The sequence below is a fragment of the Platalea leucorodia genome (assembly GCF_965183815.1).
Source record: "Platalea leucorodia genome assembly, chromosome: 1".
In the NCBI taxonomy this organism is placed as follows: domain Eukaryota; kingdom Metazoa; phylum Chordata; class Aves; order Pelecaniformes; family Threskiornithidae; genus Platalea; species Platalea leucorodia.
This window is the reverse complement of record NC_138823.1, coordinates 132696480-132820556: the sequence shown is the minus strand read 5'-3', so window position 1 is coordinate 132820556 and position 124077 is coordinate 132696480. Positions and strand designations below refer to the sequence as shown.

The 124077-nt window shown below is 41.2% G+C and overlaps 2 protein-coding genes across 2 annotated transcripts; both read left to right on the top strand.

Moving 5' to 3' along the window:
* Positions 1-8511: 8511 nt before the first annotated feature.
* Positions 8512-16930, top strand: FAM221A (family with sequence similarity 221 member A; the record flags this gene model as incomplete). Its single annotated transcript, XM_082313496.1, has 7 exons — positions 8512-8567; positions 10198-10371; positions 10841-11031; positions 13240-13446; positions 14291-14401; positions 15091-15179; positions 16868-16930. The coding sequence occupies 7 exons, from the start codon at positions 8512-8514 to the stop codon at positions 16928-16930; spliced, it is 891 nt and encodes a 296-aa protein (XP_082169622.1).
* Positions 16931-21657: 4727 nt separating this feature from the next.
* On the top strand, positions 21658-62579 carry STK31 (serine/threonine kinase 31; the record flags this gene model as incomplete). The annotated part of the gene is made up of 23 exons (XM_082329501.1): positions 21658-21685; positions 21775-21827; positions 23296-23394; positions 24395-24469; positions 25220-25378; positions 27055-27410; positions 29308-29476; positions 31468-31583; positions 32436-32595; positions 38463-38585; positions 43599-43778; positions 46308-46424; positions 47492-47611; positions 48108-48239; positions 49288-49389; positions 50382-50462; positions 50826-50951; positions 51662-51787; positions 52032-52118; positions 52970-53119; positions 54909-55034; positions 57716-57784; positions 62358-62579. The coding sequence occupies 23 exons, from the start codon at positions 21658-21660 to the stop codon at positions 62577-62579; spliced, it is 2976 nt and encodes a 991-aa protein (XP_082185627.1).
* Positions 62580-124077: the final 61498 nt, after the last annotated feature.

The following is a 124077-nucleotide window of genomic DNA, read 5'->3' as shown; positions in this document are numbered from 1 at the left end:
CAATGCAGAAAGAGAAAAATAAATTTTTAGTTGTACTTGTAAAGGCTCCTGTTCTCTTTTGTTTTAACAGTCTTGTCATTCTTGCTACATGTGCTCTAGGTGTTTCTGGATTAGAAAATTGTACGTCTCTGAAGTTTAGTAGTTGTCTATCTGGTGTTCTTCCTGCTTGATCACTGAGTTCTTTTGCTCTTGAAATTCTAATGCCCTGAAACTTTCCTCAGGTTAGAGGTGAGGGGAGAAAGAAATGAAAATAAAATTACTAGTTTAGATCTTTAATGGTGAAGACTTCACTCTCTAATCTAAGAGTGAAGAAGATGGGTGCATAGCCTCTTTTGAATCTGCAAATCTATATTGACAACGTGAAGATAAGTTGTTTTTTATATATATATCTATGCTTTTTATTATCTGAGTACTTGATTGGTACCAGCCAAAACCTTGGTAGGTGGTGTCCCTTTGTGATGTAAACAGTAATACGCATAGGTTTTGTGTGTGTATGCAAAATGACTTTTTTTTCCTTATCTTGTAAGGGTATGTAAAGTCTTCAAGTTATTGAGGATTGTTAAACAAGCATAACAAAAGTTGCAAGGTGAATATTTGTCACTATGTGCACACACAGCTTGTTTTATGCGGGGATTTGGAGACTGATTAACTAACTTACATGCAGTTATGTACGCCTCATAGTAATTCATAGTGCCATTACCAAATAGTTGCTTTTCTCTCAGGTTTCAGTAGTACAATGGCTCATTGGAATTAGCTTATACTTGACAAATATGTAGGGAGAACTGTGAACTATCTATATCTTATGGCACAAACATTCCATTCATGAATATAGTTGAAGGAACTGTTCATGAAAAAGCAAGTTAAAAATACTCTAGCAGCATCCTACATCTAATTTTACATGAAACCAGCATTATTAGGGGTTGCTACAGCAATACATCAGTGTCCGTGATACGTCTTGCCCCTCTTTTCGTGGCCAGTCTCGTTCTGTGCCGTATCGCCGTGCTGTGCCTCTGACTTGTGTTCTCCTTTCACCAACTGTCTAGCACAGTACTGCTGCCACGATTTCTGTGCTCCAGCAGTGCAGAGGGTGGAAGCTGAGCTTCGTCCTTTTTGCTGAGATGACAGCACTTTTCAGAGTGGCAAAACTAAACTTCAAGTGTGCGGACTAAGGAAAAGAGGGTAAGGAAGGGATAAGGGGCGGGTCTCAGCTGCCTTTTCTATCAACAGTAGCAAGAAAACATCTGCATGTTCTACCGTGCATCCTCCTTCACAGGGTATTTTGAGAGGTCTGGCAGGGGGTTGTGTAAAGAACCCAAGGGCTTGTGAAAAAGAAGCAAGAGAAAGCCTACAACTCGCCTCGGGTCCAAAATGCTTGATGGTATCACAGCATTTGGTTGTGTTGCCAAACATTTTAAAAATTATTTTTAAAGGAGTATTTAAATAGTATATCTGCTGTGCCACAGTTTTTATGATGCAGCTATGTATTTCCCATTTCAGATGACACCACAAAAGCCCCCCCAAAGTGACCTGCTTCCAGTTTTGTGAAATACGGAATCTCTTTAAGGTTGATTGGTTCTTAGGCTGGATCGGGTTTTTGTTTTTTTTTCCTTTTCTTTGTCTTTGGAGGGCAGGGGGACATATAACCTCCCTCATATAAAGAACTCCTGATTTGGGGGTGGTGGTGTTTGTTTTGTTTTTTAAATGGTAAATTATGAGACTTGAATTTTGCCAGCTGTAATTTGCCTCATGAGTGTTTACCAGCTGACTTCATTAGGTAATTGGTAGCACTTCTGTGCCTGTGAATGATTGTTTAATGTTGGTGGCAAAAAATGTTCAAGATCTGCTCCCAAACAAAAGTTCTAACGAAGAAAAATGGAAAGAAAAGAGTATATTGATTGCTGACTAAACAGCTAGAAGCACCACAGGTCTCAATACAGCTCTCGAGTTCCACAACCAAATAACTGGCAGGGAAACATCTTTCTGAGGGAAGATTGTGTTGTGATTCTCTAGTTCTTTTTGTGGTTTTCGTCATCAAAATAAATATTTTTTGAATCTCACCGTAGTAAAGTTAATGTAATAAAGATATCCAAGCATTGTCTCACAATTGTGTGGGAAGAAGAAAAAGCGCAGAGCAGTTCCATGTTAAAGAACCTTTGGGATGAATGGATGGACAGACGTACTCCACTGAGATGGCTCTTAACAAGCTGCTTATCCACTGTTTGGATCACAGACGTTTGCTGATCTGTTTGTAATGAAATAATTTAGAAATACCGAAACATGGCACGAGGATGTAGAGGTTCTTGTAATCAGTGTGGTGAAACATCAGTATCCTTGGCACCCAGTAATACGCCTAACATATTGCACAGTTTTTCCAAGTAACTGCTAAATACGTGTTTTTCATTAACAATCACTTAAAGAGGCTGGCTAGATAGATCTAAATTCTAATTGAAAACATTTGCCGATGCAGAGGTTTCCAAACCGCGTTGTGTCTGTGGTGTGTGCAAGTTGCCGAAGTGATCTACTGCCCGTGCAGGTATGTATGCTGGGGGTAACTGCTGCTGTCGCTGCCTTTGGTCGTGGGAATGCAGAAGCAGAGTCAATTTGGGAACCTCTACAAGAAGCTTATTTAGAAAACTGACTACGTGAAATTTAAGATCCCAGTTTATTATGTTTTCTTAAAAACCTTTTAGAAAATACTTCCTCAAAATACTCAAATTAATGGAAAGAGCTAAATCTCAAACATTTTTACTGACTTGGCGTGGTTCTTTTAAAGGTCACGTAGAGCGTCTATTGAAATCTTTAACAATTAATCCAAATATAGCCCCCTTTACCTGGGATTGTGTCCTTTCATTAGTTTGTGCTTCACAAAATACCACCGTCTGCTATCTGTGGGGTTTGATTTAATGTATTTGACAGTATGTAAAATACTTTTTCAAAGGCAAGAGTGAAATGGAATACTTCTTTTTATAGCAGCTAAGAAGGTGAATTAGACTTTTGCAATGTCTCTCATGTGGAATAGACCGTTACGGAATTGATATTTCACTAAATCACAGTTTGTCTGGGATGATGCACACGTGCATTTAAAAATATCATTTAGGTTATTAAAATGAGGCCTGAGTTAGAAAAACACTCCCATTACATACATATACGAAATCACATCACTTAAGCAGCAGTGGCATCACATGCTATGGAATTATCTTATCTGTAAGTGATCTTAATTACTACAAATTTTCCGGCTGTGTTTGTCAGTACCTCCAGCAAAAACCTTTCATTATTAATTGACCCTCGCTTGCATGTGAGCTTGCATAATCCCTGCGGCATTCATCACCTTACTCTGTTCAGTAGATGTCTCATCACATTCTGTTTCTCTGTAGCAAAACTGAAGAGAAGCATGTAGACATTTTAAAATGCCTGTAACCTAGGGTTAATAATACACAAACTAATTTTTATTGTAGCATAATGTATGGTCGTGGTTAGAAGTTTATAATAAGTGGTACTGCTTGCATTTGTTTTTAAGTATATCAGAATATTGGTAACAAATGTGGAGGGAGGAAACAATTCGATGGAAGCGGTTTCCGTTATTCTTTATGCTACTTCAATTCTTCTCATTTTCAGAATAGCTAATTAGAGTCATTGACCAGATGCATAGAAATAGAATGACTAACTACTACATCAAAATGGTGAGTTGAGGTCTAAAATATTAAAACAGTTATTTCTAAATTATTTATTCTTGCATTAATAAAGTGGCCAATTTACATAGGTATTTCACCGAGATGAATTTTAAAGCACTTGTCAAACTTGTAAGGATTTTAAAAAATTTAAAGGGTCACACATTTTATTGTTAACAGAGGGTGTTGAGAGAGACTGTCAACACCCTATGCAGCATTAAGCTGTTGCCTTTGATGTGTAGGCAGCACCTTGGGTCTCACAGAGCTGTACTGTAAGTGGGTGTCCATATGTTCAACCCACTTTGATGTGCTCAGAGATCTTGGGCCAGCACAATCCGTATGCTACATCACAGCCACAGGAGGTAAAACATGCCATCTGGATTTCTGTTCCTTTTACTTACCTTGTGGCACGGCCTCTTTACAGTAGCAGAAAGCCTGTTTTATTTTCTGCTATTCAAAATTATTCAATAGTTTACCATGGAAAATCTGGTTTGACTCAGTCTTCAACAAATTTTATTTTGGATGTCCATTAAGAATCTCTTAGAAGGGATGGGAGACAGGAGAGGGTTTTCTGAATCCAAAATAGATGCCAATACTCATGGTATGACAGTAAAACAGTGGGTACTTTAAATATCTTTATTAGCTAAGAACTCCATTTCTTAATTACAAAGTCTTTCACCTTTTATATCTGTTCCCAAGTAGGTCTGTGAGCTCAGATTTGGATCCAAGCAGATGCCAGCGTGACGATAAACTGAACACTCTCTTTATTGCAGAGAACACTTGCTGTGATCAAATCTGGGAATAAATCCTCAATTTTTAAGGTGGGAGGTAGTTCACAGGACAGGTGCCCCACAAAAAATTACTTTTGATTTCCTACTCTTAACACCTTCACACTGACTGTTCACAGTTAATCTGATACTAAAGTACAATATAGATGAACATTTGTAGCCCTCACCAAAAGCTGCCTAATTAGAAACATGGCTCTGGTCTCCAAACCCAAACTGTGTTTCAGAGCAGTGTTGTTAACAAAGACCTTGTACAGATGAGGTACATCGACCCATGACACAGGAGCTTTGCTCGCTCTGTGTGAACCAGGCTTCCCAGAGCTCTCCCCCCATTTTACTCGCAGTGCTGGGATCTCTGGCACCAGCGAAATGTGCATACAGATAAGGCATCTCACAGATCTTCGGTTTTGTGCAGCTCCTGCGCAGTAGCGCGTGCCTCACCACGTCCAAGTTCCCTGTCTGCAGTTTCTTGTCCTGCTTTCAAGGTCCCCTTTCCCCATCTGTTTCAAAGTTTTGGTCACAGGAGGAATTTTCTTTTCCCTGGCAAAACAATCCTGACTCTTGTGCGGTTTTATTTTCCTCCACTAGCTTACTTAAAGATATATTGGCTGCAGTGATGACTTGCTCCCATCTCTTTTCTGCCTTTAAGAGAGACCTGTTCGTCTTCAGATCTCAGTGTGACAGAACACACGTGTTGTCTTGCAGTGCCGGCTGCTCTGCTGAAATTTCTTACACGTGTGGCACAGCCACAGGACAAACACCCAGACCATATGCCCTATCACCTTATTTAGATACTGCTGGAAACCTGAGGGGCTCCCTGTTGTTTCATCTCTCTCTCTGGGAGATGCTTTGGCAAGACACTGCCTTGGTCCTTGTGACATCTCTCTTCACCTTCTGCTTCGTTGCTGGTGGCTTGCCCAGTGCAAAACAAGCTGGAGATTTGCTTGAATTGCTGTACCTTTTTTCAACAGGCATCTGTCATTTTATTGTATGGAAGAATTCTACCCTCTTGGGTCCCATTTTGGCAGTCTGAGGTCTCGTAGCCTATGCTAACATGCAGAGCACAATTTAAATACCAATTTCCTACAGCTCAGTTAAGAAAAGCACACTACATCTTTTGCTCACATATTCAGTCACTACGTGACCAATATGTTTGTATCAAGAGGAAGCAGTCGATTTACACACAGTGCAGTTATCAGAAATAGCAGCCTGTGGTCTATTTACTACAGCCTTCAAACACGTTGGAGGAGTTGTTTCAACACGGTGGCATTGTTTGTGGCACATGGAGAGGAATTGGGAATTGCAGGTTGCCCGTCTAAGAACCATCTTTGGTTACGAGTGTTTCCCAAAGTTGGTCTCCTTTTGTCTTGAACTATGAACAAAACATACATTATATTTTATAATGGAGAGCTTTCAAAGAACATCAGTGAGTTTGAGGTAAGATTTATGATATCAAGAGGCAGCTTTCATGTTCTAGATGAAAGAAAACTTTCAAGCTGTTCGAGATAAAAAGTTTTTGTTTTTTTTTTTTTTTTTTTTTAGGATCAACAGCTCTGGATTCTTTCTGAAACAGAAAGATAGGGACTGTCTCTGCTCTGAAGAGTTTTACAGTTGAGTTCCTTGATGCTGTAACTGGGTCATGTTTTTCACATTCTCTGTAGATTCCTTCATTCACTAAGAATGAAACTCTTCATAGGTTTAAACTTACCCACTGAGGTAACTTAAGAGACTGAAGATCTACAACAAGTGAAGGGTTGGCAGGTGGTGGTGGGAAATCCAGGGTAGGTGGTTTCTTTGTTAAATGTATACATTATGGGACAAGTCATATAATGCTTTATGCTAAACATCAATAATTAAATGTACATTGCATCTTATGCTGTTTATGTTCTTTAGACCTGCCTCAAAATGTTGAACAGTTGGGCTGTTTGTTGAAAAGTAAGTATTTGGAATGGATTTCTTTACAGTCACCTTGTTTTACTCAAACTAGAAATTAAAAACATTTGGAATAGGGAAGAAACATGGAGAAATGGTCATGCTTATGCCAAAATTGTGTTTTCAGACTGTCTTTTCAAGTAAGCATTATACAAAGGCTGTAACTTCTCTTTGGTGTCTAATTTTTGTCTAGTTAACAAACATTTAGAGCACTAGACTTCTAAGACAGGAAAATAACTGAACATTTGAATTAGTGCTTTTCTTTTTGCTAGCATCTTTGCCATCAACTCAATCAGTAAAAACCAAAGAACCTTTCTTCTGCAGTAGGACTTCGTCTGTCAAAGCTAAAACTGAAGAAAGCCTTGTTTGCCATAAAGCTTGTTTGTTTCTCCCATTGTATCAGTTGATCTAATTAAAGATGTTACCTCTTCTTGATAAACTTTGCAAAACTAAACACATAATCCACAACAAAGGGAAGACTTGTCACCTGGCAATAGTCCGCTTGGTTACAGCTCATCAACATAGCTACAAACCACACCCTGTCCTTTTACCCCTAATAAACAGAATAATATTGTTGACTTTCATTATATTGCTTGAATAAGGAATGAAAGCCAAGTCATACATGATATTGTTAGCATTTCTTTCACATAGTACATTCCTAGAACCTTTATTTGTTTACAGTGCAACAGCAGAATTGGAAGCAAATAGGGATTTATATTGGCTGGAGCATGCAACTTGTGAAAATTAGTAACTCACGTTTGTTTATTCAGCTTGAGTGGGAATTTAAAGGTTAAACAAGACTATGGCAGCAACTGGAGCCTTGAGTAAGCCTTACCAACACATGCTAATTATTCCTAGTGGGACTGAAGTGACGGCAGTCTGCTTACCTTCTGGGAAGATGGCTGTGGTACCGTAGGGATAGGCTTGCTGTTTATGTACAGGAAAAAGGAATAACTAAAAAGAGGAAATTCACCCTACTACTAGAATCATAGCGTTAACATGGTTAATGTTACTGTTGTTGAAAACTCGTGCCTCTGAGCTAAGATGTAGTAGCAGAACAAATACATACTGCCTTGCACTGCAGAGAAAAGGCTCACGTAGACCGCATCGTGCAGCAGCACTGGCGCATCATTACATGGGATCCGTGCAACAGTCTTCTCAATGCAGCAGTGTCAGCTAAGGTCAGTTAGAGATGGTCACAACTGTGCTTCTCGAGTGAATGCAGTAAGGCTTTTTTAGTTAAGGCAGGCTGGAGAAAATTTCTGGAGGAAGAGAATACAACTGTACTTAGGCAGGACATTGTAGTACTCCTATGCCTGCAACGTACCTCTTGTGTAGATTCGGCTTTTCTGCATGCTCTGTACTGGGCCCGCAATCGCAGGGCAGCGAAGGTGTTGTTTCAAGGTGTAGGTAAAGGGACCTAACGCAGGTTCCCCGTGTGAGAGGAGGTCCTGAGCTCTCCCCATCTCCAGCTTGAGCATTCCTGAGGTTTCTCTCCCTTACATCTGCCAGGGAATCAGTGACCAAACAATAATACCCCTCACCTACCCTCCAGAAACGTGGCTAGGTAAGGTTTAGATAGTTACAGCCGCTCGGGACGAGGCGAGTGCAGGGGCAGAACGCAGGAGGCTTTGGGGCGGACATGATTTGTCGGGCGGTTGGTTTTGTCGGTGGCTGTGCCAGTGCCCTTTCCGAGGCGCCCCACCTGTACGTGCGCCCCACCTGTACGTGCGCCCCACCTGTACGTACACCTGCGCCCACGCCCAAGCGCTGCGGTTCACCGAGGGTGTCTTCTCCGTGTCTCACAGCAGGGCACGAGGCGTCACCACCCTCCCCCATCCCCCCCCCCCACCGCCCCGTGGAGGCTGCGTGAGCGCCCGCGCCCGCGCGCCTACCCCGCCGCGGGGCCCGCCGTGCCCGCACGCGCTGGCGCTGGCCTCGTCCTTCCGCGCGCGCCTCTCAGCCGCCGACCTGCGGTGCGGGCGCGGTGCGGGCGCGGTGCGGTGCGGTGCGTGCTGCTCCGCGCCCTCCAGCTGCTGCGGGCGCGCAGCCGCCCCGCCTGCCTCTCGCCTCCCCCCGCGCCCAGCGCCCTGCCCGCGGGCGGCCCCGCGGCGGCGGGACCGGCCATGGAGCGGCTGCAGGTGGACGCGGCGGCGCTGGAGGAGTACGCGGAGTACCGGCGGTGAGCGGAGGGCCGGGCCGGGCCGGGCCTCACCCGCCGGCGCTGGGGAGGGGAGAGGGGCGGTGCGGCGGGGTGGGAGCCGCCGGGCCGGGGCCGGCGGCGGTTGGCGGGCTTTCCCCTGAGGAGACGCCGGCCGCGCCGCTCGCCTCCCGCCGTCCTGAAGCCGCCTTTGCGGGGATGTGCGGCGGCTTCGTGGTGTCACGTTCCCACCGCCCGCCATTTATCGGCGATATCGGAAGCGGCACGACTTAACCCCGTGAAGGTGCCCGTCTCCCTGGCCGGCAGCCGCTGCGGCCAAGCGGCAGCCTCAGGGACGCGGGCCCTGCGCGCCTCGCCGGGGCGAAGGCGCCTTGTCAGCGTTGGCCGTCCGCGACTGAAGCAAGGCCTCGCATCTGACGGCCGGGCCTGCCCGCCTCGGTGCGGGGTAGCGCGAGGGTCGCCTGCCACCGGGGCTGCTCTTTGGGGAAACACGGGCTTGCCTGCACCCGCAACTACGGTTTGCGGGGTGCAAACGCGTGCCCTGATGCTCCTGCATGCCTTTGCGAATCCCGGAGTCGCTCCTGTGGAAGAGCTGATCTTGAGCAAAAATAAACACGAACTCAGTCGTACTGAAACGTGGTCTTAATTTAGCTGAGGAAAACGTTGAGTAAAGCATAGTAGTAGGCACAGTGCTATTTCTTAGATAAGTAGTTACGCACTGATTCAGTGGGTGTCAGCCGGATTGACATGCAAATGACAGTGATGTGTTGGCACGTTATTCTGGTGCTGTACAGTACTGGCAATGTACAAATCCACAGAATATATTGACAAAGAATCACTCATTTGGTATGTTTTAGCACACCCAACAAATAACTGAGATATTTACAGACATTAATAAACTCAGGTTTATTTTAACTGTGCTGAAGTTAAGTGCTGCAATTAAGTCTAAATTGTATGTTACAAGTTTTACTTACTGTCTTCAGTTGTCTCCATAAATGTAGAATTTGGATGCCGCTCTGGAGTTCCAGCTTTCTGGCGACCTTGGATTTGAACGTAGCGATAGCTTAAACAAATGGGCCTGTCTGAGGTGTGGGATACAGCTGCCGTCAACTTTATGAGCAGAAACTAGCATAGTCTTCTTGCAAAATAGAAGACAGCTTGGATGTATTGCTTGTTACTTTGATGGCAGTGTGGTCCCCTGCCTCCAGTTGAATAATCTTACTCAGATGAGACTAAGATTAGATACCCTGATACAAGTCCGCAGTACAGTTAGGTGTAGATGGGTGAAGGGCCTTGCCAGAGGTCATTCAAGAAGTCTGAGGCAGAGCTGGCTGGTTATACAGCCCATTGCTTTTTCTGCTGTATGAAAAGGAGCTTGGTAGTTTGCTTTATTAATTTTTTCCTTCTCTCTTACAACCCTGGTTTTCAGTCCATCAGAGCAAAGTTTTTAAAAGAGCATTATTCACAAAATTTCTCTAAAATTCACCCATAGTTCTGTTAAATGTATATCACTAGAACAGTATTATGAAAGATTTTTTTTGCATTTACAGCAAAAGTGTTGTTATATATTATTTGAAAAAATATCTTGAGAAATCTACTTTTATTGTCTTCAATTTCTTTTTTTTTTTTCTTTTTTATGACATGATTACAGAATTGTAGGTGATGATGATGGAGGAAAGCTCTTTACCCCTGAGGAATATGAGGAGTACAAAAGAAAGGTATTACCAATTCGGTTACAGAACAGGTTGTATGTGAGCTGGAGATCACCAACTGGCATGGACTGTAAGCTTGTGGGACCAGAGACGCTGTGCTTTTGTACTCACCGGTAGGAATCTTTTCATTTTTTTGAACGGTTCTATTTTTTAAAATGAGGAAAACGTAAAATGTTTCCAGATACATTACAGTACAGTATAGGCAAGTTAATTTAAGATCTAATGGTGGAGAAGATTAGGTTTTAAATCATAAGAACTGTCCTTAAATCTAAATCTCAATACATTTTTTTTGGACTAGAGTAATTTTGTAGTCTTCAATAAATTCAAGTTCAAGGCATGAGTTATTGTAGACAGATTGATTCTGATAGTGTTGTCAAAATGAAACATAAGGATTTGTGATGGTTATGTAATGAATGGATCTAAAAGCACCCGATATTATGCATTTAATTGAAAATTAACAGTAATTAATATAATTAAAGATACTTCAAAAACAGAACTGGTAAGATAAATTAGAAGCCTTTCAGGTAGTTTTCTGATAAATACTAACAAAGTTATAAAAGTTATTATTTTTGCCTGTTTTAGGTATAAACAACACAAAACGGACTATGAAGTGATTCCCAAAGACCGTCCTATTTGCGTGCCTTGTAGAGTGAGCCGTTGTCCGTGCCAGTCCTATCGCTATGTCCCTCTAAACGGCACACAGCCCATCCGTTGTAGATGCAAGCACTTTGCTGATCAGCACAGTGCAGCGCCTGGATTTTCATGTAACTCTTGTAAGTTATTGATGGATTTGCAGCGTTCTTTGCTAGGAAACTTAACAGGAATAGTATGTTAGGGATCTGTATTCTGCCCAGGGTATTAGGTATGTGCCGCACTTGCCACTGATGTGTATTTTGGTGCTTGCAGAGGGATGGGAAATGGGAAGGAAGCCATCGCCTTTTGCACCGGAGGGTTTAGAACAACATCCTTAGCTTCCCCAAGTTCTGTGAAGGAGCGTAAGTTTCTGAATGATTCGGTTCGGTACCTATGGAGACAGCCACCTAAAGTTAGGTGGTATGAAAGCACCCCATTTGCAGTTTGTCATTTCCACTGCTGCATGCATGTGACTTTTCTACTTGAACTTGGTAGTTTGAGAGAGAGAAGTGTTGATCTCCGTTCCTCTATTGCCTGGTTGAATATAACGTTAATGTATTTTTATATCTTTTCTCAACTCAATAGGAAGTAGCGCTCTGTTCTGAAATAGTACTATTGTTAACACTCTAACAAAGCAGTTCCCGAGCGTACAGATTGTGGGTCCAGAAATGCAAATGGGAATGGAGTATCAAGCGAAAGGTTTGAGAAGGCATTAAGAGGAAGCTTTTTGCTTGAAATGAAACGGCAGTAATTATTAACCATAGAAACTAAATAATGCATAAAGAGGTTTTAGTTTGAAACCTCGGGTTGTGTAAGCTGAAGATTTTTTTTGTTCTGTACTGTTAGTAAATTTCTTTCATGAAGTCTGTCTAATTTGTACAGGAAAAATTATAAAGAGCTTTTGTTAGATGAGAATCATATCCCACAGAATAAAACATAAAATATGACAGCCTTTCAAGAATTTGCTCTAAGTAATATGAAAGTCTTAATTGGATGATTCAGACTGAATTCTTAGAACACAGTGTTTTTAATAATCATTTACATTATGCACTTTTTCTAGTGTTTCTCAAAAATACCTGACACTTCAGAGGGCTTCAAAGATTATACAGAGAAGTGCCAAGACTTGCTTCTATTTTGGACTCGTGTTGTTTTAATGTACTGGTATTAGTCTAGCCCAGTGCTGTATAATTCTAATGTGATAGGTAAATTAGAGATGTACTCTCTTTATAATTGAAAAAATATTGCTGTTGTGCTTTATATATTGTATATACTTTATTCTGTATCCAAACACAGAGTAAGATCTCTGTTACTGAGGAGTGCCCAAAATGATATGAAAAAGCCTTTAACATTTCCAAGAGTGTGATCCTTGAACGTATTACGCGAGACTTAAAATCTTTCTTGGTGCTCTGCAAAATGAACTGTAACTGGGAGCTGGAGGCAGGGTAATGTGTATAAGGAGACATTTGCAAAATCAGTTCCTCAATTTCTTGTTCACATCATTGCTCCAGCAGGGCTTTGATGACAGTCTTAGCTGTAGCTCGGGCAGATATATCACTTCACTCTGTGTTTCTGAATGTCACATGTCATTTGTATTTCAGTTACATCCTGTGGCTTCAAAAACCCTTGAAAGTCAGTCTAATGATACTCTTACATAGAACCTATTTTGCTGTTGCCTCAGCCTCTGTTTACTACCCAGATAATTTTGCTAGTTTTAAAAGACATTTAAGTTGTGATTTGTATCGTAAATTGCAATTTGAAGTTTTCTGGCCATGCAACATTGACACATGCTGTACACCTTTGGAGATAATTCTGCCAATATGCTGGCAGGTTGTCGTCTTTACCCAGTGACAGAATTTTTTCTCTCTGTGTTTTTTGTCAGCGGAGGGATAGAGGAGGGTGTTACTAATGGCAATGGGTGGAAGCTGCAACCTAGGAAATCCAATTAGATATTAGGAAGGAAATGTCTGCTCAAAGCAAAGACCAGCATTGGTCCAGGCTGCTCAGAGAGGTGGAATCTCCATCCTCTGAGGTACTCACAACTTGACTGAATGAGACCTTGAGACTGGGTGACCCCTATGATCTAATCCCCATATTCATCCTTTCTCCTGTTTTGTACAGCATTTTCATATCATGATGAAAAGAGGCTGTAGAAGGTTTCAGCAAAGATAGCTGATTGCTTTGCCCCAAATCACGTACATGCTTCCAAATAAAAAGCATAGCCAGATGCTTTTGCAGTGAAGGAACTCTAGTTTTTGACAAGACTGGTTTAGGGAAACACCATTTTGTCTGCAATGAAGTATAAATTCCATGATCATCTCACTCATTACACTTACTTATTTGTTAATTAGGTTCCAAGTGTTCGGGCTTTCATAGTTGCTTTACCTGTGCATGTGGTCAGCCAACATACGTTCACGAAACAGTCGTGGAAACTAAACAAGAGCGCTTAGCCCAAGGCAAGCCCGTGGGGCAGGATGTTCCTTATGCTGCTATGGGAGGACTGACTGGTTTTAGTTCACTAGCAGAAGGCTACATGAGACTCGATGACAGTGGAATAGGTAAGTGCAGCTGACCCGAGATGAAATTTTAATTCTCCAGCTAACTAGTTTTGAAAAGTAGTAATTCAACATAGGCTTTGAAAGTGCGAAGGCAAACTGGATCAATAGGAGTAGGACTTAAGACAGATTTTTTTTTTTTTTCCCCCATCAGTCCTTAGGTGTGAAGAGACCACGCTGACCATCTTGTCCAACTTCCTGTAGTGAATTGATTAAAAAAAACTCTTTATCAATAATTCTGGTGTTAAGCCCAGTAGCTTCTGGTTGAAGTGGAGCGTATCTTTTAAAAGAACTCTGTAACTTCTGTTTTTCTCTTAATACTTCCACGTTATATTTATGTTAATCCTTTAGCCTAATACTGCCCAGGTATTTCTTGGTTATACAGTTACAGCATTTTTTTTTCCCACACTCAAAGGTTAATAGCTGTTCAGCATTAAAAAAAAGAGGTAATTTGCAGAACTTTATTTTTGACAGGCATGTTAGTTGGCCTTGATACCTCTGCTGCTCTGTGATTTCGTGTCATTTAGTAATGGACACATTTTGTCCTGAAATACTGTTTTATTTATTATTGCCATGTACTCGTTATTTCTTTTTTAAATTCTGATCTGGTTTCCTGGATTTGTCTGAAATTTAGAAACTATAGCATAGCTGGGGTAATTAAAGAAACAAAAAGTTTTTCATTTCTTTTGAAGCCTTTTCTGCTTTTGTAAACTCGAGTTTATGGGGTCTGCACTGAGTGTTGTAGGTATTAATCTGTAGCCTGGTTTTGACCCCATCATGTATGTTCTTAATGTATCATCTTGTGAAGTTAATTATTTTTGTTTTCATTCAACTTGTTTTCTAACAGGGGCTCCTTCTGCTGAACTTTTAGAATCCCCTGTTACCAGCATGGATCATCCATTTCTAAAAGCATTTCAGGGACCTTCTAGTTCTGCTCAAACCATCTCACAGATAGCAGGTGCTATATTAGTAGGATAATACTGTTTTACAAAAAGTATTAAATAAAAAATTAATTGGTTTTATTTATGAGTTGAAGGATGTTTAGGGCTAAAATCATAGTTAAAAATTAAAATTAATATTGAAGCCTTGTTACGTGAAAATTTAGTACAACATTCATATACTTGAAGAATAGAATAACTGTTTTGTTACTGCTTGTTATTTTTGGTCATGATGTGCTTTTTAACTTTAATGATCTTTTTCATTATTGTATCACTCATTTGGTATCTTCCCCATTAATGGTGTCACTTATTCATTGGATGAGTTTTTTAAATTTTTAATTCCTACTAGAAGCTCATCATGTCTGAATGAGTTGTACATATTCAGCGCAATCCTGTGAAACTGCCTTCTGCCCAAAGGTCTTGGCTGCATGGAATTATGGATCAGTTATGCTTATTTTATGATGTCCCTTATTTAGTATAAGAATTGAGCAATTAGTATAACTGTCGAACTCCTCCAAGACTATTTATAATAGCTGCTAGCCTAGACTAAAGAGGTTACTCTTTGGTCCCTGCTGCTGGGGTTTGTTACTTGCCTGTAAAGGTGAGTTCTCATTTTAAATGTGTTTTGCCAAATGTAAAACATAACTAATGGAATAGCAGGTATCATTAATGAAGAAAGTTTGGGGTTTTTTCTTTTTTTTTTCTTCAGGTGGTTCTAGTGCCACAAGGCAAGTTTCTCATGGAAAGCATTCAGAAGATGATGACATGGCTTACTTTGAAAAACGTTATCAAGAACGGGCAAGTTACTACATTTGTTGCTTAATTCAAATGTATTTTCACAAGAGGATGTCTAAAAAATATAAACATATGATTTAAGTGCCATATAAATGCATTATATTATTTGCTCTCTTCCTGAAAAAAACACTAGCTTCTTAAAGTTTTAAATACAATTATGAACTATTGCAGGATTTCAGAGGTCAGTCATGTCTGGGATGGTATTTACCTTAACTGGGCAGATTTTTATTGAGGTAACTCTCCATTATAGAAAAACAAAATATTTTACTATGTGACAAAAAGAAACAACAAAGCAGACTCACAGAAAGTCACCTGTGACATTTAGGAATGTGTGTTTGCTACCTCATTTACAAAACTTTATGATGTTCTTTTCCTTACGAATGTCTGTGTAGTTGGGCTAAATCTGGTGCGTCTTTCTTAAATGATCTGAATTACCCTGATCTGATGCTTAAATACTTATTCCCCACATTAGCTCCTTAGCTCCCCCATCTCTGTTGGAAGTATCTCTTGACTGTTTATGAATTCTTTTGTAAGGCAATGTTGCATAATTAACTTCAAAAACCTTAACTGATTAAATACCTGATATGCTCGCTGCTTGCAACAAGGTGTTTGTTAATGAGAAAGTTGTTCTAGCTTTGTGAAATTTTAAATCATTTTCTTCATTTTGGAAATCATCCCAAAATATGGTAAGATGTTACATATATACTATCAGTTTATAGAAGAAAACATGTTACTACCAAATCCAAATTGCTATGTTTCTTTTTCCCCTTAAGATATTTTCTTTGCAAAAGGTAGTAGGAATTTCAGATACAAACCTCAAGCCTCCAAATATGGAAAAATGTTTTAAAATGAGTTCCTGTGTAGACCAACAACAGGATTGCTGGCCAACATCCAGATCAGGACTGGGGCCTTGCTTCCTTTTGACATTATTTTATGTGAAAAAAAGCATGTTTAAAACATTATTTTTCCTTGCCTTTTTGATAGCAACATGATATCTTATGTTAGATGAGATGCAAAAGTCCATGCCTCCATTTTATGTAATTGGTCTAAGTAGAATTTCATTCACTAATGTAACAATATTTGAGAACAACTGTTGCTTCTAAAAACAACAGATATATTTGTTTGGATTAATAGTCTTACTACAAAATGGCAGAGTTAAATGTACGTGTGTTGGTAAATCATACCATGCTATAAGAGCCTACTGGGTAGAAAAAACTTACGAGAGGAAGACATGACCTTGCGGGTCAGTGAGGAGGCACTGAGATGGAGGTTTAGGATCTATCTCAGCAACAAGCTTCCTATGCGATTTTGTGCATGCTCCTTAGTCTAATTGTGTCTGTTACATGTCTGTAATAAAACTTCTTTACCTTTCATTGCTGTAAAGATAAAACCGTGAACATTCGTGAGGCACTCTGGCCTTGAGGGATACATAAATACCTAGATTGCTATTACCAGAGATAAAGGCAGCCCTGGTTTGAATAGGGGAGCAGCTGCAGAGCTATGGAAGTGCTCCTTTGTCCTATGATGCAAAACTAAGCAATGCTAGGTTAGGCTAATAATGATCTGTAGCGCTCTCCGTCGCATACATCACTCTGGTAAATTTATGACTAGATGTAGAGATTTAATATTGCATTACTAGCCGAATTGCAAATTAATGCTTGAACCACTGTTGGGATCTTTCTTTGTTACAGCTGAAAAAGGAGAAGGCTGCTAAACAGAAAGAGAAAACTCCAGTGCCATCAAAGAAGCCATGAGATTAATAAAGAAATATTTACTATATGGCACAGTGTTAATTGTTATATTGAAGAGTATTTTTCACTGTGCTTACCTGCATACTTGTATTTCTTAATTTCTTTGTTCTGCTGTTTTGGTCTATTGCTGAAATTAATTTTTAATTATCTTGTTGTAATAAAGTTGATACTTTAATCAATGCATTTCTAATCTCCCGAATTGTTACACAGATATTCCTTTGAGAATGGAAAATCATATTTAGAGATTTACAGAACTGTTACTTAAGATCTGCGAGAATAAGCATGTATTTAAGTATTACATTGTAGTAGGGCAAAGAAAATATATGTCCTATTCTTAGACTTTTATGACGCACTTTCTTTATTTGTAGAGTCCTTAGAACTCATCTTGTTTGTGGATTCTTACTTGATGGGATTTGTTCCGTTAATATTGACGTTTTTTCTTTAAATCTTTTTTTTTTTCCTTTTTTGTTGGTTTCATCGCCTTTACATAAAATTCAAACATACCCTTCTTCACTCACACTTCCCTAGGCTCTGTTCTTGCCAGTGTATAAATATTTTTTACATGTTAAGTTCTATATGCATGTAAACTCATTTCCACACATACTTACTAGCTCCTTGAAGGGATCCTGCTTGTATACTTTGTCCCCGTTTCCTCTAGCGGTAGCATTCTCCCGATTCTGTTTGTCTGATACTGTCCATAACAGTGATTCTATTACAGTAAATTTCTGAAAACACTTAAGTGGAAATGGATATGCTATTTATTGCATGTAAACAAATAATTATATAGCGTTTGATGTAAACTTAGTTATCCAACAGAATACTCTATGTCTAATCCAACACAGACCGAGTCCATCGAGAAGGGAGATGTGCTTTTGTATTCTTTGTCCATATTCACAGCTGTGACAGCGTATGTTGTGTTCAAGGTAGGGGACAGGAAAATTTAAAATTTGGTAACTTTGTGTGGTGGTTCAGATCTGCAAAGCTGCACAGCAAGAACTTAGTACAGAATAATTGGCAGAGGCTGCAGTTTAGGAGGCAAAAGCAGAGCCTGAGCTAACTTTGTTAGTCTCCTCTGAAAACAGAGAGGTGTAAGTCACTTTGTCCTTAAAAATACTTGAAGATGTCTCTCTGACTGAGGACTTTTCAGGTGGAATGTGTACTGAGACTTTATAGCAAGAGTTGGGAGAAGCTTGCAAAGCTGTGATTCCCATCGGACAGAATGCCTCTGTCTGCCTGACGCCTTTATGTGCCTGATCAGCAGAGAAGAGGTGACGTTGAATGCATTTGGTGCAGGGCAACTTGCTTTTTTGGTCAGATACCAGCTGTGGGAGGGAAGGAGAGTTCCTGTGAGTGCATGCGGGTCGTACAACTGATGGAGGCGGCTAGAATCTGAGTGAGAAGGGAATGGAAGTCTTAATTGCTCAAATTCAAAGATTAAAAAAGGCCATTTACCTTAACTCCGAGCTAGACTGCCATTAGTACAGATGCCAATCGTAGAGGTTAATCCGTTACTTTAATTTAAATGCATAATATATCAAAGTGTCTAATGAATGTTTTAAAAGTACCTATACCTTTAAATTCTACACTGTAACATACTGCTTTAACTTAGTAAATAAAAATATCCATTTGAGCTCCCTCTTCTGGTCCTAATAAGCAATCATTTCTACAGATACTCAGTCTCATAAGTCTCACAATAGAATTACAAGAGACGAACATGTAAATAACATTAGTAAAAAATGGTAAATAAAGATATAGAAAAAGTATTTTTATTTCAGTCTTCAGAGAGATTATTACAGGCTTAATAGCGGAAGTTTATTCTACTTTTGTATTTATCCCCGTGGCTATACCCATTAGGGAGTGCAGTTCCAGAAAGGTATGTGTGTTTCAGAGATGAGGTTTCTCACAGCAAAATATTGTTATAGACAGAGTTTTTAATAGTTACAAAAATCTCTGCATTTTGTTTTTATACTGGTAACATAACTTTTTACTTTTAGTAAATAATGTATCATGCTTTTATTCACATTTTGAGTTAAAAATACTTGCCAGTTTTAAATGTTCTGCCAAATTCAGTCTTAGTAAACTGTACTTTGATCATCATGAACTCATTTTATCCAAGTAAATTTTTAAAAAATTTATTCAGTGCTTAAACTTATTTAAAATTTCCAGTTAAATGATACTAAAAAGTTATTACGTTTATTTCATATTTCTTTTTAGTTGGAAAACACATGGGATCATAAAAACATCAGCTGCATTAAATATTGCTTAGGAGTTCTGACCACTTTTCACCCATGTTGATGATGTCCAAGTAAAAGAAACTCACTTTCCTTACTAGAAGGCGTACTTTTGACTTCTTGGTACGCATGTAGTACTTTTTTGCAGAATTTTTATTCATATCTATACATGAAAAACCAGGTACAATACATCTTATAATGTCGCTGCCTGTGAAGACTGGACACTGATGTCATGTCTTAAGTGAAATTCACACTTAACTGGAATTACTCTTATTTTTATCCAAAAAAAAAAAAAATTCTGTAGGATCAAAATTGCAACCTCCAATTCTCTTGAAAAATCTCTTTATGCTTCTATTAGGAAAATTTTTGTAAAGGTAAAAGCAGAGACCACGTGCTAATATGTTTGCATTAACGGTGGTCATTAAATAAAAGAGCTCAGTTTAACATGTACTTGTTGATGGTTTCTTTTCCCCGAGAGCAGTCGTGAACTTTGAACATAGTGTCATGAGACAGATAAGTTATCATTTCATCTGTATGATTTATTTGTGGGCGTATATCTGTCGTTCAGCTATAGGCATTAACCGTTTCTGACTCGAATCCAAGGAATCTGGCATGGGAGGAATGGTTTCTTGTCATACGCCGAGTGCTCTGAGCTGGTAAAGCCTAATTGCGTAGGTCTTGAGCAATGCTTAAGCACTTCTCGTTTTTTAAGTGGCTGGCTTTCAAATCAATGTTTTGCCATTATTATAACACTTCTAGAGTGTAGAACATCATTTTTTCACTCGCTTTAATTATCCTATGAAAAGGCTTGGCTGTACCTTGGTTATTTATGATAGCAGAGACTGGTCAGTGATCCGAAGTGGAGGGCAAGGGGCTCCTTCCCCTTCTGTGCTTCTCTGATACTAAATATAAAATGCATCTGTCTTATGTTTGGGAGGAAAGGGAGCGTAATGTGTGAATTCACAGCCAGTAACAGCATCCGTGCCAAACTACTTTGTCAAGTTGTCAGCGTCTTTACAGCACGTTGCGCATATTGAACGGTTTGCAGGTCTCGGGTCTGCACATCCCGGGAGTCTCTAGCGGGAGTTTTGTTGTAGCCACGTAGCCTAAGGAAAAAGACAACTTTGCAGGTAGTGATAGTAAGTTTCTTAGCACAGATATAATCGAAAACAACAACAAAGGTTTTCCAGTCTAAAAGACCTTGCACAGGTGTACCTGTTTGGGTTTTTTTTTGGTAACAAAAGATACTACTTTTGTCTAGAAGCCTACTCTTGCTTTGGAGCCCTTAGCATTTGTCTTCTGGTAGAGTAAATCGTTATTTGCTTTACACTGGTTTTAGCTCTCATTTTACATTCGCTGTACCTGTGCTGGCCGGCCCTTGGCTGGGCACTGAGCCCGTGGGCTCCGTCAGGGACCTCCCCAGGGAAAGTCCCCGGCTCGACCGTACCGTCTCACCCGCCGAACAGCCGCACCCCGCCTCGCTAGCGCCTTCACCAGTCTTCGTCCTCATGTTAAATAAGACAGGAAAATGGCACATCGCTGCGCGGGAAAGCGGATGAGCGCCGACACGCCGCAGGGGGCCGGGATGAGCACGTTGGAAGGGGCCGGCGAGGAGAGCGCGCCATCGAGGCGGGAGCCTCCCTGCTGCTGCGGCGCTTATCCTTCAAAACCAGCATCAGCACGCGCTGATCCTTTTGCGTGCTGCAGGACGCGTCCGGGCATACAACTCGCAGAAGCAGCCTGGTGCCCGCAAGCTTTGCAGAGCACCGTTGCCCTGCGCCGGGCAGGGCTGCCCCGGCTGAGGTGCGGGGCGGGAGCGGCGCCCGCCTCATTGCGCGGGCAGGGGGAGGGCGCAGCTCCCGGGCGCTGCCGCCTCACGACCCCACTGAGGGAAGGGAAGGGAGGGGAGGGGAGGCACCGCCCCGCCCCGGCGGGCAGCCCCTGGCCGGGCCGCGGGGGCAGCGCTGAAGAACCGGCCGGGGCCGGGCCCGGGCAGCCGCATGCGCAGGGCCGGCGGCGGGTGTGGGGGGCGGCGGGAGCACGAGTGGCCGCGGCGGGGCCCGTCCCCCCGAGCCGGCCCGGCCGCCTCAGGTAGCGTCGGGGCCGCTCCGTCGGGGGACGAGGCCGGCAGCCGGCCGTCGCCCCCGGGGGTTCCCAGGGGCGCGGGGCTGCGCGGTGAGGAGAGGGCCCAGCTCTGCTGGCGGGAAGTCGCGGCCGTGGGAGCCTGACGGTGCTTCCTCGCGTAAAAAGGCGTTTTTCAGTAAAAAAATGGGTGCCTCTGACTCGGTAGGGAGAAGGGCTGAGGAGAAACCTGGGGGTGAGGCGATGGGAGAGCAGGAGCCCACTAAGCAGTGAGCCCCTGAGGTGTTGAGGACAGGGACAAGTTGTGTGGGCCTGCGAGGCGGGTGCGTGTGCCTCCCTGCGCCGCGGGCCTCTGGAAGCGTACCGTAATTTCTCTTTTAACTATACATATCTTGTAATGTTTCAGAATCTGTTGTCATGGATGGGGACACAGAGTATGACAAAGGTAATGTGAGGTGGTTTTCAAAACAAACACACACGTAATCTTACACTTGAGAATAATTTAATTTTTTTTTTTCTTTCCCCTCCTTTAAGTTGAAGATGTTGTGGGCTGCCACGTTGAAGATGCTGTAACATTTTGGGCACAGGTGAATTCAGAGAACTATTTGATTTTAACTGAGGTGTTTAGTCTTATCTCCCCCTCCTCCCTGCCCCACAAGTCTCTGCAGAAGTGAGAATAAATGATAGCATTTGATGTTGGAAAAAAAAAATACTTTGGATTTCATAATTGCAAGTATTATTGTGCCCTTTTAAATTGAAATCAATTATTATTTTCTGAAATGACAAAAAGAATTGTTCATCCATCCATTTGAATTGTAGCTGGGTTTTCTTGAATATTTGGTAGACCCTATGCCAAAAAAAATAAATAAATTGAGGGTTAAAATATTTGCTGTTGACTGAAGAATACTGTAGGAGGCAGTTGGAGCCCTGCTCGGGGTGGATCCCCTACCCTCCTAACACCTGAGCATGTGGGGCAGTTTCAATGAGGCTTGACATGGAGATGGTTCAAAGATGCTAGGTCCTTTTAAGTGTTGTGTAGATGGGCAGGAAGATGTTTGATAGGGGGGAGTGAGGAAAAGTAAAAAATCCCAAACAATGAATAGCTTTCATTAATGTGGGGTGTGCAGCAGAGCGAGGGGAAAATCCAGAAGGAGTACGAAAGCTTGCTTTTTCTCTTTGTTCTGCTGGCTAATTGGTGTGTGCATATTAGTCACCACCTGTGTAGCTTTGAGCCAGTTGGAGGAGGTAATTCTGCTTGTCATGTCCTCAATAGGAATTTGGGGAGGGGGACCAAAATTTACTCATTCTGTTTATGGAATAGCTTCTTCTAATAAAGGGATTTCTAGATGTAATAGTCATAGGTAATTGTCCTTTAGGTTCTTGCCCTGGCATTCTGAGACTCAGTCACAGTGTTTTTAATATTGTAAGGTACAAAAGTTAGGAGTGTACTTCTAAGGTTAACAAAATGTTCAGTTGCACTAGTGTTTTCTTGCCTGCTCTGAGCTCTGGATCCTTTCCTTTGAATTACGAGTAGAACGTTGTCTAATAAATGGCATGTTACTGGAATTGACCCAGTTTTACAGTGGTTCAGATACCAAGTTGTAACTGGAAAGACTCTGCTTCTCTCAGTCAAACCAAAACCCCAGTCTTACATGTAAAGAGAATTAAGGGGTATGCCAGAGCTGTTGTCTCCTTGTATTATCGAGAGAAAGAAAAAGAACAACAAATAGATACCAGAATTTGTGAGGAAGGATTGATAAGTAAGATCTGCATACTGCTCGCAGAAGCTGGTAATTAAACTGTTAAAAATGTTCTTTGCAAACTATTTCTCTGGGGTACATCACCTGCCCTTGATCCATTTCATTAATTTTGTAAGAAAATGAGAGCAGGCTTAAAAATGCAGCTAACATTGTGAAGATGGAGAGCTTAAGGTGGGGCATGACTTGTCTCAACAGCAGTGCAACTGTTTTGATTTAATTTTTGGCCGTTATAAGCCGTCAAGCATCTACTAAAAGTTACAGTTAATAACTTGTACCCTTTCTTCGCACTTCTTAGAATGTCAGTAGATGTAATGACCTCTTGAAATTAAGTTGTGCACTGGCAGAAGCTTGTCCTCGGGCTAATGCAGTTTTTGGCAAACCTGATTTTAGTAAGGTAAGTAGGTTGTGTATATGTGGAGTTTGTTTTTCACCTGGATGTAAAAGCCTTAATTCTATGCAACCATTTTTTTAGGTATTTTCTTGATCTTTCATTATGCTGTGGGTTATGTTCTTTTAAAGAGATCTTAAGAACTGCTGGCTTCCCTAAAGAAAACGCTTATTTTGTGTGAGCAAGTTTAAATCTTTCTCCACTTCAGACTTCAGTGAAATTATGCAGCCATAGCGTTTTTTTTAACACACAGGAAATGACTACAAGAAGGTAATACACAGAACGCTGAATTCTCTTTCGTTGCCCAGTATACGTTATGGGTTATCTTTAACAAGAGAGCAGTGCTTTTTCAGAGAAGTGATTCTTTGCTCCATCTCAAGAAGTGCAGAAGATATTACAAAAACCTGTAATGTTAATGTGCTGGACAAAGTAGTCTTAAGAAGATAACAAGGACTTATTTAATAGCAGTTCAATGACAAGCATGCAAAGAGTGATGGCAATTTTTGTTTTTGTATGTGAACTACTGATGGCTTATTGCAAAGTAAGGTTTAAATAAAAAAAATTGTCTGAACTGTTTGTGACCTTTTACATTCCTCTTGAAAAGGAAGAAAATGCATCAACAGCAAACCCAGCATGTTTGTGGTGTGACTGGCCTCTTCCTTTGTTGGGCTTACTAAGCCGTCAGTGTCAATAAAATGTTGTAGCAACACATTAACAGAAAAGCCATGGGAGTCTGCTGTGTAAAACGCTGCTGTTTTTCTAGTTGCAAATTTTCTTTGAGCTATTGTTTTTGGAGTAGAGGATTATGTTTTTGAAGCATTAGCATATTTTTTTATGAGAGATAGGGTATCAAATGCATTACTTTTTTTTCATACTACTGTTGGGATAACTATAGGAGAGTGTGAAAATAAGGTTTGTAATGTATTACAAATACCATTTTGAGGTATGCTTATATTTTCAGAATGCTATTCTTGATCTTTTTTTTTTTTTTTTTCCTAATTTCCAGATTTATGGTGGCTGTTTTTCTGAAGATAGGTGTTGGTACAGATGTATGGTACAGCAGGTGATCAACAATGAAAAGGCAGGAACTATTTTTTAAAAGTCTTTAATTGTATATCAGTTCTACATGCAGGATGATGGGAGTAAATTCAATTCCTTCTCTTTTTGAAACTTGCTGTGTGAATGCATTTAAAAACAGTGAATATACACGTGGGACACAAATTCAAGTGACCTGTAATTTTGAAAAATGCTGATGAAAAGATGGCAAAACATGACCTACTTGCGAAATGCTGTTTGTATCTCTTGATAAAGAGATTCACGAGTGGTAGTTAATGTTGCTAAGCAATGTAATTTAATTTCAAAACTTCTGAGTGGTGAAAACGGCAGCCTGTGTGTGACATGTTAGCACTGATGCAAATGACCTGAAAGAGTTGTTAATCAGCATTAGGTGACTGATACAGAAGGCTAGTAGTTCCTTTATAAAATGGTAATTTCTAGACAGGCTGGTTGGCATGGAAACATGAGATTGCATATCTGTCCATTGAAGAAAGTCTTCTATATTGCTTCTTAATTGTAGCCCTTAGAGGAAAAAAAAAATTGCCAGCAAAGATCTGTTTTGTTACTTAAAGTTTTGTTGCTAAGGTGCCAACATAAGAGATTTCTCTAACTCGGTTCCTTCCTCTGAAGCGTGTCTAGGCTTAGTATGGAAGATTCTCATTTCTGCAACATGCACATGTGTTAAAATGCTCATATTCTAGTAGTTGTCAGCACATATTTCTGTAGGAGGTTTGTGTAACCTCAGCTGATTTATATTTTTATATTATTGTTGCAGTGTCAGGTATTGTACATTGACTATGGAAATTCTGAGGTTCTGAATAGATCAGACATAGTTGAAATCCCACCAAACTTGCAATGTCCAAGTGTTGCCAAGAAGTACAGACTCTGGGGCCTACAGCTACCAACTGATCAGAACTTAAACATGTTTGACCAGGTGAGTAACAGATTTTGAAGCGTTTAGATGATGGGGTTTGTAACAGAGGCTGCCAAATATCAGCACAGTGTCACCAGGAAGAGCTGGATGTTTAACTGTAAAGGCAGGGCATGCTGGGAAGGGCTGTCTGATCGGTTGCCCTAAACATGCTCTAGGAACTAAGATGGTTCAGATTGCGCTGGGAGGTAATTTGTAGAGTTTGCTTTTGTCATGTTCAGAGCCTCAGGTCTATTTCTGACTGACCTGGGTTCTTTCTGGTGCTGAGGAAACAAAGCACCTCTGTTTCTTTCCCTTCAGAGGGAAAAAAACCTCCCTTGGTCACAGAACCTGCGATAAATTCACTTACATCTGTGAGCTGCTTGAATGCCATCTGTCTGGGTACTGTACAAACTTTTGGTCAGGAGAGAGGGTAGCAGGTGAACGTGGGTGGTAGTAGGAACCCTGTCATCCCTGGCCAGCAATGAGCATGAAAGGCTCAGGAGCTGATGCCAACAGGACTGGTAAAAGCTTTGAGCCCTCTTGAGTGGCACTGGTCGAGTTTTACTAGTGGCAGTCTCCCTTTCTGGGACACCACTTACAGTCTTAATGGCATGCTCCTTCAAGGCTTGTCACTGGCGCTGCCCGTGCTTCACCAGCCGGTGGCTTGGGAGCGGCAGTTGCCAGAGGAGGAGGCAGGAAGCGGCTGTCCTGCTTGCCTTGTCGTATCCCTCTATCATTTAGAGGAGATCCTGACACCCCCTGGGTATGGTTTCATCCCTGTGCTCCTATGGACATTGCTTAGTGTGATTACCTAAGACAGGTGGAAAGCTCTGTTCTCAGTTCCCTGGGGTTTTGTTTTGTTTGTGTGGTGGTGGTGTTTTTGTTTGTTTTTTTTTTTAAATGGTTCTTGTTGCTTGAGGTAAAGCTTTATTTGCTTGTCCTGTGTAGCTTTCCTGTGCCCACCCCTTCCATTCTTAATTTTCAGCAAAACCAGCTTGTTTTCAGAAGTGGTGGGGCAAAAAGAAAAAAAACCCTGTTAATAAAAGAGAACTTTCTCCCAGATGTCTTGTGAAGGTCTGGAGTGCATTCCCCAGTCTTCCAAAGCTGTTTTTCTTTGATATTACTTATGAAACTGGTAGGTGCCAATTCTGGCATTTCCCAATTTTTAAATGAGTCGTTTCAGTTAAGGTAGATTTCCGTAAGGTAGATACACATAATAATGCATTTGTCACTATGTTCTGTTTCAACTTCTGGACCACTTATTGAAAGGCTGTTAAACAATCCAATAATTAATTTTTTTTTTTTCATTTTATTTTGTATAATACTGTTAACTAGTTGGTCTAGTATCCTCTAAAAGACTTGGATATCCTGGTTGCCAGCTTCTATTGAGAGGTGATGGGACTTTGGACTTCTATCACTTATAAATGATACTGAATTCATCAAAGCTGAACATTGAGGGAGACCTATTGGTGTTGAAGTCCAGTCTGGCATTGACAGTGATGAGATCGGGTACAGCTGTAGTTGTACAGATACAGCATTGTTTCAGAACAAATGTGTTAAACATAAGCTTTACCTGTGCAGCTCTTTGCGTTTTGGTCTTAAACATGTTCTCTCTTTCTTAGAAGAAAGATGGCTGATTTCAGCTAAAAATATTCACAGTGCTCAGTACACAACTTCATTGTATTTTTATTTTACAGGGGAAGAAGTTCTTGAGCAGCCTAGTTTTTGAAAAAGAAATAAAAATACGCCACAAAGCCAAGCACAAAGACGGTACTGTTATTGCCCAGGCAGAATATGAAAAAATAGATATTGGAGAAGAGGTGGTCAAGGCAGGGTTTGCTGAAAAATGCACATTTCCAGGAAACACTAAAGATACGGAAGAGAGAAGAGTAGATGTCATGCAAAACCAACATCGGAAGATAAAAGTTTCAGTTCCACTGTGGGTAAACAGGTCCGACCACGTTCTGTACAGCATCCCAAGAGGGCGCTTTGACCAAGTAGCTGTCAGCGCAAGGAATCAGAATTTTACTGGAAACCGTATGTTTGCCCCAAAGTAAGGCAGTGGGATAGAAAACTTTGTATGAGTGATCTGATTAGCATAGTTGCTGGGATCTGGGTATATAAGAAGATGGAAGGGGAAGTGAGTGTCTAAAATACAAAGTTCAATTTCTGTCTTTGCGGCATCAAGTAATACTGGTACTCAATGGAAGGGAAGTATGTGAGTCTGTGTGCGTGTGCATGCTGTGGTGGTGGGAATTAGGACATTAATCTGTAGGAAACTTATAGTTTATATAGTGTTGTTGCTGGTGGGATAGCTTGTTCTTCCTCATTTGATTTCCAGAGACAGACTGTTCTTCTGTATCTTAATGCAAGATTTTGAAAAAGAAGGAAGGGGTAGCAGCTAGTAAGCAGAAAGCTTAGTTGAAAGCGAAGGTTGTAGGATGTCAGGCCTCTAGAATTGGCAGTGATAGGCAATGCAATGATGTTCGTTTTTGCATCTGTGTAATTTTCATAGGCTTGTCCTTGAGACTTTTTGTAGCTATCCGCTATTTATTTACCTCTGTTGAAAACTCACTGGACGCAAATGTGTGTGGAATGTAAAAGTACACTTAACTAGCAGGACAAACATATTTTGGTGATTTATTTGTGTAGGAATGTAACAATGTGTGCTAATAAGAAATAAAGCCAGCAATCACAGTTTGAAGTAAGCTTTAGGGAATAACGGTGTCTCTGCAACTTGTAATTACATTGACAAGAGGTGGTGGTAAGTTGGCAGTTACAGTTGTTGTCAGAAATCTTTTTAAAGAGACTTGTCCTACAGTTGCTAGGATTGCCATGGCAACAGGCTGCTGAGAAAAATGTTTGTGGGTGGGAAAGATGGTACTTGGCATTCAGAAAGTTGAGATGGTGTAAGAAGTAATGTTCTTCAAAAAAACTTGTTTAGAATTTGCTAATGTTCCCTAATTTGAGCTTCTGGAACATTTTAATGAATCACCTGAGGGCACGCCCTTCCACATACCAGCATGGTGTCCAAATCTGTTTTACAATTAGATCATTTAGGCAAGTCTATGCTGCTAACAAATACTAATATGAAATGAGGTGCTCTTCAAAAAAGTCTAAATTTACAGTAAAGTGCCTCATTCTGAATTATTTTGATACTCTCATCTGCCCTGTTTTCTGAGTTATAAATATGCTCTGAATCTGATTTTAAAAAAGAAATAGCTTGCTTTTTTTTTTTGTGGCACACAGTGTAGAGATGCTTTTCTGTACAGAGCTATCCTGACTGGTCTGAGCAGCCGGCAGATTCTCTATTCCATTTCTGTATGTTCTGGTGTCCATTAACTTTTTGCACATCGCAGGCATTTTTGGGGTGGTATGCCTGCGAAGGAAATGGAGAAAGAAAGAAGCTAGGATGTAACCAAAGCCATGCAGGTGAGGATGAAGTTGATGTGAGGTCTAGTGGAGCTTTGGTACTGTGCAGTACTGTCACAGTACTCTGAGACAGATGGCTTCACATTGCTCTTCTTCGTTATAAAAATAACTTTCAGGGTATAGATCCAAAACACTAACCTTAAAGTGCTTTGGCTTATTTAGTAGATAGAAGATTTGAATTACAATGGACCTTGACTTTTTCTGGATCTACAGCGTGGTATCATAAGATGTTTTTTGGATGGGAAAGACTTTTGAGTTAGTGACTGGGAAAACATATGTAGGGTTGTCTTCAAGTGATATATCTTTTTCCTTGGTGTTGTGTTTAACAGTCTTTGTAAAGACTGGTGTAGAGAGGGATGCAAATTCTGAAGTAAAGCATGATTATGTAGGTGCTTCTATAGTCTCTTTGATGTGGTGTTCTGTAGTCATTACTGAAATTACAATAGCATGAAAGAATGCACATTGTGTTGTGGTTGTTTTTTTTTTTTTTTTAAATCCTCTTAATTAATTTTTAAAAGGGAAAAAATGCTAGTTTCTACCTCAGTGCCAGTCACCAGCTTGGCACAAATAAGACCAGATCAGAAGCTGTCCGAAGAGAAAGAAGTTCTCAGAAGAGAGAATGTAAATCTCTTGCAGAGGCAGAAGGAACTAGAACTGAAGGTTCAACAGCTGAAACGTGAACTTCAGGTATGTGGAAATGTGAAGAGGATGCTTCTCTCCTCATTGTGAGTGTTTCTGACAATGCTTCTGTCTCAACGGTTTCATCGTACTGCAGTTCAGCTGTGCACTGCTGTTTGGAATACAGAAGGATTAAACTGGTTGAGTGAAGACTTGTCTTGCCCTGGTGCAGGGAGATGCTGTCGGTGTGTGTCAGCACGCGTTTTGCAGTCCAGGTTGGACCCTAGCTCCCCGTGGTGTATGTACTGGCTTGCCACCACGCTTGATGCAACTGCTGGTTTGGATGTAGGTGTTCTGTTTGAACCTAGAGTTCTACACTTTGATTACAAACATGCTTTGTGTATAAGGATGTAATCCTTGCCTTTTTTTTTTGCTCATTTAGAGGGAAAAACTGCTTTCTGTGTGTTGGGCTGAAAATTCCTAAGCATCACAGAATCATAGCAGCTGTAGAATTTTAGAACTGGATAAAAATTACTATTTCCTTAATTGCTTCATAATAGAAAAGATGCTTATCTTTCTTTCCAGGGGAAGTTCTTGGCACTATCTGAGAAGCACAGTACTTAGTAATAGTTACTGATAGGCTTAAAAATGCTGTGAATGGTTTTAAGTGTGATAAACAGCCATCAGTAAGAGGAGATTGTGGGGAAGGATGTTATGTTTGCATGAATTCAGAAAAATGTTGTGCAAACTCTTATCTCTACAGATAGGAAAGGAAAATCTGCCGTTGTGTAAATGCCTTTACCCCCCCCCCCCCCAACCTGGACTTGCACACAGCTGTTTCCTTTTTCTTTCTTGCGGAATAAAACTACTCATAACCAGCTTTGCTACTGAGTTATCTCTCCCTAGAACACCTGTGTTTCGACATATACTAACCTGTCATTGCACAGATTCTCTGTCAACTAAAGATAGGATGTTTTTGCACTTCTATGCAAACTAAATTAACAAGCAACAGAATACATGTCTGCAGCTCAGAAAAACTACTTGAATGCAAGGAATTCTTAGAAGCATTTCTTATCTATAGTCTGATGACTTTTTTTTAAACTACTTTCTACAAAGGTTAATTACTTTTTTGTGTTGAATGCAAGTAAACTGTTTTTAAAGAAAAGGTTGTGGATATTCTTTTAAGTAAGAAAATATTTGCTTCCTGCTATAAACACTATAGTCGGCAATGATTTGTTCTAGAAGGGGGATGTGTGGTGGTGTTTTTCAAGGAGAACTTAATATTTAACATCCTGCAGTCATGAGACTTTGGGTGCTCATCTGCAAATACAAAGCTATTTAAATCCTTCTATGTTTATTTTTTTGTTTGTTGGTGGTTTTTTTTTTTTTTTTAATATGTAGTGAGTCTAAAAGGCTAACAACTTTTGAAGACTGTGTTTCGTTACCTGAAGTGGAGTTTATAAAAGCATCTCTGTGGCATGACAGCAAAAGCTTTTAAATTTAGGTTGCCCCTTGAGGAATATAGCCTGATACGGTGTGTGGGCTTTTTTTGGGTCAAGAATATTCCTTATTTTGTCTTAAGAATATTCCTTGTAGGAAGGTCAGGATGGTTGTACATACAGCGAGAGTTTTTATTTTGCTGGACCATTTTGAGGTGCAGTAGTGATGAGAGTAAGGATTTTAATGAGGTCCTGGACTTGATTTCCATGTTGTCTGAAGACTTCCTAGCAAGTGGGGAGTAGTTGAAGAAATACACTTGAACACATAACTACTGAAATGAGAGGAAGGAAATGAACCATTAACCTTTAAGGAGCTATTAAAGAAAATAAAATTATTCTCATTGGTTTGTATGTCTTTCTAGGCATTTTATTAGTGCTTTGAAGAGGGCCAGCTCTGTGTGCGTGTGTGTGTGCGTGCGTGCGTGTGTGTGTGTATGTGTGTGTTTTCAAAAGTCTGAATTATGGTCTGCATTTTAGTAACCCTGGGCGACTGTTGTGACTATTGATCTATCTTTACCTCTCTTTGTTGAAACACGGCTCCAAAAATGATAAATAATTCAGAGAGAGAAGGAAGCATCTAGCAAAACTGCTGAAAGTTTTGAGGAAACCCTACGTACTTACATTGGAACGAAAATGAGAAGTTTGGCTGCTAAGGTGAAGGCATTGAAAGAAGTTAGGTATGTTGTTTTTTTTTTTTTTTCTAAAGTAGTGCTATTTATCATTGCCCTGTTTATCTCTTGAAGTCATGCATGCTTTTTTGTTTCCCAAATGTTTTGTTTTGTTAATTTCCTAAGGAAAATGTAGTGTTGTATACAGAGGGGAGTATTTCCCAAAAGCAAGGCTGAAACCTGAGCTTTTTGGAAGCTCACATTGGAATTTGTATTGCCTGTTTCTCAATATGTAGCGGATGACTTTGGTTCATTTCTGCTCCTTTATGATAGCTATTGCAAGAAGAGCTTTCAATTCCATCTTCAAGGAAGATGCTAATGAGTACATGCAGATAGTTGTTAAAAGTAACTGGGTAGTCAGAATTGCTTGGGTATCTGTATTGCTGTGAGAGGTGCCTCTCTTTGGATAGCGCAAATTACCCTTCTGGTTTTAAAGGAAGGGACAAAGCTGCAGTGGGAAGAAGACTTGAAATAGAAATGACCATCAGCTCCTTTAAGAAGATATATATATATATATTGGTGTATGTGTTTGTGGAAGATGAGTTAAAAAAAAAAAAATACCAAGGGAGGAGATAGGACAAAAGGGAAATTAAAAGCAGGACAGAATTTCCATGTACAGCCTCGTCAATACTGAGGTATAATGAATGTATTCTTGGTCCTTCTTCGTTCCTCGAAGAAAGATTTAACAGCTGAATGAGACAAATTGCTGCTGCTACTTTTTGAAAGAAACTAGGTTATTACCATGGCAGGTGCTATCTCAAAATTTGTATGTTCAAGGGGTCTGAATAGCATTGATTTTTAAACTGCTTAAGTTCTGGGGAAAAAAAAAAACTCGTAAAATGTTTCCTCCTTACAACTTAGGCACTCAAATAAGAACAGTCGTTTTGAGGAGCAGCTCTCACAAGCCATAAAACTAGTTACAGAAGGATGTCTCACTGTTCCGTGTTCCTTGGAAAAATTGCAGAAAATTTGGACGGAGTATGACTTGGCTCAGAAGAGGATTCAGTTATGCAGAAATGTGGTAGGTTGGAATTATTTTTTTCTCAAGAGCTATAATTTAACAGCTATTGACAGAGTGTTTTAGTCTTATAAGTGTAGCTGGATAGCATGAGCGCAGCATGGAAACATCTGTCCTTTGCTAAATAAGATCAGAGGCTTTGCTACCTTTGCCACAACTGATGTATTTGTGGAGTGTTATTTTTTTGTGTTAGACTTTTTGACGCCCTTGATTTTGTAAAGAAGTATAAGGAAATCAGAACATGGTAGCTAAAAGGTTTCTGTTCTGTAATAGAAACCGCTTCAGCTGTGCAGCTGCAGTGTCTATGTCTTTAAAACCTTTCGTTAAAGCCGCATGCCACTACTTGGTGTATGCTTCCCTCGTGTGGGGAGACGTAGGGAGAGCAGAAGGCAAATGCGGTTGTGTAGGAAGGTGGACTTGTATAGAGGAAAGCTGCCATCTAGTGCAACTTCTCTGCAACCGCAGATCTGAAAAAGCTGTGCCTGGATCTGCAGACACGGCTGTGTCGGTAAGGATGGTTCTGTGCTGCATCCCTCGTGTGCGCCGGTGCTGCGCTTGGGAGCGGGAGGGCTCCCCGGTCTGCGGCAGGCGTTGTGGTAAGGCAGGGGAGGGACGGTAGTTGTGTGTCTGGGAGAATGACAGCAAATGTGTTGTGACTATTTTCAAGTATAACCTAAAACATTTTAAACGTGTTTGCTTAAGAAGTATTGCTGTATTACACTGAATTTAACAGCTCATGAAATGGACTAGAAAATAAGGAGCCATGAGGAGAACCCAAGTAAGTTCTGTTGTTGCTTGTGCAGGGAAAAGTATTAAAACATCTATGGCATGACGTACATTTGATGGCTGTAGGTGAAAAGAAGTAGTAAACAAAAGAAAGTCAAATGTTTAAACTTGACAACATTAAGATAAGTGTTAATAAGCAGATGACATTTTAGTGTTACATCTTGTTCTTCTACACTTTGCTCCCCTATACAACTAGACTGCGAGGTACCCAGGAGCCAGGGTGGCTTAGGGGTTCAGTTGCACAAGCTTCCCTTGGGTGAATTCCTGATTCCATGTGAAAAAGTAGCAGTTGCAGTTTTCTGGAGATTACATGGGATGGTTGAGCTCAAGGAGGTCCATAAGCTTTGTTGAACAACAGCAGACAAGTAAAGCAAAGCAGTCTTAGAACTTGTTTTCGCGCCCCTCATCCAGTTTTGCTTTGATTCAGTTGCGCTGGGGCTAGAGGAAAAGAAAACTCTTGATGTGGACAAGAGGTAGGAGAGGTGCAGATACAGTGGTGTGACTGGGGAGTCTCAAAGTGTTTATTCAATAAAGGAGATGGTTGGTTTGGTGCCATTCAGGTGCCGGGGTGTGTGTGTGTGTGTGTCTTGTTTTGTGTTTTTTTTTTTTTTTTTTTTTTTTTTTTAATTGCCAACCCCGGCAAGCAACATTCTTCCATGAGAAAAATGAAAAGAGATTTCATTCTTGAAGTGTGCTTGAGGTTTTTCTGATGGACAAATTTTTTGGAATACATTAGACAGTCTGGACATTGTCACCCTTTTCAGTTGTGAATGGCTAACAATGAAGCCATGTCTGCATGATGTGTTGTAGTGCATTACACTGCCAAAATATTTGAAATACTGCTTAAATGAGGTTACAGCACTATGCTGCTTCTGGTAGCACCCCCTGGTCCGTCCCCCCGCCCACCCCGCCCATTCTGACGTGGTTCCTGGCTGCCTAAGCTAAGGTGTAAATGAATGGTGGCACGAAATCTTATGACTTCTCAAGAGCATGCCGTTGTTTAAAAAAAAAAAAAAAAAAAAAAATTCCTGCTATCTGAAGAGGGAAAGTTGTCATGGTAGTGTCACCAATATTTTAAACAGGGAACAATAAAGAAAACCTGAGTTCTACTAGATGTCAGGTATCCCCGAGTGCCTGAGTGCTGCAAAGGGTATGCAAGTGGGAATGTGTGTGGAAGTGTAGAGCTCCCTGAAGAATTAATTTAGTTTTCAAGATGAATCGGTAGCAGCTGGAAGCAGGACATCTCAAGGCTCCTGTGGAATTTGTCTTAAGTATTTTGAAGACTTTGGTAGGTGAAGGGTACAGAACAAGAGTTTTGGTTGCATCATGCTAGAGCTACGGTACCACAAAGGTTGTCCTGTTTCAATGTCCAGTGTAGTGGCTTAACTTTTTTTTTCCCCTGAGAATCATTTTGATGTTTAAAGATCTATTTTATGTGCTGTAACATGCCACAGAATTTTGGTTACTGTACTTTCAAACACAAATGTCCAGGATGCAGACAGTACAAGAGTGTGATTGTTATTCTGCCTGTCATCCCTACTTGAATTATACTGACTGGAGATAGGCTAACAAATATTTTTGATAGTGTAGCTGATTATGTTGATATCACTAACTTTGCTTCTTGCTCAGTTAAAATGAGGTACGTGTAAATCCAGTGTACAGGAAGCCCAGTGAACCCAAACAGATGGATGAAATAGCTGGCTATTAAACTATAGCAGACTGTTTAACTCTGTTTGCTTAATCTGTCAACCTAGCTGTCAAAATTGGTTTTACTAAGCATAATCTTGCTATTCAGTTGCCTAAGCAATGTGCTCTCCCTTTAACCTCCCTGGAGTGCTGATGCCCTCTCTCACTGTCACAAGCCTCATTTGTTTGTAAGCTCTTGGGAGTGAACATCTTGTCTTGCTTTGGGGGAAACCTAATGCATCTTAAACAAATATCACAGACAAGAGTAAACCCAATCAAGTTTGAGTGCAGAGTAAATGGCGTTATTTCAGTTTTCCTTGTCTCTGCTTTCTTAGTTGGTTTATGCTGGTTTAACTGGGGTCTCTCCTCGACACTGTCCCAAAAATGAAGATGGGCGACTGGAGCATTTGTTCGTGGTAAGGTATTTATGTAACATATGTCTTGGAAACATAAGAAAATCAGTGAACTGAGGTAGTGCTGGGGCATGGTGTGTATGAAAATAACAAAGATGGTTCTTCTGGAGTGGAAATGCTTAAGAATATATTCAAAACGAATCATAGAATTTGATGTAAATTCTGTGTCCAAATAAAAAGGGTAGTGGTGCTGATCACTTAACCAGCTCTCCTATGAAACGTAACTGAGAGAATGGCAGCTTTACAGATGAAAAACCAGGGATAATTAGAAGTCCGCCTGATTGCAATGTGGGCAGATACTCATAGTAATAGTGTATTACGAATCCTGACTTTTCAGACATTGTAGATAGTGTTTTATGGATGTGTTGCTTAATTTATGATTCTGATTTAGAAACTTATTGGAGAATGTAGTGTACATATTTAGCATTTTTTGTGGGAAGGATGAAAAAATAATCACACCAATGTTTAAAAAAGGGGAACTATTCAGTTGCTCATTTAAAAAAAAAAAAAAAAAAAACGGTCAGGGAGGGTGGGATAAATAGAGCTGTTTAATGAGGATGCTGATGCCAGAGCTATTTTTAGCTATTCCATATACTGCAAAGTAGTTACTTAAACTAAAGGGAGCCAAAAACTGGGGTCAAAAGTAGAAATAGGGTCTAAAAATTGATTAGAAGTTATCCATGGAGGGGGATTCATTTTTTTCTCTTGTTTAAGACGTTGTTAAATCTCACTAAAGCAAGAATGCATTGATGAGGTGATTGCACTATGCATATCCTTCTCTTATGGACTTCCATAAGTGTTGCTATAATTATCAAAAACAAGATGGTAAGCTAGCTTGGTGTTGGGTGGACTGAGTCTGATGGTTGGTTGTCTGTGGTTGTTTGTGGAGTGGTGGTTTTGCTTTTTTTTTTGTTTTTGTTTTTTTTGAGGTATAAGATGGACCAGACACAAAATAAACTAAATTTTATAGTTTGAGAAGCCTTTAGCCTGTTCTAAAGGAGTTTAATTCTACTGTTTGCTATTGTGATGAGCTTACATCTTTGTAAAGCAGACTCTTAAAATATTGCGTGTGTGCTTAATGCTCTCTGAAGTTACTGTTATGTAACAGGCGTTATCTGAGCCATGAACTGTTGCACGTACCCAATTAAATGTCAGACATTGGAAGGAGACTTGTCCTGTGGCTCCCGAGCCGTTTGTTGAGTTCCTGGATTGTCATTAAGCCATGTGTAGACTGTTAAATTTACTCTAGTGCATGAACTGGTATTAATTGGTTTGGTTGCCTGATTGAACCTTCTACTACATTAAGTCTCTATTGCTCTAGTTTTTGAAGTAATATTGGGCAGAAAATTTGTCTTAAAAAGGAATAAGGACCCCTTGTTATAAAGAACATTTTTCATGCAGTGCATTACAGTATTCTTTTAGAAACTAGCTCTTGTCTTATGCAGGAAAAACAGCAGGAAGTCTGTAAAAATTGTGTGTGCTTTTGGTCACCAGAGATGCCCAAAAAGTGCAGAAGTGCCTATTAAATCTTTTTGTTGTTGTTTCATGGTTTTAAGTGCTGAAGCAGTATGTCGTGTTCACGTTCTATAGTAGAACTTAATCCACCTATTTTTATTATCCAGCCCACTAATGTCTGGCTGAATGACAACATCTGTTCAGTTGCTAATCTAAGTTTTAAAGCAGTGTATCCTGCAACTTGGGGTTTTATTTTTAGTTGGAGTTTGTCTATCTTTCAATTTCCAACCCTTGGATCTCATTCTGCCCTTGTCTGTTACAGGCAAAAGATTTCTAATCTATCTTCCATGGATACTTACAAACTCCTGATTAAGTGAACTTCTAAGCTTTGACTGGATAAACTAAATTTTAAAACTCTGAGAACCTGTGTTTGTGTATACATATTTATATTACAGATATATTTATATTATATATTGCTTGTTAATAGGAAGCGTTCATTTGACTGTTCTTTGGCGCCATGTGAAACTGGTATTAGTGCCATGATTAACTCTTCTGTTGTTTCTGTTTCTTTACTAATTGCTTTCCACACTAGACTTTCCAAGATTTTTTTTTTTTCAGGGTGGGGAAGGGAACACATGTCAGGACAGCGTGTTGTAGCTACTTGAGTCATTTTACTTTTTTATTTTTGGAGATGAATGTAGAAGGGAATAGCAAATCTTTACAGCAGGTCTGTAAAGCTGTAATTTGGTCTTCCATGTTCATATATATTTCCATATTTCTGTGGGAATGTTGGGTTAAATCACTGTGAAAAGAACACTGCAAACATACTTCTGAGTAACTTTTGCTTCATCCATTTCGAAAGGTTTGGTTCTGGTGAGTCTGTTAGGTACCTTGTCTGAATTGAATGTGGGGTTCCTCTCCCATTAGCAGAACTAATCCTGCCAGTCATCCAAGGGAAACTTTTTTTTGTTTCTAGAAAATTATCTTTAGTTTAATGATCCTACTGCACATAATCAGCAGGGACTTTACAGGTCACCTGTCTTTCCTGCTAGGAGGCAAGAAAAAAATTGGTAAAGGGATTTTTTTGATTTTAGAGTACTGCTCTCCAGCAAGAAATCTTCTGCAATCTGACTTTGTGGATGTAATTTGACATGTATGGAAGTGTGGATAATCAAAATTCTGATTTCTGTAATACAATAAAAAACTGCAGGACAGCTAAGACATTTTAAGTTAGGCAGTTAAGTGGCAGTTAGGACTCCCATTGTTATGAGCAGTCATGCAGAAACTGTTTCTTTAGTTGTCTGATAATGTAATAATATTTTTACGCAGTAAAGAATGCTGTATTTGTGCAAGGTGGTCATGTCGTAGGAGTAGAGGTTAAAAACAAAATTTGCTTTTTCACTCATTCCTAGTCACACATCTGTTGTACTATTCATACTTTGCAGGGATTAACACTTTTTTGTATCACTCTCCACATTGTGTATGTGGAGTTTGGGTGTGAGTTGCTGACTTGCTTTTCCTTCTGCATAGGATGAAAGAGATGAATTGATCACCAAGAGAGATGAAGTGCAGCAGAACTTGTATTCCACAGTGGAAGAATTAATTTTGGAAGTGGATCAACTGCCCCTCTCGGAGCGCTCAAGAATGTTAGAGGTAAGGAGGTTCCTTTTATCAGTACTGATTCTGAAACACTGAGAACCTGTGGAGGGCGTTTCTTAAATGATAAATGTTTTACAGTTGGAGACCTCGACAGTGGCAGATGAAGCTTTAGATAAAACACTTCTGAGTTAAGTTGTACATCTAACACCTGTGGTTCTCAGTGTTACTTGTGATGCTGGTCTCCTAGATGTTTTGTTTCTAGAATCAAATTATTATCTAGATCCTGGATTTGAGCAACAGCTTTTCTCTTATGGTACTGTGTTTGGTGACTAACAAGACTTCACAATGCACAGAATATTTAGGAGAAGGCAGGTGTTAAGGAGAGAACCTACAATTAAAAAGTCAATGCAGTTATCCTGCTCTTTCCTAGCTCTTTCTGTTAAGATGGCTGTGTAGTTTGGACTAGTGTAGTAAAGTGTAAAATGTTTAAAGCTTTTTTTTTTTTTTTTTTTTAAGGTGAGAGTTAAAACACTACGGAAGCACACGTTTATACCAAGAGTCTCTCTCCCTCCCACCCAAACCAACAGCAGAAAGTGGGGAAGTAGAGAGGGAAATAGGCTCTGTAGAGGCAGTAAGAACTTTTGAAGAGGACTTTACCAATAGAAATATTACCAAACTGGTGTTTCTGGCCTTTGCTATTAGAAATAATTTCTTCTCTTCTTTTTAACTTCAGAAGTATTACTTGCTTTTATTTTGACTGTGCAAGTGTGTGTGGAGAGGGGAAAAAGGTTGGCAATAGTTTGACAGCTTGCCCGTACAAATTCCAGAGGTGTATTCATCCACACGTGTATGAGACTGGGTTCTTACGAAAAATCCCCAAGATTACAGGCTGCACATGTTTGTATAAGTTTGGAGCAGCATTAATAAATCGAAGCATTCAAATTTTCATGGAATTATTCAGTTTCTAATGGAATTATTTTTCAGTGCCATTCAAAAAATGTTTTGATACCTTTAGTTTTTTAGTTCTACTCTGATATGCAGATTGGTGTCTAATTCGAAAAGATATTGGATGGGTAGCATTTCATGGCTTTCCATCACTGGAGGCTCTGCATGGATCCTGCTCCTTCAGACAGAGGAAAGTTGTGGTGTGTTTTTTCTCAGTTGTGGTTGGGGTTTTTTTGGTGTGTTTTTAAAGCTTGTGCTGTGCTAATCCACTAGGTGGTAGGCATTAAGCATCTTCTAGGTAATTGTGCTGCAGTGAAATTTTTTTTTTTTTTTTTTAAATATTTGAAGGGGTACTGAAATGGTGCTACGTGTGTTAAGTGAATTTTGGACTTTAGCTTAACTGCGTTGATGGTCCTCTCTTGTGTTAGGAGCTAGAATCATAGAACGGTTTGAGTTGGAAGGGATCTTAAAGATCATCTAATTGCAACCGCCCTGCCATGGGCAGGGACACCTTCCACTAGACCAGGTTGCTCAAAGCCCCATCCAGCCTGGCCTTGAACACTTCCAGGGATGGGGCATCCACAACCTCTCTGGGCAACCTGTTCCAGTGCCTTGCCACCCTCATAGTAAAGAATTTCTTCCTTAGATCTAATCTAAATCTGCCCTCTTTCAGTTTAAAGCCATTACCCCTTGTCTTAACACTACATGCCCTTGTAAAAAGTCCCTCTCCACCTTTCTTGTAGGCCCCCTTCAGGTACTGGCAGGCTGCTCTAAGGTCTTCCTGGAGCCTTCTCTTCTCCAGGCTGAACAACCCCAACTCTCTCAGCCTGTCTTCACAGGAGAGGTGCTCCAGCTCTCTGATCATGTTCCTGGCCCTCCTCTGGACTCACTCCAGCAGGTCCATGTCCTTCTTATGTTGGGGGCCCCAGAGCTGAACGCAGCACTCCAGGTGGGGTCTCAGGACAGTGGAGTAGAGAGGGAGAATCACCTCCCTCGATCTGCTGGCCACGCTTCTTTTGAGGCAGCCCAGGATATGGTTGGCTTTCTGGGCTGTAAGCGTGCATTGCCAGGTCATGTTGAGCTTCTCATCAACCAAGACCCCCAAGTCCTTCTCCTCAGGGCTGCTCTCAATCCATTCTCTGCCCAGCCTGTATTTGTGCTTGGGATTGCCCCGAAGAAGATCAAAATAGTTTTCCCAAGTAGGGAAACAGAAATAAGTTTTTACCAAATATCAGTGAGAACCTTGGTTGCAGTTTTGTAGAGCTGAAGAGATCATGCTGTGAAGTCCTAGAGAAATGAGATGTTTCCAGTGTCTCTCAGAGGACAGGAGCATGGGAGCAAATGCCCCTCTCACTGAGGCTGTGTTTTGCAAACCTCTCTTCTGCATCACACATCTATTCTGACTTATGTTTTATACCTTCCAGTGAGAACTGTTGTTGGCCTGAACTACAGACAGCTTCAGCCACAGCTGGGTCCAACTGGCTCGGACCAAAATAAACAGTTGGTGAGCTCCCTGCTTTCCAAGCGATAATACTGCATTGGTTAAGAGGAAGGCCGAGAGTGTGGGCATACACCTAAGTTACTCTAAAGCAAGCTAGGGTATGATCTGAACAGTTGTCAGCTGTTCTGTGTTAGCTGTCTGTAAGCATGTTTCCTTTGCCCCATGCATAGAGTGTAGTAGCTTGTTTTGTGCTCTCCTTGAGTTACGACACTTAGAGATAGTGACTGGGGCAAGTGCACGTAGGCCACTGAGCCATCTTCATGTGGTAACTTATTACCCTTCTGGAGCCTGTCTCTGTATCCATACGCTGGTGAATTTGCTAATGTTTTAGGGAAGTGTGTTTATAGTATGAAAAATAAATGGGTAGACATAGTGTGTAATTTACGGGATTCTTTCCTTTAGGACAGCCTGATGGAATACATGCAGATACTCTTCTAGCGTAACTAGTGCTGCTGTCTTTGTAAACAGGATGTGATACTGGATGTGAAACTGTCCCTGAGCACGTTTCTCAGTTCTGTTACCCACTTCTGGCTGCTGTTAAATGGGCTGGGTTTTTTCTTCCTCCTTCAGACTGTTCCATTTGAACCTGGCTTCTCCCTTGCCGTGCCATTTTCTATCCAAGTGTATCCTGGTCTATTAAAATCCAGCTGTTCAAAAAAGAATGTGAGAAAAATCTGTTGTGCACTTGAGTGATTTAAATGGCCTCCATAAATTTGGCACAAACCTACTTTTTGTATTTGCTTATAGACAAGCGTATTTGTACAAAGCTCATATCACCTAGCTCAGTTGGAAATTGCTGTTTTAAACAATCTGTTGTACTAAAAGAATGCTGTTCATGATAGCAACTATCGTTATGAAAATAGTTTTACAATTTTATAAAGCACTGTTTGGTGGTGTGTTTTTTTTGTTTGGGGTTTTTTTTTGGGTTGTGTGTTTGGTGGTGGGTTTTTGTTTTGTTTTTTTTGGCGGGGGGGGGGGGGGGGGGTGTCACTGTATTTGGTTAGTTGTTCTGTGAGGAAATTCTTATGCTTTTATCCCCAGTTGGAACTTTTGCTGTCCTGTGTCTGTAGAGCCAGGGCCTGGTTGTGGCATCATCATGAGTAGCTCTACAAAATTGGTGGAGCCCGCTTCCTCACCGCCGCAGTACCTGCGGCCCTCAGCAAGGGGACTGCATTGCTGCCACCTTCTGGCCTATGGTACTAGCGTCAGGCAGTCTGTTTGTTATATTTGGTTGCTCATATGACCTCTGTTTCAAGCGTCTGAAAGGCTCCTACAAGTGACTTTAAGTTCTGTCATATTGGTTTTTCCATAGTGTTGGCTGTTGAGTCTGAAGACTCAGCAAAGCTAAAAACCCCTCTCAAGAGGAGGAGAGAGAGGGGGGTGTGGGTGTTTTTCTTCATCTACATGACCTAGGTGTTGTTTGGGAAGGTCTGTGATATTTAACTCAAATGTTCTGAGATCTGAGAAGAGAAAAAAAGTGAAACGCTATATATAAGCAAACTGTCAGCAGCCTTTCTCAGGGTTTCTTTAGTCATCTTGTCGGGAATGATGTGGATAAATAAAATGATGGATTTTGAAAGCTGAAGGATGCTATTTATTACAAAAGCACAGGTTCATTCAGTCAAATCCCACTGCTTAGGGAGAATTTTCTCTTTTGAACTACAGCCTGCCTGCAAACACCAATGTAGCTCTTGAGTATTTTTCTGCATGGGACTTACCACCCAGGTGCAAGGAAGGCTGCTTTCTGTCAGGATGTTGTCTCCACTGGTAGTTGACTGATGCATTCCTCCCTGACCCTGCTTGTTCTTCAGGTCCTTTGACAGACTGCCCTTTGTTTAAAAGTGTTTCTGTTTGCCCTGAGCTTTAGCCTCAATGGCTTTCCCTTATGTGTAGCACTTCAGTTTGTTTTCCAGTACAAGTCAAAAGGAGGTGGACCCTGTGCTTCATATACTTGCAGAATACTTGGCTTTTAGATGGAAATAGAAGTTCCCAGACTGTAAAACTCATTTCAGAGGGCCTTCAGATGTCACACATGTAGGTAATTGCTGTTCCATCTAGGAATCAGTGTGATGATGAAGGTACGTCAGAAGAGATTTGACTAGTGACTTTTGAAGGGAGGGATCAGTCCACAAGCATTCTTTGGGTGTCTGCCTGCTCACCTTGTTTCTTATACAAGTTCACTTTGTTTTCTGAATTTGAGCAGTTCTATGAGGATCATTATAAATTGAACCCCATTTTGCTCTTTATCCTGACGAGTATGACTTTCAAGTCGAATCCATAGGGAAGAAGAAACTAGAATACAAATGACTTCTTATAAGGTGTTAAGCTTTTTGTGGTGTCTTTTCCTTCCATGTTTTGAAGAGAAAAATCAAACTCTCTGATCTCTGTGTGAGATCCTTTTCTGCATTGCATTTTCTGGTAGACATACTGCCACTAGATCTGAGAGGAAGGTGGAATATAAAATATACTTCATTGGATATAGAAAGAGTAGAAATAATTTTATGCCAGCAGGTAGTGCTAACTTTTTCTGTGTTAAATGTCTTGATTTTTATAGATAGTATACTGTCACAGAATTATTCTGTTTTGCAAACCTGTTTTTGTTTGATTCACTTGATGCGCAGGAACTGTCTGCTTCTCTGGAGATGGTGTATGGTCAAGGTTCTGAAGCAGATGACTCTGAGGAGGTATTTCAACAGTTTTTTAAGTGGAAGAGTGTTAAAATGAAGAAATTAATTTGCGTCAGAAATGATACGGACACAGCTTTGCAAATTCTTGCTGACTGGTTCAGTGGCACCTTAAAGGTAAGGTGAACAGTCAATCTTTCCCATTAGTGGAAAAGATGAAACATGACACTGTCTAACCGAGCTTGTGAGGAGTTGGCATTAGTAAGGACAACTACCTATGGCAGGGAGATTGTGCATATGAGCAGTGGCACTAAATGACAGTGCCACAATACAGAGGAAAGGTAACGTGTTGAGGAATGGAGTGTTAATTTACCTTTATGCTTAGTGTACCTTTGCAGTGAGCTGGAGTTTATGCTTTCTTATGAAAGGACACCTTTTGTATAAAGATCAGTGCTTTTATGCAAGTATAACTTTTGTATGGGTGTGCTCTGTCTGTTCGTTGTGTGACTGAAATGCTTTAATTAGTCCTTTCAAGTGGCCTTTGGATAGAAAGACTTCAGGTTTTAAAAGGTTCTAGTTCATAAATGCTGCTGAAAGAGGCGATGAAAGGTCACTGCAAAGAAGCAGCCAGTCTGACTTGATGTCATGTAGGTACGGGTTGCAGACAAATATATAGTAGAATTTTTTTCCTCATTGAAATGCTGAGTGTGGCAAATTTATGCAAATAAATTGTCCACTTCTATTTGCACATCCTGCAATATTTTTCTGGAATACCATTCTGATGCTGTGTCTCTCTGTCTGATTTGTGGGAGGTTTGGAGCATTGAAATTGAGTGTGTGTTATTTGTCTTAAAAGGCGATGGATGGTGGAAGTGGGTTACTGTCCATTGAGTTTTGCTTGTAAAGAAAGAGCAAAGTAGGGAGGTAACTGTGTGGGTTTCCTGTCTCTGTGCTTAATATTTATGTTCTTGCTCAGTTTAGGACTCTTAATCTTCCTCGGAAGACTGTAAGCTCTCCCTCTCCGTTCCTGCAGGCCCAGCTTCCTTGATCTCCTCCTTCTTGCACTTGTGTGTAAATGTTCTCAGCTTGTGTCAGTGTAACTTTCCTGCCCATGTGAATTACATGTAATCCACAGGGGTCATGCCCTTTCATAGTGAATAGATTTTTCTGCCCTTGCATTTCATGGTACCCAGAGCATTTACTGTGGCCAGGTGCTGTTGGGAATAACAGTGTTCCTTGACCTGACAATAAATGTTGTTCAGCAGCAGTGTAGACTTGGTGCATGTCATGTGCAGTATAGTGTTAATGAATATAATTACTTGCAGATGTTTATCATCATGTCAGTTATTAGAGGGGGCACACAAACCTGCAGGTGGATTTCTGTGATTGCAATTTGGAGTGCTATTCTGCATGTATGAAAGTGACTAAAGTTTGTTAGTGTAGTGATGAACTTTGATTTACCTGTTTCACATCTGAACTTCTCTGCAAAGGGTTCAGAGGCACAGGAAACGTACAGACTTTTGGCATGGGTTGGTAAAGCACTGGTAGGTATGCCGAGGAAGAAATTTTCATTTATCCATCTTAATCATTTCAGCTTTTGATATGCAATTATTCTGTTGCAATTTAACTTCTAGCTCCTTTTTTAAAAAAGTATGAGCAATCGTGTAGAGCAAAAGCTTCTTTGAAGTGTTTCCGCTCCCCTTAGTTTAAATAGATACTCCTCTTCCTCTCTTTCTGAATGCAAATTAATCTCGCATAGCATCAGTCAGAATCTACAATAGGAAATGGGTCAATGACAGACAAGGAAATTTTCAGAGACTGGATGGCTCCTTTCCAGTATGCAACTCCAGGCTTTGGGGAGCAACATACTGTTTGAACTTGCGCTGTTAAAAGTTTTTATTTTTAGTTCCTTTTAAGGTTAAGGCAATCAAATATTTTCACAATCTTTAGTGGAATAGACATGCTTGATAGGTAAGTGAACGAGGTGGAGTTTGCAGGTTTCTATTATGACTGTGTATCTTGCGTGTTAAATATAGGACTGTATCTTTGTTTTAGTTTTGGTTGCCAGTGTAATATCTCCTTTTCTGCAGATATGAGTAACAAAACTTTGCTGAAAACAACACTCAATGTAATTATAAGCGGTCTTACAGAAGGTGCCAGATAAAAATAGTATTTTGAAGCTAAGTTATTTTTTACTTCTATGAAGACACTTAGGGTTTCCTGGTGAAATCTTTAACCTTATTTCACACTTGATAAACTGTAAAATAGATCCCAGGATGTGTCTTTATCTCAGATAGTACTATATAGGAATGGGAAGCCCACTCGATGGTGAAACTGCCATATTGAGCATCTTGTGTATCACTGTGTGGGCAGCACACATGTTGATTTTTGACATGAAACTCAATAGGAGAAGGATTGGGATTCTTCTACTGTTTCATTTTTGGTAAAAATCAAAATGAGATTAGGAAAATAAAACCTGATCAAGGCAAGAATCTACTTTCTTCTTGTCTGGTGAATCTTAACTGTGTTAGTTCTAGAAATCGTTACATCACTCAAGTGTGAGGCAGTTAAAGGTGAGCTCTGACACAAATCCTGATTAGATTTCCAGTAGTGCTAACAGTCTTTGTATTTCTTGCTTGTTTTTGGGTTAGTTTTTGCTAACTACTTACTTTCAATTCCAAGGCTGATACTTTTTTTCTCTTTGAAGTGTTTTGACCTGATGTCAGAAGCATCTTCAGATTTAGAGGAAGTGGCTGGCAATGCAGATGAAATTCTCAAAAAGGTTGAGTTGGCTATTTGTGAAGAACTGGATACTGACTTAAATGTAAGTTCTAATCATGCCTACTGTGTCATGACTTCTATATGTTTTATACATCTTTGACTTCAGTTTAAAGCTTTTCTTAATGTATCAGATGAGTTTATTTGCTACAGGGCAGAATCTTTTTTTGTGGAAGTGTGATAAAGTCACTCAGGTTGCTCCGCAGAGAGAAGAGAATGTGTTTTCCAGGCAACAGGCAGAGGACAGCTTTGGGTTACAGGACCTTAGCTGTATGTATGACTGGCTTAACTTAGAAATACTGGGAAAACTGGTTCTTCCCTCTCTATGTGCAGAGAAGCTTTCTTTGAGCTGTACTGAGTTTTGGTGCTTGTGTTGAAAATACAGGTGATGAGAAGTAAGTTGCTGTTTAAAATAATGGGATTGCCTCTCTGGGTGAATGTGTATGGAAAAATTTACTTTTTTCAGTCTTAAGAGGTGAATAGTTTTTCATCACTTTCATTTTGCATTGGACGAGTGTTCTTGCCTTACTGGTAATCTTTTTCTATGCTTGTGTTAGCCTTTTTCCCAGTTATTTACCTTTTCTGATAAGCATTTCCTCCATTCTCTTTTGCTAACTCTTTGAGGTACTTGTATTCTCTTTGCAATGAGAGTACCTACTGTGCCAGAAAATGGTCATGTCAAAAGTTGAACCTTTCCTCTAATGTAGCATCATACTAACAACAAACCAGTAGTTTAGTCTGCTTGTGGCTGCTTTCTGTGATGGAACCAGTGACTCCCTTTTAGAAGAACGGTTGCATCCTTTAATGCTTCATAGGTATTTAACCATGCTATCCTTAAAAAAAAAAAAATTCTTTCATAGCATGTGGAATATGAAATTGGACTTCTGCATAGAAGTGCCAATCAGTTTTATTCTATTGAAACTATTGGATGAACTCTTAGACTTGCTAACTTCCTATTTAGAATCGCTTTAAGAAGAGAGAGAAAAATCTGAAAAATTATTTTTTTCATTAACAATGAAATTTCTTGGTGAAGATTTTACATCTTAAACGTTGGTGTGTATAAATGAAGAACAACTCTCAATCTTTAATCTCCCTCTGTGTAATTCAATCCAGGAGCATGATGAAGCAGAGAAGGGAATAATTATGAGTGCTTACAATAAAGTTATACATAAGCTTCGTCAGGAGCAAAGTATGATCACTGTCATACAGAACAGGTACTTGGCCAGTGTTGAGGTGAGTTTATGCCTTATTTATTTCTGTCATGCTGATCTATACTAGTAACCATTTCTGACATAATTTCTTTTTGAAAGATGTCCTCTTATCTTTTTATAAGGAAATTCTAGGAGTATATTGGCGATGAGAGACTGGTTGGGTTAAAGCTTGAGAATTGCAGTTGTTCATTACCTCAGCCAATGCTTCATTTCTGTTAAATACAAAGATACTTTTTTAAAAAATAAAGCTGTGGAAGCTGGAATTTCTGGTTTCATTACAAATCAGTAGTTATGTAACTTAAGGGGATTGAGCTTCAAATAGAATGTTGGTTTTCCAGAAGGTTGTTAATTAAAATGAAACACAATAAAAACCCTCTTCTGTGGGGAAAGACCTTGAAAAGCTGAATTCAAATAGGCTTCAGGCAGTTTCTCTAATGCATTGGACTAAAGCATATTAAAATAGAATGCTTGAACACTTTCTGATTCTTTTTTTTTTTTTTACTTTCTTTTCCTCATAGTTCAAAAAACAGGCTGAGGAATGGCTGAATAGAAGACCTGATATTAATAACTTATTATCAATTAAGAAAACTGTGAAAAGCTTAAAGGCCCAGTTAAGGTGGAAGCTGGTTGCAAAGAACAACTTTGAGGAAGTATGAAAATGTTACAGTGTTGTTGGTTTTGTCTGTTGTTTTTTAAATTGGTTTAGAAACATCAATTTTGTCTATTCCAAGTAAGTGGTAACTATGTAGAACAGTTTGTGTTTTCTGACCTGAATTTTGCCTGTAACTGTGAAAGTTTTACAGGCCCCTGAGACCAAGCCTGAATGGCTTAAAAAAAAAAAAAAGAAAAAAAAAAAAAAAAAAGTCGGTACATAGCCACTTTCCTGTTTCAGTCTCCAGCCATGGCACTGTGCTTTTAACTAAGTCCCTCTGGTGACAGTTGCTGTTCACAGCATGAGCAGTTTTGTCCAGCTCTTTTTACTATGCTGGTTGTGTGATTACTTTAAGTTTTTACTTTGTTAATAATGCATGTACCTCCCCTTTGGTGACAGAAGTCAATGTCTGTTCTAGTTTTCAGGGTTCCCCACTACCCCTCAGAGAAGTCCAAAGAATGTAAATATTACCCCAGCTTCAGTGCTGTTTGTTTGATCGCACATTAGTTATTCTGGTGATGCTTAAGGAAAAAAAGAATCTGCATGTGTGTCTCTGTAAGCATTGTAAAGGGGCAGTACGCTTCCAAGAGGGATTTAAAATGAGACACACTAATGAAACCCATTGGGAAAAGGATTCTTGAATAATGAGGTGACATGAGGAAAATGCCTGCTTATGGGAGAAAAAAGTGAATTAATTATGTAACCTGGCATTGCTGGTAGATGAATGATGTTGCTGTTACAATTATATGTGATCAGCTAATTTAAAAAAAAAAAAAATGCTCTTTGACTTAGGAAACAAGTAGGCAAAGGGCTAGAACGTTTGATCTGTCACATAAATAAAGGGAACACCTTTCTCAGTGATTAGGTTTTAAGAGATTCTTTTGGGTTTCCAGGAAGGAGACAGAGTAAAATGCACATTTGAGAATACGGTCAACTCCAGAATGGTGATATGGAAGCTGTTTTTTAATCCTGATATAGTAGGTTACTGTTGTTTGGTATAATAGCAGAATGAGAATTATACACCAACTTTGCTATTCCTTATGCAGTCTGATGAGTACAGTGAGTTTGAAATGACAGGAATAAAAGAGGAAATTGCTGATCTGCGAAATAGGGTTCTTCAGGAAATATCCAAAGAACAAGAAGAATATGTAAGTATTAAACTACTTAGGCAACTAAAACAAACCTGTATGAGGCACTTCTGCATTTCAGTTGCTTTCATGTGTGCTCTGGGTAAAATAAAAGATGTAGTTTTTACAGCGTTGAATGTTAGGATGGCCCTTTTTTGCTGAAACCTATGGGAGAAGGCACGGAGGCTGATCAGTTTTATCTCTGTTTGAACATAGTTTCTTCATACCTTCCCCCCTTTTGCCCTCTATAAGAGGGTGAAGTGAGAAAAAAATGTGAGGTGTAGTTTTCAACCCAGAAGAGCTGCAGGTGAAAGTGTGAGCTCAGTTGCTGAAGAAAGACTGTATTTCTTGCAAGAAGGGGAACTGTTTCCTTATGACTAGGTTACAACTGGCTTTCATCCTGAAGTGAGGAAGATCACCCTTTCTCCAAGTCCTCTATATGGAGAGAAGAATCAGAAATGGTTGCCTTGTGAGTGAATAGAAGGGCACCAGGATTTGTGGTGGTGATATACCTACCTCTGCAGGCGTAACATTTGTGTGTAATAGTTACCTTGCAGCATTACAGCTGTGTGGGGTCTGGAGATGCATGAGATGCTGGCCTGGTCTGTGTTACTGCTTGATTTCTGTCTTCCTCCACTTACCCGTAGTGAAGTTGTTTTCCTTTGTTTAGGCCTACTAAAGCCTCTTGTAGAAAAGATGAAATGTTTTCTGTGATAGTGCATGGCCTATTGGGGCCTTAACACTACCCACCCTCAGAGTTTTCAAAAATATGTCCATATTGAACTGCTGTATTCATGTTGTGTGTGTTGGCCTTTATTTTTTTTCCTTCCTTTTTTTTTTTTTTTTCCCTTAAAGCAAATAGCAGTGTTACTTTGAATGATGTTGTTGAAGGAGGTACAGTTATGGTCAATGTACGTTTGAATGGCCTGGGTATACATTGCAAATGTCAGTCTATATTTATGTGTGTCAGAAACTAGTGACCTGAAGCTGTGGTCCTTGTTTCCTTCATTTAGGACAAGCTTGCGTATTTGGTGCAGAAATGGTTCCCTGAATTACCACTTCTTTATCCAGAAGCAGGAATTCTAAACTATATGGTAAGCAGAGATTGTATCTGAATGCACTGTCAGTTACTGTTTCGGGCACTGTCAAGGTTCTGCAACAACAATGCTCTTCACAGTTTCTGTCCATTTGGGGGACATACACCCTGAATGTTGTTTGTTGTGGTCTTCCTCCTTCTCGCCCTCTTCTGGGGGATGTTCAAGGAATGCATTTCATTAGCTGCCTCATCATGGCCAGCCTCTTGGTAACAGATGCTCTAACTTTTTAACATGTCCCAACTGTTTTTGTGCTTTGCTAAGTTGATTGAGGAAGAGGAGAGGTAGTCGAAGCCTCTGAATCTTACCAGCTGTTAAATGCTGTGCACTTACCCTGGATATCTGTGTGTGCATGTGCTTCAGAACTCTGGTGGACTTCTGACATGCAGCCTGGAGCGAGACCTTTTGGATGCTGAGCCCATGAAGGAGCTGAGCACGAAGCGACCTTTAGTGTGTTCAGAAATTCAGGGCCAGAAGGTTCTTTTAAAGGTAATGTTGGCACTGGCTTTCAGTTAGTGCTGTAGGTGAGGCCTTGGCTTGTTAACGTGCTGATTCTGAATGAACTCTCCTGTTCCTTTCATATCCCTATGTTTAACAGCCCTTTTCTGAGGCAAATTTTTTGGTTAGGGCCTGTAGAATGTGAAAACATTGTTTTCCTTCTGGATTGCTTCCATGTTGCTTACTGATTTTTTTCACTTCTTTTGAGGACTGCTGTAGGGAGCAGTGCTTCCCCTCTGCTGTCTGTTCTTTCTGGTATCCGGGGGACCTTTTTTCCTGTTCATTACTCCTGTCTTTTTTTGCAGATGCTGGTTTGTCTTCCTGATGATTTCACTGAGAAATTTCAGGAAGTGCTGCTTTTCCCTTGCTCTGCTTCTCTACCAATCTGCTAGCAATTGAGAAACCAGGGGATGTAGTATTAGGAGAGGCATGGTTGTAAATATTCTTCTTGCTTTTGCTTGGCTTACTTAAATCTCAGATTAGAGGCACGCTCCCTGTTTTGTTGGTAGAGACTTTCTAAGAGTTAATAAGAAAATATGGGAACAGTCTATGACAGTTGGAATTGAGTTTTGTGTTAAGTAGAAGAGGAAGTTACTTGATGGCATCTAACAATACGCATTTCTTAAATTAAAAAAAAAGTTTAATGCAATAATGTTACAGGCATTAGGAGTAATAGCTTGGTTATCTGTTTTGTTTTTAAGGGATACTCTGTAGATGTAAGCTCAGAAGCCAAAGTGATAGAAAGAGTTGCCAAGTATCACAGAGTTTGGGATCAGCAGAAGGAGAAATCTGGATTATTGCAACTGTTGTTCCTTCTTTTTTGCAAGGCAAGATTCAAATTGATGATCTTGATTTCTGGTTTAAGCTGAAAGACTTGCGGTTAGACCTTAAAGCTTTAACGTATTCTAAGTTGGAGCATTGAGTCAGAAAAATATTTCTTTTCTGAGTTCAGATAAACTGTCTACTTATTAAACATAATGAATTGATTTATCACACATCTAGTGCATGTTAAACTTCCCAATATTCCTGTTATTTGAAACAATCTATTTTCCTTTTTTTTTGTTGCTGAAGTCTGATCCTTTGGTATATTTAATGGTCCCATACTACCCAGGAGCAAGTCTGGGCGCTTTACAGGCTGATACACCTTTAACTTTAGAAGTAAGTATAACTACTCAGACTATCAGCATGTTATTTTGTATGTTTTTGAACTGAACTCTAATTGTTTCGCTGTATCTTATGATGCTGATGGTGTTTCACCAGTGTACTTCCTTTGGTGGCTGATAGTGACTGTACAGAGTTGCACAGGATAGCTTGACTGGCATTCGTAGCATCTGGTCAGGCAGCAGTTTGAAACTTTTAAAAAGAGATTTTGCTTGGATACACTTTTTCCTTTTTTTTCTTTTATTGAAATTAATGCCTCAGCCCTATTACTAGTACATTTTAAAAGTACTGGAGTTGCAAATGTTAGATGTTCAGGGGCAGGCATTCCTGTATTGAAGTTTCAGGGGACTCTTGTGTGTGCATTCTGCCCCCCCCATCCCTTACTTTATCCCCCTCCTTTTCCTTTCCCTCCTTCCCATGCAGTGTATAGGCAGTTTGGATAGTCATCCCTTCTCAAAGAAGCAGTAGCTAGAAGCCAATACAATTTTGTCTCTAGTTCTGTTTGATGACTTGAAGCTTCTGTTTGCTGACTGGGACCTACTTGTAAAGATCCAAGTTGCATGTTTTTGGGGTTTTTTTTGTTTGTTTGTTTGTTTTCTCCTCCCATATTTTTTCCTGTTAGTGATTTGTTACTTGGTGACTGCATTTTTTTTTTCTGCCTGGCTGTGCAAGTCATAATAATCTTACTGGGAATTAATCCAGACTTCATAGAACAGAATTGGCATGAACTTTGAATGTGTACAAAGCTTAAACAAAAAGTCTTAGTTCTGGATAGAAACTTACTTGATACTGTGCTTTATTTTTTTCCATATCTAACTTTGTAATAAACACCCAAATGAAATACTTAGGAGGCATTAAAAGTGATGAAAGGAGTGGCCCAAGGTCTACAAACATTGCATGGAGCTAATATAGTACATGGATCTCTGCATGGAAATAATGTTTTTGCTGTGAATCGAAAACAAGGAATTGTTGGAGACTTTGATTTCACAAAATCAGAGGTAAAAAAAAAAAATACTTTATTGACTTTTTGTCAGAATTATGTATCAAAACAGACAACTGTGTTTGCAATTTAAAAGATTTATTGATAAATGTTGTGCTTAGCAGTGAGACTCCTGTTTCATATTCTGAATAGGGCTGGGCAGTTTGAGTCTTATTGAAGTTTTTGTAAACGCAATCTAATCTTGGAGGGGAAAAAAAGAATTACTGAGTGTGGGCTCTGGTTAAGCAAAATAGTGGAACAAAAAAAGAGAAGTTGCAGTAGTTGTTTGTTGGCTGTCTGTCTTGTATATTTAATGGTAATCAGCATCATAAGAGCTGAGAGTAAGAACTCATGTTTGAAGAAGGACTAGTCAAGCTCGTATGAAATCTTTGCCTTTCTGTTTCGTAGGTAATGGGGTTCTAGTATGTGTTTTAATCTGTCGCAGTATTTGGTAAATTAACAGGATTTACATGTTGCCTACATAGACCTGTATTTATATGTACTTCTGATTTAGTCCTCAGTTTCTATAATAAAGAATTCCATAGTTGTTCTTGGGGAAAATCTAATGTTCTTTAGGAACACAAGCTATTTTCTTACTATTCATTGTATTTGCATAGCAAAGTCTCCAATAATGGTATCTCTTCTGTAGTCACCTTTTGACTTTCTAAACTCAAGTTGTTTGAGCTCAAACATTTTTGTGCTACAGGTCTGCTTCATGCTTGTTTAATTTTTTTAATAGTAATATAGTAATATGTCATATTAATATAATAAACATAAAGAAAAGTAAGTTTCATTGAGAACTTATTTCTGCTTCGGAAATACATTGTCTGTTAATCTCATGAAGGTTGTCAAATGTTTGGATAGCAAGATGTGCTTCCCTTGAAACAAATTTCAATTTTCAACATGATAAAGAGAGATGCTTTAAAATTTTTTGGCAGCTGAATTTTCTGAAAGGTCATACTCAGTACAGATGGTGTCATTGTGAAAATGGCAAGAGCTGAGGAAGACTATCCCTCTCTTTACTCCTCCCTGCAGGGGTGGGCTGTGCAGAAATGAGCAGCTCATGTGTGATAGAGCAGGAAAGTTCCACCCGTGGTTCACAGCCTGGATCCAGTTTGTGCCTTCTCTGTAGGGGTGTCAGTACTGCTCCGTGCTTGTGCTTTCTGCATGAGCACAAATGCGTGAGTGGAGCTGGTAACTGATGTGTTACTGAGTACTCTTGGCAGCCTGGAGACTAGTCTTTTCCAGTCTGGCTCTAGCTGGTGCTGGCTGCTGTCATGGAGGGGGATAGAAACTCAGGGTCTAGCTTTTATTTTGACAGTAGACAGTCCTAAAATATGCTGGAAACCAGGCGGGAGGAAGCAGCTAGTTTCAGGTAAAGACCAGAAAGGCAGAGAAGAAAAAATAGGAAAGCTGGCAGAACTGAACTTTAGTTCTAAAGTTCTCCAAAATGGTGCCAAATGTCTTTTAATATTTGTGATTTTTTTTTTTTTCCCCCTAATTTGAGAAGTTTTGAAATTTGTATTCTTTACCACCTTATGAGCTTTAATAGTTCTAGTATGGAGTAAAATCTGCCATCCCTGTTCTTCTATTACAGTTACAGGTGATAGATGTGTGACGTTATCTCTTTTTTCCTTTATGCACCACTTTTTTTTGATCAGTAAAGGAGGACTTTACATTTCAGTCTGGGTCAGCTTAGAACTCTGTGGTAAAGTTGTCTGCCATATTAAAAGGGAGAGGGAGATACATCTGCTTCGATGTGCTGTTGGTCTTGCTTGAAATGATGGGTACAGTTTTTTTCCCCATAGGAACAACGTGCTGCTGCAAACACTATGGTTGTCAGTACCCTGAGCTTAGTTTCTCCTGAGCTGAAAATGGGACAGCCAGCTTCTCCAGCCTCTGACATGTATGCTTATGGCTGCCTCCTGTTCTGGGTATGTTATGGCTTGTGGGAGAATTTCTAGTAATATTATGGAACTGTAGCAGGCTTATAAAGAGCAATAAATGTTCTCTTCAACTTCTGCTTTGAACTGTTTTGGCAAAATAAGTATTCATCTTTTCAGCTGAGTGGTAAGTGTGGAATGAATGGGAGTTACGATTATGGGCAGAAGACGGTAACTTTTTTTTTCCCCCCTGTAGAATATACAATGTAATTTGTATAGTAAATATGAACAAAAATTGTGCTTTTGTTTCTCATGCTGTGGATTGTCAGTTCTTACTGCACTTCCCAGTTATTCCTTGTGAGCCTTTTTGTCTTCTCTTTGTGGTCTTGCCCCGAGGAATTACCCAAATCAAAAGAGAGAGAAGATGAAGGCAAGGATGGGACTGTCATGATTTGTTGCTGGCAACAGTGCTTAGATAGGTGTTTTGTTTCTTAGCGCATGTTGTGCCAGGGAGGAGACAGCAATCTACTTTCCCGTGTTAGGTGGTATGTTGTACAGCATCTCCTCCATCTCCTGTTTGTCTTCTGGCACTGTATTGCTGCCTCCCCAACTCAGGGTGTCAGTGCCATGTGGTCTGAACGGGAAAACTTCAAATCTCCCAGACTTGAAAAGCCACAAGCTACCCAGCAAGTTCTGACGTTCCCAGGCAGTGATTTTGCGTGAGCACTTCGTGTATTAGAACTGGTTCACTGAGTGCCAGTCGGAGCTCCAGGTACGTGGGGGTCTTCCTGGGAAACACTGGCAGTTCCATCAGCTGCGCAGTGAGGGCTTCAGTAATCGCTTCTGTGCCGTGGCGTTTTAAAACCACTTCCTAACAGAGACATAAACTGCAAGTTGATAGTTAGCCACTGTCAGTTACCTGTGCTGAGAAGATGGTTCATATAAAAGTCACTTTTCATTATGCTTTATTCCCAATTTAGGAAGCAGTTGCTTAAAATTAAGCAATTTTTCTGCTGAAACAGATAAACTGAAGTGTAGCTTAATATCATAGATGTTTATTAATGTGTTACGGTTTAGTTAGAACGGTTTCAGTACACTATTCAGATGCTCATCAGTTCTAGAAAAAAGGTTTTTACAAGTAGAAATGAGTAAAAAAACCAACCAACCAACCAAACAAAAAAACCCCCCAAAACCCAAAACAACACCAAAAAAAAAACCCACCAAAAAAAAACCACCCAAAAAACCAAAAAAAAGGCAGTTTTACTAATGGCTGGCTCTTCTTGAAGAGAATATCTGGGATGCAGCAAGATCGGTATTCTTCCGAAACCTCATCCAAGTTTGCCAGCTGAATTTCAGATTAATCCACTCATCTCCAGCTCGGACTTAGTGTTGTTTTCGATGGAAAATTTTAGCTCAAGTATTAGTATTATATTCAACAGTTGCCAGTTTCATGTTGGGCATCTGAAATCGTGTTCTCCCTCATTAAACAGCAGTGCCACTTCTAAAATTGAGACAGTGGTCTTCCGAGTTCTCTGCCGATGTGTCACAAGAGCCAAACACAAGAGCCACTGACCAAACACCTGCTTCCTTTTGCTGTCTATGTAATTGTTCAGAATAGAGGCATTTTCAGCTTAACCTGCGGGCAGGGTTTTGAAAAGTGCTGTAGTCGGGCATGGTTCTAGGCAATAGTAAAGACTAGGGAAATTTTACTTTCTTTGTGGGTACGGGGGTCACGTTTGTCTGTTGGAGTGCACTTACCCCTCGGCATTTCTTAAAGAGGATTGTATAATTAAACATACAGTTTGGGCATGGACTTTGAGTCTGTCGTGGTTTAACCCCAGTTGGCAACTAAGCACCACACAGCTGCTTGCTCACTTCCCCCTTGGTGGGATGAGGGAGAGAATCGGAACCGTAAAAGGGAGAAAACTCGTGGGTTGAGATAAGAACAGTTTAATAATTGAATTAAAATAAAATAGAACAGTTAAATAGGGAAAGAAAAAGCCGTGCACACAAGCAAAGCAAAACAAGGAATTCCTTCACTGCTTCCCATCGGCAGGCAGGTGTTCAGCAATCTCCAGGAAAGCAGGGCTCCATCAAGCCTAACGGTTACTTGGGAAGACAAACGCCATCACTCTGAACGTCCTCCCCTTCCTCCTTCTTCCCCCAGTTTACATACTGGGCATGACATCATACGGTATAGAATAGCCCTGGGGCCAGTCTGGGTCAGCCCCCCTGGCTGTGCTCCCTCCCAGCTTCTTGTGCACCTGGCAGAGCAGGGGAAGCTGAAAAGTCCTTGACCAGTATAAGCACTACTTAGCAACTATTTAGCAACAGCTTAGCACTACTTAGCAAGAACCAAAACATCAGTGTATCAACATTATTCTCATCCTAAACCCAAACCACAGCATTATATGAGCTACTAAGAAGAAAATTAGCTCTATCCCTGCTGAAACCAGGACAGAGTCATATTTTTAAAAGTCTATTTCTTTTGACCTCTAAAAGTTTCTTCTGATAGTAATTTTTTTTCCCTTTGTTTCTGTCTAAGGGGAACTTGAGCCCCTTGCATATTTTACCCTACTGTGAAGTTAGGAAAAAAGCCTCTCCCTGCTGTTTTCCTGTAACAATCCATTTTCACTTGAAACCTGGAATCTCCTGGACTGATGTTTGGTTTTGTTAAACTAAAGGGGAAAAAACCCACCAGTGTTATGCATTATGTATCTTTTCATTTACAGCTTTGTGTTCAGAACCAGGAGTTTGGCATAAAAGAAGATGGAACACCTGAGGTGGATGTGGTTGTCATGGTATGTTAATTGTCAGATGAGCAAGATTAGGCTGCTCTTGTTTAGAGGTGGTTAATCGATAATTTTTTTTTCAAAAGTCAAGCATTTGATTGCAATTCCTGGGTTGAGAAAATGTTCTTAATTGACTATTTGGATAAATCTAAACAGCATGCATAAATAAAATGATGTTTGAGAAGGTAGAAAACCCCAGAGTTTTCTTAATATTTAACTCTGACCTCAGGAGGAGCAACTTCTTCACAGGTAACAGTTAATTGCATGACACCAAGTTACAGACTTGGGGAGTAAGTCATTGAGATTCAGCCTCAAAGGAGGTATTTGAATTAGGAACCTGTCTTTTCCAAAGTCAGGGAAGTTGACTTTGTTCATCTGTCTTCCTACATAATGATTGCACAATGTTTGAGCATTAATAAAACAGCCAACTTCCATTTTAACCACTTAAATGCGGTTGTAAAAGTGTATTGTGCCCTTTAGTCTTTGTTTGGTGGGTGGGTTTTTTTTTGTGTGTGTATGAAACATAAACTTTCCTATGCGTCTGAAGCAAATGCAAAGATTTAAGTGGACCCTGCCATGATACGAATTTGTGTGACTGCTTTCATTCTTTCTACTCTCAACTGTTGTTCTCTGTCTCCTGTATGCCAGCAACTGTTGTCACCTTGAACTCTATTTTCAGTCCCTTTCTTGAAACTTATCCTTGCCCAGTGTCTCAGTGATTCTTTGAGAATAAGAAGTAGACCCGCGTGCCTTCATGCTTCCCAACTTAGGTCTCCAACTTTGAAGTCAATCTTTTGCTAACTTATCTCTCTCTTGGATGTTAATCATAAGCAGATAATTTTTTGGCCTTATCTCTGTGTGCCTTAGTTACCTGAGCACCTACCTGTCTTTTCTTGGGTTTATTTTCTAGTGTAACTCTCTTTTCCCATAAGCTTTCAGCCTTCTGGCCAAGAGTTAAGACCTTTTTTCTTGCCTGCTTTCAACCTCTTCTACCTTTGCTACAGGCAATTCCTTTTCCTTCTTATAAAATTTGGAATAACAAAAGACATGCCATCATATATAGTTTAAAGAAATTCACTGGGAGGTTTATGGCCCTTTTTCAAATCGCTAGCCTTCCCAGACTGGTTTCTGCGTCGTACTTTTTGCTGCACTTCTGCCTCTCTGGTTACTGACTGCTCTCTTCTTGTCCTGTGCCCCTCGCATCTCCCCTGAGTGGATTACCCTTGTGTGTTTTAATCTGTATGGACTATTTCTCATATCATGCATATTCTGTTGATCTTACTTTAAGTGAGAGCTTACTGCTTTATCTAGATTTGAGAAGGCCATGAAACTCCTTAAATCAAGCCTTAGACTGTCATTAAAAAAACCTGCAGGCAGGTGACTCTGTTTAGCTTTTAAGTGAAGTCTTAGGTTATGGATAGAAGTTTCTAAGGAATATAGGGAAGAGTTAGAGGTTAATCCCCATATTTTCCAGAAAAGTAGAAAAATACTTTAAATGGAAAAGTAGAAAACAAAGCAGTGGTGTTGCTGTTGGTCAGATAAATTTGGGTTGTCTTGTCAAGGGCAAAAGAAGCCCTAATAATAAATCCCTCCCTGTTGATTATACTTGTGCATTAATGATTTGCCTGCTTTGTGGAGAAAAACCTGGGAAAGCATGGGGTTAAAATTGATCTAGATTTACTAGAGTTGTGTTCATACTGAGCTTAACATATCCCGTTTACTGTGTTCAGGTTAAGAAACTGTCATGATATAGTACCAGACTAACATAGCTGTAGTGATTCCGGTGTCCAGGCAGGGTAGCTTGTGTATCACTGCATAGCGCAGTACTGTAAATAATCTTGTTTTATTAGATGACTCTTCTCTCTACAGTGTGTCTTTTAATAACTTCATTTCAACAATGTTCTCCAGTGATGAAAGCATTACTGATAAAGCACAGAACTGTCTATCTAAAATCCCTCTGAAAAATTATTTCCAGTATGACTCTACCATGGAAAACAAAAGAATAAAACATGCAGCATTTTACAGGATCACCTCCCTGCTCAATAGTGTTCGTTATCTCTCATTATAGTTGCTTGGTTTCTTTTTAAAAATTAAATTAGTCTCATGAAATGCACAATACTGTAGGAAAGAAGTTCAGTACTTCATGATTCATCATTAGGGCTAACTAGGGGGTTTTAAATGTATTCCACAAAACTTGTACAGAACTGTCTACCCAGCGCGTCATTCAGGATTATGCATAATAATCCTCAGATACTGAAAAACCTAACTTTCTCTCATGCATAAGGGAATCTTAATTGTTCAAGGAAGTAGAAAAAATTTCTTGGGACATTAAAAACAGGAGTTGGTCCACTTCTGTTTTCCATAAAATTTCTGCTGTGATAATGTTTTACAAATAAGGTCTGAAGTATGCAAATCAAAGTTTAAACAGCCAGTTTCAGGGTAGTGTACTTCTGTGTTCTTCTGTAGCAGGTATCTTCTGAAGTGCAAACAGCTGCCTATATCTCAAGGACAATTAATGAATTTAGCAATTATTGTTGTTAGCAGGGATTAATTCATTTTACAGCTTTCAATAAGAGCAAGTTTCTTTAACTTTTTTCCCTGATGAAAAGAAGCAGCATTTGATTTTTGACCTTGTCAGGTGATAGAGTCCTCATCAGTATATCATCACTGGCAGTTTTTAAGGATTCATCCTGGATACATGTGCATGCGCGTGCACCAACCACCAAAGTCTGCTGGAAAGCAATCTGTGCTGCCTGCAGTGCACAGGAACATACATGAGGCTTTTACTAAGAAATGTAATACTAATAAATATCCTCCAGCTGTTTCTTGGGAAATCTTTTAGACCTCTGGCTGTTAATCCTTGTCCCAGTTCTTGGGAAAATATATTTTGCTTTTAAGTGCTTTATCTATAATCAGCTTATTCAGAATTAATCTCCATGCCCATCTGCAGGCTCTTGACAGGCTGGTAATTTCCCTTCCATCTCCGTCTCGTGCCCAGAGGAATCGCACACTTGCAACTAGTAAAATTCTTGTTGTTTTCAGCAAATGTAAAATTGCCACAGGAAACTAACATTAAGCTTTAAAACAGGGATATTAATGTTAGCTAGCTGTTGAGGAAAAGCAAAGATTAGAGATAAGGTCTTGTAGCCACTCATTTAGCCATGCCAAGCTTCAGTGTTTGGTGTGTTTCAGCATCCAGTTTTGCATATTTAAAAAAAAAAAAAGTAAATAAGAGCAAACGCAATGAAATGGATTAAACACGATGAAATGTTGTCCTACAGGAGTATCCCTTGTGGAATCAATTTTCAGTTTCCTTAGTGTGAGAAGGGGTATTTGTTGTTTAGAGACATTTGATAGTGTCATGAAATGCAAAAACGCAAATACAAAACTTTTCAAGCTCTTTAAATGCTCAGACTTTCTTCGCTTTGAATTTTGCAGAGGAAGTGTGTAGTCGTGGTTCGCTCCTGTATTTCATTGCACATGTTTTGATCTTCTTAACTAGAGATTTTCCTTCGAGCATTTTAAATGTTTTATAAATGTTTAACAATCCTTTATGCCTACAAGATCAACAGTTTTCAGATCTCATCTTTCCATCCAGATTTCAGATTATTTGGGAGTGGCTAATTCTCCAGAATTGCTCTGATAATTAGTGGAAGAGTTGGAAATTGTCTGCTTGTTTCTGTCTTCAAGTTTCTGACTGCATCTGTACATTCCTTTGCATCACAGTGTTTCTTCTGTCCGGGTGAAATGGGGATAGGTGAGAGGTGTACAGGTATCTTGTGCTTTGCTGTTTTATTGACCCCAGTCAGAGGTGTTGCTGGCTTGGAGACGGTGAACAAGCAAGCCTTCTTATGGAAAGAGTCTGTTCCCATTGAGTTTTGGTAATCTAGATCTCTAGATCAGCATTTGAGATTATTTTTTTTTTTTCTTGCAGTCCCCTTGTCCAAATCCAGTGTGTGCTCTTCCTCCTTCAGTGGCTGATGTTTATGCATATATGTAGCAGCTGTGTTTTTTGCGTATGGAGTCTAGCACTGTTAATGTGCTAAGAATTTAGGCACATAATCCCTTCTGATAAATCCAAGGAGCCTAAGTGTAAGTGATGGCTTAATAGCAAAATAGCTGCTGTTGATTTAGAGCCCATTACTCTGGTTTTCTTTTTTTTTTTTTTTTTTCCTGTGCTCTTGTAGAGACATAAAGCAATATGACAAAAGTTAAAAGATGAAGTTGTAGAAGGTGAGTGGCACCTATTCTGTTCCTTCTCAGTAGGAAGACCAACTTCAGTATTTCTCTAATTCATAGTAGTTCAGTTAATTGGTATTTTAAAATATAATAACTCACGCTCTTCTGTGAAATCTGCTGGCACCAGATTGGCAGACCTGATGCTGAACTCTTGCTTTTATTTTGTTGTTAATGAGCCCTACGACTGTCAAGTGTTGCTGACCATTGGAAATGCTATGGTACAACCTTTTGTGAGGGCTTTGGGCCTTAAGCACTGATGAGATGTGTTCATCAAATACTTGGTTGTTACTTGTAATCGAGTTTGTTTTGCTTACTGATGAAATCCTTCTCCCTCTGTTTGTAGGATGATAAAGTTAAATCTCTTCTCCTGAATTTGTTCTGCTGTAACAGACTGACAGCTGAGCAGGTGCTGAGGGATGATTGCTTCCTTGTAGTTGATGTGATTCCAGTTTCACCACAACTAGGTGAAGACCCCAAGCCACGTGAAGAACATGATTCTGAGAAGACAGATGAAAAAAAAAAAATGCGATTAACTGAGGAGAACGGAGCAAGCTCTACTCAATAGATGAGGAACTTTTCCATCAGGCGTTTGATGGAGACTTCTGTTTTTGTTTGGTTTTGAAATCATTGTCCTGATCTGAAATCTCAAAATATAAAAGGTTTGGTTGGTGCAGTCATGTTTTGTGATTATACAATCTTCACTGCATTTTCTTTTAAGTACATTTTATTCTAAATAAGTGTTTGGGGGTATAAGTATGGTGTTACTGATTATGTTCTTAGTTTGTCAGCCTTTTTCTTTGTCTGTTATGTAAGCTTTAAATTTACAGACAATAGTCTTGTTAGATGCCAGAGATCTTTAAGATGAAGCTTTAGTGACTTGGTTTTGTATCCAGTTTTCTATCCCTCTTCTTGCTGTGATTCCGGATAACATGTTCCTCTTAAAGATGCTCTAGGGTATTACCTTTATGCTGGAGGTTTTTTGTTATTGCATAGACAAGTTGTTCCTACAGCAACTGCCTTCAAGATTTAAGGAAAAAAAAAAAGTACTGCTTTGATAACTAGTAAAGGAAATGGAGAGCAGCCTGCCTCCTTTCTGTCTTTTTGCATTTGAAAAATGCAATTGGCTTTCTAGAGAGCAGGCATCCTTCTACTTGCTCCTTTGCAGTGCTGCTGCAAACCAAAATACTATCTATACACATGCATTTGCAAAAACTGCTGCTTATTTGCTGTACGTAAGTGTGTGTATATATCATCTGTTCTTAAACTTTGTTCACAATAGCTGTAAAGGTGTGATTTTCATGAGCGGGTTTGTTTGCCTGCAACACTTTGCTGTTAATGTTACCATTGAAAGAGTTTTGTCAGCTTTTTTTTTTTTTTTTTAACAGGAAATTGTTGCTTATCTTTGAAGGTTTTCCTTTCTTCTCAGAAAGAAACAGGTCAAAATGTGTAGAGTTGCTGTAGCAATATATTTAGCCTCTGGGTGTTGCTCTCGGACAGTGCTGTTGGCAGACTAGTATTTTGTAGAGGAATTATTGAAGCTGCATGGTGTCGGATAAAGAATGTAAAAATGCAGTATGTAATGGGCAAGGAACAGCACCAGGGGAATTGGGGAGCCCTCAGGTACAATAATACAGTCCACAGTGGATAGAGGATGCCACCTTGGCAGATCCACCTCTGATATTAGACTTGGTTTTCCATCCTTAATCCAATTAGTTTTTTATATGGAATAGCATGTAAGATGCTTCATCCTTCTTTCATTAAATGATAATGACTTTTTAATTTCTGTAATGTGTATATAACCAATGGATAGCAAAACATTTGTTAAAAATATTTTATGTAGAATTTTTGGTTAGTGTGATAAATATTTTCATTAAAGAAATCACAGAAGAATAATACCTTGGTTTTTGTCAATGAAAATAAACAGTTTAGCAATTTTGTGGGATGCCTTCCAAATACTGATTGCAGTCTTCACTGTTAATAAAAGGTTAATTTTAATTTTAATCAGTGATAAACACTGATAGAGGTTAGAAGACTAACCTGATGGTTTGTGTTGTGCTGTGTCATGTATATTAGAATAAATTTTTGCCCAGTTTTCCTGCTCCACAGTCCATGCCACCTAAAGTGTACTTAAATCTCCAAATTGCTAACCTTCTTAGTTTTCTGAAACCAGAAGTCTCTGTGTATGCTTGATTAAAAAAATTGCAGTCTCTTCAAAATCTCTTCACCAGCTGTAAGTAATACGATTTTTACATGTGGAACCTAGCACGAGATGGATTTTTTTAAATTGCAATACAACTTTTGAAACCTTTTGGTACATACGAGTGTCACGGTATGAGACAGCCTTTCCATTTGAATTAAATGGTGATTACAGTCTTAGTGCCACCAGTTCTGTTTGTTTCTACTTGGACCTTTTATATGATAATTCTGTAGCTCTGGCTTTCTTTTAACTTCTTACTGGCTGGAGGCCTTAAGAAAATAGGTTGGTTCGGGGTCGTGTTGCACAGCGATCCTGCCAAAGCTGAATACTAATCCATGGTAGTGGACAGCCTGCTGTTTAGTTTGAGAGACACCTTTTTCAACTGCACGTCTTCTGGCTAGAAGATGGGCACCTGGAGGATTGAGAAGGGAGGCTGAAATGATCCTGTAGGAATAGTCTTGTCTCCTTACTCACTTGCTGCTTCTTCTAAGAAGCCCAAATGAAACTTACCTTGCTCTTCCTTGGTACCAGCATTCTGCAGTTTTGAGCAGTGTCCTTGCACAGACGAGATCGGTGGGGGACCTTCGGGAGCTGAGTATTGCTTTGCTGGGAAGTAAGGAGTTCAGTTGCTCTCAGGGGCCCAATACATTTATATCTTCCTACGGCCCCTAATGGTAAGCTTGCAGTTCCAAGTCTTGGTGCCAACAATTTTGTTTCATGAGGACTGTTGCCTTTGCTGCTCGTTCAGATTTGTGTTCTCTCTGTGCTCTTCACCTTGGTGTCCACCAGTCATGTGTCGGTATCAGTCTCAGCTTTTGCTCAGGACATCGTACCCAAGTCAGCTCCTACAATGGCCTTCTAGGCTGTAGATCTGGTAACAAAGTCACCTAGGAGAAAATACTTTCTTAAGGCACCTGCAACCAACCACTTCCTCTGGCTCTACCTAACGTAGCCTGCAGACGTGGCATAGGGCTGGTTTTCTCTGGGAAGAGGACTTTCAGCAGGTTGGGAGAACATCGACGCTTCTTATCTCCATGGTTTGGGTGGAGCTGTGTGGACTACTCCCCTTTTCTGATTGCTGCACCTCTGGTCACTTCTGGAGACTCCTGCTGTTCTGTTCACTGCCTCTTAATCTTCCTGCCCACCATAGTATGTGCCCACCACCATAGTAACATTACATCTTTCCATGTAGTTTGCTGCTCGCTCCGTTAGTATTTAGCACTTCTGCCTGCGTAGTTTAGAGAAGGGTGGGGATTTTTGGACTTCCGAACAGCTTTCTGCTAGTACAGAGTCCTTCTTAGCAGCATGCACTAGTATTTTAACAATTTTTTTCCCTGATGGTGGCAGCAAGTTTGTATAGCCTGCGGGTTAAATTATATTCCTTCATAGGCAACTGCCTCAAGGACTTCCCCTAAACGGGCAAAGATGTATTTCCTCCTCAGTCACTTCATTTCTCCAGCTTACAAGGAAATTAGGATGAATTAATCCTGATTTCAAATCAGGAGTCTAGTAGCTTTCAAGTTGATGGCTTTCTAGACCATAGTGCATGTTTGAGAGCCAGATCTTAATTCATGTTATTTAAAACACCGGTGAAAACTTTCCTCAGGTTTCTGGGTGTGTGCTGACAGGCACTAAGAATATGCACCATGCCAACATCACTTGCAGCTCCTGCGGCACTTTTCTTGAAGCATTTGTTTTTCACAGCAGACATGCAGTGGCTTGATAGACTGAAAGCAATTGTCAAATTGTCCTGTCCCTTAGGGCTGTGGACAGATCTGCTGCTACGACGTGGAATTCTGTTCTGCGAGTGCCAGCCTGCACTGTGGTGGGGGCCCATGGGCTCAGGTACTGGAACTGGGTTTTAGCAGCTTTAGATTCAGGGGCTGCAGTACATCAAGATCACACCATGCAGAAGCATCTTTGTAAGTTAAAACCATTCCAATTGGATTTTTTTTTAATATATTTTATTATCCCTTTTGTCTGGCATCTGTGTAAGTGCTGCAGCTGCAAGTTATGTTACCAATACGTGGGGAGAAACAAGATTTGCCCTGCTTTGTGAAGAAGTGATGTTGGTTTGTATTTGTTACCCGCTGCTGTTGCCCGTAGCTAGTTAGCTGCCTGAGGCCTATGGGCGGTACCCCCTTCCACTTGCTGTACAGCAGAGCTGGGAAAGCTTGCCAGAACTCCCCGACGCGTGTTCCTTCACTTGCGAACTTCCAGCTATTCAACTTCCCTGCGATCTTTACAATTGGTAGCATGGTCAAGCAGACTGGATCTGTTGTCTCATCAACAGTCCTAGTGTGGACCAGAAGTTTTTAGTATTCTAAGTATGGTATCGCGAGTTTAATCTGTCAGTTTAGCAGCCCTCTGGCTTCTTTATGATCTCCTTTTTCAACTCGGTGGCCTGGTGTTTCAGCAAAGCCAAGAGCTGTACCAGCTGGCGTCAGTATGCTGGATACTTGCAGACTTCACAGATCTGGAGAAAAGAGTCCTTGTTTGAAGTGGAAGAAGATGGTGCGTGTGAGCCTTGGGGCTTTGAGATGCAAGATACTATTCCTCTAGATGACTCAACAGGAGGTTTTGCCCTTACCAGGTGTGTCTTGGATTGTCTGTTCTTCCAGATGTGGCCTAGGATGCCTGTGCTGTTAAAGTGCACATTACGGCCTTGCAGTCAGTACATGGTTGCATGTAATGAGTGCCAAGGGCTGAGGGAACATTTACAATGTCCTCTGCATTGCTTACCGAGTCCTCCACATGTTGCTGCAGCTTCTCTTCCTAACCAACTTCTTGAGAACTTTTCTTCTGTTCCCTGTCCTCACTCTTAATAAGGTTTCTCAGTTGCTCGCAAAGACAGTCTGTTGTGGTGTTACCAGAACCTGAAAATCTGTGAAATGCAAGTTCTTAAGAGTGGTGCCTTATGTACCTTGTGGTCGGTTAAGTCATTGCCGGCTCCCCAACCTTGCCCTGCCAAGGCAGGAGTAGAGTAGACACAGGGGCAATTCTTGAAGGAGAATGTAAGAGTTATGTGCCCAGTAGACGGTCATTTGGGTGTCTTGAGGGTCAGTAGAAGGCTTTTAAGTGGTAATTAGCACACTTTAAATTTTTATATGGTCTTTGCATGAACCGTGGTAAATTGCAAGCTGTGCAAGTCCTACCAGCTGAAACACTGAACAAACACGCAAGAAGCCTTGTGCAGCGTACAAGTCACATACAACGTAAGCGTGTGTAGCCAGCACAACTCAGAGGATTTCTTTGTGTGCAAGTATCTCGCTTCCAGTTTACAGAATCGATTCGGTTTCCCTCAGGAGAGAAACCAGGAGAATTCCTTTGGAGCAAATAGGTTGAAGATGCTTTGGTTGAGCTACTGTGGTGAAAGCTGGATGAACACTCCGAAGTAAAAGCCTGCTGACCTCAATAGCAGGAGATGCAGGTGGAGGCTGCTGGAGTTGGAAGTGGTTTTATTTGAAAAACTTTGACACTCACCCCCCCTCCTCCCGCCCCCGCCATAGGACTTCTAAACAAAGTCTGCTGTGGGGAAATGCAGATCTGTTCCATAGCAACTTTTCTCCCTTCTCCTCATTTGAGATAACTGTCAAAATGATGATTCCACAAAAGCAATACCAACCTCTTTCTGAAGGCTGGTTGTTGCCAGTGTTCATGTTGCGGGTGTGCAGTTGTCGTAAGCTCATCAATCTACCTGTAATTTTTATCCTCTGTCCTTGTCAGCAAGAGGTGGAGCTGTTGTTCATTTGTTCTTCCAGCTGTCACCTTTCCTCTGTAAAGTTGGTTTTTTCTTTTTTTTTTTTTTTTCCCTAAACCTAGCTGGAAACTTTTGTTTGTTTGTTTTTAACTTCTCTATTGGCCCAAGGATTGGCTACTGTGGCTACCTGTTTTCTCTGCACCTTTGTGTAATTTTTTTTCGTGAAATGATCAATTCTTGCGCTTGCATATTGAATTTTATAGCATCTGGATGTGTTTCAAATTATCATAGAATGGTTTGGGTTGGAAGGGACCTTTAAGGTCATCTAGTCCAACGCCCCTGCAACAAGCAGGGACATCTACAACTAGATCAGGTTGCTCAGAGCCCCGTCCAACCTGACCTTGAATGTTTCCAGGGATGGGGCATCTACCACCTCTCTGGGCAACCCGTTCCAGTGTTTCACCACCCTCACTGTAAAAATTTCTCCCATATATCTAGTCTGAATCTACCCTCCTTTAGTTTAAAACCACTACCCCTTGTCCTATCACTACAGGCCCTACTAAAAAGTCTGTCCCCATCTTTCTTAGAAGCCCCCTTTAAGTATTGAAAGATTGCAATAAGGTCTCCCTGGAGCCTTCTCTTCTGCAGGCTGATCAAACTTTTCCTCATGGCAGAGCTGTTCCAGCCCTCTGATCACGTTCGTGGCCTTCCTCTGGACCCACTCCAACAGGTCCATGTCCTTCCTGTGCTGAGGACTCCAGAGCTGGACTCAGGACTCCAGGTAAGGTCTCACCAGCGTGGAATGGAGGGGCAGAATCACTTCCCTTGACCTGCTGGCCTTGCTGCTTCTTATGCAGCCCAGGATATGGTTGGCTTTCTGGGTTGTGAGTGCACGTTGCTGGCTCATGTCCAGTGTTTCATCCACCAGTACCCCCAGGTCCTTCTCCACAGGGCTGCTCAACTCTCCCAACTGTTACCCATGCAAGATACTTCTTGATAGTAATAACTTCTGTCACGGGAGTGAGGGAGAGGCAAGCTTCTGACGGTTCCTGTATGCCATCTTTTTTCCAATGGTTTCACACAGAACATAGTGCAAGTTTTTTGACTAGGATGGTCTGTGAACCTCTCCTCTGGAAAGGACACGCGCACTCATTACCTTCCCAGAGGTTCCTCCTCCTTCTTCTAATACTGGAGAGCATTGAAGAACTGAGGCTTGTTTGGGCAGGCTCTGCCATTTGTACCTGGTCATGTAGGATGCTCAAGGAGCCGGAGAAAATGTGTGTGTGACTTGCAGGTGCAGCTGGGGCCACAGTTTCGAACACATCACATGAAAGAAAGAAACGTCCCAAAGTTGTTGTACGACAGTATGTTTACATTAATGGCCTTTTCCTAATACTCTTTTGAAATATTTTGTTAACCAGAGCTTGACTTTGTTGTATTACAGCGATATATATGCAAAGCTGTTAAATTCTTGGGGCATCTTTTGCTATCAGGACCTCATAGTTCAGTCACTATGACTCAACAGCCTTTGTGTTCCAGTACTTAATTCCTTACACTGTCTCTACCAACATCACTATTATAGAGGGTGAGAATGGTTTGGTGCTGGTGTTCTCTTGGAGACACTGTTATTTACTTCATGGTGCCATTTGCAAGTAATGTGACTCCTAATGTGCATAAACTGTGAGACCGATCATTTGGGTATGCTGTAGTGATTTGTCACAGGGCAGCCTTTTTTCCTCCGACTTAATAATAGGCTTCCAGCCTCGTCTGGATGTATGCCGCATGTTGTCCCACTGTTTTACTGGGGAAGCAGCTAATCTTTCAAGATAGGATCAAAACCCTCGCTTCTATTTATAGTCATCTGCTCCCGCTGCTGGAGACAGAAATGGTGTGGGGAACTGAAGGAGATACTGGATACCAATGACTTGGCATTTGAACACCACTTTTTCCTTCCTGGGTATCTCTGTTTCAGTGAAAGTCTCTAAAAGAAGGCAGGTCTTGGCAGGAAGCTTAAGAAATGTGCACTGAAACTTGTTCTAAGCAGAACACCTGAAGAGTACTTGATAGTGTCTCTACGTGCCACCCGTATGCTGTTTCAACGCATAGGTGGCAGTATTAGTTCCTGACAGCCCTAACTCTACCAGAAGTCACCGCTTTCCTCCTTTGCCAGAACACAGTGGCGGGAAACAACCTATTAGTGCTGTTAGAAGGGCCAAAATGCTGAACTTGGTTTATTGAAAATGTAAAACATTTTCTAGTCGGAGCGTACTGACAGACCGGTGTGTTGTATTAATATCTTAGTGCTATGCCTCAGGCCATTTATGAAGTTAATCTTTTGACATTTTTATTTGCTTTTTGGCTCAGCATCACGATTCATTTTTATCTTTTAGAAGCTCCATTTATGACTGTCATTTAATTGATGGTAACTACAAATTATACTAGCTGCAAAGGAATACATAAAAGAAATGCAAGTAGTATAATTTGGAACGTGGTAATCTTAGTAGCCTGAGTCATGGATTTCATCATCCGCTGCAGTTAGTATCATTTTATGATTCATAAGTCTATTCGTTTCTTTTTTTAGTGTGTCATCAGATAAATAGCTCAACAGTAAGGTGGCAGAATTGTCTTGTCTCACCCCAGTCGTAGGAGAGAATGCAGATTTGATTGTTCCTATGTATACATAGTAAATCTGTCCCTCCGACCTCCTAAATCTACGAAAAAATTTCTCGTGCTTCAGTGGAGCACTTGCTGATTAAGCCACGCAGATTATCAAATGACCGCTACCTCAACCTAAAATTTATACTTTGTTCAAATTGTTTTGAAATGCGTTTGTTCATTTGCTGAAGGTCACCTACCACCATAGATCAGTGCATAGACGCTTACAGAGCGAGCCGGGGCTGGCTTGCGCACGAAGCAATCAGCATTTGCTTAATGTTAAGTCAGTGCTACTACAGAAGCACTGTCAGGCTCTTGAATGGTTGATGTCTTTAATTTAATTAGACAAAGTGTAATCTTTTCATTAGTCTCTGTGGGTTCACTTTCAGTTTAAAATCCTCAAGTGGTGTGATTTGTTTTGGAATGTCCCCTCTTTTTAGGTGCTGTGCCAGCAATGGTACCTGCCACCTGCTAACTTCATTTTGAATTTTGTAAAGCTCTAAAGAAATGATCAGTCTTTAGATAGATAGGTAGGTAGAGGTACGTTACTAAATCAGAACTTCTACATTATTCAGGAGAATGAATTTGCTCTAGTAATGTTTATTGCTTTTTCAGGAACCAGTGTGGTGAAGAGAAGCAAGTTATGGGCATATAAATAAATGACCAACATCTTTGCACCCGTGGTAGTTCATTATAAAAGTCAGTATCCTCGGTTTTTGTTAAGCTTCCAAGCTTATGCTAAGGTAAATATCATATAAGCTTAAAGTTCTGGGGTATTGGCTCTAGGCACAGGCTTGACAAAGTAACAATATAATCAGAGTGTGCCACTGAGAGGTGGCACTTTTCACTGAAAGAAACCTTGTTTTTATAAACTGCTTGTAGGCTCCCATTCTGCCACATGTCTGCCCAGTGTTTAGGAAAGATGAAACTATCCTGGACATGTATGCATACCTGTATGCATTCTGGTGTTTAGATTCCGCTGGGATTGCTGCTTCCCAGCTTTCATTTCATGCATTCATGTCTCTTCTGAGGGGCTCTGTGAGTAAGTGGTTCAACTGTGCCATTAGAAGAGCTATGTTAATTCTGAAATGATCCATTAATTGTCAACCACAGTTTAATATCTCTGCTTTTTCCATTGTTTTGATAAATAAAATCTTAGTATGGTGACTCACTTGCATTTGCCTAAGTTGCTGTGCAAGATTGGGTCACTTCTAAAGAACACGCAAAATCATGTCTTTTGACCATGCGCTAATCAACCTAGTAGCCTCAAAAGCAGGTTAAGCTAGCTTTAGCAAGTTAAATGCCAAGCAACTTCAGAGTAAAACAGTTGCAGAAGACAGGATTTTTTGAGACTTAAAACATTTCCACTGACCTCAATGTTACTATCTGTCTTTTGAGTAAAGTAATGGGGATTCCTTGACACCCTTTTTCTTGGCTGAGGTACTCTTTCCAGACTTGGACATCACACATCAAGGAAGAGTAAAAACTCATCAGAGACAGTTCAGGGAAGAGCATGAGAAAGCCAAAGGTCTACAAACCAGGATCTACAAGCTAGAAAAAAAGAGTTGGGTAAAGAAAGGGTGGGTTTTAAGTCTTCAAAGAGGTAAAAGCCTAGAACCGAGATGAACAAAATGGAGTTATTACTACTTCTGCCCTTTGGGGCTTAATGGGTTGATTTTTACAGCAAAGGAAGCTGAGGTTAGACATTGGGGAAAGAAACATTCTAATTCAGCATAGTTAAGCACTGGAATGTATGGCTTAGGGAGACTTGAAGCCTCCAGTACTGTACTGAGATAAGGCAACTGTCTGGCAGGAAAGACATAGGTATGTATAACTACTATGGGGTGGAAGATGGGCTGGATAACTCTTTTCATGTTCTGCTTGGCTCTGTCCTTCTTTTTTTCCCCAGGTTTTTTTTTTTTTTTTTTTTTAAATGTATCACTTTGCCTTAAGCCATCACTATTAGGTAGGTTGGTTTCATCAAGAAAAATTGTGTGAACTTGGAGTACCTTAAATTGGGTAAATTAAAAGGTAGAAACCTGGGTTGGAATCTCTCTTTTGCAGGTGGTATGGAAAGGAGACTTAGGTTAACTGCATGCAATCGAGAGGCGTCTGCAGTTCCAGCCCTAGGAAGCTTAAACAGTGACTGGCCTTTCCTCTTTATTGGAAGCTGCACACATGAATTGCTCTGTACCAAAGGCAGCTTGACATTTGCAGAGAACCTGCGGCACTCCAAGTAGTAGGTTCTGCCTGCAAGGATGACTTCAGCAAAGTCTTTATGAATTGTAAAGTCTTGTTCAGTACATCTCTAAATCAGTTTTAAAGCATTTCCATTTATTTTGTACAGAGGCCTGTTGTCCTTAGCTAGTTGTCAAATGCATTGCTGCAAGCAGTAACTGTCTTTTGTGGCCAGAATGTTATGGGTATATGATTAGTAAGATACTGAGCTTTGTTTGGATACAAGGCTGAAAACACCCACGGATGTCTCATCCTGTTGGGAAACATTCTATTTAGAGTATACTGCCTATATGTCTAATCTGCCATGGGGGAAGAATTGCCAGATGACACACCGCCCGCTGGCAAATTGTTATTGGGCTGGGCAGGCAGCTGCCTTTACATCAGAATTCATATGGGACCTCCCCGCCTCCCAAAAAACCTGCTTCAAAGTGGGACTGACTGTGTCCCTTGAGAGAGGTTACCAAAATCCTATCCTCTTTTTATACCTCTGCTGTTTGTTTTTTTTTTTTTCTTTACAAATGGTACCTGATGATGACAACAGGATGTCTTTCTAGACAGGTCGTCATCTGCTGTTGCTTTCCCATCTGCTGTGCTTGTTTGGCATATCTGCTGCCGAGGTAGTTATGATGATCTAGTCACAGTTGCCTTCAGGCAGGGGAATAAGCAGCACAAAGAGGTGAACTTCTGAGAAATACACCTCCTGCTTTTGTTCAGCTCTCCCTGGTAGGAGTAGTATTAGAAAAATAATAATACCTATAATATGATGCAAGCAGACTTGTTTTTTAAAGGGAGCGATGTGCCAGGAGTTCCAGAAGAGGTTCTGTTTGTAGAATGCTTTAGACCATTAGCTCATACTGAATTTTTGCTATTAGCCTCTTTCTCAGGAAGCCTGAAAATCAAAGGTCGAGGGGGAATCCTGAACGAGGAGAAGATAAAGAAACCCATCTCAGTCTTTGCACCAATTAAATTCAGTAAATAGAAACCGAAGTGTCTCTTCTCTCACAGTTTGCTTGTTGAGACAGTCTTGGCAATGAGCATTCTTCTGTTCACTGCAATCAGGGTAGCATTTATCTTGGAAGAGTTTTGAGTCATCTGATGTGACCCTAGAAATTGTGCTGGGTTTAGTTAAGAGTATGTGCCACAGCTCTAAGTCCACCCCAGGCAGTGAGCTCAAGGTATAGACTCATTCCTCCCGTGTCTCCCAGCATTCGGTTTCTGAATGTGCAATATTTTCCCACCTCATCAGAAAGATTTTACATCAAGAAAGTGCTTAAGTCTGTGTCTAAATGCTTTGTGGAGTGGAGGTGGATTGAAACAGCTGTCTTGAGTGGTTTGGTGAACTTGGACCAGTGTCGCTGTTCCCTCTGCTGTGAACTCAAAGCTTTGCAACTCCTGTGTGAGGAGGCGGTCTAATGCCTGGCTAGCTTCTGTTCTTCTGCTTTTTAAATCAAAGTGTTGACCTAGGACATGTAAGTTTGGTTGAGGATAAAGGTGTTGGGAGTGTTTTGATTTCTGCACAGGACGTGTGGTATGCATGTTGTGTTGCTGACCCAGCATGGAACAGTATGGATGAAAGCATGTGCGTTTTCTTTTAGGCTACAGCATGAACATACCGCTCCTGTAGTAATGCCCAAATTACATATGCACTCCAAAGACTTTGTCATTTCCTGGAAAATATTAAAATCAATTTCTCCTGAATATATAGGAAAGATGTAGGTCTAGTATAGACATATCTGGGCAATATCTAGGCAATGTGTCATGTGAATTTGGTGGCTTTTTGTTAGTCATCCAGTGTTTCTTGGTGGGAACTAAAGCTGAAATGGTATTCTTGTAAAGTTTCTTGTAGTCTTTTAAAAAAAGTTTAACTGAAATGGTGATGGAAATTTATATGCCGTTAATGGAAAACAGGAGGAAAAGTATGTGTTTGGAGTGAGAGGCGGGGGCTGTCATGTTTAGGGCTGAAAATCTTCTCTAAAGTTACTACTAATCTAACTGTTACCACGGGGTATGTGTTGACATAGGATAGTCTTCATCAGGCACGGAGAGGAGGGGAGGTCTCCATTATTACACAGTATGAAAAAAGATCTTTTGCAATAAGCCAAACATTTGAAGAAATGCATCTAAAATAGAAGGGAAAAAGGAAACATGAAGCTACTGTTTAATTTGGGGCAGATTTCTGGGAGTTTGCTCTTTGAGAAAGTGGAACTTAATGGACCAGTGACAAAGTTAAAGGAAACAGGAGCACAGTCCTTGCAAGTACATACTACTAAGATTTTTATTATGGAGCAACAACAGTGGCCACTCCACTTCCAAGGAGAGCTGTAGCACGTACAGACGTTATGTAGGAGTTATGGTAGGCTCGATTTCGGTTTCTTCAGAGTTTCACATAAGTGCAGTGGACCTGGATCTGAAGTAGAATTTTTCTTCAGTGTCTGGAGAAATTCTTGAGAGTTCATGTTCTTGCAATAGCCCTGACAAACAGCAGTTGCCAAGATCTAACTTCATGCTTTTTGTTGGACTGCGGTACTGAAGGGCCAGGACTGAGCTGTGTGGCAGTAAACACCTAAAGTGTGACGATCACTAAATGTGAAGAAATGCTAACTCTAGGTAGCAAAGTGCAATGCAAACGATTACTGGAAACCAAACTCTTTCCTTCAATGCAATTGAGCCTGTTGCTTGTGGAGAACTCCCCCAAACTGTGATAAATTGCTCCAAACCTTGCCAGGAGAAGCAGAAGGATTTCCCTGTCAGAATTTGTTAGCTGTGTTATCTCACCTTTAATCGCTTAAAATGATGTGAAAAGTTGCTGATGTTTTGACAGTGGGTTTGTTGTTTTTTTTTTAACACTTTCAGTATTCTTTTCCAGGGCTGGTTTAAATGCGGAAATGAGGAGAAAATTCTTCTGAATTCCGGAGTGAGATGCCAAGTTTCATACTGCAGTACCACGCCAAAATATCCAAATGCATTGGGAATGAGTTTGTTTGGAATGAGTTTCCATTGTATTACTGACACCTTTTTAATTTGAAGGTTTGTCTTTTCCCATTAAAACTGTCCTATACTGGCATAGAAAGTGATCATCTAGAGATCAGTGTCAGTGTGTTCTGCAGATTAGGTTTAGTTCATTAACACCACTTAGATTTGATGTGTGTCCCTTACCATCTGTGGGCGCAAAAGGAGGTGGTGTTGGCATGGGCATGCTTTGGATAAGTTTCGGTGTCCTCTCCAGATGAAGTTAATGGATCAGTTCACATCAGCTGTGCGGTTTCTTCCATGCCAAGGAACATTGTGCCCCGTGCGGGAGCAGGGGGGAAAAGGAGTTGTTCCAGTTTCGTTAATGTAGTGATTTATCTCCGTCTGATTTTCAGTCTGCAAATTGTGCATCCTTGTCTTGCTTAATCTTGTCTTTCTCTGCATTGAATCTGTTGCCCCCACTGCATGTCTTTTGGGTATTTTTCCTCTGAGTGCAGCTTTACACCGCTGCATCACTTCACATGCTAGCTAGTGGCACAGAAGGGTTCATGTTCAAGTGTCTACTCAAACCTTATTTTCTTTAACAGGTCATTTAAAGGATGCAGAACGTTCTCATTACAGCACTGGGCCTTTAGCTTACCACCCCGATCCGTGGTTCACCTGCACCGTTTGTCAGAGATTCAATTTCTTCAGATGCTGATGCCTTTAAAACTTTTTCTATAACAAGTGTGTAAAATTCCTGGTGGAAACTGTATTTGTTTGTAGCTGTTGATTTTCAGGCAGGAGGAAGGGTTTGTATCATCATACTTTCTCAAAGTGTTGCTACGTAAAATAAGTGCAGCCTCCTGGGGGTGATGAGTAAAAAATGTGTGTGTGTGCATGTGCTTGCGTTCACTTTTTTGTGCTGTGACTCAACTCTCCAGGAGTCAGTAAATGTTAGGGCAAAGCCTGTTTGCATCCAAGATCTTCGCCTCCTAACTCTGCTGCTGACAAAGATGCAGAAAGGCACTCAAATGTATCTAATCTGAAAGCTGACATTTTAATTTTAATATTCCCCAAGATGATGTGAACAATTTGGGGAACGCCAAAGCAGACCTCACAACTGTCACAAGTGTGTGGGTAGACAGATACATGATGTATACATGCTATGAAAAGAGAGGGGGGAAAAAAAAGTTTGTGATTGAATTGATTTAGCCTGCATATCTGTCTATATGCTTACTCTCCCTGACTTAGGTGCCGCTTGCTTGTTTGAATATTAGGCTAACAACAGGCGCTTAGAACCAGCATATCGCAGGATCACAGAACGCGTGATGTTGGAAGGGGCCTCTGGGGACTGTCTAGTCCTACCTCCTGCCCAAAGCAGGATCAGCTACAGCAGGTTGCTCAGGACCATGTCCAGTCGGGTGTTGAATATCTTCCAAGGATGGAGACTGCGAACCTCCCTGGGTAATCTGCTCCAGTTTTTGACCACCTTTGCAGAGTGTATATTCACAAATGGGCTACATGCATTATTAACTTTGCTTTAGTGAAAGTAAAAAAAAAAGCTTTTTCTTATGTTTAAATGGAATTTCCTATATTTCAGTTTGTGCCCTTTGTTTCTTGTCCTTTCACTGGACACCACTGAGAAAAGTCTGGTTCAAGCTTCTTTACAGTCTCTCATCTTCGATATACACTTACAGAGTTTGATAAGATCACACCTGGGCTTTCTGGTCTGAAGGCTGAGCTCTCAGCCTCTCCTCACGTGGCCAACACTCAAGTCCATGTAGCCATCTTCATGACTCTTTGCTGCACTCACTCCAGTATGTCCATGTCCCTTTTGTACTGGGGGGCCCATAACTGGACCCAGTGCTCTAGTGGACTCAGCGGTGCTGAGTAGAGGGGAAGGATCACCTTCCTCGACCTGCTGGCGACGGTCTTTCAGCTGGCCTAGGCAGGTCCCTCTCCCCCTGCCGCAGTAAAGGGAAGATCCCTGACGAGTTGCCTAGAACGAGGTGTTTGCATGTCTTGCTGTGCACCGTCTGGATGGGTACGTACTTTGCGCGTGTGCATGGTGTGATCTTGGTAACGGCAGGCTGTACAAGTCTGAAAATACTTGAAGTAGTTAAACTGAGAGGAAACTCTTTTGGCACTTGAATGACAAAAGATGATGTATGGGCACGGACATGGGCATTTCAGTGGGAGGTTTGGGTATTTGTAATGAATCTGAGTGCAGAGATTTACAGTAACATTTTTCTATGATATCCATGAGAAATTAGGCTAATGGCCAGACTGAGCAGCAGCTACGGATGATGGGCTTCTTGTGTGCATTTTAGGTCCAATCTGGAGCTGCTATTGCCTTATACGCAGTAAGACCCTGTAATCACATATCTCTTGTTTTCAGTCTTTCTTCTCCCTTCACTTACTGTTTGTTACCCATTTGTTTCACCTAGTTCAGAAAAATCGGAGCAGAAGGTTTTCGTGTGTAAACTTCTTCTGTGGCATAACAAAGCCCAGAGCCTGAGAGGAGCCTCTGGATGCTGCCTCGGCCTGGGCAGTCGCTTGCCCGCACGACAGGGACCGCTCTGCGGTTGAACCAGTAACCACACAGTGCCCTTGCCGGCTGGCTGGAGGAGGCTGTCCGTTCTCAGTGTAATTCAGCGTGTCACCTGTTTGCTTCAAGAACAGTGTTTGCTTTCATGCTGGTTCCTACCACCTGTGAGAGACATAGAGATAAACTTTTAAGGCTGTTATCACTAACCTGGAACAAAGATTTCTAATAAACCAAGTCTCTCCAAAGGTGTGTATCACTTAATTCTCTTTATTAATTTGTTTATGGAACCAGCATGACATGGTGCTGCTTTTTTTTGATTTTTCTTTGATTTTTGAATGTTTTGGCACAAAGGTTTGCAGAGTATCTTTTCTATTTCTTACAGTACACCCTCAGTGCAGTATATTATCACTTCCTAAGGTGTGTATCAGCACCTTAAACCTTTAAACGGCAGTGCTTTTTATACAGAGAGCAGAAATATTTGTACTGATGTTTTCCTAAAAGAGCCTGTTTATGACTCATGCATCTGTATCTTCAAGCTAAGATGCTGAAGGCTGCTGTAAGCTCACTAATTGTCCTTAGTTACGACACCGTCAGCCATGCAGAGCTAATCGGTGCAGAAAGGCACCAGCACTGCTGACCCTGGAGATGACTTGTTTTGTCGGTTTATTGCCACAAAACCTGCTGACGAGAAGGCAGGTGCTTTGCACCTCGTAGAGCAGACGATCATTTCTGAAATATTTTGAGAAGCAGAATGCTTTTGCCAAAGGGACTGCTTTGAAGGCATATCTTATTTCTGTACCAAACCAATGGAAACACATTGGCTTCCAGTTGAGACACTCAAGTCTTGGGTGACAAATCTTGAATCTAGAGCCCTGGTCTTAAAGGAAAGAGCAAAAGAGCCAAAGTCATAACTGCTTATGGAATGGGAATCCCATGGCATCCTATGAAACTTATTCAGGAGTTGTGGTAAGAGCAGGCACTTAATTCCTGGTTTTCAGCTCACTAGGAGTTGTGTGTAGTTCTGTATCTGGCTTCAGTTATCTTTGATGAAAGCCCAGATTGGATGGAAAAAGGTGTCTGCTTTTTACAGCTTCTGAGGTTCTAGCCTTGGATCCATCGAGAATTCCCTTTGCCGTGCACTGAGACAGTGGAGCAGATCCTTCCCGCTTACATTTTCTGTAGTGTTTTTTTACAGCCATCGGTGTTCTCGGGTGAAGAGCCCCAGCCTTTCCACTCTTCCAGCCTGCACACATCCCTCGTGCTTTCCTCTCTAAAAGGTGAGGAGCGTGTGCTAAGGAGGATCTGAAAGCGAGATTAAGGTACAAAACTGTCATTTAGTCTTTGAGGGATGTGGGCATGTTTATGTATGTTCTTGTGTAATCACTTCTGGATGGGAGTGTTCTGTCCTGGCCAGCGCACTATGCGACTTACTTAGTGTCAAGTAGAGGTTTTTGGGGAAGAACGTAGGAACTAGAAAATGTATCTGGGAATTGTTTAAAAGGGTATGTCACTGTAAGCTAAAAACAAGGAAATGGGGAGGAAAAACGAGAGATTAAAGCTGGTTAGAGAGTGTAAGCAAGTAGCTGTACTGTTGAAACCGAGGACAGACCTGCTATTATTTTAAAGTTAAAATCTCATCACCTCTTTACTGAGAAAGAGCCACTGTTTTCATTGTAACTGGGAGACTGGTGTAGAGTCTGCACAGAAGAGTGGAAGACACCCGACACAGCTGCTGGAAGGGAAATGTCAGCCATCCTTTGGCAAGAGGTTTTAGGACGTGCCCGGATGAATCCCTAGGGAGTGTAACGTGTTTCAGGACAAAGCCTGTGGTGAGCCACGTGAATGAACACTTTTCCGTTTCTAAATAGTACAATGCACTGTAAGAATGCATTGGATGTGCTGTCCTAAGTGATGAGTGTAGTCAGCCATGATGACAGGTAGATCCAAACTAAAATGAGGGGGAATTTTTCTGAGAAATCTCTTCCCTGTAGCCTGTCTGGGCTATTGGTCACATTGCTCACTGGGGTCTGTGCAAAGCATCGGTCTATTCCCATGTCATACTGCTGTCTCCCCTTCTGCAATCGATGCTTTCTCATAAAGTACTGAGCAAAGTGTCTTGTGTGCTGTATGACTAGTCCTCATTATTTCTTTCTGTCTAGTGCTCCTGCAGTTTAAACAGAGGCAGATGCCTTCCAACACTATGTGTACCTCCTGCTTGAATAGTGTCGCGCGGTCAGTATGTTATAGTGGTGGATTACTTCCTTCCAGTGAGGAATGAGCTGTCCTTGCAGGAAAGGCTGTTATGAGTAGGATTTGTAACACTGGGAAGATGTTAGTATATTTTTTTTAAAAGGGTTTATTTTTCTGACACCTTTTTTTCTCAAAAGGAGCATGAAGAAAGCATGTTTAATGACAGAACTTAATAATCTGAATTGTTTTAAACAAAATCAAGGATGTGTTTAAGTTCTTTATGGGTTGGTTTTTTTTTTTTTTTTAGATATAACACACCTATCACAGCTGCTCTTGCAAACACAGCACCTGCTCTGCAGATTATGTTAGACTTCACACTCTTCTTTTGAAGATGAGATTACATTCTTAGCAATTTACCGAGGTCAGGCATCAAAGCAGTCCAAAACCCATCCAAGATGGGGTTACCAACTTGGCCTTCTTGCACTGAGAAATCCATGGACAGAATGTAGTCTTCCTTGTTTTTTCTCCTTTCCCAGGGGACCTTCCTGTTGTCACACTTCTTTTTTTTTTTTTTTGGCCTGAAGCCTCACTCTATTCAGTGTATGATGTCTTTCTACCAGCCTTAGTCGATTCCACAAATCACCAGTTGCCTTCCTTTCTATCGCAAGTTGAGTCTTAGGGGTTTAATCTCACTGTCTGAAATGTTAACAGGGCTACGCATGCTAATATAATTACTGAGGTCTGACATGTAAAACCAAACAAAACCCCCCATGATAACAGTGCTTATGCTTTCCACTGCTGAGTGGTGAATAGCAGGAGCAGGGCCTGGTTCATACAGGTTGAGAACGTTGCTTAAAGTGAACCATCACCAGCGTTTCTGTGATAAGCACCCTTCTCTGGTGCTTAGTCCATAATTTCATATTCTGAAGAACACAAAGTCCTCGGAGGGCAGATGGGAAGTAGGGGGAGGGTGGAATGACCCAGGAGACCTGGTACTGGGCAAAGGTCCTTTCTGCCCATTTTTCCTGCCAGTTCAGTCCCACTAAGTGCTGAGTCCATTTTCAGGTATGGTTTTGCTGAGGTCTATGTGTTCCCGTTGTTCTCCAGCAAATAGAAATGGGAAAAACTTTGAGTGCTCCCATCCAACATGAATTCTACCTAGTAGCTACTACAAAGGGGGAAGTGTGCTCTCCTGTTATGATCGCTGAGAAATAAAGCACAGTGCTCTTTACTTTCTACAGAGTCTCAGGCTTTGCGGCTAGTGTGTGAGATGATGAACAAAAGCCTTGAGGTTCTCATTCTCTTCCACGTGCCATCGATGGTGCAGATGTTATTCATGGTGATCTTTTGCTGGGACTTACCAGTATTGGTTGGAAGGCCAGCTTTAGAAGTGCTGTAAAAGTTAGTACTCAGATTTCTATGCTGAAATTGCTTTGAAAGCAGGAAAGAAATGAGAGCTGACTCCTGTTAATGCAGCTGTCCTTGAGAAGAAACCATCTGAATTTTTGTATAGATCTCTTGGCTAACAGTGTGCTTGAAGTACCTGATGCTTATTAACCTTCCTACTATGGAGAAGTAGATAGGTATTTTGAGTCCAATATCTTACTATTATTTTTTTTTTTTTAAATATGGTTTTTGGTAATACGTGGGTCAATCAAACTCACTGACAGACCAATCATCTCATGACACTTTAATTATTGCTGTTTCATTATGAAAATAAAGAACTCTGTGCAAAGCCTCCTTCTATAAGGAAGGGCACATACGCATAATTATAGGATGCTTTTGGTGTTTAAAAAAAAAAAAAGAAATTAAATGACTAACAGATTTTGCTGGTAGAACTGACAGCTGTAACAAACCTTCTTCTCTCATCAGCTGTAAGCTTTTATCCCTGCCTTGTACTAATGAATAAATCATGTTATTACATAAAATTGCATTCTAATTGCTCCCATGTCAGTCTATTTCAGGTTAGGCCTAGGCAGTAAGGTTCCCTTGATGCCTGGGTTTTCCCTTTCTGCTTGACTGCTGAGCAGTCACATTTACAAGTGCCTGGGAATGGACTTGGAGAGGAAGAAACAGGGAGTGAACTGGGAGAAGGCAGGAGACAAAGGGAGAGAAGGACAAGAGAGGTTTTGCAGGTGATAAGGGATGAATGTAGGAGACACAAGAAAAACCTGAAGGAACTGTTGAATGGAAGAACCAAATGAAAAACACTTAGAAAAGCTAGTGGGATGTGAGTGGGAAGAGAGGGAAGATGAGTCAAAACTATGGCAAACCTTTTCATGTTAGGCCCTGTGTGGAGCAGCTCGTGGGAGCTCATAGTGTTGGTTAAACAGCTGTGGCCATTTTGTGTGACAGAAGGTATTCCTCAAGCTTTGACATGTTGTTATCGTCTAAGTTCTCCTTTTCCTCACTTACAATGTTACCTGGAAAACATTAATTAGCCATGTAATACTGTAGAGTGAAGGGATGTATCCCCCCACTCCTCCCCGTCATCAAGTCAAACAATCAATTCTCAGATAAGAGAAAATGGCAATTTGGGTAGGCTTCGTGTAGTAGAGAAAGTTTTTCCAAATTAACTGTAACTAAATGACTTGGAATTCATCCTTCAACTACCAACAGGCTGTATCAACTCTCATATATTGATTTTGCTTAGGTTGATTAGAAAGAGGACCGAGAGCAAGTAAGACTTCCTTGAACAAAAACAAGTGCATCTGTATAGAAATTGTGCAACTTTAATTAATTGGGTTTAATAACTAATTTAATTGAAACTTCCTGTGGTAGAGAAGGCATTTGGAAATGATTCTGCAGCTCCTAAGTGACTGATGTAATCATTTGCAAAAGGGGAAAAGAGTTGTACTTTTCGTTACTCTTCTAAGATGTATTAGAATGACATCTAGAATTTTTGCTTGTTTGCTTTCATGTTACAAAATTATCTTGCCTACCCCATTTTTTTCTGAAAGACTAGTGTATTAGTAGGATCATGCATTATAAGCAAATGAATCTGGTTAACTGAGGCAACATGATTCTTTGTTTTAAGACTGTTTACAGTTCTCTTTTCTAGGTTGCCTATAAAGTAGATTTATCTTAAAATCCTGGAAAATGGAAGAAAAGCTGTTGATGCTAAACATTCAGAACCCTATTTCCTACCCAGTATTTCTGGGTTGTTTTGGAGAAAAGATGGAACATTTCTGACATCCCTAAATTTTTTTGACAAAAGTGCTAAACAAAAAGAAGTCTTACAGTGAACAAAACAAACCCTTTGGGCTGCCTTTCCAGGACATAAAATAGAAAAGGAGATCATAATCCTTGCTTTTTTTGTTTCCTGAGTCTCCATCTAAGAAGGTCCAAATTGCTGTAACTTGTTGAGAGAAGAAGGGTCGCTTTGTAGAGGTTGCACAAGGAGTGTGTAGGATCCTTGTTTTTATGACAGGTTTGAGCATGGAAACAAACTGGCAATCATTTGATTTTTTTGTGGAAAATGAATAAGGAGTTCAGTGTCTGTTCCAGCACCGTGAGGCAAGAATAACCCAAACAGATGAATGAAAGTAACTCCTGGATTATTTTTTCTGTACGAAAGCAGGCAACCTGGCTTTAGCATAGACCTAAAGCAAAGGTTTGTTACAACTCCAAACTCAAATATTGTATCAAGAATTTCCCTTCAGTCTAATTGTTACCATGGACATTATATTAAAGGAACATTGTGATTCGAGGGGATTGCGATTAAGAGTGCTTTTGATTAAGAGTCTTTCAAATAAAGTGGTCTCTGTTTTTGGTGCTGTTCCTCTTTGCCACAGTTTTCTTCCTCTGGGTACTTGAGGAACCTCCTGCTGCCCACCTCCAGGATATGTTTAACACTTTCAGGTGACAGGACTGCTTGGTACCTGTTTTCCTGAAGCTGTGGGATTTCCAGGGAGAGGTCAAAACTCTTCACTTGTGAGAGCATTTAGCACCAAGTGTCCGTGCACCTTCTGGCAGTTGTGTGCAGTTGGACTGAAGGATTAATTTGCACTGACTTCACACATGGTCCTCCTGGCATTTGAGCAGTAGGAGTACTTGACAAATGGGCATTAATTACCATGGGGAGTGGGGTTGGCACACTGAAAGGACAGTGGCGAGAAGTCCTGTTAAGAAGCTAGGAAAGAGGGGGTAGGCTACACTATCACAATGTGCTGATTCTGACCTGTTATTTGAGTCTTTGGCCAAAAGCAACTGAGAACAACATGTAATTAATCAACAAAAGATATTTTAAACCTTAAAAAGAGGAGGAAAAAAAATTATTTGGACTGATAAGGGCTAGAACCGGAGTACGGTCAGTGTAGATCTGGTCAGGTGCCTGCGTAGGCAAGACTAAGGAACTGGACGAAATGGGAGAAAAATGTTTATCGTAGATTCTAAGAAAAAACAGCATAGAGGATGCTTTGAGGGAATTCAGATGGTGAAACACGAGATGGTAAGTTTGAATGGACAGTGATACTGAAGAAATGTCTCTGAGCAGGGTGACTTTCCCATGCTCTGAAAGAGGGGGCAGCAGGCACTGGTCGTGCATGGGTAGAATCACCAGACAGGGAGGATGCTGAGGGTCTGCAAGGTCCTGAACATCATGCGAAGCACCACAAAAATAGGAGCAGAGGCATGTGCTGTGGGCAAAGATTGATTTCAGGAAGCAGTGGTGTGAAGGCTGAAAAGGTAGTCTTCGGAAGAGGCAGAGATCGAGCTTATCTCTGTACAGCATCTAGGGAGAACTGTGGCTGAACACTAATGTGCAACCACGAGACCACTCTTATGTCTAAACTGTGTGGTCACTTTTGCCATGTGAAGTGAAGCTGAACCAAATGCAGTATAGAGGGAAGAGGAAAAATCTCGGACTAGAAGGCATGTGTGTGAAGACAGCCCTGTGAATGCCACCTTTTTGGTGCATAACAGTAAAACCCTTGCCATGACTTCAGGAGGACAGGATTTGTTCCCAGGTGCTGAAGAAGTGACTAATTTGAAGTAGAATCAAACACAATTTTTATTTTCCAAGGAAAGCCCATGAACCTTCTTCCTTTCATCTCACGTTTCCTGCTTCAGCCAGTTCCTTGAAGCAGGTAAAGCTTAAATGGCAGCAGGAGCTGACTTACAACATGTCATCTGCAAATAAGGGAGTCTGCTCTGCTGAGCCTGCAGCGCAGTGTTATAGTGATGCCAAATACTTAGGTTACCCTCCCCATTTTCTGTTTTTTTCCAAAGAGTGTCTTTTAGGCTTTTGAGATTTACTAGTACTGCTTGTTAGTAATCTTAAGGCTTTGGGGTTTTTTTTGTTGTTATCCTGTGTTGCTTGATTAAAGGTCAGATCTGAGCAAGAGCTCTTACTGATTTCAAAAGTGCTAAGTAGAGATCATAGTTTTTTTACCCTCTGTACTAATGCTTTTCCCATTATAAGCCGATGGCAGCACGTGTCCAGGCTGCAGTGCGAGCAAACCCAATCCTGGACGGTCTCAGCAGGACTGAGTCAACACGGAGACGGTAGCAGCATTGAGACCTTGGTGATTATGGAACAGGAGGTGGCTTGAGGTGTATGAAAACTACTGCCGTGATAACATAAATGGGGGGAAAAAAACAGACCTAAGCAGTAAATGAAATGAAAAAAAAAAAAAAGGCAACAGGAACAGAGATGAATTGGCAGGAATTTGTTTAAGCACTTGTAAGAAACAAGTTGCTAGGTTCAGTGTCAGTGGGGCATGCATTAAGTGGACTGAGTGGGAAGTTAATAACAGAGGAGGCTGGTGTTGCTGAGAAGAGCTCAGTGTGCTCTTTGTCTTACGATTCATTGAAAGGACCACAGGGTCACTTTTTCTGGAGATATTTTTTTCTTAGAAAAGAAGCTGTAAAGCTCTATGATTGTCAGATCAGGTACACCAACAGTTACTGCCATTAAACATAGGGTAATGTCTAGTCAGATCACCACAGGGAGTTCTGATAACATAGAGTAATCAACCAAAAAAGCAGCTTAACTAATGGTCCATGCATTTCAGCTGCTTATATTGAGAGCTTATAATAAATATAAAATTTCAAATTTACTTCTGTTAAGAGATCCCAGCTCATTACATGTGCAACATCCCAGGAGATGCTTTTTGTTCAGCACACCTGTGTAACAGGCTGCAGTACAGAGCAGCTGCTGTTACAGACCAGTAGCTGTTGGGGGGTGAGCGGTGTGTGCTGTAAAGGACTCCTGGGAGAAAATAGCCTACTGTTGTAAATCTGAATTTGGGGTGAGAAACTAATAAATGTTTATTAAAAGGGCTTGGGGGGCAGGGCTGCAAGGTATAGTTATAGAGCTGATGGATGTGGTTGATTTTGCTGCTTGTTTTGCTTTCATTGGGTGCTGTGGTAGTTGTGTTTTGTTTTCCGAAGTTGGAGTCATACAGCCTGTGTGTCAAAGTTGAGCATATAATGATTTTGCAGTACTTTGTTGTTTTATGATCTCATGTTTTCCAGTTGCTCCCTGCTCTCTGCTGATGTTTTATGGATTTTCATATTCTCTCTTGTTGGCCTGTGAAGACAAGTACGCACAACGGCAGGAATCTACACTAGCAACAGTGCTTTTGTACGTAATTTCCTAACCCCAGACACCATCACGCTCTTCCTGCTCCAGAGGCTTTTCATGTGCGATGAGTCTTGTGTGTCACTGCAGCCAGTGCGAACCGGCCTGTCATCCTGCACAAACAGAAGAAGAGAAGCGGTCTGGAGAAGATGAGTCCTCAAGAGCAGTGTGTAATGCAGATAGTCAGGGCCTGTCACATAACAAGCAGTAGCAGCAATATCCTATGGATGCGTGCTCTGGCCTGGCTGGCTTGCATCCCGGTGTTACCACAGAGTGCGGCAGTAGCGTAGTTCCTGACTGTGCACGCATGCAGAAGGCATGTTGCTGTTCCTGCAATGTTTGCATATTACATTAAAGTAGCCCGTGTCCTGCAGGTGGTATCTATACTGCTCATTTGCAGATCCCTTTTGTATTGCAATGGTTAAAAATAGTCCTGATTTTTATGTGTTACGGAGATGTAATCGGAGCAGCAGTGACGAATACCTGGGGGAGACCGTAGTCTATAGGCTGCTCACCCTTTGGAACTGGGAAGGTGCAGGAAGGTGGTCAGCCATGGTGTGAATAACTGTAGTGCTTATGACTGTGAGCAGCCCCATCAGTTCAGTGGAAATAGTGCTTGCCTGGGTGGGCCCTAGGGCTTATCTTGATTCACAGATGTAATATTCAGAGATCTGCCTTCTGGAGCATTTGGCCAGGCCACCCTGAAGGCTGAGCTTTAAAAGGCTCTCTCTGCAAGGCTTTGGCTCATCTCCGGGGTTTTGCTTCCTGCTGGCAGGGGCTGCAGGTAGTGATTTTTGTCCTGTTCCCTTTCTGCTGGTGGATGCATTTCATGATCTTTCTTTTTGGTGCGCTTTTATAGCCTCTGCTGCTTAAGGATGCTGGAAAACGAAAGTGAAGGACAAATGGGATGGATGCTCAAGGCAATGGAGCAAGATGGGAGTAAGTTGGACAGCAGAGAGAGGAGAGAGCAGTAGATAGGATATAAGATGGCAGGTAAATGTCCTTCCTTGCCTTCATTTCAGGTCTTCCTGGTTCCCTCTTGCTGAGTCTGAGAGGGGTGGTGTAGTTTTGGGTCAGGGCTGTAGCTGAACCATCATTCGTAACGCTTCCCTGGGTTTAGTATGTTTCACAGACTTTAAAAAAAAAAATTAGGGCCAAGGCAAAAAAATTGAGCCCAAATCTATATTTGGACCTGGAATCCCTTGATTAAGAAGCCTGCTGTGAGGCCAGCCATGGCCTCTCCACCTGGAGAAGTCCTTGGGGTGGGATTGATGTGCTGGCTCTTTCTGAAATAGCCTGTAGATGGATATTTTAGTTTCGAAAGCCAAACTGTAATCAAGGCCCTCCTTTCCCCCTCCCCTTCTGTCTGAGGATGGGCATGCCTGTCCTACCTGCTTTGTAACCGTGCTCTGCATATGTGCCCTCACAGCAATGTCAGTGCTTTCTTTTTTTAGTAACTCAAACTCAGTTAGTTGTGTTTCATCTCATCCTGGCATGTTTGAAAGAATTGGCACTCTTGTACAGCTTGCTGCATCCCCTCTCTTTTTTTGTTTTGCTTTTGTACTTTTTCACGTATCTCTTAAAAACCTACTCATATGTTGACATAGCATCCAAGCAAACATGCCCTACCGTTCATCGGTAAGAAGCAGTGTAATTAATTCCAATGACCTTCCACTGAAAGAAACCTTTGCCTTCCTCTGAACAGTGAGAGCTGTTCAATTATACTGGAAAGCTGCATGTGGGCCAGGCGGAGAGACCCCCCCACCGCCCTCCCAGCACTTTCTGAAGGGCTGCTCTATTGTCATCTGACAGAGTCACTCATTTCCAGATAATTGGCTTTTTAAAGGGCATCTATAGGACCCAAATAACTCCCGGCATACTGTTTGTGCCATTGACCTGCCAGGTTAGCAAAGGTTAGACTTAATTGCCTCATTTATGGCTAATGCATTCCAGTTTTGCTGTTGCTTTTTCTCCGAGGATAATTACTCAGACCTGTATTTTTGTTTCTGAAATCTTGATGAATAAAAACAAGGGTCCTGCTTTGTGAATAGGGATGTTGCTTTCATCAGGAGAGATGGGTCACGTAAAATCCTTACGTTAAGGAAATGACCACATACGTGGATGAGAGGTTGTCCGGGTGAGCCTTGCTCCCTTTGACAGCTCAGATTTCCCATTGCGCTCTATCGGCAAATCTCTTTGTGTGGTGCAGCTAACTGTAACAGAAGGTAATTTTCAGGCAAATCGTGTCTGGTACCGCTCTTCTCAGTCCTGTCCGTGGACAGCATATGCTCTGTGGGTACAGGGGTGGCGTAAGAGCCTCTCATTTTGGGCCTCTGCAAGCACACTCCTCTGGCCACAGACTATGCCCAGATATCCCTCTGTGGGCAAAGGCTGGTGCTGAAACAAGAGGAGACACAAAGCACCTTCTGGCCTGGTCCAAGGTGTAAACCCAGCACTACCCTTGTGCGCTCTGCGGAATTAATCCTGACATTTCTACAAATGCATTTCATATATATCTTGTGTATGACCACAAATTTGGGTAGTGAGAATGGAGCAAACCTGTGGCAGTATATGCTTCGGTCTCATGGGAGTAGTCATGCACATGTACTCTGCCCTTTCTAGCACCAGGTGATGTTCCTGTTTTGCTAGGAGTAAAACGAAAGCTGCAGCCTTCCGTGCTTCCGTTGCAGTTTTGTAAAGCCAACACTATACACACAATTGTGGGTTTTGTTTATTTTATGGTTAGGGTAGTTGTAGCAGAAGGTTTTGAGTGAACAGCTTTTGGATACAATGTCATGGCTTGTTGAGAGGAGACCTACAGCCCAGCTTTCCTTAACCATCTCCCTGAGGTCTCCGAGTGCCAAACCATGTCAGCCAGGAGAAGAGCCTTCTGTCCCTGGCATCCCAGGGCACCCTGAAGCTGCCAGCGGTGGGGCTGGGGTGTAGGTTAGGTGTCCATCCATCATGGGCTTCAGGTGCTCAGAGCTATGTGTCCAACTTCATGCCAGTGACAGAGGTGCCAAGTTGTCAGGTCTGGCCTCCTGCATAGCTCAGTTTGAAACGCTTCCCTAGATTAATTCCCATTTGATTAAATCACATCCTTTAGATAAAGAGCTGGTCTTGATTGACAGCCGTCCTTTGATAAAAATGCCTCTGATGTTCTTGTGCACAGGGTGAGGGGGGTTCATAACTTTGCTGTAAATGCTTTTAAAGGTGGGGAAGGGCAAGCTGAGTGTCAGCATTAGTGTCTGATGTGCTCGTGGTGTTTCCCCTGTGGGAATGGTCACACCAGTGGCACCTCCACCAGCAAGACAGCTACTTTATTCTGTCCCTTATTTATGGAGCTGAGCAGGAGCATCTATGAGCCAGATTTGATCCATTAGGCTGTTCCATCTGATCTGTTGCCTTCACGAGGGAGTGCAGGAATAGCTGTTTGGCCAGCTTGCAAACTGTGAAAGAGCTTGAATGCTTCTTACCATGCTGGTGCTCAATTTTGTTGAATCTGTGCAGAAGAAGGAGAGCACTGGGTCTGAAGATGAGCATTCAGCCTGTAGCAGTGAGGAGGCTGGTTCAGGGGATAACATCATGCTGAGGTGCCATCTCTTGCAATAGGTTTTGGGGAGTGTGTGTGTGTGTGGTGCGCAAGATTAACAGCAAAGGTAATTAAGGAGACAACTTACTGTTGGATGTGATGGATCTACCATCATTTAAAGCAGGGCTAAATGGCTTTATAAAATGTGTGTTGTACTTCTGATGGTAGTGATGGGTTTAGTGCTGGAACTTCTGGTGTGAATGTCTTCAGGGAAGTGTACTCCTGCTGGTCTTGGGAATAAATCCCTGAGGAAGGCTCTCAGAAGTTCAGTCGTGATCACTGGCAGCATTTATAGAAAGGAAGGGGGGAGAGATGAGCAAATAAAAGTGGTCACAGATGCTAGTGAACATTGAGTTTAATTTGCAGAAGTGTTTAAGAATATTGCTTACTCCATTGGCCCAAATCTAAGCTCCTTTTCTTTCAAATCACCTGCCTTCCTGAGGAGAGAGTAACAAACCACATAAACAATTGGTTATTTTTGCTGTGGAAGTGAAGGTGGTTGTGCCGGTCTTTAACCACTTAGTTGTCAGTCTCAGCATGGAGATTGTTTTGTTCACAACATTGAAACAGGAATTTTGTGCTTCCTGCAAAGAAATGTGAAGCTGACTACAAATGGTTATTGAAGAAGGAGCTCCAAGATTTTTAAAGACACTTAAGAGACTGTTTAAAGCAGTAAAACAAAGGATTATATGTTTAAGCTTGTTTTATGGGAACTAGCAAAGATCTTTTTGGTATAGTTTGTCCTTCTGGAGGTTTTGATTGAATGGGAAATAAAACCCAAATTCTTAAAATGGCTTTGGCAGAGTGCACATGGTTTAGGTGCTGTCCTGAATGAGGGAAAATTACATTCCCGATCTTGGTGTGCCTGCTTAAAGGTGATGTGTGTCCTGGGAGACAGGAGTTAACAGGGATCCCTGTCTCCCCCAGGGCATGCCTTAGTGAGTAACCTTTTTTTGCACAGTCTGTTCGCTCTCACCGGGGCGCTCAGCCCTGGGCCCGTGCACGCCTGCAGCCGCTTGTGTTTCACTCCGCTTGCTTTGGATGCCTGCAATAAACCCTGAAGATCAAAGATCTGCTCTCTCAAGGGTACGATCCCCATCAAGTCTGAACACATATCAGTGAGAGGCCGCAAAAGCCAATCTAATACAAACATGTAGCTAGCGGGACCTTGATAATTTAACACCTGCATACAGCAACTGTAGGACTAATTACTGTAGTCAGAACAGCCGTTCAAACACAGTTGTGTTCAGTCAGTGCCCACGATCTCAGCAGATGTTTAGAAGAAAACAGCACACTGCCTAAAACCCCACCTTCACCCACCGCTGGCTTTGTGCAGATGAAACCTTCAGCTTGTTTTATCTTGCTCTTCGGCTCCTTCTCTCCAGGGCCTAATCTTGGAAACGTTGTTTGACTTCGAATGCTAAAACCTACATATTGAGGATTAAATGTATGCCACAGAGATCCTGAAACTGTATCCAGTGCTCACCTTGTTCTTGCTGAGCCCAAAGCTGTGAGGCTACTTGCTTATACTACTGATGATTTAAAAATGAAGACTAAAGAAAGTACAAACACTGTAACTTCCAGCCAGGTAGTAAAGGAAATGTATTTAGAAGCAAATGTTATCGTTCTGTGTGTTTATTCTTGAAATTATATCTCGGGATTCAGTGCTGATACAAGTCAGTGATCCAAGTGTTGGCTATCTTTGGTTCCTTCCCATCGGGCTGTACGGCACTGGAAGAAGACATGCATGTTTCTGTGAACACTGATCAGTTGGAGTTGCACTGAGGAGGACTGGAAGAATCCTCTGTATGATCGGATTTAGATGACCTGCCACTTGGGTGCTCTCCAGAACATCACTGACGCTGATTATTCACAGTTTTTCTTGAGTTTAAAGTAGTTAAATACCTTCTCAGTTTTGACTGAGAAGCAGGAGCGCTATTTGAATTTGCTGTAGCAAGGCCACTGCTAAACAAAACCACGATGAGAATGAAGAAAAACCCAGGGGCATTACTTGAGGGGAAAAAGGAAAAAGTAGGGCAAAGCGAAAAACAATGCCTTTAGGGAACTGGTGCAGTAACACTTCATTTGGATTTTCTTGAGAGAATGACTACAGCTAGAAAATGCAGAGGGCCTGTTTGTTTGTTTGTTTGTTTGTTTGTTTGTTTGAAGATTACCAGATTTAAACTCTAGTTTGCCTGTGGATAACCAAACAGATTATTTTTTCTCTGAGTATTTTCATCCTTCTGAAAATTGCCCAGTCTTCAGAAGTGCAGAATTTTGTTGCCAGACTTTTGTTCCAATCCTACAAAGGTGCTCAAAGTGAACAGAATAATAATTTGGATTCTAGCTGCAACATCTTAATGATTTAATCCCAGACCAATAATTCTTCCTTTTTATTTCATTCCACAATTTGCTGCCTGAAATGTCTCCAAATGTTGCCTAATACTGAAAAATAGGGTGAACTTAAGCTTCTTGTGTGGTATTTTCATATGACTAGGAACATTCTGTAATAAACGTGTGGTCTAATTCTCTAGGATACAGAGCAGTCCTTCCATTAGCCTCTTCCATCTCAAACTTGTTTTTCAGATTTGGAGATTTTTTTTTTATTTTTTTTTGCTGTGATGCAGAATATATGATCATATCAAGATGAGGAGGTTTCCCGTTAAGTAGATGCTATATATAGCTGTAATATTTACCGAATTTCACATCGTGAAGCATTGATGCCTTCAAAAGCCTCAGTGGAGCTCTGTGTTCCTTGTGATGGAAGACACTGAAAGGGGATTTATTCCAGGTATTGATGATAAATGTAATTTGCACAATTAGGCATCTGTTTTCAGTATGGGGACATGCATTCCTGGTGGTTCCACCCTGTACCACTTCAGAACCATTAAAATGTATTAAAATGAAATCCTTGCATGTTCTCTACTGAAGGGGCCAATAAGTTTGCAAAGACTTTATTAAAACTCTCTTAAGATGCTTTGCATTATTTTTAAAATATTTCCTCTCCTTCCTGACACTACAGGTTCACCAGCTTATTTCTATGTTTCTGCTGCCTGTGCAGGCTGGATTTCTCTGAGTTACATGGCAGGTTTTTGAAACCAGCAAGGATATCCTCTCCAGATAACAGCAAATCCGATGTCTTTGTTCTCACTCATTTCTTTCTTAGAAGGCTTTATATAGTAAACCCTCATGCTCTGCCTGTGTTTCCAGTGCCTCACTGGTGGCAGGTTTCAGAAATGGATGCTCAATCTGGTATGTATCAAAACACCCAAAGGGGTTTTAAGGCAAAACACCCCAAGGGTGTTTAAAGGCAGCTGGTGCACAAACTGGTAGGATGGTGCTGCCTCCCTCTTCCCCATGCTGCTGTGAGGGTGCTGCAAGCTCTGCCGCTCCCTGGCTTCTCTGTGCTGGGTGGGATCATGCTGTGCAGGTGTGACCCATGCCTTTTGGGACACCTCCATGTGCTGGTGTGCATCCTGTTGTATTGGGTGACCATGGCAAGGTGTTGGCAGCGGGGGCTGTAGGGGTGGCTTCTCTGGGAGAAGAGGCCAGGGACTGCCCGCTGCTGGACACAGCTGACTCCAACATCCCCACTGCAGGACACAGCTGAGCCCATCAGCCAAGCCGGTGGTGTCTCTGAGAAAATGTTTTCAAGAAAGGGCAGAAAACACTGGGCGGGCAGAGGAGGAGGGAAGAAAAAGAGTGAGAAACAACAGGGTTCAACAACCAAGTTGGACGAGGAGGAGGTGCTCCAGGTGCCAGAGCAGATACCACAGCCTGTGGAGAGCCCATGCCAGAGCAGACTTTCCTGATGGGAACTGCAGCCCATGGAAAGCCCATGCCCGAGCAGAGGAAAGGCATGAGGAGGAAGGAGCAGCAGAGAGCAACTGCTGTGTACTGACTATAATCCCCCATCCCCAGCCACCCCTATGTCACTGGGAGTGGGAAGAGGAGGCAGGAAGGAAGAAAGGAGGTTGCGTGTGGGAAAGGAGGGGGAGGAAGTGTTGTTCAAGTGTTTGTCTTTTTGTTTCCTAATACCCAAATCAGTAATTAAATGTCTATTTTAATTGGCAGTAAATTAAGTTAATTTTCCCAAGTCAAGTTTGTTTTGCCCACAAGGGTGACTAGTAAGTGGTCTCACTGTTTTCATCTCAACCCATGAGGTTTCTCATTCCTGTTCTTCCTATTGACTCCCCTGTAAATAGGTCCTGTTGTGGGGGCAGGGAGTGAACGAGCGGCTGGGTGGGCATTTGGCTGTTAGTCAAGGCTAACCCACCACGCCTGTACATAAAGTCTGATCTCACCTTCAGTTCTGAAAAGCCTGGAGTTTAAATGCAGCTTATGGTCCCACCCAAAGGATGTTACTTAGAGAGAGCTCTAAGCCCACTCCTAGTCCACTCTGTGGCAAGATTGCTGCTAGTTTCAGTGTGAATTCCTGACATAGTGAAGCAAAGACTGATTCTGCAGTTGCGTTTCTAGGAAATAGATCTTTTTTGTGGTTAGAACCCACAGATATCTTAATGGCAATGAAAATGCTGATTTATGGGGTACAGTGCCCTAATGGGACGTATTGATGCAGGATTTGTGTTGGGCCCATGTGCTGAAGGTGTGATCCATCTTTTATGGATTTAATGGTCCGGGCACCTTGGTGTGGGAGAAATCACCGGACATTTGCAATTTTGGAGCTGGGCTCTGGCTGTAATGAGGGTGGGGGGAAGACAGTGTTGGGACCTTTAGGGGCTAGGCAAGCACAGAGCTCCTGTGTTTGTGGGACTGTGAATGGGGTTCCAAGGATTGTTGAGGACCAGCAAGAGCTTTCAGTTCTGGTACCTTTGGAAAAATGCTTGAGTCACCTAGTTAATGATGGGTGACTACCACTGTGGAGATGTGACCCAGCCCCGGGACCGGTTTGTCATGTCCATCACACGGCATCACAGCAAGAAGTGGATGTAAGTCAAAGTAGGAGGCAGAGGAGCGTTCCCAGGTGGTGTGTTACCACCGTGGCATGTAGGGGCACCACCAGGAGCTGTACCAGGCTTGCAAAGAGGGCTGAAGCCACCACATCGGTACCTCCAAGAGTGTGGTGTAATGGGGCAGTGGCCGGCTGCTGGAAATAAATACTCAGAGAAATTCTCTGTTGGTACTCTGCTAGTGAAGTCCCAGCATGGCTGCGATGGTGTTACCTTGAAGGGCTTTATACTGATCTGGTTCTTTGGCATTGACCTGTGGAAAGAGCAGAGCTGGTACAAAGCTGATGTACTGATGTACTCTCTGATGGCTCCGGCTGCATCCATGCTGCACGTATCTGTGGGAGGAGGAGCTCTTAGGCAGGATCATGCTTCTGGAAGAAAAGAAATGTTTCCTTTATGAAATGGTTTTCTTTCTTTTATGGATGAAAAGAAATGTTTTTCAACTTCAAAGAAGTTGAAGTCGGAATGTTGTCCCAGATGATAAGGTCCTTGCAATCATGTAACAAAAAGTTTGGGTTTGATTTGTTCAGTTTGGGGGGGGAGAAGAGGAGGAGTCTTCAAGTAGGTTTTCAGTGTAGGCCCAACTGATTCTTCTCAAAGATATAAGATTTCTTAATTTATAGCCATTTTTACAATCCACATATGTGTATACACAGATACACTGTTTATGCACATGGGGTACATATTTAACAGAAAGGGCTAATAGCCATTGTGTCACACAAGAGCACAGTGATATGATATAAAAACTGTAAATCAAGACAGCCTTCTGAAAGTGAGGAAGTGTCTGAACAGGAATTTATGGGCTTTGATGCAAAAATTGTTTTGTCTGTCATTGGTGCTTCATAGCAGTCCACACTACATAGTCATAATCTTCCTGTCTGGAAATAAAATCTATGGGCGCCTTTTGTAAATGTTACAATTGCTTCTAGAGCAGTATCTTTGTATTAACATCCTCAAAAATAAATCTTGCCACCTTTATTAGCACGATGTTTCTTTATGGCCATTGCTAAGAAAAAGAAAGAACATTTTATGGAATCAGGATTAAATTTATACTATTCGTTATTAGTGACAAGCTTAGGATTTGATACATTGGGGAGATTGTATTCTGCTTGCAGTTAGGTGAATTTTAAATGTAGAGTTTATAAGTTGCATAAATATACCATTATTTAACACGCAGTACTCTAGATACCTCTTTTTGGTAGGTTTACCTGTTTCAGTCGGCGAATTTGAACAGTGACATGCAGAAATACTTGTTTCTCTAAAGGCACGACAAATCTTGTTCTGTTGTTCAAACTTTTGGCCCACAAATGGCACTAACAGTCTTGTCCATTGTATCTTTCCTCATGATTTATCACTGCAGAATGCCAAAGAGAGTGAGTTAATAAACTATCAGGTGTTACATAATTCATATTCTCCTATGTTACTATTGCTTGTTTAATAATATTCTGTTCCCATTCTTATCTTTTCTAATTCATGTGTCCCTACCTGCAGTCATATCCCAGAGAACTACAAAAAGGTTTAATCATTTAAGATTTAGCAAAATTACATCCCTAAGTCCTAAAAGGTAATTTTCAGGTGTTTCCAAACCTCCTTTGGGGCCTAAATGATGGGCATGCTCATGTGCTGTAGAATTTCCGTGGTATCTGTGGTCAGTCCCTGCGTCTGCAGGACAGCAGCTGGTACATATAAGGTCTGCTGGAAATAGTGGTCATAGCTACATCTGCCCAAAAAGATGAGTAAAAGAGGGGTAGTGGTATCCTGTCCCTAAGTATGTGGGGTTGGTTGATGGTTATGACATTTATCTATGGGAAATGACAGACCTGGCATGAATCAGACATCCATTTCCTTCTCAGCACCATGCTCTAAGGATGCTAAAGTGGGAATGGCTCTTCCCATCTGTGCAAAAACATCACTGGTTTTCTTTCACCCATGAGAACAAGCACAACTCTGATCCAACAACATGGCTTACAGTAGGCTAAAAGTCTTCCTCCCCCTAAACATCTGCAAAAGCCCAGTAGTTTTGGGCACTGCTAGTGTGCAGATTTCAATCCTCTCTGACCGCCAAGTGTGTGGAAGCCTGGTCTGCAGCGTGACTGGGGTGCTTGGACGGTGACGTTGTTGTACAAAGAGGGGGGGTTGCTGCTGCTCACAGGCGAGATCTGAAATGGCTGCTGCTCTGCTTTGGAAGTAATCAGACCTGATGTGATCTAGGAAACCTGTAGCAGAGGCTGTGAATCCCAAACTGATACACATATTTAAGCCCTAGGAAAGACTGGAGCTGAAGACAGAATTTCCTTGCTGTGTACCTTACATGGGTCCCTCAAAAGTGCAGACTGCTGTACTGAAGTTAACTCTGTACAGGGAGCCTTTCTCGGTAACTCAGAACTACAGATCCCTCTCCCGGTGCCTGAGAGGAGGTTGCACATCACAGGATCGCAGAGTGGTTGAGGTTGGAAGGCACCTCTGGAGGACATCTAGTCCAATCCCTCTGCTCAGGCAGGGCCACCTGGAGCCAGTTGCCCAGGACCGTGTCCAGACAGCTTCTGAATATCTCCAAGGAGGAAGACTCCACAACCTCCCTCACTTACAGCTCTTCTGAAAAGATCCCTTTCTTCCCATGAACAGCGGTGGAACAAACTAATGCCAAAATGGTAGTATCTGCAAAGAGCTGATCAGCTGTGAGAAAGAACGTGTTTCTTACCAAGGCTGAGTTCTGACAAAGCACCCACAGAGTAAATTGGACAAAAGGAGAAATGGGAGAGAGAAGTACTTCTTGTCTGACTGCAGCTGGGCTGCCAGTCCTGAAAGGTGTTCAACACACCTGATTCCCATGACAAGCATCTTGCATGAAGATGAAGGTGCCATCTTCACCTTTGAGAACTGTGTCCCAGATCAGTTGTATACTTCTCATGTTAAATTGTATGTTCTGGAAAAATCCGGTAAAAATGGCCCCAGTGTAGCTGGTGGATTGGGATCAAAAGGGCTATTTTTTCACTTTTCCTACTTAAGTGTAGTAGCGATTAAGAGAGTGTTAGCTACAGACTGTTTTATTCCCTTTATGAGACATTTCTGCTCTCTTTGCCTTGGTTCACTCTGAAGGACCTACTTTCCTTTTAAACTGTGAAAGGCCAGGGAGCAGATGCTGTCAGTTGTGAAGGCTGTTGTTTATTGCATGTGAATGTACTTTGAAAAACTGTGGTCGCTATTAACCTTGAGCCGTTGTTTCCTCCCCCCCCCCCCCCCCCCCCGACATTTTCATAAATGTATTTATAAATTTTTTCTTGTATTTTAGGTTTGCGTGGCAGCTGGTTTGATGTATGTTTAATAGGTATCTCTCCCTCCCAGCAAGGGCCTAGTGATAGCTTCTGTCTAGGATTTAGTTGTTTGGAAATGGTATTACCACACAGGATATTGACAGCTATCAAAAATCACCCATACAGCTAAATCTGTATAGATGCTATTGGTCTGCTGTGTACTGCTATGGATGGCATGAACAAACAGGTATAGATTACAAGCTATGGTAATAAACGGCTATAAATCATATCATCAAGGAAATGGATCCCTTCAGATTAAGACTCTGATATTCGGATGTGCTGATGACTTACTGCTTTCCTGGAAGCTGCGAGAATGAGGTACTCGAAAAGGATTTTGGTTTATTGATATTTTTTTTTTTTTTTTTACCACAAACAGACATGTTGTATGATCTGTTGAAAAAAATTGCCCTTTTCCGTTGTTAGAACAAGTTAGATTTCTTGTCTACTTTTGCAAAAATGAACTAAGTTGCTTGGCTTAAGTGACTGTGGCTCTTCCTTAATGCTTTTCAGCAAGTGAGAATAAATCTAATGCTGATAGCTGACTACTTGATGACTCAAGGAAAATTTTGTTTATTGGACCGTAATACATAACTTTGAAGAAACAAAAAATGTAGAGTGGTGGCTTATGTTAACCCACTCTCAGTGATTCATCAGGAGAGTTGGGATTTAGTGACTTTCATGCCAGTAATAAAATAAGAGGCAAAGCCTCCCTTACTGGTTGGCTGGCAACTTCATGGATTTTTTTGTAAAACTGTTTTAAACGCAGGTTTACCTCCTCTGAGGCATGTTACAGCCTGAATCCTTCATTTTTACAACTGACTTATAAACTCTTGCTTTGTTCTATTTTCAAAGGGAAAAAATAGCTCAAACTTTGATAATTGTTCTGTGATTATTTTTATTTTCAGAAATTGGAAAGTATAATATTTCTCTGGCTTTTTGTTTGAATTGTCTGCTATACATATGCTGTGGACCTCATTACATGGAGATCTGACAGCCCTGAAGTGTGATAAAAAAAAAATCTTAAACTTAATTTGCATCTTCTCTATCTATCTGTTGCATTCATATAAGGACCAATGCAATGCTTGTTGTCATCAGGCCTCCAAAATGATGCCTACGTGGGATTTAAATGGCTTACAAAGTGCCTGTATTCCTGTAGTGTCTAGTTCTTGGACCATCCCTTCCTTGGAGTGAACTTCATCCCATGTAACTCACTTCCAGGGTTGTTCCGTGAGCACTGAGAAAGACCTTTGAAGGAAAAAATTCTGTAGATAATCTGTGGTGTAGATGTCCCCCAGTGACTGTCCCTTGTTTTGTATATGTGTAATTGCATCTCTGGTGTGAGATTCTGTGGGATTTCGCTGTGATCACCCTGCTACATACTGTGATGAAGCCAAGTGGTTGAAGTGTCTGTGATTTGAACTATAGTATTCTTCCAACTTCTGCTATTTGTCTTCTGTCTGTACCTTGAAGTTTTAAAAAAGTTGTTTGCTAACCAGAAGGGATCCGTGGTCTTCAGGCAGAACTTCAAGAGATTTTGGGGTGGAAGACAGCAATCATTAGTTAATGAGTTGATCACCAACTGATAGACTTTTGATAATAAACACTACTCAGATAATAATTCGTTACATTTCATTTGTCTTCTCCTGACATTAATCTTACATACCTGTATTTGTGTAACTTGTGCAGAATGTCCCAGTTACATCAAACCAGGTAAACCAGAGAATCATAGAATCATGGAAAGGACCTCTGGAATCATCAAGTCCAACCTGTTAACCTAACTGCCTGGTCCACCTCTAAACCATGTCCCTAAGCACGACATCCACACGTTTTTTGAGTACTTCTAGGGACTGCGATTGTTCCACTTCCCTGGGCAGTCTGTTCCAATGCCTAACCACTCTCTCCATGAAGAAATTTTTCCTAATATCCGATCTAAACCTGTCCTGGTGCAACTTGAGGCCATTTCCCGTCATCCTATCGCTTGTTGTTTGGAAAAGAGACTGACCGCCACCTTACTACAACCTCCTTTCAGGTAGCTGTAGAGAGGGATAAAGTCTCCCCTCAGCCTCCTCTTCATGCTAAACAGCCCCAGCTCCCTCAGCCGCTCCTCATAAGACTTGTGCTCCAGGCCCTTCCCCAGCTTCGTTGCCCTTCTTTGGACACGCTCCAGCACCTCAATGTCCTTCTTGTAGTGCGGGGCCCAACGTTGAACACAGTATTCAAGGTGCGGCCTCACCAGCGCCGAGTACAGGGGCACTATCACCTCCCTGGTCCTGCTGGCCACACTATTGCTGATACAAGCCAGGATGCCATTGGCCCTCTTGGCCACCTGAGCACACTGCTGGGAAAACTTTGATTCATTCCACTGAATGTGGTCCTAAGAGAAAGGTCCTCAAGAGAAGCTGCACCAAAAGAAAAGGAAGTTTCATGCTTTTGTGTATTCTGAGAAGTTTTACAACAGTGTTTTATTTAAAGTGCTAATCAATGCAGATCCAAGTAATTTTAAATATCATCCCACTGTATGGATGGGGCATAGAGCAGAGGAGATTGAGTAGGACTTCTCAAGGGGATGGTCAGGTGGAAGATGGAGCTCTGTACCGGACGTCCCTGGGTAGGTGCCCCTGGCTGTTCCAAAAACATGTGTTTTGGTGCGAAACATGTCACAAACTGACATGCCTGGGAGATGGGGCCTCACAAGCAATGCAGGGATTGATTTCAGGGTGCAGTTTGGCAACAGGGTAAGTTCGTCTGTGCCACCTTGGAAATGGCCACTGCTGCCCTTTGCCTGCCTACATGTTTCTGCTCCTTTTCCTCCTCAGGGACTCATGGGCAGCTGTGCAGTGAGCTGAATTTGTTCTCAGTTAGCCAGCAACCTTATTTTTCAGGGTTAATTTTCAACTGCGTGTCAGCTTGTGGATCTATCTGGCCGGCCAGATAGTCATGTGAACATGACCACTGGCACAGGGCAGGAGTATGTGGCTCGGGGCAGCTCTACGTCTTCTGGGGACAACATGGGTTTAGACCATCTTCATACAACTGTGAAAGTGCACCAGGAGGCCATAGACCGATCTGCTGGACCAAGGGGCTTGTCAGGTAACGAACAACAACAAGTTTGTTTGGATCTGCCTTGTTAACTTGGGCAGCGCCGCTCATCATGAGAACAATTGCCTTGTGTGGGAGACAGAGAGGGAACAGATAGCGCCGCTCAAAATAGCCCCTTACGTATTAAGACTGTAAGCAGTAATTTTCTCCCTCTGAAGACCTCTCCTATACCACTAGAAAGCTTGTTTTCTTTCAATTAGCTTTGTTATGGAGTGCTTTTTAACCATTTCTGCTGGTACTGTTGTCAGCAGGGAAATCCCAGACCTGGGCCACTGTAGTAACAAGCTTTACAGTTTTAACTATTACGAGTGAATTTAACCACGTCATGATTAAGTTTTGATCACCCTCATTATGTGATATTTTCAATAAGGTTTTGCACTTTGTGTTTTAGCTTTCTTTTTAACTTGCTAATTTAAAGGGAGAAAGTTGCATCTGTAACTATTGGAACGTCTCTGGTATTTTACGCCACACTTCTCTACCAAATTGGGCAGGAGGCCAACTACCTCCTCCCGGGAAAAAAAAAAAAAAAAAAAAAAGTTGCAGAAACGATGAGCATCAACTCGGAGATGGAGAAAATCAGTAATGAAGTGAGGAGGAGGAGATGGAACTGGATCAGTCATGTCTTGAGGAAAAAACCAACAGAAGACTGCGCTGTGGCCCTTGGGACTCCAGAGCACGCAGCCACAGACCGATCGAAGTGGAAGAACGATGTTCGCGCCTTGTGTGCCTCCTGGCACTGAGAGAATTCACATTCAGATTCTCTACCAAAGCTTACTGAAGTTAACGCTGTTAAAGTCAGGGCTTTTTTTGCTTCTCTGTTTTGAAGTCCAAATGGTATTTGCTGGGAAATATCTTGTCATCAGACCCTTGAACTAGAAGCGTTTCCTAACATCTTTTTCCTGTCTCTTCATGTGTGCTTGCATGACAAAATGGAGTAGTTGGCATGGCATTGCTTACTTCACTACAAAGTGAACAAGTGATGCCCTATTTGAAGCATTTTGCAGAGTGTATATTCACAAATGGGCTACATGCATTATTAACCTTGTTTTAGTAACAGTTGCTTGGAGCTAGTAGCAACCATATAGACAAGTGTGTTAGGGATTAAGGATGTTTGATTCCAGCGTACTGCGATGAGTATGCTGGCTAACCTGGGAAGTAAGGGAAGAGTGACACCAGCTCTGCCTTCACTGGTACTTTACCCTAAGGTAAAGAGCAAATCCCAAGCGTAGACAAGTACATCTGCACATTAAGCTTGCTCTGTGTCTTGTGTTTGTGTCATTGTGGCTTATTTCATCTACACTGGCATTTGCTGTATTGCTGGGTGCACCTAAGGTTTCTCACTGTAACTGCTGGAATCAACAACAAAGTATAACTGTAGTTTGACAGATATTTTAGGATACTTACCTGGAATCTTCAGGTTTTGGACAAGGACAATGATAGCAAAGGCAGTTCGCTGGAGTGTCTAGTGTCGAGTGAAGAAGGCTGAGGTGCCATGCATTGAATATTCAGGTGTTTTTCAGTAAATTAAATCTAACCAACACCTTTCTGTTTTCACTTCAGGCAAAGAGCAACAGATAATAAGGGAAATTCCTTATATTGTAGCCTTTTAGGCATTTAAGGCTGCTGGCTTGATCTGTTTGCATCTCCTTACTTCAGTCTACATCCCTCAATAGTCTGGAGCCTTCTGAGTGTATGTACTGTAATGTTTTCTAGGTTTTACATAATATGTTACTGCCCTAAACAAACTTCTTGGGTTTCTTAAATGTCTAAAATGCATCTTTGACTACTTTGCCACATTTAAATGTGATTTTTCCATATGTTCTTATGTTCCCTTCATTTTGACATGTGTGATTGTGTCTGGAGCAGGCCCAATACTGCAGTCTGAGGTTCTGTAGAAGAGATGATGTGTCAAAGAACTGATGGGCCACATCAACATCTGCCTTGTTTAATGGGTAATGGCCAGAAAGCTTTTGCATGGTGGTCTTGGAACCCAAGCAGATCTCCATGAAAGTAAGTGGCCAGCCATGAGTGCTAGAATACTTATATTTAGGTCCTTCTTGAATGCCTGACTCCTCAGCTGGAATCCTGAAGTTTCTTTCAGTAAAAAGATTTTAAAAGAAGATATGATTTTTTCCAGTAAGTGTTATGAATATCTTCATCTCCTTCCTCCTATATATCCCCCCAAAGAAGAAAATTAAAGATTTGAGTAAAATGAAACTATCCATGAATCTGATTGATAAAGCTGGAAACTGACTGCACATCTTGGTTTGCCATTGTTAGAAAAATTTAGGACCCTTCAACTGAACTTAGCAGTATGAATTTGAAAATACTACAGGAATTAGCAGTCTTGAACTGGTCTGTGAAGGCTGCAAATGAACCAGAAGAGGTCCTTCCTTGTACAGCATCTAGCCAACAGTGAAAATCACTGTTACAGAAGGCTTTATTCCCAAAGGTTTATCTGTGCCCAAAACCATAGAAAAACTAAAAGAAGAAAAATCCTTTGGCTGCTAAGCAGTAGATCATATTTTTGTTTGAGGATCTGCCCAAACTTCAGGCTGTTTGAAGCAGGGATGTTGCACTGGGGGAGGTATCATGGCATACTTGCCCAGTTCTTGTTCTGTATCGGAGGCATCTGCTGCTCGTCACTGTGGGAGCCTGGATGTGGGGTAGACGGCTCCTCTGTCAGATCCAGGGTAGCTCTTCTTATTAAATATAGCTGTTCCAACAAGATGTTACAAACCTAGCTAACGCTGCTCATATGCTGCAGACTTTAAGAAGTGACAACTCCCAAAATGTGTCTTCCCCCAGAAGTTGTTTAATAGAAGAAGCAAGCAATTTTTCTGTGGGTGTTTGTAATGCTGCTATGGCCAGTGGAATTCGTTACTGGCTGTCCTTCTCCTGCAAAATTTTTCACAGTTAAAGTTTTGTCAGAAAAATTCCTGATCAGCTCTCGACCAGACAGTTTATAGGATGCAGTGTTACTGTCCTGCAGTATTTCTAGCTTAGTTTTCTGTTATTAAGGATGAGGGAGAACCGCAAATGTGGTAGGGTTTAGTAGAGATGCTCTGGTTTGTGGGGTGGGAGATAAAGCATTGAAAAAACATAACAAGTTGAAGAAAGTCTTTGCACTGGAGAGACGAGACCATAATCAGGACAGGATGGGGCTGAGAGCTGCTGGCTTTTTAGATCAACAGGAGAGTTAGTTTCAGAACAAAGACTAACAACAAGAAAACTGTCAAATTAGAAGCTGTGTTTGCTTTATGAAGTGGCAGATAACAGCTGAGAGGCAAGAGAACTGTATTCATAGAGGCAGGCTCATTATGGAAAGGAAATAAAAGATTAAGCAAGCCACTGCTGATTCTCATTGCTTTGGGTGACTCAAAATCCAAGATCTCCGCAGTTTGTATGCTGTAATCTTGCTCTCCCCTTTCCCTCTTGCCTCTTGAGAACATTATTGAACATGCTAGGCAAAGATTTTATTTAGACTCCTCCTGAGATTGAAATGTGTTGACAAGCTGAATGTGTCAAGGATGCTTACATATGCTATTGCCTAATAATAACAACAGCTCAGAACCACCGTGAGGCTTTTTTGTCAGGCTTGCAGCTCACACAGAAGACTTGAATGACATGGCTCACTGCAAATCGTTGGCATCTCTCCTCAAGAGTGACTAGCTTCCTGTGCTATAGCCAGACTTGAAGCACATCACATACTTTCAAAACAATTTACAGACCTAGGATTTGGGTATTTGTTCTTGTATTTAAAAGACTGAATATTTTTAAATTTTCTTTTGCACATTTGCTTTTCTCTTTTCTTTTTATCCCCTAAAGATAGGATGGTATCTTCATAAAAGAAAAGCTTGCTTTGCAAAGTTTTCTCTGTTTTTATTTTTTGCAATATAGAACTACTGTGCAGCAAGAGACCAGAAATCCAGCCAGAATTGTTGTCATCAAAGCAGCCCAGAATTGAAGAAGGATATAGGCTCCAGCAGCTAAACCCACTGCTTCTACTATTTCAGTCTGCACACTGGCTTGTGCATGCCAATTATGTGAGTGGAATTCAGGGAAAGTAACTTTCCCTTGGCTTTTTGGAAGTCAAGACTGATTGGTGCAATTAGCAATTAAATGCATTATCCCTTAATTGCAAACAGCATCGAAAAGGCTTGAATTAATGGGGAAAGGGATTCTTTAAATGTTTTTTGACCTCAGTCCTTTAAGTTGTGCTGTGGGCACAGAGAACCTCCACTGTGCAAAGTGCTGTGGGGCTGGGGCCTTCCTTTGCGCCCCCCGTAGCGTTTTTTTCTCTTTGGTTCAGTGAGATACGCGAAGCCTCACCCCATGGTCAAGCAGAACCAGCATTTTTGTTCCTCCCCACCCCTGGTGATGGCTCTTGGAAGTGGTGATGACCATCCCTGCTTCAGAGTACTTGGGGCACTGGTGGCACTGGCAGCCCAGCAGCCCCGTGGCCTTTCCAGGGAGTTGGGCCAGGTGCCGGTTTTGGGGTGCTGCTAAGAGCCTTTTGGAGTGAGCAGTTTTGAAGCAATTGCCTCTTTCTGCGTGGGACTGGCAGCAGTCAGTAGGGCTGTCTGGGAAACCAGGTGAGAAGGCTGTAGGCAAGGCAGGCACCATGGATGTCTGCCTTTGACCTCCCAACCCTTCAGCAGCCCTGAGCCCACAGTGGCCAGGTCTCCTCCTAAGGCACCTGCTGCAGATGGGGCTGGAGCTGGCTGAGACCTCCTGCGGGCTGGCATGGGCTGCCAGGCCACCAGTGGGACCATTTGGGCACCACTGACCAGGCGGTGTCACATGGGTGGGTAAACTGACTGTGTGTGCCATGTATGTTGTATTTGAAAATAGTAAAGGGTAGTCTCACAAGACCCTTTCTTTTCTTTACTACGCTAGTTTTCCAAAGAGGAAAACATAGACAAGTGAAGATTTTCACACCTACTTCAAGAATTCCGTCCTATGTTTCCTCTGGACCATTTATTGCCAGATTTGAGATGCATCAATAAAACCATGTGGACATATTTCATTGTGATGAATTTAAGGGGATGAAGTGCTTCAAATTACCCCAGTACTCTTGCTTTTGTGATTTATTTTTATGTTTTATTTCTTATTATTCTTTTCCTTTTCTTAGAGTCAGTGGAGAAAGCTAAAAGGCTAACGTTTCAGATGAGGCTGCTCTGAGATGCACTGTCATCTGTGTATTGGGTCCTTGACTCCATATGCTCTGGCTTAGAAAAATCCTAGAAAAATGGCTAGAAAACCTTCTTCTAATATGGCTGTGGCTAGAGATTAAGAAGGACCTGCTGCACGTGTCTCACCATCAAACTGGGATCAAAGGAAGGAAAACTAATCTTTAAATGAGCAAATGATCATTTGTGTATCAAATTATTAATTGATTTTTATCAGCATTATATATTATCAAGCTATATATTTTGCCTTGAGGAAAACAAGCATTAAATGATGGCTGACAGCAGCAGTGTATCAAGGTCCCTTTTTCACTTACTCCACTCTGCTGTTCAATAATTAAAAAAACAAAACCAGAAAGACTTCATCTGAATAAACGCACTCAGCATGGGACATCTGCCCTGTTTGCTCTTCAGGCATTTTGGCATCGCTGGCAAATTGAGCTTTATAGTGGCAGCAGAGGGATTTTGGTGTAGAGAGGAGAGAAGGGAGGAAGGGCTCAGCCTTGCAGGCTCCAGGGAAACCTCGCCCTCTCTTGCGTGCTACCAAGTTTGACTTTGTCTTTTTAACATCATCAGTAAGAATGTGGCTATGAAACTTTCAGGCAAGATTAAAATCCTGATGATGTGCAAAGGACAGAACATGGGAAAAGTTACCACAAAAAAAAAAAATCTTTTCCAGATACATATTTTGACATCAGGATCCTGTCTGTTTTATCTGACAGATATTAACCATTATTATTCCAAAACAGCTTTTTTCCACATGGGAAACAAGCCATGTGTTTTTGGCTAGTGCCAGTTTGTGTTGAGAGGCTGATTCAATAGAATAATCTAGCTGTTCTACCACTGATTTACATACCTGGTGGATTTTATATTTCTATACATGGGTTTTGTCAGGATTAAATCTTTTAAAAACCTGTTTGGCATCCAGTTGCCTGGTTGCATGATGCTAAATTTCATCTTGTTGGCATCTTATTATCAGTAAGCCAGAGGAAGGAACTGGCATATCAGCTGCGCTGTATCATTTGTTTAACTTTTTGGACTTGAAAAAGAAATAATCAGTTAAATTACTTCCCTAGAAATAGTAAATATAGCTCTGCAAATTGCATCCCTTATATCTTAAATTGTGTTGAAAGCCTGGCATTACAAAATAGGGGGGAAAAAAGGGTTATTTCATGAATGTAGCATTAAAAAAAGGAATGGGAAGCATGTTGGGCAGATGCCAAGAGTAACAGTCAGGTGGATCGGTGCAATGAAGAGTAGATACTGTACTTCCTTTCCTTTATAGGAAATTTCTCTCTATTTCTTTTATCATAGTAGTCAACCTTTATACTTGTTAGTGAACTGGAACGAGTTTGAGACGTCAGTAGGAGTTTATTACATTTATAGCAGTCAATGTCTTTTTTCCCATTTGCTAGTTTGAAAATGGCGTCTTTGCAGAAACACCTCACCTGTCTGAATTTCTTTAAATAAGTGTAATATAGGCAGTGGAAGACAGAGCTGATAATGGATGTTAGATAATATCTTGGATACTGCAGCATAAATTGTAAGATGACTATATTCTGTCATGATGAATATTAGATAATGATACCTTGTGCCTATAAGAATAACTTATTTTATTATTCAGAATGATCTTATGAGCTCTTTGGATTCATGGGAAATAACTTAGTAGAAACCATAAACTATTCAGATTTTTCTGAATATTCTAATCACACTTGCATCGTTCTTAATTATGAATTTGGGAGACTGCCAAAAAAGAGACAGAGGCAGCATATAACAGCTTTCCATTAACTCTGTACTGTTGGAGGGCTGGCACTGTGAGTGCCCTTGTGTTGTAAGCTGGCTTGGATGTTTTCTGTTCCCACTGTTTGCCTTAGCGCAGCTCTACCAGATGTTCCACATCAGGTACTGCCCAGCTGCAGGCTCTAGATTTATTACTCAACAAGGTTTTTCTCATATATTTGCTGCTTAGGGTGAGTGAACAAAGTTGCTTACCTCAGCAAGGCAGCAGGGCTCAGATCTCCCCATAGGATGGGTTAAAAATGCTCTGTCTAAACCAGCATTGGCTGAAAGCTATGGTACTTTGTGTTGGTTACAGCACTCTGGGGTCTTCTCTGGAGGTGGAAGTAACCAGCAGGACTTTATTTCCCATGGAGCACCTTGGCCATGGGGTCCTTCTGGGAGGTTCACGTCTGTCTGGAGTGTTAGTTTGACCAGAGGATGCTGTTGGTATAGGAGAGGAGAGGCATTGGGCACCCAAACTGAAGTTCTTGAGAAGTTTTTACAGTAGCCTTTTAGATCTGAAATGTTCTAACTCCTGAATGGAAGGCCAACAATTTTCATAGCAGAAAAAGAGCCCTACCATTTAAAGACTGCCAATTTTGACCCAAGTTAGAGGCTGATTGCACAGACAAACCCCAACACTACTGATTACTTTTGCAAGGCTCTCTGAAGAAATGCATTCCTTAAAGGTGCTGTTTTTCTAAGGAGTAATGTGTCACCTGGGGAGACAGTGAAACACAACAGGCTTTCCACCCTGTATTTTCTCCTTGATAGCTAGAAGGGTTAGCACGGAAGATGGCACACTGGGAAGGCCAGGTGAATGCGTGCAGAAGGAGAGAGCAATACGGGTCTGCAGTCTTACTGATTCCAGATTTTCACAGCTTTGTATTTTAGAGTGGGATGTGTTCAGAGACAATATGACGTACATTAATGAAGGGGTGGATTTTTACCTTGGACAAAAACAAGAGACTCCCAGCAGTGTTAATACAGGTTGTGTAGTCGCATTGTGAAATCTCCTAAGCTTCAAAAGAGCTGTTTTTACTACATTAGCCACCAATCAATCAGGAGGGCTCTAGTTGTTTTTGCAGCAAAGCAGTGTAAGAGGTTTACTGAATAGTAAACAAATACATTACAAAAGACAGTAAGTGATGCAGAGTGCTCAGGGATATAGAGCAAATGATGAGAGACATTTGTCTGAAGAAAGCTGGTTAGGTACAGGTATGAATTTAGGGCTTTGGCTGTAGATGACCAACTCGATACAGTGTGCAGTGTGCAGTGGCCACAAATTCCATTCTGAATATACCTTTCATATACTCATGGATATGGGGAGATATATGTATGTGTGTATATATATATATGTATCCCAAAGGAGTCCCACAGAACTCCTTTCACTGTGGATGACAATTCTTGCTATTAGCTCTCATCCTCTTTGCTGAAATTTCAGGGATCCAGTCTTGGAAGTTTACATCAACTCCAGAGAATTTCTGTTCTTAGAGTCCATACGGAGAGAGAAAAGCTCTCCAAAATATTTTAGAGCCAGGCTTTAAACCTATTCCAGCTGTGCAGACCTGTCAGATTTTGCTCCGGGAGTAGTTTTTGCTTAAAAGCCTACGTGGTCTGCATTGTCTTAGACAAGCTTGCTGGGTACATATGGAATTTGGAATATACAATAATGTGTCCAATGCCAGATTTTACAACACACAGTTTTTTAAAGGTGGGAGGAGCACAATAAAATTTCGCCTCCCCAATAAAGCCTGAGCTCATGCTGGTTCCCTTTTGGCAGACTAAGCAACACTTTCTTGAGGTAAAATGTCAAAACCAGTATTTTAAACTTGGGCAAAAAATTAAAGCAAGGGTAAATGTTACAGAGTACAAGAGTAAATGCTGTACTTTTTTATGAGCTCACAAAACCATGACATTCTGCATATGGAGATAATTTTTTTTTCATGATAGCTCTAGGGGGAAATTTCTTGCAGGTTTCCTTAGCAGATTTTCAAATAAACAGCAGTCCATGCAATCTTGTTGTGCTGGAGAGATTGTGAAAAAAATATCATCATCAATGGAATTTTCTTAATTGGAGAAGAGAAGGAGAAAGTGGAAGAAATCTTGGAGATATTCCCTTCCTGTTCAGATCATTTAGAATTACATTCCATAAGGCACTCTCAGAAAAACTGTGCAGATAACAATGTGTTTTTAAATACTGAAGTTTTTAGCACTTGCTATATAGTTACATGTATATAGCACTGTAGTTATATAGTGATGGCTGTGTGCATGTGTGTACGTGCATGTATGTCTGTTAGGGTGCAGGTGTATCTCTGGTTTTGAAATGTCTGCCTGTAAAGAAGCTGAACTTGTATTCCCAGAGCCTCTTTGTGAAAATCCTTGATTAAACAGGGCAGGTACTTGGGGAATCTGTAGGGCAAGATGAGGTGGTATGAGATTAATGAAGGTCTGTTGAGCTCTAGAGAATATTGAATACTTCTTTAAAAAAAAGAAGGCAAAGAGATATATATTTAAACTGCACACAAGACATATGAAAAAATTTGGGAAATAAATTGCTGCTGCAGTACCAGAGGAATAATATTTACGTTCTTCCATTTAATTCAGCTCTAGCATTTTCCAGTGGCTCAGAGGCTGTGAAAAGGCACAACTGAGCACACAGTCGGGGTCCTTAGAGCTGCCCAAGGAACCTCCTACATCGTGATGGGGACAGGGCATATCAGACTGATTTTTGCTAAGCCCTGTAATGCCGGTTCAGCTGTGGGTATTGAGCGATTTCCACGGTTAACCAGAGCACCCCAAACCCTGTGGTGGTCTCCCCCAACTACCAGAGGCTATAGTAAAGAGATGGTTGTTATATGGAGATTGATGAGAATGGACAGTTAGTTCCCTGGTGCTAGTGGTCATCAAGCATACAGCTACGATAACTCCAAAACACCTCACAAGATATTTTTATAAGAACAGATGAATATAGTCAGTCAGGATCACCAGATCCTGGGCAAAGTTGAGAAGTGCTGGCTGACTGATGAAGCTCCAGGTCACTAAATGCCAAGTAATACACGCAAGGGAGAAACATCTACACTGTATATAGACAATTATGGGCTCTAATTACTAGCAATTATACTAAACAGCTTTCTTAAAACACAAACCCAGTGCTTTCCAGTGGTCAGAAAGGCAAATAAGCTGTTAGAAATTAATTAAGAAAGGTGAGAACTGAAGAGGAAAGATCTTTTTGCCACTGTATAAGCACATGCTGCCCTCGTATCTTGAATATTGCTTTATCTAAAAACAGAGTTAGCTGAGCTAGGGTGCAAAAAAGGGGAACAGGAATCACCTAGGGCATGGAATAGCTTCTTCTTGAGGGGAGACTAACTGAATTAGGACTTCAGCTTGTCAGGAAACTAAGGAAGAAATGAGAAAAAACTATGGAAAATTGAAGGGGTGGAGAAGGCAAGCGATTATTCATTGCTTCTGAAGAGCATGGTTGTAGGAAGGTCCTGAGGTACCGACTGCAGGAACTGGGAAGAACACCTTCTGGAAGAACCAGGACACGTACAGAATATTCTCACGTTTTTTCAGTATCTACTGCTGACTGCCAAAGAAAAGATACAGGGCTAAACAGGCTTCTTGTCTGACTTGGTGTAGCTGTCTTTATACCAAGTCTGAACATCAGTCCAGCTAGCACTATGTCCAATGTGAAAATTAACAGTTCGGGTGCAGGGATGCGTCAAGCAATGCAGGAATTATGTTTTCTATGGCAATAATGGATAGCCTCCCATCATACATGATTCATTTTAGATTACCCGGGCTTTGAATTTATGCTGTTATGTGAATTTCATGGTATCTGTGGGATAACTTTCATATCAGCTTTAATGTCATCTTTCTCAGAATAGCTCAGGACACTTGAGGCTTAATGGCTTTGTTCTAGCAGTGTGCTGATGACCCCAGAGGGCTGGACCTTGAGTTTGATCTCTCTTCCTAAGACAGCATTTATAGCAGGCCAGTCTTTGCTGCCAGTGTGTTAGGTGATTTGGTCAGGGGAGTAGGTGTATCTGGACTAGTGCTGGCATTAATAACCTGTGGAATACAGTCCAGGAGAACTGGTTGATTTTTCAAGGATCACTTCCAAGCTTAAGAGTGGTCTATCCTGACAAGCAGGAAATCAAGGAAAGGTGGCAGGAGACCTGCATGAACGAACAAGCAGCTTGTAGAAAAGATCCTGGGGGTCCTGCAAAGGGCCACAAAGATGGTGAGGGCATTGGAGCATTTGACATGTGAGGAGAGGCTGAGAAAGCTGGGACTGTTCAGCCTGGACAAGAGAAGGTGCAGGGGGACTCTCATCAATGTGTATAAATACTTGAAGGGAGGGTGCAAAGAAGGTGGAGCCAGGCTCTTCTCATTCTTGTCTTGTGATAGGACAAGAAACAATGGGCACAAACTGAAATACAGAAAATTCAGTGAGTTTCCGCTGAAATGTATAAAAAAACTTTTTTATTGTAAGTGTGGTCAATGGTGGAACAGGTCTCCCAGAGAGGCTGAGGACATCCTTGGAGATATTCAAAACCTGACTGGATGCAGTCCTACATGTCCTACTGTAGCTCAGCCTGCTTTGAGCAGGAGGTTGGTCTAGATGATCAAGAGATGCCTTCCTGCCTTAGAGATTCTGTGATTAAACCATCAGTGTTGGAGTGATTGCATCTGTGTGAGCAGCTGGCTGCAGTGCAGTCACCTTGCAGCTCTCTGGAAGCAAATTATATGCAGATGTGTCCATACATGCAAATATGTAGTGGTTGGGTATTGCATGTATAATTTGGCTAAGTGCCTGGAGTTCTGCATTTTTGGCTGGAGTAATTTGTCTATGCAACAGTGATGTGCCTGCACAGCTGCACTGTCATATGCTTTCGTGTGTCTTGGTGTGTTGTACTAGAAGGTGTTAAGGACGATGCCTAACATCCCCCTCCTACTATTCCCTGGAAGCCTATGCTTAATCATAACTTTGAACATCTAGTCCTAATAAAATACAGCATTTTCAGCTGTATTGTCATGTAAAACTTTTCTTAAAGAGGAGGTGCAAAAACAGTTTTACAGAAAATGGCTTCATTCAGCCTCCTGAAAAAGTCTTGATTAGAACTGAATAATGAAAGATAAGTAAAATTTTTACTTTTGTGCGATAAACATGTGTGTATTGAATCATTACATCGATGTGGATTTTGCACAGGCATTTTTTCCAGAGATTTTTTAAATCACTTTTCAATGATAAAGACAAATAGAGTCTCTGAGGAATGCTGTGACTGGCGGGTAGAAAATGAAGAATGCTCTAAATACCAGGTCAACAAATTTCTTTGTGTGTGTTAGTAGAAAAAGAAGAAAGATTGTTGCTCAGACTGCTAGTTCATCTTGATGTAAGATAAATGCTCCACAATCTGGTTAATTCATATTTCTGTGGTTTAGAGATAAGAAAATTAATTTTTGAGAGTTCAGTGGTGGAATCAAGATCAAATTTACCATAGCCTATGAACCGTAGTTCAATTTGGCCTTGTCAAAATATTTCATCAGTATATAGTTAAGGAAATGGAAAACTCAAAGGTTTCAGACCTTTACAATCAAACAAGGACAAAAGTTTGACTCTGCCTCACCCAGTGCTTTCCTCTGAAAAGCAAACAAAAGCTGCTGTGTTGTGGGGCTGGAAGGAGCGGGGGATATATCTGAGCCTGGGGAGAGGAATATGTACCATATGAATACTATGAAGTGGAGCAGTTGAGAAAGGCAGTGGTAGTTAAGTGTTTTATGGGCACTGACGTGTTCGTTATTGATAGGCTAGTGATTTGCTGTGGTTTTCTTTTAATCTATGATCTCAGGAAAAGTAGCTGAAATCAAGCTGTGTATCAGAGGCATGATACCCTCTGCTTTAAAGAGAGCACATTCATAGCCTGGAGTCTTATCTTTCTTAAGCAATGCTATCTTTTACAGTAATGCATGCAAACAGGGAGCGCTCTTGAGCCAGTAACTGCATCTGTCCTTACTCCAGCAGAGGAAATGTTTCTCCTTGAGAAACTCCAGGAAAAAAAGGTGCAGAAGACAAAAAGGATAGAGAAAACTTTCCCCCCTAAGGGGAAGTGTGCAATGGGTTGAATACATACTATGTGTTTAAAAAAGAAACAAATAAAAAATCCCAAACCTTACACTTTGCTCTTGATTGCTTATGTATCTTAGCAATAAAGATGCTTTAGCCCAACTGGGACAAAACACTGCTGGAAGAGTCTGCAGGATTTTTCCTAAACGGCCGCAGATTTGTTGAATGTACATCCAGAAATGTAAATCCTACCTGGTTCCTTCTGAAATTAGATCTGGATTATGCTCTTTGGGGAGAGCCATGACCTCATGGGACTCCTTAGACTCCACTGAAGCTTTACTGTGATCTTTATTGTACACTGAAATGACGTGGCCAAAAGACTGTGGGGGATTAATCTGAAAAATGTCCACAAGCTGATGTGGAATCAAATTATACACACTGAAGCTGCAGAACAAATCTGTTTGTTAAAATATGCTGATTTGCATGAAACATTGTAATTTCTAAGAAAATTTACAGAGCAATCTCTTTTTATTCTGTGCTGTATAACAGCTTCTCATTTTTATTCAGGTCTTGAAAATTTGGAGGAAAAGGGATGTGCTGAAAAATAGTATGACAAGGCAAGTTCCCGTGACAGTGAACGCAGGAATTGACTTGGTAGACAGGGGCCAAGCCATCTTTTTTTTTTTTTTTTGAGAAGATAAAAGAACCCTATTTAAATATTTACATAGAAGAGACAGTTAAAAAATAAGATAGCCAACTTGTACAAAGGAAAATAAAATACAAGCCATGTGTTTTGTTTTTTTTTTTTAAAAAGGGAAATTAAAGGTACTCGAAGCACAATTTGGATATTCGATCAAATAAGTCTAATTTCAGGAGAGTTTAACGCCTTCTGCTCCTGATGAAAGTCTGTTTGTAGAGCAGATAATCAGTTTGCATACCTTACTTGGAAAACTTTAATTAGGCTCATCAGATGAGGCAGACTGTGGTATGCTTGCTTTGGCTAAGTGCATTATTTAATGAGTATACCTAGTGATTTCAAGGGGAGTTGTGGGATCAAGCTGTATTGCAAAAGGCATCCAGTCTGTTTCAAAATAGTAATTTACAATTTTGTGCACAGAGAACATGAAGGAAATGAGAAAAACTGAGGGAAAAATAGTTAATGCTGGAGAAAAGCCACCAGGCTGATCTAAGCCAGGAGCTCAAGGAGAAAAGTCTGATGCAAAAGTTTCGTCTCAGGATATTGGTGGTTGCAATTACTTTGTTGCTATTTAAAAATAAAACCACGCCCCAAAACAGAGTGGAAATAAATGCAGAATTAAATTCGAATGCTTTGTCTTCATGAGAAATCAAGGAATGGTGAAATAGGAACTTTAATTCTGCTGCTGAAATTCAGTAACTTCTCAGAAACTTCATCCTAGCTTGCCACGGTGCTGTGGTGTCCGATGGGTTGTGGCAGCTGACCAAGGAGTACAAAAAATGGGATTAACAACCTTAAAAACAAGAAGCTGAAGGTCCTGTAAGTAGCACAGGTACCGTACCCAGTACATCACTGCTGACTCGTGACACCTCTCACAGTGCAGCACTCCAGAAACACGACTGATGGGAGGGAACCAGAGGAGTGCCCTAGAAACATAATGAGGGAAAATTAAGAGAGAAGGCAGCGAGGAACACAGATATTTTAAGGTTGTTAATTCCATTTTTTGTTTACCTTCCAGTCTGTGTGACCATGAAATAGGAACATAATTTCTCCCTTAGTTCCGTATTGATTTAGGCTCTGAGTTTCTACTGATTTGTGTAAAAAGTAACAAAGTCTCGCATACCTATTTCCTCAGTAAGAGTACATGTAAGAGGCAATAAACCTGCACAGCATAGGTGAACATAAATATTAGGCTATAAATGCAGTAGTCATCCTCTGAACAGGTGGTGCAAAGTCTTGATTTTTTCCAAATATTTTCTTGGTTCACTTGATTAGAAACAATTTTGACTACATGAACGATTTTGTTGAGAACAAGCTAATGGAAATATTGTGAATGAAGTTTTGTTAGGTGCATCTGAGAAGTGTAAGAATAATCTTTGGTGGACTGAATTTAATGGGATGCAGGGGTGAAGATGGAGAAAGATATTTAATATGTTTTTAGAGGAAGGAAGAAAACAGAAAGGGAACGATGATACTGAGAGAAGAGGATGAATGCATAGGTGTGATTTTCTTACAGACCTGGAAGAGAAATCCTCACTGCATCAGTCTGTTGCCTAATGAACCAGTGAATAGTCACTGAAACGGCCTTCACAAATGATGCTTACTTGTAGGTATTGTGTTGATAGCTTCAGCAGGGAGGCCAGTGGGTTTTGAAGACTAGCAGAGCCCCACACGTACACCTCTCTAGGTGCCTGCATAGGAAGGCAGTCAGAACGTGTAAGACTGTTCTGACAGGGCTACAGCCAGAGAAGGTTTTAGCTCCTTGAGGACAGTGACTTTGCACCCTTGCTCAGCAATAAATCCCATTAGCATTTGTTTTCATTAAGAATGTGAATAAAGGGGACATGCTTAGGAATGGCAATAGAGACTTATAAGAATGAACTGCAGAGATTTTAAAAGAGGACAGAACCGCTGAAAAGTAACTGTAAATCCCCAGATTTTTTATTTGTTTGGGTTTCCTGTTGCAAATCTAGTATGAGTGTCTAACATATCTTTAACTTCAAGGTGATACTCCCATTCTGGGAGCTCCTGAGCAGGGGTACTTGTTAGTACCACTCCCAAGAACTCCAGCCCACTGTTTGGGAATTGAATCTTATTTCTCAATTTTCCATAACATTGCTTCTATACTTTAAAACATCCACCAATGTTGGTTTTGCTGGCATGCTGCTTGGTTAAAATACAATAGTAGCTATATAAAATATATCAATGATGTGTGACGTATGTTAAAAAAAATATATGTCTGTGTATAGGTGTATATATGTAAAATTTATGACGTAAGTAAAACACAGGAGCCTGTGTATACTGAAGGACTGTGTGATGTAGAGTAATTAGCACCTAAAACATGGAAAAATTAGAATTAATGATCCTGATATCATAACTGATAATAGGGACAACTCACCAGTGTATGCTTAGTGGGATAGCTGAAACCCCTATTTCTGACCTGTGTAAATTGTCTCTGCAACCACTTGCAGCATCCCCGTGAGAGCTGTGTGGGTGAATGACACTGCCTGTGTAAGTGGCTTATAATGGAAAACTGGTAGTAGTGGTCACCAGAAAGGGAAAGGAGCTGAATATTCCAGTCAAGCCAAACTCTTACAAACCTGTAATTATTCTTGTCAGAATCCAGATATACATGTGAGAGAGAAGAGCTGGGGCCGAAAGACAAAATGCGCTCCCTTAAGCACCGTTCCCGTGGCTGTCCTGACAAGGAGACTGGAGGACTTTCCTGCTTCCTTTTATCCCAGTATCTCCCATCAAAAAATGAGGTCATGCTTTCCCATCCTACCCAGCTGGACCTTTTTTCTGCATAACTCCTTCTCTGGCCTGCAGGCTGAAAGCATTTCTATCTTCGAGCCGAGTCCATTGCCAGGGCTCTGAATCATCATGCGATACTGGTAGGCAGCGGCGGTGCAGATGAGGTTTGGGTTAAAGCTTGGTGTTTTGTACAAACTCCTTCTCGTTTGTTTGTATTAAGAAGTGCTGAGAGGATGCCTAGAGCATGGCGAGTGCCATGGTGACATTAAAAGACCCGTCACAAGACCTCACTTGCTCAAGGGCAGTGTTGTGAGAACAGACGTTCCCTGGGAGCAACTGGGAGTGATCTCCAGTCAGCTTCATCTTCAGCTGACGTTAGTCTTCATGAGAAGGAAATTAGTCATTTACTTTCTCTGAGGCTCTTTTTCTTTGCTTGAACTGCCAAAAAGCTCCTTTGCAGTGAGTTGAATGCATACTAATGCCCTGAATGAGATTCAGTGTGTTAGTGCTCTCTTTCTTAGATGCTGAATTCAAGATGGTCCTTTATGTCCAGGTGAATCAGTGCATGCACCGAGTGGCCTAGAGCTGTCAGTTTGGGTATGGAGATGGTCAACTGTGATTATGTGGAGTTTAATGCAAGTTGCAAAACTTGTGTAGGTCCTGGCTGAGTACCTGGAGAACCAGCCAGTACTGACGTCCACCTTGTTCTGGCCACAGTGTGATTAGGACCTACATTAGGTCGTTCCTAATGTAGGCAACGACCTACTTTAGGTCGTAATGTAGGAACAACCTACATTAGGTCGTTCAGAGCTATCTTTATGCCTGTATGTAAACTGCAGTCTCATGCTCTAACTGCACTGAAGACATACTTTCTTAGTGTGGCTGACTCTATGGATATGTTTACACTGCATATATGGAGTCAGACTGAACCCTTTTTGCTCTTGGACTATCTGCTTTTAACTACTGTTTTATTCAGGCTTTAATTAAAAAAAAAAGTGTGCTGTCCATTCTGACCAAGTACTGATCTTTTTTCTTTAAACCTAACTAATTGCCCTGCTTCTCTAATGTATGTACATTAATGTCCTGTCTGATGTCAGATATTTTCAGCCCTCCTGTCTCCAGCAGGAGCTGAATGCAAACAGCAGACCAGGGCTTCCCCCTTCTTTTGAAGACATGTAGTCACAGCACTGAGAACAGGACAGTGCTTGTGGTATTCCATAAAGAGCAAAATACACTGAATTTCAGCTTTCTTTTCTTTCTTTATAGCTAAGCTAGTAAGTAACAAGATGTGTGAAATGGTGCAGTTAGTGCTGATCAGTGAACGCTTTTTAAAGGTCAGGAAATGTCATCTTATTCTTCTCTGTTGTCAGTTGTAAAGGCTGGGTTGCCATTCGGCGTGTGTGAGAGATAGACAGGCTCAGTTTTGGGGAAAAAAATCTTGAAGACTTCTATTTTCTCCTTGAGGAGATCTCTATCATCACCCATGCATGTGTTTCAGCCAATATTGCCAAAAGCTGAGGTGGTTATAAATATATATTGCTGAAGGCCAAAATATTGATGTTGTAGGAAGTCCTTGGCAATTACACGGCCAAAACCCATCTCAAAGATCTCAGGTCAGCGTTGCCTTTGTGGATGTTACTGTACTGCAGTGCCATCAAGCCCTCATTTAAATTTAGTCTTAAATGAAAAGAGAGAGAGTTTAATTATGGCATCTTACTGCAGAGGAGCATTAATTAGTTTTTAAGTGTTAGGTGTAATAGGATAATTTCAGGAGAGGGCTCTGCGGAGTTGGACGCGATGGATACTGACTCTCAGGCAGTGCGAAGCAGCATCCAGGAGAGTGGGGACAGCAAAGAGCTGCTCTAGGAGCGACCAACGCTCTTGGTGATTTTTGCCAGAGACATCACGTGCACTGGAGCCAGCCCGCATGGCCAGTCAGGCTGGCGTTGGCAGCCAAAAGCACAGCACGCATGCTCTTCTTTGCAAGCCTCTTGCGAAATATATATTCATTTGCCTGTTGTTTACATCTCATCATTGGTGTAAACTCTGATGCAGGTTCATCATTTTTTCATACCCAGGAGTACAATTGCCAGAGGCAGTTGGTAAGACTTGCTATAAATAAGGGTGTTCAGACTGGTGCGGTGCTTGCTCTTTGGCTGAGACCGTTGGCAGATGCTGAAGGGGAAAGTTTGTCCCACTGATAGACGCTAGGGAATAATCTTCCTAGAGGGGAAGTTGCCTCCTAATTCAGAGCAATTACTATTTGGCTTATTCAGTAAAATACTTTAGAAAAAATTTTTTTAATCTCTCATCTATATTTTAGCATGCCCAATGATACTTAAAGGCTTCTTTTTTTCTGTGAAAATGGTGTCTTTTAGGAATCCTTTAAAGATATTTCACCTTTATGGTATCTTCTAACAGCATCTTCCCCAAGATAATCCCATGGCAAACCTTTTGCCACCCACATAGAATACATTACTTTTTATTAGTTTATTTGTATATCATGTTGTTTATGTTTTCAATGAGGGTAAAGGGCTAATTTCATGGCGTTTGTTGTTTTCACACATCTCTTGTCTATCCTCTCATTAATTATTCTTTGAATATTTTTAATCTTTCCAACCCTTTGTTATAGGCTTTCTGTGCTCCTAAATGTTTTATTTGCCCTTCCAGGATGGATTCTGTTCTGACTGCATTTTCTGCGAGATGGGAGGGCCATAGAGAAGCACTGTTTTCTAAGGCAGCAGAGTCTTTAACCTTTTCAGTAATGCTTTATGTGTTATTAATTACTGTATTCTTTATAGCTGGCTTGCTTTTTTCCCCCTTTGTTGCCATTGCCCGTTTCTATTATATTTTTACTACGCTATCGCTGTGACCTCCTGGTCATGTCCTTTAGCCAGCATATTTACATATCGCATCGGAACAGAATGCTGGGTAAAGGAGACCTAGCCACATCATTGCAATTGGACTGTATATTTGTATAAAACAAATATTTAATTATAGTTTGCAATTTCAGAGCTTTGCAGTAATAGAACTAGTATCAGATCCATATTAAGAAATTGAAAAATCCAGTTATTTAACCACACGGCACTGAACTAGAAGAATATTTCATTTCAGACTGGAATACGACTTCATGAAATCTGCAGCACAGTGATACTAGCGGGGTTTTTAATTTTTCATTATTTTTGTCTTTTGCTGTTTGGTTGTTTGCTGACTCTACTTATCAAAAGCAATGAGGAAAGAGCGTAAGGAGCTGAATTGTACTGCTAATTCTGTGTTTATTTCCGATTGAATTGCTTTCCTGTCCTTTGATTTATGAGGAAGGGGAAGCATAAATGGATGACTAAGGGATTCAGCTGCATAACTCCCCTTAATTTCTGTGGCTGCTATCTGGATGAACACTGCAACAGGCTTTAAACATCTCTACTGGTGCCCACAGTGTGCTGAATAAGATAGAAAATGTCTGGTTCAGCTCTGAAGAGCCTACAGTCTAAGCGAGACAGCAACAGAGGGATACTGTGAGAATAAATGATTGTACAATTTTTTTTTTTGTTTTTTCAGTGATTAACAATGCTGTTTACTCCCTTTCTGTGGAAACTTGTCAGAAGAGTGAGTTGTTGTTGGGGATATGGACAGCGGCTGAAGACTAGAGTAGGGAGATGGAAAAAAATCCCTAGAAGATCATGGTAGGATCTCACTGCTGTTGATGTCATTGCTCAGTTGCTGTCACATGGCAGTAGTGCTTGGACCACGTGAGGCTATAACTCAGGAGACAGGCTTCTGCCACATACTTCCATGCATCTTAAAACCAGCCATTTAATGCTTCTGTGTGCCAGTTCCCTTCGGAGATGTTTCTGATTCCCTGCCTCAGTGGCAAAGTCGTCAAACTCCTGTGAAATGCCCACGTACTAAGCTGATCAGTGACGTACAAAGCAGTACAAGCAAGTGGGAAGGACTCTAGGTGATGTTAATATGTTTTAGTTGTAGAACACGAGACTTTATTTGGGTGGCAAAACGGCCCCTTCTGCCTCTTTCAGTAACTAAGGGGCAAAGCATTGGCTTTCCTGGGGCTCATTAAGACTTTCCCAGAATATAAAGAAGTAGCAGCAAATGTCAGCTGGAAAGTCAGATGGTGCTCACTATGGAGTGTTGAATGACTCTTCCCTTGCTGATGCTGGGAAGCCACAGCACCACTCACACATATAGATCGTAAACTCTCTGGGAGGGCTCTCTCTTCCTTTGTCCTGTAAGGAAAGCCTGGGTTCATTTTGGATGCTGCTGTGCTAAACACGCATAACCACGGCGCTGCACATGCAGAGCAGTTGAGCACTGGGCTCTCCCAGGATGCAGGAATGGAAAAGCTCTCCAGGATTCTTGAGTCCAGTCCACGAATGATCTCAGTAGCCATATCACAGGAGGCTTTGAGGAGTGTCTCATTTTCCACCTACTAGCCGATGAGGATGTTTGCCCCCACGGCTCCCACTGCAGTAACTGTTGCAGAATTACACCCTGCTGATGGAGCTGTTTAACATTTCCAGACTAAATTTAGGAAGCTTAATACTCCACTCTTGTGTTCAGATGGAGCACATCCCAGTTCAGGATTCTCTCTAAAGATAATCCTATTTCCAATTTAGTTTTTGAAATAACTTTTCCTCTTTCTCTCTTTTTTCCTTTCTTTCCTTCTTCCTCTCTCTCTTTATTTTAAAGTATATTTATTTTAGCACCCTAGGCTGCTGCCTGTTTCCATTTTAACTTCCTTTGGCTCTTTTTCTTAGCAATGGTGAGAAGGAAGTAGGTATTGCATGTAGCCGTTGCCCCTTAGTCCTGTTTGTTCACTTGCTGGTGAATTATGCTGACGTTTCCCCCTCCAGAAAACGTGCCCGCGCTACTGCAAGACAGACTGTTCACCTATGAACATCACCTGGCTTGATGTGTCCACAGGGCCAGATTTGTGCATCTGGAGAAGAAAAATTGAAATGAAATCACAAAAGAAAGCAAGGAGGACAAAAGAGGAGAGGTAGATATATTTTGTGGCATAACATTTCTGCACCTGTTTGTGTAGCAGAGCCAAAAAGGGGACGTGGTAAGAACTGCTTTTCCAAGACCCCTACTAGAGATTGCTTCCTTTGCCCCGTGTGCATCTTTTTCCTTGTTGTGGCAAGGAGAAAGAACAGATAAGCAAGCCCTGGTGTTTAACTTTTCATTTTTCTTAGCAAAGCCGTCTTTCATGGTTTCAATGAAAAGTGCAATGTAGTATCTGTGTAGCCTTGTGGATTATCTCCCTTTCATCTGTACTGTGTAATTTGACTAAGAAAAGCTGGTTTTTTATAGCTATTAGTTACAAACTGTGTCTAAGAAATTATATTGTGTCAGAAGCCACTAAGTCTGTAGAAAAGACTGGATATTGTTGACACCTGATTTGCATGGTTTTTTAACTATTACCAACAGAAATGCTAGTGAAAGTACTATTTAACATTTCTTTTATTTTCTTGCTAGGGATAGAAGCTGTTTATAAATTGCCTTTAATCTTTGATCT